A 144179-nucleotide genomic window follows, 5' to 3' on the forward strand; every position below is an offset into this window, starting at 1 on the left:
GTTACAATACCGCTGTCAGCGTGAAAGTGTACTCAAATAATTCCATAATTATTTACGCCAGTCTATGTCTGCAGTGAATTTAATGCACAGCCTAGGGCCAACACAGCCACTTTTAGAGGGAAAGTGATATACACAGTATACAGCCTGTATTCTTTTTAACAAAAAAAAAAAACCTTCGTTGGGCTGCATCTCAGCATCTGCATTTTACTGGGTGGCTGCTGGGGGTTGTACTGCTTCACTATTTCACAGCTAGGCCTGTTTGAAGCCTTCCGTATAATTTTTTTTACCGCTGTTAGCGTGAAAGTGTACGCCAGTAATTCCATAATTATTTACACCGGTCTGTGTCTGCAGTGAAATTTACACACAGCCCGCGGCCAACACAGCCACTTTTAGAGGGAAAGTGATATAGACAGTATACAGCCTGTATTCTTTTTCACAAAAAAAAAAAACGGTTCCTTTGTTGGACTGCATCTCACCATCTCCATTTAGCTGGGTGCCTGCTGGGGGTTGTACTGCTTCACTATTTCACAGCTAGGTCTGTTTGCAACCTTCCGTATAATTTCTTTCTGTCTGGAGTTTGCGTTACAATACCGCTGTCAGCGTGAAAGTGTACGCCAATAATTCCATAATTATTTATACAGTTCTCTGCCTGCAGTTAATTATACCGCGGTCTCACCGCTAAACAGTACTGTAATATTACCGGTGCCACTGCTAAGTATTTCAGCTCAGCCGCTGTGCTGAGCGTCCCACAATACCATTTCCGTTGGTGGGGTTGACATCGCCGCAGTTACCAGCACTATCCACTGGCTTTACAGTCTTCTCCTACTCCACACAGCCTCTATAATCTACAAGTCTCTGCGAGCAGTAAATTACCCCAAGGTATCAGCGCAAGACAGCGGGTTACTTTTTCCTAGTCACAGCATAGAGCCTCCGCTATCTACAAGTCTCTGTGTGCGGTGAATTAAGGCCCAGTGGCCAGTGCTGTACAGTGGGGTAAGTTATTTGGGCCCTGCTCTATTCATAATCCGCCATGATGAGGAGTAGAGATGAAGGTCGAGGACGTGGACGCGGAGGTCCAAGTGAGGGTGTGGGCACAGACTGAGTTCCTGGTCCAGGTGAATCACAGCCGTCTGCAGCGGGATTAGGAGAGAGGCAAGTTTCTGGGGTCCCCAGCTTCGTATCACAATTTATGGGTCCATGTGGTAGACCTTTATTACAAACAGAGCAGTGTGAGCAGGTCCTGTCATGGATGGCAGAAAATGCATCCAGCAATGTATCGACCACCCAGTCTTCTACGCAGTCCACTGCTGCAACTCTGACCCTCTGGCTGCTGCTCCTCCTTCCTCCCAGCCTCACTCCATGAAAATGACACATTCTGAGGAGCAGGCAGACTCCCAGGAACTGTTCTCGGGTCCCTGCCTTGAGTGGGAAAAATGGTTCCTTTCTCACCTGAGGAGTTTGTCGTGACCGATGTCCAACCTTTTGAAAGTTCCCGAGGTCCGGGTGATGAGGCTTCTGGCAACTGTCTTAAGAGCTTTCAGTGGGTGAGGAGGACGTTGATGATGAGACACAGTTGTCTATCAGTGAGGTAGTAGTAAGGGCAGTAAGTCCAAGGGAGGAGCGCACAGAGGATTCAGAGGAAGAGCAGCTGGATGATGAGGTGACTGACCCCACCTGGTTTGCTAAGCCTACTGAGGACAGGTCTTCAGAGGGGGAGGTAAATGTAACAGCAGGACAGGTTGGAAGAGGCAGTGGGGTGGCCAGGGGTAGAGGTAGGACCAGAGCAATGAATCCTCCAACTGTTTCCCAAAGCACCCCCCTTGCGCCAAGCCTCCGTGCAGAGGGCTAGGTGTTTAAAGGTGTGGAAGTTTTTCAGTTAGAGCACGAATGACTGACGAACAGTGGTGTGCAACCTGTATCGCAACAAGCTCAGCCTCACCATAACCAGCATGCGCAAGCATATGATGGCCAAGCACCCCACAAGGTGGGACGAAGGCCTTTCACTGCCTCCTGGTCACACCACTTCCTCTTTATTTGTGCCCCAACCTGCCACACAGATCCAACCCCCCTCTCAGGACACAGGCACGAGCACCTCCACACCCTCACCTCCACTGTTCTCGACCCCATCCAGCAATGTCTCTCAGCGCAGCGTTCAGCTGTCGCTAGCGCAAGCGTTGGAGCGAAAGCGCAAATACGCCGCCACGCACCCGCACGCTCAAGCTTTAAACATGCACATTGCCAAATTAATCAGCCTGAAGATGCTGCCGTACAGGCTTGTGAAAACGGAGGCTTTTAAAAACATGGTGGCGGCGGTGGTCCCACGCTACTCGGTCCCCAGTCGCAACTATTTTTCCCAGTGTGCCGTCCCAGCCCTACACCAGCATGTCTCCGACAAAATCAATCATCCCCTCACCAACGCGGTTACTGGGAAGGTCCACTTAACCACAGACACGTGGACAAGTACTGGCAGGCAGGGCCACTATATCTCCCTGACGGCACATTGGGTGAATTTGGTGGAGGCTGGGACCGAGTCAGAGCCAGGGTCCGCTGACGTCCTACCCCCACCCAGAATAGCGGGTCCTACCACGGTGCAGGTATCTGCGGTGGTTTATGCCACCTCCTCTAAAACCTCCCCCTCCTCCTCCTCCTACGCAACCTCTACCTCTCAAGAAATGTGAACAGCACGTTGCCAGCAGTCGGTGTGGCGCGGCACGGCAGCGCAGCAGTGGGCAAGCGTCAGCAGGCCGCGCTGAAACTACTCAGCCTAGGAGACAAGAGGTACACGACCCCCAAACTGTTGCAGGGTCTGACAGAGCAGACCGGCCTCTGGCTTTCGCCGCTGAGCCTCCAACCGGGCATGGTCTTGTGTGACAATGGCCGTAATCTGGTGGCGACTCTACAGCTCGGCAGCCTCACACACATGCCATGCCAGGCCCATGTCTTCAATCTGGTGGTTCAGCGGTTTCTGAAAAACTACCCGCACTTGTCTGACCTGCTCGGCAAGGTGCGCCGCATCTGCGCACATTTCTGCAAGTCCACCATGGATGCTGCCACCCTGAGGACCCTGCAACATCGATTTAATCTGCCAGAGCACTGACTGCTGTGCGACGTGCCCACGAGGTGGAATTCTACGCTGCACATGTTGGCCAGGCTGTATGAGCAACGTAGAGCAATAGTGGAATACCAACTCCAACATGGTCGGCGTAGTGGTAGTCAGCCTCCCCAATTCTTTACCGGGGAGAGGGCCTGGATGGCAGACATCTGCCAGGTCCTCAGAAACTTTGAGGAGTCTACCCAGATGGTAAGCGGCGACGCTGCTATCATTAGTGCTACCATCCCGCTGCTATGCCTGCTGAGGAGTTCGCTGCAAGGCATAAAGGCTTTGCAGTTGGAACAGGAGAGGGGGAATAAGGTATGTCGCTTGATAGCCAGACCACCCTCATGTCTATATCTCAGCGCGTTTTGGAGGAGGAGGAGGAGGAGGGGGAGAAGCAGGAGGAGGGGGAAAAGACAGCTGGGCACACTGCAGAGGGTACCCATGCTGCTTGTCTCTCATCTGTTCAGCGTGTATGGCCTGTGGAGGAGGAGGAGGATCCTGAAAGTCATCTTCCTAGTGAGTACAGCCATGTCTTGCGTACTGGCACCCTGGCACACATGGCTGACTTCATGTTAGGCTGCCTTTCTTGTGACCCTCGCATTAGACGCATTCAGGTCAACACGGATTACTTGGTGTACACCCTTCTCGAACCACATTGCAAGGACAACCTTTCCACTTTCATTCCCGAAGAGGAATGGGGCACGAGAGTGATGCAATACCACCGGGCCCTGGTGGACAAAATGATGCTAAACTTCCCATTTGACAGCGCTAGTGGCAGAAGTGGCAGTTCCGAGGGCCAAGTAGCAGGGGAAGTGCCCAGATCAGGGAGCAATGTAAAAAGATGGTGAGGGAGTACGTAGCCGATCGTACCACCATCTTCCGTGATGCCTCTGCTCCATTCAACTATTGGGTGTCAAAGCTGGACACGTGGCATGAACTTGCGCTGTATGCCCTGGAGGTGCTGGCTTACCCTGCCGCTAGCGTCTTGTCAGAGAGGGTGTTTAGTGCAGCTGGGGGAATCATCACGGATAAGCAACTGCAAGTGCCGACATGCTTACACTCATAAAGATGAACAAAGCCTGGATTTCCCCAGACTTCTCTTCTCCACCGGCAGAGAGCAGCGGAACCTAAAAATTCTTTTCGCTGCAACCGCAGATAAAAGCATTCTTCTCTATCACCGGAAAAAAAGAGGCATTTAGTTTTGTCAATCTGTCTCTAATATTAGTCCTCCTCCTCCTGCTTCTGAAACATCTTGTCATCACGCTGAACTGCCAATTTTTCTGCAGGCGAAAACGCTCATCTAACAATATTTTTCCCATTTTTCAACGTTTCAAAAGTATTGATACTTTAACATGAACCAATTTTTTCAACAGGGCTGCCTCCAGGCTGTGTTACAAATTAAGCAACAGCGAGCTGTATCTTAAAAAAAATATTTATGGGTTTTACCTGCCCTCTCGGTTGAGCAATTTTTCAGGGGTACATTTGTACTCTTGGTACACTAATTTTTCTGGCCTTCGCCTACAGTCATGGTACCCCGCTTTTCAGGCGTTCGCCTATATCTTGCTACAGAAATTTTACTGGGGTCTGACTATACTTCTGCTACATAAATGTTACAGGGGTCTGCCTATACTTCTGCTACAGAAATGTTACAGGCGTCTGCCTATACTGCTGCTACAGAAATGTTACAGGGGTCTGCCTATACTGCTGCTACAGAAATGTTACAGGGGTCTACCTATACTGCTGCTACAGAAATGTTACAGGGGTCTGCCTATACTGCTGCTACAGAAATGTTACAGGGGTCTACCTATACTGCTGCTACCGAAATGTTACAGGGGTCTACCTATACTGCTGCTACAGAAATGTTACAGGGGTCTGCCTATACTCCTGCTACAGAAATGTTACAGGGGTCTACCTATACTGCTGCTACCGAAATGTTACTGGCGTTGGCCTATACTGCTGCTACAGAAATGTTACTGGGGTCCGCCTCTACTTCTACTACAGAAATGGTACTGGAGTCTGCCTATACTTCTACTACAGAAATTGTACTGGGGTCTGCCTATACTACTGCTACCAAAATGTTACTGGCATCTGCCTATACTGCTGCTACAGAAATGTATCTGCTCTCTTGTTACCGCAGTTATCTGAGACACTGGTTTGGGTCAAAGAAGAGGAGCGTTACTGCATAAATGAGACGTTCAATGCCCGTGATTGCTGAGGGTGTTGGTTGAGGCCTATGTCCTCGGCGCAGTGAAAGTCTTCCATGTTTGGGCACTCTGATTTCTTCATGGTTCACATATTCTTTGACCAGGGCCCACCGATGCTGTCAGTGCACACATACTTCCCTCACAGGCCACAGCCGGTCCTGGTTTCTTGGCCTTGTAAGGCCACCTCCTCCTCCTGCTTGGGGTCAGGGGATCAGCACTGCGCATCATGTATTTGCTCTTCTGTTACCACAGTTATCTGAGACACTGGTTTGGGCCAAAGAAGAGGAGTGTTACTGCATAAATGAGACGTTCAATGCTGTACTAGTATCAGGGTCGGCTTCATGCCCGCGAATGCTGAGAGTGTGGGCTGAGGCCTATGTCCCGGGGGAACTGCAACTGCGCCAGGTTGGGCCTGTGAAACTTTTTCCTGGCTAATACAGTCTTTGGAGGAGTGAAAGAAAACGTAACTTTAAATGATTAAATGAGACCTTCGCAGCTGTACTTGCATCGAAGTCCGCTTCATGCCCGCGAGTGCTGAGGGTGTGGGCTACATAATTTGTGTTTTTCTTGTGTTTTCAGCGCTTCTTTACTGCCATCTTGCTTTAATAATTTAAACACTTTCTTTTTTTGCTTATTGCCCCATTACAGTCTTCTTGAGCCACATTGTTTCCTTCTACTTGGAGTTCTTTTATTTTTAATGGCTATGAACTGCTTACATGAATTAATTAGGATGTTTTTAAACGTCTCCCATTTGTCACCTATACTATTATTTTTGAGGACGCTGTCCTAAATAATTGTGCCGATAGTAGTTCTGAGCTGATCAAATTTTGTTTTAGTAAAGTTTCTTTTTTTTTGGCGCTCCCTGATAAGGCTTCTTATTGAATTCCAGTTTGAAATTAACTATATTGTGGTCACTATTTCCCAAGTTCACCTCAACCAGCATCCCAATGATTCTGTATGGTTTGTTAGTTAATAGTAAGTCCAGGATGGCCCCCCCTGTAGTTGGCTCCCATACAAGTTGGGTAAGCTAGTTATCTTTAACCCCTTAGTGACGGCGCAGGACATGTATGGAGGGAGGTAGCGCCGCTATCTCCCTGCATACAGCGCGGGCGTCAGCTGTTTATTACAGCTGACACCCGCGGGCAATAGCCGCGCTCGGCCGTTCGGCCGACCACGGCTATTAACCCTTTAAATGCCGCTGTCAGAATTTAAATCCCCCGAACGCTGTTTGGGGGTCCCGCACGGCCCCCCCGCAGTGAGATCGGGGGAGCCGTGCAGGTGTCATGGCAGCCGGGGGCCTAATGAATGGCCCCAGGGCTGCCTTAGCAGACTGCCTATCAAGCCATCCACACAGGGTGGCTTGATAGACTGCCTGTAAAAAAGCAGTATGACGTACGTCATACTGCAGGAGCGATCAAAGCATCGCATGTTAAAGTCCCCCAGGGGGACTTCAAAGTAAAGTAAGAAAAAAGATCAATAAAGTTTTTTAAATTGTAAAAAAAAAAAAAGTTATAAAAGTTTAAATCACCCCCCTTTTGCCATATCAATTATTAAAAAATCTAAATCATAAAATAAAAATTGTATTTGGTATCGCCGTGTCCGTAAAAGTCCGATCTATCAAAGTAGTGCATTATTTTTCCTGCACGGTGAACGTCGTCCAAAAAAAAAAATAAAGAACGCCAGAAATACACTTTTTTAGTTACCCTGTCTTCCAGAAAAAATTCAATAAAAAGCGATCAAAAAGTTGTATGTATTCCAAATTGACACTATTGGAAACTTCAGGACATCCCGTAAAAAATGAGTCCTTGCACAACTACGTCGACAGAAAAGTAAAAAAGTTATTGCGCGCACAACATGACTGCAGAAAATAATTGAAAAAAAATAAATATCTTAAAAAAAAATACAAGTACTACAGCAAATAAAAAACTATATAAGTTTGGTATCATAGTAATCATACTGACCCATAGAATAAAAATATCAGGTCGTTTTTGTTGCAGTTTGTGCGCCGTAGAAACAGGACGCACCGAAAGATGGTGGAATATCGTTTTTTTCCCCATTTCTCTCCGCTAAGAATTTTTTAAAAGTTTTTCAGTAAATTATATGGTACAATAAATAGTGCCATTGAAAAATACAACTTGTTCCGCAAAAAACAAGCCCTCATACAGCGACGTCGATGGATAAATAAAGGAGCTACGATTTTTTAAATGGGAATAAGAAAAAACAAAAATGGAAAAAAAGCAAAAAAGCTCCGTCACTAAGGGGTTAATTGTTCTCAAGAAGCTATCACCCTTGTGATATTCGGAGGTTTCTTCTTCCAATATTATGTCTAGATAGTTAAAGTCTCCCATAATATTAGTTCATTGTGGTTTGACACCTCTTCTATTTGTCTTATTAATACGTTTTCAGTTTTTTCTTTTCTTTTTGGTGGCCTATAGAAAACCCCTATCAGGATTTTTTATTTTTCCATCCCTGTATTTCTACCAACAGAGATTTTACATGTTCATCTCCTACACCTATATGTTCCCATAGCTTCGGCATTAAGTAGGATTTAACGTACAGTTATACCCCTCCCCTTTCTGTTTCCCACGGTCTCTTCTGAAGAGATTGTAATCCTGTAAATTCACCGCCCAATCATACTTATCATCGAGCCATGTTTTAGTTATTCCTACTATGTTGTAGTTTTCTTTAGACATTCTTGCTTTAAGCTCACCCGCTTTACTGATCAGACTTCTTGCATTCTTTGCCATACAATTTATACGGTTGTTGTTATTCTTTGCATTTATTATGCTACTAATGACCCTTCTAGCTGTTTCATCAGTTCTAACTGTACTAACCTCTCCCCGTGCTTGACCCTCATTCCCATTACTTGGTCCCAGGTCACTGTCTACACTGTCTTCCCCCCTATTATTCTTTTTGCTCACCCCCAGTCCCTAGTTTAACTAATCCCCCAACCTTCTAGCCATCTTCTCCCCAGCACAGCTACACCCCTCATTGAAATGCAGTCCATCTCTACTGTAGAGCCTGTAGCCAACAGCAAAATTAGCCCAGTTCTCCAGTTACCCAAAGCCCTCCTTCTTACACCAATTCTGAAGCCACTTGTTTACCTCCTTGAGCTTCCGCTGCCTTTCTGGTGTGGCTTGTGGTACAGATAGTATTTCCAAGAAAACTACCTTGTAGGTCCTCACCCTAAGCTTAGATCCTAGGTCCCTGAAATCATTTTGAGGGTCCTCTATTGACTACCAGCCCATCCCAGAAATCTGTCAACCCGATCCGTGATGTGTCAAACTCGAGCACCAGGAAGACAGCACACCGTTCGATGATCCCGGGTTTTGGGGCAGATTGTCTATCCCCCTTATAATTGAGTCCCCGACCTCTAGGACCGGTTTACCCTGCCCTATGCTCCCCTTCCCCTTCTTACTCGAGCAGTCATTTCCCTGGCTTTCAGAGGGCATGCCGTGCTGCAGCAGTGCTAGCTCTGTAATGGCATTCCCCTCATCTGCCAAGTTTGCAAATTTATTGGGGTGTGCCAGTTCAGTACTAGACTCTCTGGTTCTCCTTTCTTTACGCCTTCTATCTGTCACCCAGTTAGCTGATTGCTGTTCCAAACTACTGTCTTCCCCCTTATCTACCCCAGCTAGTGACAGCAAACTCCTTTCCAATTATTGTTAATGTATCTCAGTGTTGCTAGTCACTCATTTAGATACATGATTTGGGCTTCCAAATGTGCGACAGTCTGCATCCTCAATCTGCTGATCAAGGACCGTATACATTTCATAAGTAACACAGTTGATGGCATTGTCAAGCATGGAGCTTATTCTAGTGGGGATATGCTAATTTTACTTACAGAAGTAACAAAAAGATAGATCACACTCCTCATGTGCCTCTGCCCATTCACAGCCTCTCATGTGCCTCTGCTCATTCACAACCTTTTATGTGCCTCTGCCCTGCTAAACCTCTTACATGCGTCTTAACATTTTTATTTTCTCTTTTTTTATATAATTTTTTTTCCTTAAATCGCTTACACACTCCCACTGCTTGCTCACTTCTCCTCTTTTTCCCGCTGGATGGATCCTTTCAGCTGCTCTTCCTAAGAGGTTCTCCTGGTCTTCTTGCGGCTCTGGTGCCACTCTGATGCGCCCCTGCTCCTGCTCTTTGCTCCATGGACTCCTGCTGACATCACTTTCATCACGTTCTACTAACGCTTAATATCTTTAAATCCTCAAGAAAAAGGACAAATGAATATAATGAATAAAAGATGGCTACCTGACACAGAATGGCTACCCATAGGATAGAACATGGAGTCATATTAATTTTACTAACATTGCTATGAATACAGCTGTACAGCTTAAGAAGGCAAATCCTTCATCAGAAGGGGATACTAGGGGGAATCATAAATAAAAGGCTACCTAATGCAATCACTCATGATGGCAACACTCATTCCATTGACACTAAAGACCTTTAAAGTTGCTAGCATTAAGGCCTCATTCACATGAGCATGGTTTTAGCACAGTATAAGATCACATCTAACAGAATCAATGGTTTCCTATAGAACCATTCAGATGAAGGAATTTTAGACGCAGAAAAATCTTGCACCTAGCAAATATAGGACAAGCGACTGCAATGCACACATCTAAGGTCCATGGTGCGTTAAAAGATAGGACCTGACCTACCTTTGGTGCATGATGCGTGGGAGTTTCAATAGACTCCTACGGGAAATGGATAACACGCAACACGCAGCTCAAGATCATGTGAATGGGCAATTTCACTACTAATTAAGCTTGAGCGTTATTAGCTGGAAATTGCCCATTCACACTATTTTTGGTGCAGTATGGTTGTGATCTTTTCACATGCCTATACTGTGCTAAAACCACATTTGTGTGAACGAGGCCACACTGAAGCCGACATTTTAATTTGAAAAGAGACTCAGCAGGTGCAGGGTAACCCGACAAACTATTATGGCGTCATTAATACATTGCTGGTCTGCATGGTGAACTACATGTATCAGTAGGTCTGACACTTTGTATCTACTCTGTGTGGGAGTAAACACCAAGCAGCTACCCCCCCCCCCCTCAATATTAGGAGGCTGTGTGAGTGGCTGTTTCATCGGTGTCCCTCACAGGTGTAAGTAGCTCTCTCATTTAGTAGTTTGCTACCTGCATGCTGAGGGGATGCAGCTATCTGCCCTCCTTAGTCAGTAAGTATATGGCCATTTGCTGCGATTGTTTTTATGTTTTTAGATTTCCCCTTCTGTGATGTATAGATTAACTATAGACAGTGTATATATTTTCATTAAAAACCTTAAAATGTTTTTTTGCATTCATTTCTGTAACAGTGTCATGTATAACCAGCTCTAATCTGTGATTTATACACTGCCGGATTATGATGGAATTTTGATTCAGCTCCTCCTTCAGTAATTGCACAGCTTCAGGTTTTTTCTTCCACCATGACATCGGTTCTATCAGATGCAAAACCTGTTAGGTTTAATTTCAAAGGCCATAAGAATTTATAGATTTATTAGAGCATCAGTAATTGTTTCTATCATCTGGTTTAAAACAAAAAAAAAAATCCTCCAAAATAATTTGTTTGCTGTCTCTGATACGACATTTCTCATAAACAAGCAGAACAGAGGCTCTTGAGTGCGCTACAGACTCATCTATTAAAATTGAAATCTTTTTTCCACCCTAACAAAAGTTTTTGAAAGTCTCATTTTTACCCTTTGCAATCAAATTTTGGATTCCTAGGGGGCTCTCTCTTTCTGCCGTTATACAATGGCACCATCTGCTGGCTAGAGCCAGTACTGCTGTATGGGACAGGCTGCAGAGGCCACCGACAACAGAGCGGCCAGTAATATACAGTAAGAATACCTGCCGAACATCTTCTGACATCGAAGCTGTACAGCCTTCAGTCAGAATGTCTGAAGACATAAGGCAGTGGATTGGAAGGGATTAAAGGGAACCTGCTGCTACTTTTTACCACAGTAATCTGTATACACAAGTGAAGAAAAGATGAAATGTGTATTTCTAAAGTAATTTTGTTGTCCTCTGTCTGCCATGTCAACCTTCAAACTGAACAATTGTATTGTTCCCACATCATACAGTATGCAAATATGTAGCAATTAGAGATGAGCGAGCATACTCGCTAAGGGCAATTACTCGATCGAGCATTGTCCTTAGCGAGTACCTGCCCGCTCGGAAGAAAAGGTTCAACTGCTGGCAGCGAGCAGAGAGCGGCGGTACTTTCAGTGTAAGTGGGTGGAACAACACTATAGTGGCAGAAGATTTGATTGCTTCAGCTGCTGCTACTACTGCTTGTACACAGGGGGGGGGGGGAGCGCACGGGCCACTGGATCTAATCTGCAAGAGTAGTATGCTAGCGGTCTCTGTTTCCCACCGTGTTCCTGAGTTAACACAGAGGTCATATATCCTTCCCTTGAGTCAACAGTTTGCACAAAGGGCTTGCTGTAATTTGGGAGGCCCAAGACAGATGTGCCCACCAGAGTCTGTTTTAATGTAACAAAGGCTTCTTCAGAGGACCCGTCCCACTGGATTTTATCAGCTGCAGCCAGAGGTTCATCATAGATGAGTCTAGTAAGAGGCGCTGTCAGAGATGCATAATTTGGGATCCAGGCTCTGCAGAAGTTTGTCATTCCCAAAAAAGACATCATTTCAGTCTTTGCTGCATTGGGTCTATTTTTTATCTGAGTATGGCGGGTTTGGGCTTCTTTTAACCAGGCTTCAGCAGCGGATAATCCGTATTTCTGCTGATCTTTAGTTGATTTTGTCCGTATTTTATCACATAATTCTTTACAACTATTAACTTTCAATTTATTTCTAAATCCATATTTCTTTTCCCACTTGTCACAATATTTGACATGCCTTACAGTTTGTATTTCCCATTGTTAGTAATTATGTTCTTGGCGCCGATTTACAAGACAAACAACATAAAACAAGCCTCTGGCCACTAAAATATATAGTGAAAACGCAAAGGTCCCTTACCGGAATCGCTGCTTCGCTTTATACACGAAGACCCCCTTTTAGTTTCACCGAGTAGGGCCTGTGAACATCGAACACAATAAGGGGCTTGTCCGAAAACAACCTGCGCAGCAAGGTTGGTCCTTAATGTGTCCTAGAGGTCAATGCCCACGTATCGGATCCACTCATCTCAATCACTCACACATTCAATATAAGACAGCAATACAAATATTACAATATGTTAGTAGGCGGCCGCCCTCTTTGTATATTCTTAGTTATTATATAACACAATATCAAAGAAAAAAGAAGTAGTAAGAAAATAATGAGTAAAGTTCCCTCAACACAAAGCTTATCACAATGTTGTACTCTTGGCGACACCCATGTGTCGTTAGACGTCATTTAACCCCTTGTTTAACGTGCACGGAGTAATTCTTTCCTGTAGCCTTCTCACAATGGCTATGGTCTCACATAGACTACTGCTATTGCCCCTTAGCAACTAATTCGTCTATACTTCCCTCTCATTTACTATACACATTTTTAAATCGTCTAAGCAATATAGAATACAGAAAAGGCAGAAAGATGAAGAAAAAAGGTATACAACCGGTATACTTACTACACGTTATCTGGAAGGCCTCTAAATTCTCAGGCTAATTCGGAAAAACGTCACTGTTTCGGACAGGATGCCCGACTGGCCTCTAATGACGTCTAATCAAGACGGAGGTCTTTTAGTGATCGGAGAGTACTTCAGACCCACCTGTTCAGTCAGTGTCCTGTCCCTCTGCAGTGAGTGATTCCGGCTCGAAGGACCAAAAATGTGGAGAGAATTTGTGTTTTCAAGAAGAAGACTATCAGATTCCGTGTAGTAATCTGAGCCCAGGAGAAATTCAAATCAAACCAGCTTATGTGGTATCAAATGATTTCTACTTTATTCTGAGGTGGACAAAGTATATATACCCTAAATGACATCACAGCAAAAATTATATACCTCCAAAATGGATAGAATATATGATAGGCTAAAATAAAAATGATTAACATAAGTTACACCTTCTAGGGTGTATCTATTACATACAATGAGACCATTATGAATTCAGGAGAAAGGAATGCATGTAATGCTTTACAGGCCTACCCCCTGTAGTCTATAGTTTCCTGTCTATAGATATGCATACATGGGGGGTCTAGTAGACTCTCATCTTTCCTGAGAAGACATGGAGGCCTAAAGAAGGGTTACATTTAACCCCTTCACTACTCATACTAGTATCATGCTCTACAATGCAATATAGAATAATTAACTGATACATTGATCTACAATTTTCTTAACATGCCTTTCTTCCATTGCATGTCTAAAAAGTGTTTATAGCATTTAATGAATGTGGTGCAAGGCATGTAAGACAGTTTTTTAGTGTAATTTATGCCATCCACGTGTACGGTCACGTGTATCTTATATTATGCACCAAATCTCCATCAAATTCTCTTATTTGTCTTATCTTTCTTGTTTTACTAACTGGTTATTCTGGGTAGGTATCCCAATTTACCCTTAAATCAAATTTCACATAAATCTCCTCAAACTCCTGAAAGTGACTCTCAGTCCTGAACAAAGACGACCATGCTGCTTCTCTAACTACCTGATGCACACTATACATCAGTATGCATTGGTAGTCTAGGACACTACATGCTGCTCTGATGTGTCAGCACTAGAGATGAGCGAGCATACTCGTCCGAGCTTGATGCTCGTTCGAGTATTAGGGTGCTCGAGATGCTCGTTACTCGAGATGAGCACCACGCGGTACTCGTCTCGATTAAACGAGCACTGACCATTGAATTCAATGGAGCCGGCAATACAGCCGGCTCCATTGAAAGTAATGGCCTGCCGGCGAGCGCGGGATGAATTTTCGGGTAGGGCTTAAAAATATAAGCCCTTACCTGAAAATCATCCTAAAATGTGTAAAAATAATAAAAAAAATGTATACTCACCTTTCCGCTGCAGCCGGAGTTCAGCCACGTCTGACCGGCAGTTCTCCTGAACTGCTTTCTGTAGTATTCAGCAGGTGGGGATTTAAAATCCCCGGCTGCTGAATGAGCTGCCTCTGATTGGTCACAGCCTCACCAATCAGAGGCAGCTCTCACTCACCCACATTCATGAATTCATGAATGGGTGAGTGAGTGCTGCCTCTGATTGGCTCAGCGCAGGGACCAATCAGGAGCAGCTCTTCAGGAGAACTGCCGACCAGACGCGGCTGAACTCCGGCTGCAGCGGAAAGGTGAGTATACATTTTTTTTTTATTTTTACACATTTTAGGATGATTTTCAGGTAAGGGCTTATATTTTTAAGCCCTTCCCTGAAAATTCATCCCGCGCTCGCCGGCAGCCCATTGCTTTCAATGGAGCCGGCTGTATTGCCGGCTCCATTGAATTCAATGGGCTAACATCGTTCTTCTCTTCCACAGCTGTTACAGCTATGGCAGAGGAGAACGATTTTTATGCTGACTGTTCCGGGGGGGGGGGGGGGGGGTCTCACTCTTGCCACTATTGTGGCTTAATAGTGAGACCTCGGAGCCCGAAATGCAGCCCTGCATGTTGCTCCTCGCCTGCCCTATCCGTTTCTGTGTTTTTTACATGACTTTGGTGGTTTGCTAAGGTTTTCACAAATGAAAACCTTAGCGGAGCACCAGTCATATACAAAAATGCTCGAGTCGCCCATTGACTTCAATGGGGTTCGTTACCTGAAATGAACTCTCGAGCATCACTGAAAGTTCGACTCGAGTAACGAGCACTCGAGCATTTTGGTGCTCGCTCATCTCTAGTCAGCACTAATCTCATGGACAGCACTGGGTAATAAAAACAGGTGTAATGTCTTAAAGTTATGATGCATCAGGCAGTCAGAGAAGCTGGTGTGGCCAATTTTGTTTATCTACGACTGGAGGGTTGCTTTAAGCAGCTGTACAAATCTCTTTGGTTGTTTGCTACAATATAGCACTATGGAGTCCAGGCAGTTTAGATTACAGAGCAGTATCTAGACTGCATATCATTATATCTGCGTTTCAGCTGAGATCAGGACCAGTTATGTACAGGGCTATTGCATCTGAGAGGAGACAATAGTGTTCTCATTCACCTAAAGCAATGAGCGATCTTAGAAATTCTGAACATTAGAAACATAAAGTATACTAGAAATTTGTACACCTAGTCCCTGAGGAAGCCTCAATAGAAGACAATACACATGGAGTTCTTTCACTTCATCTTGCTTAAAGGAGTTATCTAGATGTAAACTACCCTCAGGAAAGGTTATCAATAGTAAATTTGGGGGGTACCGTTGCCTTGGGACCTCTGCCAATTAGAGATGAGCGAGCACCAAAATGCTCGGGTGCTCGTTACTAGGGACGAAATTATCGCGATGCTCGAGGGTTCGTTTCGAGTAATGAACCCAATTGAAGTCAATGGGCGACCTGAGCATTTTTGTATATCACCGATGCTCGCTAAAGTTTTCATTTGTGAAAATCGGGGCAATTCAAGAAAGTGATGGGAACGACACAGCAACGGATAGGGCAGGCGAGGGGCTACATGTTGGGCTGCATCTCAAGTTCCCAGGTCCCACTATTAAACCACAATACCGGCAAGAGTGGCCCCCCCCCCTCCCAACAACTTTTACTTCTGAAAAGCCCTCATTAGCAATGCATACCTTAGCTAAGCACCACACTACCTCCAACAAAGCACAATCACTGCCTGCATGACACTCCGCTGCCACTTCTCCTGGGTTACATGCTGCCCAACCCCCCCCCCCCACCTGCACGACCCAGTGTCCACAGCGCACACCAAATTGTCCCTGCGCAGCCTTCAGCTGCCCTCATGCCACGCCACACTCATGTCTATTTATAAGTGCGTCTGCCATGAGGAGGAACCGCAGGCACACACTGCAGAGGGTTGGCACGGCTAGCCAGCGACCCTCTTTAAAAGGGGCGGGGCGATAGCCCACAATGCTGTACAGAAGCAATAAGAAATATAATCATGTGCCACCGCCATCAGGAGCTGCACACGTGGGCATAGCAATGGGGAACCTATGTGCCACACACTATTCATTCTGTCAAGGTGTCTGCATGCCCCAGTCAGACCGCGTTTTTTTATAAATAGTCACAGGCAGGTACAACTGGGAATCCCCAACTCCGCAATGGGAATTCCGTGTGCACCCACAGCATGGGTGGCTCCCTGGAACCCACCGGCTGTACATTAATGTATCCCATTGCAGTGCCCATCACAGCTGAGGTAACGTCCGATTAAATGCAGGTGGGCTTCGGCCCACACTGCATGCCCCAGTCAGACTGGGGTTCTTTAGAAGTGGACACATGCAGTTACTACTCCGTGTGGACCGACAGCATGGGTGGGTGCCAGGAAGCCACCGGCGGTACATAAATATATCCCATTGCATTGCCCATCACAGCTGAGGTAACATCGTGCTTAATGCAGGTGGGCTTCGGCCCACACTGCATGCCCCAGTCAGACAGGGGTTCTTTAGAAGTGGACACATGCAGTTACAACTCCGTGTAGACCCACGGCATGGGTGGCTCCCTGGAACCCACCGGCGGTACATAAATATATCCCATTGCAGTGCCCAACACAGCTGATGTAACGTCAGCTGTAATGCAGGTGGGCTAAAAATTAATTGGATTACACTGTAGGCGAGGGCCCCCAAAAATTGGTGTACCAACAGTACTAATGTACCTCAGAAAAATTGCCCATGCCCAACCAAGAGGGCAGGTGAAACCCATTAATCGCTTTGGTTAATGTGGCTTAATTTGTAACTAGGCCTGGAGGCAGCCCAGTTAAAATAAAAATTGGTTCAGGTGACAGTTTCAACACTTTAATGAGCATTGAAACGTATAAAAATTGTTTACAAAAATTATGACTGAGCCTTGTGGGCCTAAGAAAAATTGCCCGTTCGGCGTGATTACGTGAGGTTTCAGGAGGAGGAGCAGGAGGAGGAGGAGGAATATTATACACAGACTGATGAAGCAAAAAGGTCCCCGTTTTTGATGGTGATAGAGAACGATGCTTCCATCCACGGGTGCAGCCTACGTATTGCTTAGGTATCGCTGCTGTCCGCTGGTGAAGAAGAGAAGTCTGGGGAAATCCAGGCTTTGTTCATCTTTATGAGTGTAAGCCTGTCGGCACTGTCGGTTGACAGGCGGGTACGCTTATCCGTGATGATTCCCCCAGCCGCACTAAACACCCTCTGTGACAAGACGCTAGCCGCAGGACAAGCAAGCACCTCCAGGGCATACAGCGCGAGTTCAGGCCACGTGTCCAGCTTCGACACCCAGTAGTTGTAGGGGGCAGAGGCGTCACCGAGGACGGTCGTGCGATCGGCTACGTACTCCCTCACCATCCTTTTACAGTGCTCCCGCCAACTCAGCCTTGACTGGGGACCAGTGACACAGTCTTGCTGGGGAGCCAGAAAGCTGGCAAAGGCCTTGGATAATGGTCCCCTGCCTGCGCTGTAAATGCTGCCTGATCTCTGCGCCTCCCCTGCTACCTGGCCCTCGGAACTGCGCCTTCGGCCACTAGCGCTGTCGGATGGGAAGTTTACCATCAGCTTGTCCACCAGCGCCCTGTGGTATAGCATCATTCTGGAACCCCTTTCCTCTTCGGGAATGAGAGTGGAAAGCTTCTCCTTATATCGTGGGTCGAGCAGTGTGTACACCCAGGAATCCGTAGTGGCCAGAATGCGTGTAACGCGAGGGTCACGAGAAAGGCATCCTAACATGAAGTCAGCCATGTGTGCCAGGGTACCTGTACGCAACACATGGCTGTCCTCACTAGGAAGATCACTTTCAGGATCCTCCTCCTCCTCTGGCCATACACGCTGAAAGGATGACAGGCAAGCAGCATGTGTACCCTCAGCAGTGGGCCAAGCTGTCTCTTCCCCCTCCTTCTCATGCTCGTCCCCCCTCCTCCTCCTCCTCCTCAACTCGCTGAGATATAGACATGAGGGTGCTCTGACTATCCAGCGACATACTTTCTTCCCCCGCCTCCGTTTCCGAGTGCAAAGCGTCTGCCTTTATGCTTTGCAGGGAACTTCTCAAGAGGCATAGCAGAGGAATGGTGACGCTAATGATTGCAGCATCCCCGCTCAGCATCTGGGTAGACTCCTCAAAGTTTCCAAGGACCTGGCAGATGTCTGCCAACCAGTCCCACTCTTCTGTAAAGAATTGAGGAGGCTGACTCCCACTACGCCGCCCATGTTGGAGTTAGTATTCCACAATAGCTCTACGCTGCTGGCCTGGCCAACATGTGGAGCGTAGAGTTCCACCGTGTGGGCACGTCGCACAGCAATCGGTGCACTGGCAGATTAAACCGATGTTGCAGGGTCCGCAGGGTGGCAGCGTCCGTCTTGGAGTTGCGGAAATGTGCGCTGACCCGGCGCACCTTTCCGAGCAGGTATGACAAGTGTGGGTAGCTTTTCAGAAAGCGCTGAACCACCAAATTAAAGACATGGGCCAGGCATGGCACGTGCGTGAGGCTGCCGAGCTGCAGAGCCTCCACCAGATTACGGCCGTTGTCACACATGACCATGCCCGGTTGGAGGCTCAGCGGCGCAAGCCAGCGGTCGGTCTGCTCTGTCAGACCCTGCAGCAGTTCGTGGGCCGTGTGCCTCTTCTCTCCTAAGCTGAGTAGTTTCAGCACGGCCTGCTGACGCTTGCCCACCGCTGTGCTGCCGTGCCGCGCGACACCGACTGCTGGCGACGTGCTGCTGCTGACACATCTTGATTGCGAGACAGAGGTTGCGTAGGAGGAGGAGGAGGGTGGTTTAGTGGAGGAAGCATACACCGCCGCAGATACCACCACCGAGCTGGGGCACGCAATTCGGGGGGTGGGTAGGACGTAAGCGCTCCCAGGCTCTGACTGTCCCAGCCTCCACTAAATTCACCCAATGTGCCGTCAGGGAGATATAGTGGCCCTGCCCACCTGTGCTTGTCCACATGTCTGTTGTTAAGTGGACCTTGGCAGTAACCGCGTTGGTGAGGGCGCGTACAATGTTGCGGGAGACGTGGTCGTGCAGGGCTGGGACGGCACATCGGGAAAAGTAGTGGCGACTGGGAACCGAGAAGCGAGGGGCCGCCGCCATCATGTTTTGAAAGCCTCCGTTTCCACAAGCCTATACGGCAGCATCTCCAGGCTGATCAATTTGGCTATGTGCACGTTTAACGCTTGAGCGTGCGGGTGCGTGGCGGCGTACTTGCGCTTGCGCTCAAACACTTGCGCTAGCGACGGCTGGATACTGCGCTGAGAGACATTGCTGGATGGGGCCGAGGACAGCGGAGGTGAGGGTGTGGGTGCAGGCGGGGAGACGGTCGTGCCTGTGTCCTGAGAGGGGTGTTGGATCTCAGTGGCAGGTTGGGGCACAGGGGGAGAGGCAGTGGTGCAAACCGGAGACGGTGAACGGCCTTCGTCCCACCTTGTGGTGTGCTTGGCCATCATATGTCTGCGCATGCTGGTGGTGGTGGCTCCACGGCTGATCTTGGCGCGACAAACCTTGCACACGACAGTTCGTCGGTCGTCTGCACTCTCAGTGAAAAACTGCCACACCTTTGAGCACCTCGGCCTCTGCAGGGTGGCATGGCGCGAGGGGGCGCTTTTTGCAAAACAGTTGGTGGATTATTCGGTCTGGCCCTGCCTCTACCCCTAGCCACCGCACTGCCTCTTCCAACCTGCCCTGCTGCTGCACTTGCCTCCCCCTCTGAAGACCTGTCCTCAGTAGGCTTAGCAAACCAGGTGGGGTCAGTCACCTCATCGTCCTGCTGCTCTTCCCCCGAATCCTCTGCGCGCTCCTCCCTCGGACTAACTGAAATTACTACTACCTGAATGATAGACAACTGTGTCTCATTGTCATCGTCCTCCTCACCCACTGAAAGCTCTTGAGACAGTTGCCGGAAGTCCCCAGCCTCATCCCCCGGACCCCGGGAACTTTCCAAAGGTTGGGCATCGGTCACGACAAACTCCTCAGGTGGGAGAGGAACCATTGCTGCCCATTCTGGGCAGGGGCCCGAGAACAGTTCCTGGGAGTCTGCCTGCTGCTGAGAATGTCATTTTAATGGAGTGAGGAGGCTGGGAGGAAGGAGGAGCAGCAGCTAGAGGATTCAGAGTTGCAGCAGTAGACGGCGTAGAAGTCTGGGTGGTCGATAGATTGCTGGATGCACTTTCTGCCATCCACGACAGGACCTGCTCACACTGCTCACTTTCTAATAAAGGTCTGCCGCGTGGACCCATTAATTGTGAGATGAATCTGGGGACACTAGAAACTTGCCTCTCTCCTAATTCCGCAGCAGTCGGCTGCGATACACCTGGATCAGGAGCTCGGCCTGTGCCAACACCCTGACTTGGGCCTCCGCGTCCTCCCCGCGTCCACGTCCTCTTGGCCTAGCCCTACCCCTCAGCATGGTGTATTACGAGTAGTGCAGAAACAGAATGCTGTAATTAAATGTGCCGCTTATTGGCCTGCGGTTGGAGGTTGACTTCGCTTACGGAACACACAGCAGAGCCAGGAAACAATTTTGCGCTAGCCTGTAGTGAGACATAGGTGCGTATGACTGAGCTAGTTAAATTCACTGCGCAGAAGCAGTCAAGTGCCCAATGGCCAGTGGTAGGCCTTAAATATTTTGCTTCTGTTTTTTTAAATGGTGAGCTGAAACACCAGACAGACCCTGTATGCAGCGTATATTATGTATACTGTTTCCCTCTGACGCTATGACGGCGGTGATGTAACGGGCACAGCAGGGCCAGGAAACTATTTTGCACACGCCTGTAGTGAGACGTAGGTGCGTATGATTGAGCTAGTGGAATTCACAGCGCAGAAGCAGTCAAGTGGCCAAAGGCCAGTGGTAGGCCTTAAGTATTTTGCTTCTATTTTTTTAAATGATGAGCTGATACACCAGACAGACCCTGTATGCAGCGTATATTATGTATACTGTTTCCCTCTGGCGGTATGACGGCGGTGATGTAACGGGCACAGCAGAGCCAGGAAACAATTTTGCGCACGCCTGTAGTGAGACGTAGGTGCGTATGACTGAGCTAGTGGAATTCACAGCGCAGAAGCAGTCAAGTGGCCAAAGGCCAGTGGTAGGCCTTAAGTATTTTGCTTCTATTTTTTTAAATGATGAGCTGATACACCAGACAGACCCTGTATGCAGCGTATATTATGTATACTGTTTCCCTCTGGCGGTATGACGGCGGTGATGTAACGGGCACAGCAGAGCCAGGAAACAATTTTGCGCATGCCTGTAGTGAGACGTAGGTGCGTATGACTGAGCTAGTGGAATTCACAGCGCAGAAGCAGTCAAGTGGCCAAAGGCCAGTGGTAGGCCTTAAGTATTTTGCTTCTATTTTTTTAAATGGTGAGCTGAAACACCAGACAGACCCTGTATGCAGCGTATATTATGTATACTGTTTCCGGCGCTATGGCAGCGGTGATGTAACGGGCACAGCATAGCCAGGAAACAATTTTGCACAAGCCTGCTGTAACGCTTAGCTGCGTATTAATTATGACTACTACCCCCAGCAGACATGCAGTACACTGAAGACGGTCACAGGCAGCCCAAATATAGTATTTTTCCCCAATTTTTTTGAAAAAGCCCACTGCCTATATAGACAGTATATCTCTTTCCCTGTAGACTGTCCCTGCCTCACCAGTACAGCCCCTATACTCTGTAAAATGACTGCAGACTGAGGACGCAATGGTCTGCACGCCCGATATACAAAAAAAAAAAAAAATTGTGCAACACTGCTCCGAGCGGCCTCAACAGTACTGCACACGGTCAGATGTGGCCCTAAGAAGGACCGTTGGGGTTCTTGAAGACTAAAATAACACCTAACACTCCCCCTATAGCAGCAGCAGCATTAGCAGCACTTTCCCTGATCTCTGTCAGCATGCATCTGTGGCGAGCCGCAGGCGGGGCAGATTTTAATACTCGGGTGTCACCTGATCTCCCCAGCCACTCACTGCAGGGGGGTGGTATAGGGCTGGAACGTCACAGCAGGAAGTTGTAATGCTTTCCCTGTCTTTCTATTGGCCAGAAAAAGTGCGCAAATGTCTCAGAGATGAAAGTGAAAGTAACTCGAACATCGCGTGGTGCTCGTCTCGAGTAACGAGCATCTCGAACAACCTAATACTCGAACGAGCATCAAGCTCGGACGAGTACGCTCGCTCATCTCTATTCTTGATCTTTGTGTGGTGGCGCGGATCTATACTTTTTAAAATAATAAATTAAAAATATGTATTTCGTATTGCCGCGTCCGTAAAAGTCCGAACTATCAAAGTAGCACATTATTTTTCCCACACGGTGAATGTCGTGGTACTCTCAGAAACTACAGAACATCCTGCAAAAAATGAGCCCTTGCTAAACTATGTCGACGGAAAAAAAAAAGTTATTGCGCGCACAAAATGACGGCAGAAAATAATTGAAAAAAATTAAATGTCTTTGAAAAAAAAAAAAGAGTAGTATAGCAAAAAAAAAACAAAACTATACAAGTTTGGTGTTGGAGTAATCGTACCGACCCATAGAATAAAGTTATCATGTCGCTTTTGCTGCCGTTTGTGCGCCGTAGAAAGAAGACGCACTAAAAAATGGCGAAATGTCATTTTTCATTTTACTCTGCTTAGAATTTTTTTAAAGTTTTTCAGTACATTATATGATACTTTAAATCGCACCATTGAAAAATACAACTCGTCCTGCAAAAAACAAGCCCTCATACAGCGACATCGATGGATAAATAAAGGACTTACGATTTTTTTAAAGGGGGGAGAAAAAAACCAAAATGGAAAAAAAAAAGGGCCGCGTCATTAAGGAGTTAAAACTGTGTTAATTGGGAACATCTCGTTGATTGCGTTATAGAGGCATCAAGTGGTCCACAAGCTCTACACAAGTAGCCTGTGAGAATCCTTTTCAAGACCAAGGGAACCGATTTTAGAGCCTAAGGTGGCAAAATCGTTCATCTAATCGCACCACAAATTATTTGCATATCTGCCTGAGATGTAACTTCATGACACGTTTTTCATCAAAACTCTACCCACATTTGCATTAATTGCGCCTCTAGATTATGCAAATTCATAGGCTGTCGTATTGGTTTCCCAGATTGTTCATCTGTTCTATTGCCGACAAATCTGGTAACCAGGAAGGTGCTTGAATTTTTTTTACAAAGTGTTTTACTATATTTATAGCCTGATCTTTGTACAGTAGTAGCTATTTTATATTTCACACCATTGTGTGCAGAAAGATCTGTTTAGTGGAGCCAGCCATTTATTCAGTTTTGAATAGTAAACAGGTGTACCCGTCGTAAAATTATCTTTCTATGTTATATGATCTGCTCTGCAATTGTAGACCTGTTCCCGCACTGAGGCTCTGCATTTCCAATGTAAATGTGTTAATATTTGAATAAATCATTAAAAATTCAATACAGCCTCTCTGTGTTACCAGGGTCCTCACACACAGCAGAGATGGCTGGTGCTACAGAGGGTAACACTGACATCCAGTATCTGGATCCCCTGGTCCCCGCACTGATTGCTCTCATAGCTGGACTGGTGATACATTCATTTATTATAGGAGTCAATGTCACCGACTGGTGGAAAGGAAGACCAGTGACTCCTGTTGACCACATTGTAACTTCTCTTGCAATATCCAGGATAGGTGCTCAGTGTGTTAATACATTATATTCGTATGTGGATGAACTCTTCCTGAGACACCTGGATTCACCTGTAACTCTGGTTATTATGAATGTGATTTATGATTTCTTTGCTTATACCAATACTTTGCTAACATCTCTTCTCTCCATTGTCCTCTGTCTGAAGATCTCCAACTTCCACAGCAGACTGTTCCTGTATCTGAGGGGGATGATAGTACACAGGACTGTTTATTTCATTGGAGCCGCAGTACTTCTCTCTGCTTTCACTTGTTTCAACTTCTTGTTTGTAACTATCACTAAAGCGACCAAAGATGGAACATACTATACAACAATGAATAATTCATCCTTGGATTGCACTTCTATTAATTATATACGTAATCATATTATAGGAAGCTTCTTCCCATTTCTTTTCTATTACATCTCCTCAGTCCTCCTCTTCACCTCGTTGTATCATCACACAACAAAGATGAAGATGAGCAGTAATTTATCTATTAATCTGGAGACATATTACTCAGTGATGAAATATGTATCCTTCACTTTCATATATAATACTGTATATTTCATTGTAGAAGTTGTTTGTGTCTATCATTACTTTGCTTACTGTGTATACCTTATATGGCTTTATACCGTCTTCGACTTTCTCCCAGTTCTACATTCCTCCTATCTGATCTACAGAACAGCCAAACTCAGGAGTCAGATGTCCAAGGCTCTTCAGAATATTATTGATTTCTTATTCCAAAGGAAAGATACAGAAACCAGAGAGAGCATAGAAGTAGTGGCTCTATGAGGTAAATCCATAGTATAAGGTGACAAATATGTATGATAAGTGCATTTCCAGGACCAGCATTAAAAAGCAAAGTGAAGGGGCCAGGTAACGCTCCATTGTGACTCTGCATTATTCATCCAGGCACAGCACTGTAAATAAGAGTGTGGCTGTGAGTGGTACTGCAGCTCAGCTCATTCAATTTAATGGGGTTAAAGGGGTTGTCTAGTTGCAAACTATTGATTGTCTATATACAGCATGGACCATCAATAGTAGATTAGCGAGGGTCTGCTAGCCGGGATCTTTACTGATCAGCTGTTTGTTAGGTCAGTACACTTGTGAATGGATTTCTGCAGCTTTGTTTTCGCTGCAGTGGTGAGCACTGGTATTACAGGTAAAGTTGCTATTCATTTCAATGGGAATTTTACCTGTAATACCAAGTCTGGCCACTGCAGTGGGGATGGTACGGTTTGTTTCCTGCAGATAACAGTTTAGTGTATAAGTGAAAATAGATCATCAAAGAGGTTCTAAGCAGTGAATCTCTGCTGATCTACTTTTATGGCCACTAATAGTTTGCAACCTGACAATCCCTTTAACCCCTTAAGGTGCAAGGTGTTTTGGTCCTAAAAGACCAGGCGATTTTTAGGGATCTTACCCATGTGGTGTTACTGCGCTATTGTTTTTTCTTCAGCTACTAAAATTGTTTTTTGATTTCTTTGTCACATAATTTTTTTCCCATTATTTCTAGTTTTTTAAGGTTAAAAAGTAAAGAAAAAAGTCTTACTTTAAATTTATAGTTGTTTATTTAAAAAAAAAATATGCTACAGTACTATGTATGTGTATGTGTGTGTATATATATATATATATATATATATATATATATATATATATATATATATATATATATATAATTTTATTATGTAATTGTTTAAACTTATTTATATAACTATTGTTCTTATTTTAACAAATCTGTTCCCCATAATCTTTTTTTTTACTTTCACACTTTTCTACTGTATCTGGTGAAAAAACAGGAGGCCAAGTTACTAGGGAAGATATCCCTCTATATTGACAGTAGTTACTGGCAGAGCTGTTCTAGATATGGACCCTGCAGCTATGAAATGCCAGAGGACAGCTGGTGTCTACGTGATCACTGGGTCAAACAGTAGAAGTAATACTTATGTTTTCTCCCATCACTATATATCACTCATTGAGCTCAACGTAGCCTATAAAGAAGACAGAATCCGTTAAACACTTTTGCCTTCTCCTGCAGGAGCTTTAATCCCAAACAGTATTTTTACTATCAATTAAAGCCCAAAACCAAGCGCCATAAATTTGGATAAGTTTGGATTAGCTATATGGTTTTATGTCTTGAGAAACAGTTTGAGTGATGTGCCTTCATTCTGCTGATTGGTATTAATCCTACAAGTTAGACTACTGCTCAGGGCTGTAGGGAATATAAGACTTCTCCTGGGCCACCATTACCCTGAAGCGCTAGAAAGTCTTCTTCATTATTAGAGATGAGCGAGAATACTCGTCCGAGCTTGATGCTCATTCGAGTATTTGGGTGTTCGAGATGCTCGTTACTCGAGACGAGCACCACGCGGTACTCGAGTCAATTACATTTCCTTCCCTGAAACTTTTGCACCATTTTCTGGCCAATAGACATGCAGTGAAGGCATTACAACTTCCTCCTGTGACGTTCCAGCCCTATCCCACCCCCCTGCAGTGAGTGGCTGGCGAGATCAAGTGACCGCCGAGTATTGAAAGCAGTCCCGCTCGCTGCTCGCCTCAGACACACGCTGGCAGAGATTAGGGAGGGTGCTGCTGGTGCTATAGTTAGAGTTTTGGCGTCTTCAAGAACCCCAACGGTCCTTCTTAGGGCCACATCTGACCGTGTGCATTACTGTTGTGGCTGCTGGGAGCAGTTTTGCTCATTTTTTTTTTATATCGGGTGTGCAGGCTATAGCGTTCTCAGGCTGCAGTCTGTACTACGTAGTATAGGGGCAGTATTAATCAGGCAGGGACAGTGGTAGTGTGGAATCCTGTGTACAAGAACCCCAATGGTCCTTCTTAGGGCCACATCTTACCGTGTGCATTACTGTTTTGGCTGCTAGGAGCAGTTCTGCACCATTTTTTTTTTCATCTTGGGCTCTGCAGACTATTGCATTCTCAGTCTGCAGCCAATTATACAGAGTATAGGGGAAGTATTGGTGAGGCAGGGACAGTACTACTGTAGAATCCTGTCAACAAGTACCCCAAAAAAGCTCCTGCTTAGGGCTATCTGTGACTGTGTGCATTTAACTCTGTGGCTGCTGGCAGTTCTAGTACCTCACTATTGCACAGCTAGGCCTGCTTGCTGGCTTCCATATTATTTTTTGACCTGGGTGCAGTTTGTGTAACATAAGCGCTGTTTCCCTCCAACTGCACCCCAATAATTCCAAAATTTTTTACACCGCTCTGTGTTTGCTCTATTCGTAATCCACCATGCTGAGGGGTAGGGGTAGGGCTAGAGGACGTGGACGTGTGCGAGGACGCGGAGTTCCAAGTTAGGGTGTGGACATAGGCCGAGTTCCTGGTCCAGTTGAATCGCAGCCGGCTGCTACGGGTTTAGGAGAGAGGAAAGTTTCTGGGGTCCCCAGCTTCATATCACAATTTTTGGGTCCACGTCGTAGACCTTTATTACAAAATGAGCACTGTGAGCAGGTCCTGTCGTGGATGGCAGAAAGTGCATCCAGCAATGTCTCCAGCAACCTGTCTTCTACGCCGTCCACTGCTGCAACTCTGAATCCTCTCGTTGCTGCTCCTCCTTCCTCCCAGCCTCCTCACTCTATGAATATTACACATTCTGATGAGCAGGCAGACTCCCAGGAACTGTTCTCGGGCCCCTGCCCTGATTGGGAAAAAATGGTTCCTCTCCCACCTGAGGAGTTAGTCATGACCGATGCCCAACTTTTGGAAAGTTCCCGGGGTCCGGGGGATGAGGCTGGGGACTTCCGGCAACTGTCTCAAGAGATTTCAGTGGGTGAGGAGGTCAATGATGATGATGAGACACAGTTGTCTATCAGTGAGGCAGTAGTAAGGGCAGTAAGTCCAAGGGAGGAGCGCACAGAGGATTCGGAGAAAGAGACGCTGGAGGATGAGGTGACTGACCCCACCTGGTTTGATAAGCCAACTGAGGACTAGTCTTCAGAGGGGGAGGCAACAGCAGCACCAGGACAGGTTGGAAGAGGCAGTGGGGTGGCCAGGGGTAGAGGCAGGGTCAGAGCGAATAACCCCCCAATTGTTTCCCAAAGCACCCCCTCGCACCAAGCCACCGTGCAGAGGCCAAGGTGCTCAAAGGTGTGGCAGTTTTTCAGTGAGAGCACGGACGACCGACAGACAGTCATGTGCAACCTTTGTCGTGCCAAAATCAGCCGGGGAGCCAGCAATACCAGCCTCACCACCACCAGCATGCACAGGCATATGATGGCCAAGCACCCCACAAGGTGGGACGAAGGTCATTCACCGCCTCCGGGTTGCACCACTGCCTCTCCCCCTGGGCCCCAACCTGCCACTGAGATACAACCCCCTCTCAGGACACAGGCACGAGCGTCTCCCGGCCTGCACCCACACCCTCACCTCCGCTGTCCTCGGCCACATCCAGCAATGTCTCTCAGCGCAGCGTCCAGCTGTCGCTAGCACAAGCTTTGGAGCGAAAGCACAAATACGCCGCCACGCACCTGCACGCTCAAGCTTTAAATGTGCACATTGCCAAATTGATCAGCCTGGTGATGCTGCCATACAGGCTTGTGGAAACGGAGGCTTTTAAAAACATGATGGCGGCGGCGGCCCTGCGCTACTCGGTCCCCAGTCGCCACTATTTTTCAATGTGTGCCGTCCCAGCCCTGCACGACTACGTCTCCTGCAACATTGTATGCGCCCTCACGAACGCGGTTACTGGGAAGGTCCACTTAACAACGGACACGTGGACAAGCACAGGCGGGCAGGGCCACTATATCTCCCTGACGGCACATTGGGTGAATTTAGTGGAGGCTGTGACCGAGTCAGAGCCTGGGACCGCTCACGTCCTACCCACCCCCAGAAAAGCAGGCCCCAGCTCGATGCTGGTATCTGTGGCGGTCTATGCCACCTCCACTAAACCTTCCCCCTCCTCCTCCTCCTACGCAACCTCTACCTCACATTTAAGATGTGCCAGCAGCACGTCGCCAGCAGTCGGTGTCGCGTGGCGCAGCAGCACAGCGCTGGGCAAGCGTCAGCAGGCCGTGCTGAAACTACTCAGCTTAGGAGAGAAGAGGCACACAGCTCACGAACTGCTGCATGGTCTGACAAAGCAGACCGACCGCTGGCTTTCGCCGCTGAGCCTCCATCCGGGCATGGTCGTGTGTGACAACGGCCATAACCTGGTGGCGGCTCTGCAGCTTGACAGCCTCACACACGTGCCATGCCTGGCCCACGTATTTAATTTGGTGGTTCAGCGCTTTCTGAAAAACTTCCCACGCTTGTCAGACCTCCTCGGCAAGGTGCGCCGGGTCAGCGTACATTTCCGCAAGTCCAACACGGACGCTGCCACCCTGCGGACCCTGCAACATCGGTTTAATCTGCCAGTGCACCGACTGCTTTGCGACGTGCCCACACGCTGGAACTCTACGCTGCACATGTTGGCCAGGCTGTATGAGCAGCGTAGAGCTATAGTGGAATACCAACTCCAACATGGACGGCGTAGTGGGAGTCAGCCTCCTCAATTCTTTACAGTGGAGTGGGCATGGATGGCAGATATCTGCCAGGTCCTTGGAAAGTTTGAGGAGTCTACCCAGATGGTGAGCAGCAATGCTGCAATCATAGCATCACCATTCCTCTGCTATGCCTGTTGAGAAGTGCCCTGCAAAGCATAAAGGCTGACGCTTTGCGGTCAGAAGAGGAGACGGGGGAAGACAGTATGTCACTGGATAGTCATAGCACCCTCATGTTTTTATCTCAGCGTTTTTTTGGAGGAGGAGGGGGAGGAGCCTGAGGAGAAGGAGGGGGAAGAGATAGCTGTGCCCACTGCAGAGGGTACCCATCCTGCTTGCCACTCATCTGTTCAGCGTGTATGGCCTGTGGAGGAGGAGAATCCTCTGGCTGAATCCTCTGGGTGCTGCTCCTCCTTCCTCCCAGCCTCCTCACTCCATGAAAATGACACATTCTGATGAGCAGACAGACTCCCAAGAACTGTTCTCGGGCCCCTGCCCTGATTGGGAAAAAAATGGTTCCTCTCCCACCTGAGGAGTTTGTCGTGACCGATGCCCAACCTTTGGAAAGTTTGCGGGGTCCGGGTGATGAGGCTGGGGACTTCCGGCCAAGTACTAAAATATCTGGGTGTCCAAGCAATTCTCTCCAGTTAGTTGTTGATCTAAGAACTGATTGTGTATTCAGGGATCTACAAGGACAATCAGTCTAACATGATTTTGTACTCAACATTATCCATTATAACAATAGTTCCACCTTTATCAGAGAGTTTAATGACTACTGATTTATCCTTTACAAGACTGACCTATAGCAGTCTTGCAGAGATTGAATTATACCTACTGTATGTTATAGCGACTCTCTAGTTCCCGAGTTACAACCTTAGTAATAAATAATATCACTAGGGATGAGTGAGTATACTCGCTAAGGCACTACTCGCTCGAGTAATGTGCCTTAGCCGAGTATCTCCCTGCTCGTCCCTAAAGATTCAGGGGCCGCCGCAGCTGACAGGTGAGTTGCGGCGGGGAGCAGGGGAGAGCGGGCGGAGAGAGGGAGAAAGAGATCTCCCCTCCATTCCTCCCCGTTCTCCCCTGCAGCTCCCCGCCCCGTGCCGGCCCAGGAATCTTTAGGGACGAGCAGGGAGATACTCGGCTAAGGCACATTACTCGGACGAATAGTGCCTTAGCGAGTATACTCGCTCATCCCTAATTATCACCCATCAAGGCTATTCTGATGAGCAGGCAGATTCCGCTGTCCTCGGCCCCATCAAGCAATATCTATCAGCGCAGCGTCCAGCTGTCGCTAGCGCAAGCGTTGAAGTGCAAGCGCAAATACGCCGCCACGCACCCGCACGCTCAAGCATTAAACGTGCACATTGGCAAATTGATCAGCCTGGAGATGCTTAGTATTAAAGTAAAAATAAAAAGAAACCTGCTGAAGGCTAACGTGGACAACAGGTGCAGAGTGGTTAACTCCTTCACCACCGGATTAACCCTTCTGGCACTGGGTAAGTCCACCTTTCATTTAGCTACAAAAGCATTTTTAAACTGCAAGTGAGGCGCATTTTAAAGTACATTTTCTATTTTTCTTTTACAGCCTGGAGATGCTGCCATACAGGCTTGTGGAAACGGACGCTTCCAAAAACATGATGGCGGTGGCGGTCCCACGCTACTCGGTCCCCAGACGCCACTATTTTTCCCAGTGTGCCGTCGCAGCCCTACAGCAGCACATCTCCCGCAACATCAATCGTGCCCTCACCAATGCGGTTACTGGGAAGGTCCACTTAACCACGGACACATGGACAAGTACTGGCGGGCAGGGCCACTATATCTCCCTGATGGCACATTCAGTGAATTTGGTGGAGGCTGGGACCGAGTCAGAGCCTGGGACCGCACACGTCCTACCCACCCCCAGAATTGCGGGTCCTCCCTCCGTTCTGGTGCAAGGACACTTTTGTGTGCGTTGCGGACGCAGGGTTGTGCGGGGCAGGGGGGGGGGGGTGTTGGGCAGCACATAACCCAGGAGAAGAGGCAGCGGTGTGTCCCGTAGGCAGTGCTTGTGTTTGGTTGGAGGTAGTGTGGTGCTTAGCTAAGGTGTGCCTTGCTAATGAGGGCTTGTCCGAAGTAAAAATTGTTAGGGGTGGGGTGGGGCTCACTCCTGCCGCTATTATGGCTTAATAGTGGGACCTGGGAACCTGAGATGCAGCCCTGCATGTTGCCCCTCGCCTGCCCTATCCGTATCTGTGTCGTTTCCATCACTTTCGTAGGTTTTGAAGATTTGCACAAATGAAAACCTTAGTGAGCATCGGCGATATACAAAAATGCTCGAGTCGCCCATTGACCTCAATGGGGTTCATTACTCGAAACGAACCCTCGAGCATTGCGGAACGCTCGACTCGAGCAACGAACACCCGAGCATTTTGGTGCTCGCTCATCTCTATCCATTATCTTTCCTTTATGGTCATTTGGTGAACTTATTTAGCCAAAAAAATGTAAATAGGTGGCCTCATATGAATATTACTGTGTCTTTTGAAGTTTATGGCTTGGCTATGTCTATAACTACGAGTTTCAGTTGGGGTATGTCCAATTATCCAATATTTAGCAGAAATAGGAAGTCAAGTGAGGTCCCAGTTTCAAAGAAAGATAAGGGTTCCCACATACATTAGTCTGTCACAACCAATGATACATTGATCTATTTTTGGTTTTTCACTTTATTTTTTGCAATTGAGAAAAATCACTGGTCAATTAATGTAACCCTTTAACAAAATACTGTTGACAGATCTGTTTGTTTTTATTACTAGACTAGTCTGTAATGATTTAAATGCATAATATAATCTGACTGTAAATGAACTGCTACTTTGTTTGACTAAAGTCTGTTATAATAAGGAACATTTTGAAGTGGCTTCTCCTATTTCTTGAGCTCCAAAATGAAGCAGTGCCAAAATGTCTAATATATTCTGAGAACCAGCTGGTTGGTTTTTTTTTTTTACATCAGTGCTGGAGGTTTTGTTTGGAACTGCCATCATTGGTTTCTGCTAGAAAACAGGACAAAATAACACAGTAAGCAGCGCTATTTTGTCCTGTAAATTCCAGTAGAATGTTAGGCTCCTGCACGGAAATCAAACTGACCCCTCTGTAGTCAATGGGGGCTGTGTTCAGCTCCATCAAAAGGCAGAACCACTTGGCTACAAGCTGCCATTTTGCTGTTCCCCAAAGAGAGCTGGAAAACATAATTCCCAAACGCTGATGAGAATGAGTCCTTAGATGTATGATATTTTCCAATTAACTTTACTAAATAGTACATGAAAGAATTTCTCAGAATTAAGTTTGAAAACAAATCAAAAGGAGTTTTTAAAATTCCAAAACACAGCACACAAATGCACTACTGATATACTTTCTATGAACCAGGAGTAGTAAAGCGTCTACATATCTTGTCAAACGCCCTATTCTAGCAAATTGACAGGTGCTAAAACCCTTTTATAGTTTAATGACCATGACCCCCAACCATTTGACAGTGACATAGTTGGCCCCCTTCCTGAGTCAGGATCCCAACCCACATAAGCCTATGTTAATATTCTGCACCCTTTAGTCCCTCCCAAATTAGCATATTATAGCAGAAGTTCCAGGTCTATGACGTATCATGATTCACTCTGTGTTTTTTTATTCTCCCCTTCCCACAGAGTGTATTATGATTATGAGGCTTTATTTACATCCAAAGGCCTGGAATTTTATGGCTCTGAGACCTAGTAAATGCATCCCTAGTCCCTATAAGATTGACATGAAGTTAAGTACCTTCATGTACTAGTATATCCAGTCCCCACATTTTTAATGCATAAGAGCATAGTATAGAGATCATGCAGCAGCCTGATTCAAAGTTGTTAAAATGCTTTATTGGACGCATAAACACCGTGTGCTAGAAATACGGTTTATAGAGTTATTATTAGAGATGAGCGAGTATACTCGGTAAAGGCAATTGCTCGAGCGAGCATTGCCTTTACCGAGTACCTGCCCGCTCGAGATGAAATGTTCGGGTGCCGGCACGGGGGAGTGGTGAGTAGCGGCAGTCAGCAGGAGGGAGCAGGGGGAGAGAGAGAGATCTTCCCTCCGTTCCGCTCTCCCCCGCAGCTCCCTGCCCGCCGCCGGTACCCGAACGTTTCATCTCGAGCGGGCAGGTACTCGGTAAAGGAAATGCTCGCTCGAGCAATTGCCTTTACCGAGTATACTCGCTCATCTCTAGTTATTATATAAATATTGGACATATAGTTAGAGGGTAATAAATACAATTTATAAAGTAAAACACTTAAAGGGGTTGTCTCGCGAAAGCAAGTGGGGTTAAGTACTTCTGTATGGCCATAATAATGCACTTTGTAATATACATCGTGCATTAAATATTATCCATACAGAAGTTATTCACTTACCTTCCCTGCGCTGGCGTCCCCGTCTCCATGGCTCCGTCTAATTTCAGCATCTAATCTCCTGATTAGACGCGCTTGCGCAGAAGGGTCTTCTCCCATCTCTTCGGCCCGGCACGAGCGGCATTCTGGCTCCGCCCCCTTGTACGCGTCATCACGTAGCTCCGCCCCCGTCACATGTGCCGATTCCAGCCTCCTGATTGGCTGGAATCGGCACATGTGATGGGGCTAAGGAAAACAGCGAAGAAGCGCCATAATTCCCTATACAAGGATGACCGTCTGAAAACTATATTCCCAGACCCTCCCCTTCTGTGTTACAGGCAACCTTCAAATTTCAAGAACTTTGTAATCAGGGGTGCATTGCCCTCTGACACACAAAAATGAACTAATCCGTGCAGTGTAAGGAGATGCCAGACTTGCTCACATGTACAGATCACAAACAGGATACAAATCCCCAACACATAGCAGGACTACAAGATCCCTGGGACATTCACATGTTCCACTTCCAATGTTGTGTACCTGATTCTGTACAGTAAATGTTCAGTTAGGGTCCTTTATGTTTGAGAAACAGGACAAAAACTGAAAGCCAGAATGAGATCTCATCGCCACACAATTAAAGAGAGAAAGACAGAATTACCTGTGGCTGAGTACTTTTCTAGTCATGGACACAATATAGAACACATGAAAGTTTGTATACTTAAAGGCAATTTCAAATCACAATGGCATAGAAGAATTTGGGAGTGCAAATTAAGAACAACTTTTGACGCTTTCAATAGAGGGCTAAATTCTTCAAGAGGATTCATATGTGACTGGGAAGTATGAGAAATTTATAGCACATACAGCATGATGGCCTGGTGACCCCCTAACATTAATTCAGGTACCTTAAAACCCTCACATCCTTTATTAGTGGACTATTTAAATATTTATTTCTATACTCATCATGTTCTGGTATTCTTTTAAGTGCAATTTAATCATATCCATGTCTGTGCCTTGTCCTAAGTTTGTGTGTATATGTATGTTCATGCATCTTCGGATCTATTTCTTTAAGCCTGAATAAGAACCCTGAGAAATTTGAAAGCTCACAATAGCATGATGTATTTTTGTTAGCCATTAAAAGGTATCATATCTACAAGATTACTTGGTTTCTTTTGCTGGAAACAATTATATTTTGCGCTATTGGCTAACACAATACCAAACTTTTTTCATTGTGTAATTTTGTTCTGATATGTATCTATGGCAGTGTCTTTCTAAAAAGTTAATAAATTCCTTTGGAAATATTTCACTTGTCGAGAGTAATTCTGTAGCTGTCAAAAAATAAGGCTTTCTCATCCTCACAGAAGACAATTAATACCCAGTGACAGCCATGCTGACGAGAATCATCCATATTTACAATGTAGGTGTACCATACTCTCTTTATACTTTCTCTAGAAATACTCCTCCAAATGGTCAGGTGGGATGGACACATACAGGGCTTGGAGTTCAAAAATCACTCACTCAAAACTATAGCTTTCGCAGATGACATTCTTTTCAGTTTATCTATTCCAGAACAAAGCCTTAGAAAGCTTAATAACATTCTAAAATTATATGGTGCATTGTCAAACTTTAAGGGAAACTTTTCCAAATGTACAATACTCAATATTACTCTTCCCTCAGGCATTGCAAATAAGCTTAATTATAAATCACAATGCAATGGACAGACTCTCAAATTGAATATCTTGGAATACAGTTCACAAGAAACCAAGATAATCTATATGACAAAAGTTTTGCTCCTCTGCCAAAGGAAATTGCTTCCCCATTAAATGCATACAACTTACCAGTCCTTTCTTGGTTTGGACGCAAAAACTTTCCGGAAACATACATTGTTCCAAAGATACTCCATAAAATACAAATGATTCAGAGGAAGAGACCCTGTATAGCTTATTGTCTTTTGGTTCAGAGGAGGGAGAATGGCAGAATCAATTTACCAGACATATTTCAATTTTACAAGACACCCCAACTCAATAGATGGTTATAACTAATCAAATCTTCAAAAAAACAATTTATCAGTTTCCTAGCCAAAGTGATTTATGGACCTAATTTCTTGAGAGATCGTTGGTACCCATCACCTAAAATCTACAGAAAAGACTCATAAGATTCTCTCCTGAGAGGGGCGTGTGAGACATGGGATTCCCTGTGAGAAGATGCAGCACACCCATCGCCTACAACCCCCTGAATCTAATCCCTGACATTCTAGGCACCAAACTTGATATACACAAAATTAATCTGGACATGCCTTAAGGACCTCTCGGTATCTGATATTTGGATACAGCGTCAGAAGTGGAACACACAATTAACAGAATACTGGACAAATTTATTAAAGCATATCCATCAACTCGCTCTTTTTCCCAATTGGAACAAATGATAAATTCACAGTGTCATACTAGTAGAATAATTACGCTACTTAGAAGGAAATTTATTGACACCCAAGACACCACAAAACCAGCATATATACTCTTGTGGGAAAAGGAACTAAATAGTAAACTGTCGGACAAGGACATTAAATACATTTTGGGAAATTTACATGGATTTTCTAAATGTATTAGATTGCAAGAAAACCATTATAAACTTTTGACCAGAAAGTATAAATCACCAGAATGGCTTTATGCTTACAAATTACCTTATTCTAATTTATGCTGGTGATGCAGCAGTCAAATAGGTACTTTAATACATATTCAGTGGCACTGTCAACTTATATGACCATTCTGGGAAAAGATTTAAAAAAAAAACATGTAACATGTCAAATGTTACCTTCAGACTCTCCCCAGAATATGTGACCCTCTTCAAATTATAAACCCTCAAAGTCTAATCTGGTAACGTACTTAATATTTGCTGCACAATCCTTGATCCCTACCATGTTGAAGAAGACAGAAGCACCTGAAGAACTTGAAGAACTAACAAGTTGGGCTAATAGAACCCACAAAAAATTCAGAGCTATCTGAGACCCCTGTTATAAACTAATCTAATCCTGTATAATCTTTTAGGGCTCAGTCACATGGGCACATCGGCACCCGCACACCGGCGCCGATGCGCCCGTTTGACTGACAGTTAGAAGACGGCCCTACCTGAAGACGGACGTCTCTCTGCAGCGCTGATGAAAGAACACATGACCGGCAATAAAGCTGGTCACATGTTCTTTCCTCTGGCACTGCAGAGAGACGTCCGTATTCAGGTACTGCCATCTGAAACATGCAGTAACACGGGCCCCGATGCGCCCGTGTGACTGAGCCCTCGGAAGTAATAGCAAAAAGCTTTCTTAGACTTTGTTTAACAATCTTTAAGTTTGTTTATGTGCAGTCCTGTGTAAAGTATACATATGGATTCATCAAGGTGTACCCTGTAGTAGGATTCCTTCCTAAAATATCTAATCTTTTCCATTTTCAGTCTTGAACCCTTCCTTGTCCCTCCCCCACCCTCATTTTCCACTAAGAGCAATCTAGCATTTATTAATATGCAAAAAGTTACGGTTAATGTTTTGAACATGCATTGATGTATGTTATATTACTGTAAATGTAATAAAAACACAATTTAAAACCAATGTAGGTGGCCGGTTTTTGTGTTACAGTGTAGTGCGGTAAGCAATCACAGGGAAATACACCTGCAAATAGATGTTTGGTATAAGGATCTGATTTCAAAAGAAGTGTAATCTTTAGTGTGTTTATAATCAGATGTGATTATACAGGACTACAGTTTTTTTTTTTTAAAGTGTGATTGATGGCGTATACTATCATATTTACAGTGTTAGGCGTCAGCAAATATAATTTCTGCATGCAGGTTCCCTGTTAAAATGGGAGAAAAATGGCTGATTCAGACTCAAAATTAGGCTGAAAAGATCCGTGTGGGATCAGCTGACCGTCCAGAACCAAAGCAGTGTGATTGACATTATAGTGGTGGAAACATAAAGGATTATTCTGGTAGCTGCCGCTAAAGGCTTCAGTGTCAACAAAGCCTTATATCACTGTTTTAGGAATCTGCCCGAGGAACAGATTTTCATGGTTGGTAATTCTCCCTCTTGGAGGTATGCTTCAAATTTTGCTGGTGACAATAGAAGGGCTTGGCTATTGGCTGTAATTCAACAAACATCCATTTTTCAACACTCGTTTGTGTGGGTGATATGAAAGCTATGTTGACGAACTAGATGTCATCTGCTTAGCGTCTCATGGGTTTCTGGCATTGTCCTTTTTTACGCAAAGCGCTGTTATCCATGAGCATTGGGTGAAGTGTTGTAGTGAGATGCATTTTTCTTTTACGTGTATTTTTCACTAAGTGAACAGGTCCAGAGCCTTGCTGTTCTTGCTGGGGATGACTGATACAATCCATAACAGCCGTAGAGATGGTTATGACGGTGTCTTTAGCAATGTTTTTGGCAGCTGTCTTTATTAACCTCAAAGTATCAATTCAGGCATTGATCGCTCTCGGGAGCTCACCGACTATAGAATAAAATCCAGCCTTTACATAATATTCCTTAAACATGTCACCATGTTTAGCAATCCCCACATATGAGGATACTGTAGTTCTTTGAGTGCTACTTCATACAGATAAGAGAGGTGAACAGACTTTGCCAATTTCGTAGTATATGTAGAAATTGTGTTTTCGGGATAAATTTTAGACGAGGCATTTCTAGGCATACTTATATGAAATGACCTAGACTCCATGCGATATGCAGATGTCCACTGTTTTTGTTTGATCCAACTGTTACATTTTGTAGGGTAGCCGAGCCACTTTACAAAATAAAATATTTTACCCTTGGTCCATTTTTTTTCAGCATTATTTGATCCTGTAGATGAGGCTCTCATCCGCAGGCAACTTTTGTATATCCTCTTTATAAACTGAACCCTCTATAGGCTCACGGCTCACCACTAGTTTATAGAGGGTTTTTTGGAATTTAGTATTGGTAGCGACGACAAAAATTTAATCCGTGTAAGTTTGTTCATAACTAGAGATGAGCGAACGTACTCGTCCGAGCTTGATACTCGTTCGAGTATTAGCGTGTTCGAGATGCTCGTTACTAGAGGCGAGCACCACGTGATGTTCGAGTTACTTTCACTTTCATCTCTGAGACGTTAGCGCGCTTTTCTGGCCAATAGAAAGACAGGGAAGGCATTACAACTTCCCCCTGCGACGTTCAAGCCCTATACCACCCCCCTGCAGTGAGTGGCTGGCGAGATCAGGTGTCACCCGAGTATATAAATCGGCCCCTCCTGCGGCTCGCCACAGATGCATTCTGACAGAGATCAGGGAAAGTGCTGCTGATGCCGGAGCTGCTATAGGGAGAGTGTTAGGATTGATTTTAGGCTTCAAGAACCCCAACGGTCCTTCTTAGGGCCACATCTGACCGTGTGCAGTACTGTTGAGGCTGCTTTTTGCAGTGTTGTACATTTTTTTATTTTTTTTGTATATCGGCCGTGCAGAGCATTGCGTCCAGAAAAAAATCTATTTGGGCTGCCTGTGACTGTCCTGTCTGTACTGCGTCTCTGCTGGGGGTAGTTGTCCTAATTCATACGCAGCCAGCTAAGTGTTACAGCAGGCTTGCGCAAAATTCTTTCCTGGCTCTGCGTTGCCTCTTACATCACCGCTGTCATCCTGTCCAGAGTGAAACAGTCTGCAGTAATTTTACATAGTCCACGGCCAGTAGTGGTGGTGAGGCAGGGACAGTGAAAGACATATCCAGTCTATATAGGCAGTGGGCTTTTCCAAAAAAATTTGGGAAAAAAAATCTATTTGGGCTGCCTGTGACCGTCCTGACTGTACTGCGTCTCTGCTGGGGGTAGTTGTCCTAATTCATACGCAGCCAGCAAAGTGTTACAGCAGGCTTGCGCAAAATTCTTTCCTGCCTCTGCTGTGCGTTCCGTAAGCGAAGTCAGCCTCCAACCACAGGCCAATAAGCGGCACATTTAATTACAGCGTTTTGTTTCTGCACTACTGGTAATACAGTAATACAAACTGATGGTAAAATTGCCATCCGACAGCGCTAGTGGCCAAAGGCGCAGTTCCAAGGGCCAGGTAGCAGGGGAGGCGCGGAGATCAGGCAGCATGTACAGCACAGGCAGGGGAACACTCTCTAAGGCCTTTGACAGCTTTCTGGCTCCCCAGCAAGACTGTGTCACCGCTCCCCAGTCAAGGCTGAGTCGGCAGGAGCACTGTAAAAGGATGGTGAGGGAGTACGTAGCCGATCGCACGACCGTCCTCCGTGACGCCTCTGCCCCCTACAACTACTGGGTGTCGAAGCTGGACACGTGGCCTGAACTCGTGCTGTATGCCCTGGAGGTGCTTGCTTGTCCTGCAGCTAGCGTCTTGTCAGAGAGGGTGTTTAGTGCGGCTGGGGGAATCATCACAGATAAGCGTACCCGCCTGTCAACCGACAGTGCCGACAGGCTTACACTCATCAAGATGAACAAAGCCTGGATTTCCCCAGACTTCTCTTCTCCACCAGCGGACAGCAGTGATACCTAAACAATAAGTAGGCTGCACCCGCGGATGGAAGCATTGTTCTCTATCACCATCAAAAACGTGGAGCTTTTAGCTTCATCAATCTGTGTATAATATTCATCCTCCTCCTCCTCCTGCTCCTCCTCCTGAAACCTGACGTAATCACGCCGAACGGGCAATTTTTCTTAGGCCCCCAAGGCTCAGTCATATAATTTTTGTAAACAATTTTTATACCTTTTTAATGCTCATTAAAGTGTTGAAACTTTCACCTGAACCAATTTTTATTTTAACTGGGCTCCCTCCAGGCCTAGTTACCAATTAAGCCACATTAACCAAAGCGATTAATGGGTTTCACCTGCCCTCTTGGTTGGGCATGGGCAATTTTTCTGACGTACATTAGTACTGTTGGTACACCAATTTTTGGGGGCCCTCGCCTACAGTGTAATCCAATTTATTTTTTGCCCAGCTGCATTAAAGCTGACGTTACATCAGCTGAGCTGGGCACTACAATGGGATATATTTATGTACCGCCGGTGGCTTCCTGGCACCCACCCATGCTGTCGGTCCACACGGAGTTGTAACTGCATGTGTCCACTTCTAAATAACCCCAGTCTGACTGGGGCATGCAGTGTGGGCCGAAGCCCACCTGCATTAAACATGACATTACCTCAGCTGTGCTGGGCACTGCAATGAGATATATTTATGTACCGTCGGTGGGTTCCAGGGAGCCACCCATGCTGTCGGTCCACACAGAGTTGTAACTGCATGTGTCCACTTCTAAAGAACCCCAGTCTGACTGGGGCATGCAGTGTGGGCCGAAGCCCACCTGCATTAAACATGACATTACCTCAGCTGTGATGGGCAATGCAATGGGATATATTTATGTACCGCCGGTGGCTTCCTGGCACCCACCCATGCTGTCGGTCCACAGGGACTTCACAATAGGGAGTTGTACCTGCCTGTGTCTATGAATTAAAAACCCCGGTCAGGTTGGGGCATGCAGTGTGGGCCGAAGCCCACCTGCATTTAATCTGACGTTAGCTCTGCTGTCCAGGGCACTGCAATGGGATACATTTATGTACAGCCGGTGGGTTCCAGGGAGCCACCCATGCTGTGGGTGCACACAGAATTCCCATTGCGGAGTTGTACCTGCCTGTGACTCTTTATGAAAAACCGCGGTCTGACTGGGGCATGCAGACACCTTGACAGAATGAATAGTGTGTGGCACATAGGTTCCCTATTGCTATGCCCACGTGTGCAGCTCCTGATGGCGGTGGCACAGGATTATATTTCTCATTGCTTCTGTACAGCATTGTGGGCTATCGCCCCGCCCCTTTTAAAGAGGGTCACTGCCCAGCCGTGCCAACCCTCTGCAGTGTGTGCCTGCGGTTCCTCCTCATGGCAGACGCACTTATAAATAAACATGAGGGTGGTGTGGCATGAGGGCAGCTGAAGGCTGCGCAGGGACACTTTGGTGTGCGCTGTGGACACTGTGTTCGTGCGGGGGGGGGGTTGGGCAGCATGTAACCCAGGAGAAGTGGCAGCGGAGTGTCATGCAAGCAGTGATTGTGCTTTGTTGGAGGTAGTGTGGTGCTTAGCTAAGGTATGCATTGCTAATGAGAGCTTTTCAGAAGTAAAAGTTGTTGGGGGGGGGGGGGATCTCACTCTTGCCGCTATTGTGGCTTAATAGTGGGACCTGTGAACTTGAGATGCAGCCCAACATGTAGCCCCTTGCCTGCCCTATCCGTTGCTGTGTCGTTCCCATCACTTTCTTGAATTGCCCAGATTTTCACAAATGGAAACCTTAGCGAGCAGCGGCGATACACAAAAATGCTCGGGTCGCCCATTGACTTCAATGGGGTTCGTTACTCGAAACGAACCCTCGAGCATCGCAAAAATTTCATCCCGAGTAACGAGCACCCGAGCATTTTGGTGCTCGCTCATCTCTATTCATAACCTTTAGCGAAAATCCTTTTATATTGCAAAATCCTTACATGATCTCCAATTTTTGAAGAGGGTTGTTGTTGATATTTTGCCATTATTTTATGGAGTTGTGTTTCTTTGTGACATCAACAGGTCTGCAGTGGATTGTTGTGTGATTATAACGGTATACAAGATCGGGTAAAATGTCAATATACCTAAAACTGTGAATATTTTGTGAGGTAACGCCACATTCTCTTTTTTTAAAGTGCAATAAAATTGTTCTACTAAGGCTGCCTGTTTGACGTAAAATGGTGTACATTGTATAATTTACAAAGGTGGTTCATAGAGTAATTCATAAATTCTCTTCCCGGGTTGCTTGCCCTGTAATTTTCTCGGTACATGCTGATTATTTTCAAATTAAAGTTCGAAGGCTTTTGTAATGCTAACTCCTGTTTTGTCTGGTAAACTGACACACCACGTGTATTTTGGTAATGCATCTATGACTATTACACATGTATTTTAATCTATCTTATTCTTTTGAATAATCCATCATGCTTACAAGATCAGCCTGCCACTGTGAATGAAAACCCAAAACAATTATTTTATTTCTCACAAAATATCTTTCTGATTTATTAAGTGTATACACATCTTGAGCATGAAACTAATCATTAACTTTTCATCTTTTTATGCCATTAACATATTTGTATAGTTTATCAATTCCACCATAGGACTCAGGCTTCACAGGGTCAAAATATTGTCTCTGCAATATGTCTTCAAGACATCTGGAACTCATTATGCTGCAATATGGTAATAACATCTGGAGAAAGTCAACAGGTGGCCGATACAATCATCAGCGTTCAGCCAGATTTCAGATTCCTCACTTTTTTTTTTTTTTATCGAGCAAATTATATAATAAGTCAACATATAAAAAAAACCTTCTGTACGATACATTTCTTCATTTGGAAGTGTCTTACAATTAAACAGATTTACTGTTGTAAGTTTATCTTTCAGCAACTGTTTTACACAACTGTTGTCAATTAGCAGACAAATATAGAAAGATAATCTCCAGCTAAAGTTTCTGTGAGACAATCAAAAGAAGAGAGTACCAGATGTCTGACTACTTTATATAGTGAGAATGAATAATTATAACAAACTCACATGACGAGGCGTCTTGAGGTCCATCACAGACTCCCCTTAGTAGCCACAGCAATCAGTCACGGTCCACTTGCAATGTTTAGGAATGATTTAGTATTTAATTGCAAGCAACATTAAACAGTACACTTAGTGCGCAAATGCACATATCACAACAAAGACCTAAAACAAAAAAAGAACCTAGGAGAAAGGAAAAAAATACCAACTATATGCAGCATGATTGGGCCCTTGTAGAGACTTTTTTGAGAGTAGTCATATAATGCAAATGAGGTATTTTAATAGCCAAAACCCATATTACCTGAACAGCACCAGTGCAGCCGGTCGTGTGGCGTCTAGTGCAGTTTGATGATGTAATGAGCCTGCCGCGTGTCATGTGGCATATGGCATTGTGAATGGACTGCAAAGGTGCATTGCACAGCTAAGCTTGGTGACGCATCAAACCAAGACTATCACCATTAGGGCAAAAAAATGAATGCACTATTGCTGATTTTTTTAATTTCTTTATTTTTTTTTTGTGCTGGATGAAAACCAAGCTAGCATCAGAAGTGCTGGTAAGGGACTGTCAAAGCATATCTGCATGTTATACACAATAAGCACTAGTATGCGCTACACAAGAAACACTGTAAGCCATAGAAAGATAGCCACATCTCACACAAACAACACAGTAGCAAGAAAGAACACAGGAACTGGGTATAACATAACAGTGACTGACACGCCATAGACGTTAACCAATGCAGTTACTAACACTCTAAACTGTAGAAACAGGAGCACACCTCACAAAAACAACACAGCTAAAAGACAAAAATACTCATGATAAAAAACATTGGGTGTTGGTCCAATGACATGATAAGCACATTCAATAGAGCGAGTCCCACCTGCATTTAACATGACATTACCTCAGCTGTGCTGGGCAATGCAATGGGATTTATTTATGTACCGCCTGTGGCTTCCTGGGACCCTCCCATGCTGTCGGTCCACACGGACTTCACAATAGGGAGTTGTACCTGCCTGTGTCTACTTATAAAGAACCCCAGTCTGACTGGGGCATGCAGTGTGGGCCGAAGCCCACCTGCATTAAACATGACATTACCTCAGCTGTGATGGGCAATACAATGGGATATATTTATGTACCGCCGGTGGCTTCCTGGCACCCACCCATGCTGTCGGTCCACAGGGACTTCACAATAGGGAGTTGTACCTGCCTGTGTCTATGAATTAAAAACCCCGGTCAGGTTGGGGCATGCAGTGTGGGCCGAAGCCCACCTGCATTTAATCTGACATTAGCTCTGCTGTCCAGGGCACTGCAATGGGATACATTTATGTACAGCCGGTGGGTTCCAGGGAGCCACCCATGCTGTGGGTGCACACAGAATTCCCATTGCGGAGTTGTACCTGCCTGTGACTATTTATGAAAAAACGCGGTCTGACTGGGGCATGCAGACACCTTGACAGAATGAATAGTGTGTGGCACATAGTTTCCCTATTGCTATGCCCACGTGTGCAGCTCCTGATGGCGGTGGCACAGGATTATATTTCTCATTGCTTCTGTACAGCATTGTGGGCTATCGCCCCGCCCCTTTTAAAGAGGGTCGCTGCCCAGCCGTGCCAACCCTCTGCAGTGTGTGCCTGCGGTTCCTCCTCATGGCAGACGCACTTATAAATAGACATGAGGGTGGTGTGGCATGAGGGCAGCTGAAGGCTGCGCAGGGACACTTTGGTGTGCGCTGTGGACACTGGGTCGTGTGGGGGGGGGGGGGGTTTGGGCAGCATATAACCCAGGAGAAGTGGCAGCGGAGTGTCATGCAGGCAGTGATTGTGCTTTGTTGGAGGTAGTGTGGTGCTTAGCTAAGGTATGCATTGCTAATGAGGGCTTTTCAGAAGTAAAAGTTGTTGGGGGGGGGTCTCACTCTTGCCGCTATTGTGGCTTAATAGTGGGACCTGTGAACTTGAGATGCAGCCCAACATGTAGCCCCTCGCCTGCCCTATCCGTTGCTGTGTCGTTCCCATCACTTTCTTGAATTGCCCAGATTTTCAAAAATGGAAACCTTAGCGAGCATCGGCGATATACAAAAATGCTCGGGTCGCCCATTGACTTCAATGGGGTTTGTTACTCGAAACAAACCCTCGAGCATCGCGAAAATTTCATCCCGAGTAACGAGCACCCGAGCATTTTGGTGCTCGCTCATCTCTATTCATAACCTTTAGCGAAAATCCTTTTATATTGCAAAATCCTTACATGATCTCCAATTTTTGAAGAGGGTTGGTCAGGCTTAAAGATCAAAATATTTTTGTTGATATTTTGCCATTATTTTAAGGAGTTGTGTTTCTTTGTGACATCAACAGGTCTGCAGTGGATTGTTGTGTGATTATAACGGTATACAAGATCGGGTAAAATGTCAATATACCTAAAACTGTGAATATTTTGTGAGGTAACGCCACATTCTCTTTTTTTAAAGTGCAATAAAATTGTTCTACTAAGGCTGCCTGTTTTACGTAAAATGGTGTGCATTGTATAATTTACAAAGGTGGTTCATAGAGTAATTCATAAATTCTCTTCCCGGGTTGCTTGCCCTGTAATTTTCTCGGTACATGCTGATTATTTTCAAATTAAAGTTCGAAGGCTTTTGTAATGCTAACTCCTGTTTTGTCTGGTAAGCTGACACACCACGTGTATTTTGGTAATGCATCTGTGACTATTACACATGTATTTTAATCTATCTTATTCTTTTGAATAATCCATCATGCTTACAAGATCAGCCTGCCACTGTAAAAGAAAAACCCCAAACAATTATTTTATTTCTCACAAAATATCCTTCTGATTTATTAAGTGTATACACATCTTGAGCATGTAACTAATCATTAACTTTTCATCTTTTTATGCTATTAACGTATTTGTATAGTTTATCAATTCCACCATAGGACTCAGGCTTCACAGGGTTAAAATATTGTCTCTGCAATATGTCTTCAAGACATCTGGAACTCATTATGCTGTAATATGGTAATAACATCTGGAGAAAGTCAACAGGTGGCCGATACAATCATCAGCGTTCAGCCAGATTTCAGATTCCTCACTTTTTTTGTTTTTTATCGAGCAAATTATATAATAAGTCAACATATAAAAAAAACCTTCTGTACGATACATTTCTTCATTTGCAAGTGTCTTACAATTAAACAGATTTACTGTTGTAAGTTTATCTTTCAGCAACTGTTTTACACAACTGTTGTCAATTAGCAGACAAATATACAAAGATAATCTCCAGCTAAAGTTTCTGTGAGACAATCAAAAGAAGAGAGTACCAGATGTCTGACTACTTTATATAGTGAGAATGAATAATTATAACAAACTCACATGACGAGGGGCGTCTTGAGGTCCATCACAGACTCCCCTTAGTAGCCACAGCAATCAGTCACGGTCCACTTGCAATGTTTAGCTAGCTGAGCGTCATGAGCTTGATGAAACTAAGGGAGATGAAATCAAACCTCTACAGTGCCACCAATTGGAAGGCAGCATTCCTTCAAGCCAAAGTCAGACTTTTTATAAAAGCCTTGTAACAATGACTAGGAATTAAAAGCAAAGCCAGACTCCATGTACAGACAGCTGTTTCAGTGTTTTTGCCCTTCATCAGTGTACAGTAGGAGTCTGGCTTTGCTAGTGAGAGGCCTTGGACGGGGGTCAGAAATGCTATCTTTTCACCTTAGGGAGAGCAGCTAGACAGTGAGTGAGGAGACTTAAATGGCCATGCACGCTCCTTTGGGTAATATGCAAATAAGTGAGATGGAATAAAACATCTACAGTGCCATGAATTGGAAGGCAGCATTCCTTCAAGCCAATGTCATACTTTTTATACAAGAGTCTGGCTTTGCTTTTAATTCCCGGTCATTGTTACAAGGCTTGTATAAAAAGTCTGACTTTAGCTTGACGGAATGCTGCCTTCTGCCTTTCAATAGCAGGCTATCAGATTGGTCCCTGCGCTGAGCCAATGAGAGGCAGCAGTCACTCACCCATTCATGAATTCATGAATGGGTGTGTGAGTGAGATCTGCCTCTGATTGGTCAGGCTGTGACCAATTAGAGGCAGATCATTCAGCAGGCGGGGATTTTAAATCCCCAGCTGCTGAATACTACTCACAGCTGTTCAGAGCAGTTCAGGAGGACTGCCGCCGGCCGCGCTGAACTCCATCTGCCAGGACCAGGTGAGTATATATATTTTTTTTATTTTTACACATTTCTGGATGAATTGCAGGGAAGGGCTTATATATTTAAGCCCTTCCCGACAATTCATCCCGCGATCGCCGGCAGACCATTGCTTTCAATGGAGCCAGCTGTATTGCCGGCTCCATTGAATTCAATGGTCAGTGCTCGTTTAATCGAGACGAGTACCGCGTGGTGCTCGTCTCGAGTAACGAGCATCTCGAGCACCCTAATACTCGAACGAGCATCAAGCTCGGACGAGTATGCTCGCTCATCTCTAATAATTATCTAATATCCATAAATCTTTAAGAAAGAGGACAAATAAATACTGTGAAATGAGACACAGAAGATGCTTACTTGTTCACAAAATGGTTACGCATAGAATAGAACATCGAGTCACATTAATTTCACTAACAACACCTTACATAAGTCAGGCTGCTCTTCATCACCTTGATGATGAGATTGGCACTATTTTACAATGTAGTGACCTACTGGATGATGTGTAAATTAAAAAACACACTGATGTGCTATGAAGATACTTGGTTCAGGCTAAACAGGACACAAAGGAGCTAGCCACCTTAAACTTTGTATCTCCGAGTAAAACTGGTTATCAGCAATTGTCATATACCGAACCTAGTAGAAATAGTATTCATGTAAATGAAAGTCATGTCAATCCCTAGTTCAAAATAAATGCTGGACTTTTGCTGAACAGCCTGTCGCCCAATGGCTATGTTACAGACTGGAATAATGAAGATGAGTTCATATACAAGTGTAGCACTATCCACAGCTGCAACATACCAGACTTGATCCATCATGCGACACAGACCTATACTGCTACCAAGAAAAAGGTTACCTTTGGGTTGGGACACTTATGTGATCGATAGCTGAGATTCATATAATTTCTACGGTCATTGGCAACCACGACACTAGAGAAATTCTCCAGATTCTGAAAATGGACTTAAATGATGGTTCTGTGCATGCTAGCTTGCAGAGCAAAATACATCCTCCTTCTTCCACACCTCCAGGAGTAACACAGGCCAGCTTGCTGTCTGCTAAGAGGACTCTACAGCTGCTTCCTACTGCATGGGTAAATTTGTAAATTATTGTAAAAATGTAACTATATCTGTGTTAAAGTCGCTGTGTATTCATACACACTTTCATTGTATTCACATGTTTGTTTAACAAAGCTTTTTTAAAACTTTTCATCAGGTTGTTAGGTGATCTCTACTATGTTCTCATGAATTAAAAGGGGTAGGGTCATAAACTATAAGGCCTCATGTCCACGGGCAAAACAAGAATTAAAATCCGCAGCGGATTTTAACTCTTCTCCTGCCCGCGGATCCGCATCCCATAGGGTTGCATTGACCACCCGCGGGTAGATAAATACCCGCGGATGGTCAATAAAAGTGATTTTTTAAAAAATGGAGCATGAAAAAATCTGGACCATGCTCCATTTTCGTGCGGGTCTCCCGCGGGGACGGCTCCCGCGGGCTTCTATTGAAGCCTATGGAAGCCGTCCGGATCCGCGGGAGACCAAAATCAGAATTTACTCACCTGCTCCGGATCTTCCCTTCGCCGCGGCTTCATCTTCTCTCCGTCGCGGCCGGATCTTCTTTCTTCGGGCCGGCGCATGCGTAGGGCACGCAACCGACGTGCCCTGCGCATCCGCCAGGCCGAAGAAAGAAGATCCGGCCGCTACGGAGAGAAGATGAAGCCGGGGCGAAGGGAAGATCCGGAGCGGGCGAGAGGTGAGTTATTCTTATTTTTATTCCTCATGTCCGCGGGGCAGGAGGGACCCGCTATGGATTCTCCATGGAGAATCCGTAGCGGGCCTGATTTTCCCCGTGGACATGAGGCCTAAAAGTGGCATGCCACCTATCACTTTGCTAGAAGGGGGCATTTGATGAGATATGTAGATATTACACTGCTAAGAAATCAGTGCTGGAGGTGGAGTTCTCTAATCACTGTTTCATTATCTTTTTCCTGAATATTACATAGAGCCCTTGAATTGGTTTGTGGAAGCTGAATTAATCTCTCCTGGAAGAAGCAGAAAAAGGACAAATCTTTTTTATTGCAGAATCTTTACGTGATGATATTTGCATGACACTTTTTAATTTGACTCCTCAGCCACAGGAAGACATCTTATAGATATTTTATTTCACTTCTTCTAACCCCGAGCTTCTAAAATCAGGGGTGCATTTCTCCAAAGAAATCTAGAGGCAGTGTAGCACATAGGTGTCTGAGGAAACATAGGTGGAGCTTGCATGAAAGATATCTTGTTAGTCATGTTTGTAGATGTGGTCATGAAAATAAAGGGCATGGGTATGAATATAGAGATCACAGTAAAGTAATGTTTAACTTGTACACTGCGTGTTTGGGTCAGTCTTGTCTGTTACCAGAGCAACATATCATTGAAGTTTATTCTGATTGTTGTCAAATGGCTACATAATTGAGGCCATTCCTGTCAGTCAACAGAACATAAAAAACTGAAATGATTTTTAAATGATTTTTGTTTTTGGATTAACTGTAGACAGTCTATGTGTTTTCATTTTTTTTTTTTAAGTTTTTTTAAAATTTGCATTAATTTATAGAATATTGTCATGTACTACCAGTTCTAATCTATGATTTATACATTGCCGGATTATGATGGAATTCTAATTCAGCTTCTCTTTTACTAATTGCACAGCTCCAGGCTTTTTCCCAACCATGACACTGGTTCCATCACATAGAAAACCTATAAGGTTTAATTTCTAATAAGAGGTCAAAATAATTCCTACCTTTATTAGAGCATCAGTAATTGTTTCTGTTTTTCAATTTAAAAAAAACAACTAATCCAACAAACAAATTATTTGCTGTCTCTGATGTGACATTTCTCATAAACAATAAGAACGGAGGCTCTTGAGTGTGTTAAAGACTAATCTGTCAAAATTAAAATCTGTTTTCCACCCTAACGAAAGTTTTTGAAAGTCTCATTTTAAAGGGAACCAGTCACCACTTTTTCCTACAATAATCTCTTCCACCTTTTTAACAACTATGTCTATGGAAAAACAAAAAAGGCTTGGCGTGCAGAAGATGGCGGCAGAAAATAATTTAAAAAAATAAAAGTAGTATCACAAAAAAAACCTACTTAAGTTTGGTATTGTAGTAATCGTACTGACCCGTAGAATAAAGTTATAATTTAATTATTGTTACAGTTTGTGCATCGTAGGAACAAGATGCATCAAAAAATGGTTAATGTCTTTTTTTTTTCATTTTTCTCCACTTAGAGTTTTTTTTAAAGTTTTTCAGTACATTATATGGCACATTAAGTAGTACTATTGAAACATATAACCTGTCCCGCAAAAAACAAGCCCTCATACAGCTACATCAATGGATAAATAAAGGATTTACAATTTTTTAAATGCTGCCGACCACGCTGAGGCAGGGCAATACCTCTTCTACTAGTAGCCCAGTATAGCAAAAGTTGAGGCTGTCTAGTGTAGAAGGCACACGATATGCTGGTGTGTCTGAGAGGGAAGGGGTAGGTTGCATAGATAACCTCTCCTCATTAAATAGGCCGGCAACAAAGTATTACATCAAAGAGGCTATTATAGAACTGAGATGGATTAATTCTATCCAAGCAGATTTTAAGGAACTATCCTCAAGCACTCATTGGTCCTGGAGGTTAATAGCAGAGTGGAAAACGTTCATTATTCAAGTCACATAATGAGTTAATAGATGCACACTATGAGCTGGAGGGGGTAATAGCTAAGCTGCAAAGTAAATTAACAGATCTGGAAAACAGGAACAGATGAAATAATTTTTATATATGTAGTGTTCCTGAAAAAATTTCAACAAAGGAAATCCTTGTTTATATGACACATCTCATATGAAAAATCCTTCCAAGTATATCTGAACAAGCCCTAAAAATATACAGTGTGCATAGACCTCCCCCATCCAAAATGTCTTAGTGAGAATAGTCCAATGGACATTATCATGCATATTCATTATTACCACACTAAGAAAGCTCTAATGAATGCACCAAGGAAGTTACAAACACTTCCTTAGGGTGACTACCCACTAGCTGCTTTTTTCCCCAGATGCCTATGGGACTTTCTAATGTTAAAAAGGCAAAGTTAGGAAGTCCCATAGGTATCTGGGAAAAAAACGCAGCGAATTCGCAGTGGAAAAAAACTCTAGTGGGTAGTCACCCTTACTCAGATATATGCATTTTGATTAATATTTTACGTGCAACCATGTAAGTAAGAAGAGGCTTTGCAGGAGCAATATTACCTTTAAAAAAGTGGGTATTTCATATAGATGGGGTTCCCCCATAAAAATCATTGCAACCTAAGAAAGCATAAATCATATCTTCCACAATCTAGAGGCAGCCAAGATAGCATTGAAGTCCTGGTCCAAGTAAGCTCCAGACCTAAATGACAACAAACACATTGAATCCATAGAGCAAATACCTTAAAATAAAGTGATGAACATTTTACCAAGACACCTCAAGTGTTCCACAGATGTTACAGTAAGAAGTGTCTGCTCAGCTCAGTCAAACACTTCACCCCCCAAAAAAATATGCAAGCGATAACAGCTTGTCATACTTTTACTATAATAGTATTTGCTAATTTTTCCTCCATAAGTTGGCTCCTGCTTTCAACAATCTACATTCTCTGCATTTGCTGTTGAAGGAGGACTATATTTGTTTCTATAGTTATCTTGTTTTTACAGGCATCTATGAATTTCACTACCATCGCCATCTCTGGAATTGTCCATCGTCAAAATTTATGAATGGGTGTGTGACTGCTGCCTCTCATCTGATTGGTCCCGCTGAGCCAATCAGAGGCAGCAGTCGCACACCCATTCATAAATTCATGAATGGGTGTGTGAGTGGAATCTGCCTCTGATTGGTCAGGCTGTGACCAATTAGAGGCAGCTCATTCAGCAGGTGGGGATTTTAAATCCCCGGCTGCTGAATACTACTCACAGCTGTTCAGAGCAGTTCAGGAGGACTGCCGCTGGCCGCGCTGAACTCCGTCTGCCGGGACCAGGTGAGTATATATATATATATATATATATATATATATATATATATATATATTTTTTTTTTTTTTTTTTACACATTTCTGGATGAATTGCAGGGAAGGGCTTATATATTTAACCCCCTCCCGACAATTCATCCCCTGATCGCCGGCAGCATATTGCTTTTAATGGAGCCGGCTGTATTGCCGGCTCCATTGAATTCAATGGGCTAACATCGTTCTGCCGGGACAAGGTGAGTATATATATATATATATATATATATATATATATATATATATATATATATATATACATATTTTTTTTTTTTTTTTTTTTACACATTTCTGGATGAATTGCAGGGAAGGGCTTATATATTTAAGCCCTTCCTGACAATTCATCCCGCGCTCGCCGGCAGGCCATTGCTTTCAATGGAGCTGGCTGTATTGCCGGCTCCATTGAATTCAATGGTCAGTGCTTGTTTAATAGAGACGAGTACCGCGTGGTGCTCGTCTTGAGTAACGAGCATCTCGAGCACCCTAATACTCGAACGAGCATCAAGCTCAGACGAGTATGCTCGCTCATCTCTAGTCCCTAATTTTAGGCAAATTAACTTCCTATATAAAATTATAAAAAAAAGTAAGCTGCATTGCATAGGGTTCAGTGATAATATGTGGGGACTTTAATTTGATCCTAGATACATCTATAGATACTACAAACCTGAAGATGAGGTGCAGAGCTACCTTAGGTAAATGGATGTGCAGAGTAACATTATATAATACACTAGCTGATATACCCGGCTTCACCCGAGTTAATTTGGTACTGGTATTTATCTGGTGTTCACACGGAAAATCTTATGAAGTTGTTGTTACTTTAGAGATACCGGAAAAACATATGTTCACCATTTTGCATAATTCTCTGCGTTACCCAGGAAACACCACGTGGAGGTAACCATGCGACGTTTCCTTTATATAAAACTAGCTGATATACCCGGCTTCGCCCGAGTTAATTTGGTACTGGTGTTTATCTGGTGTTCACACGGAAAATCTTATGAAGTCGTGGTTACTTTAGAGATAATGAGGAAAAACATATGTTCACCATTTTGCATAGTTCTCTGCGTTACCCAGGAAACACCACGTGGAGGTAACCATGCGACATTTCCTTCATATAAAATGACATCAGGAATGGAGAGAATTAGATTACGTACATAAAATTTGGACACTAATTCTTTTGCGCTTAGAATTGAATAATCGAGTTGGGACCTATTAACTTTTCATATTTATGACACAATCAATGCTTGTGCCAAATTTCATGTTTCTATGACATTGGGAAGTGAGAGATTTGGATTATGTACGTAAAATTTGGACGCTAATTCTTTTGCGCATAGAATTGAATAATGGAGTTGGGACCCATTAGCTTTCCCTATTTATGACATAATCAATGCTCGTGCCAAATTTCCCGTTTCTATGACACCGGAAAGTGAGAAAATTACATTCCGCACGTAAAATTTGGATGCTAATTCTTTTGCGCATAGAATTGAATAATCGAGTTGGGACCCATTAGCTTTTCCTATTTATGACATAATCAATGCTCGTGCCAAATTTCCTGTTTCTATGTCACCGGAAAGTGAGAAAATTAGATTCCGCACGAAAAATTTGGACGCTAAATCTTTTGCGCATAGAATTGAATAATGGAGTTGGGACCCATTAGCTTTTACTATTTATGACATAATCAATGCTCGTGCCAAATTTCCTGTTTCTATGACACCAGAAAGTGAAAAAATTACATTCCGCACGTAAAATTTGGTCGCTAATTCTTTTGCGCATAGAATTGAATAATGGAGTTGGGACCCATTAACTTTTCCTATTTATGATATAATCAATGCTCGTGCCAAATTTCCTGTTTCTATGACACCGGAAAGTGAAAAAATTACATTCCGCACGTAAAATTTGGACGCTAATTCTTTTGCGCATAGAATTGAATAATCGAGTTGGGACCCATAAGCTTTTCCTATTTATGACATAATCAATGCTCGTGCCAAATTTCCTGTTTCTATGACACCGGAAAGTGAAAAAATTACCTTCCGCAAGTAAAATTTCGACGCCAATTCTTTTGCACTAGAATTGAATAATCGAGTTGGGACCCATTCGCTTTTCCTATTTTTGACATAATCAATGCTAATGCCAAATTTCCCCTTTCTATGACACCGGCAAGTAAGAAAATTACATTCCGCACGTAAAATTTGGACGCTAATTCTCTTGCGCATAGAATTGAATAATCAAGTTGGGACCCATTGGCTTTTCCTATTTATGACATAATCAATGCTCGTGCCAAATTTCCCGTTTCTATGACACCGGAAACTGAGAAAATTACATTCCGCACTTAAAATTTCGACACCAATTCTTTTGCGCATAGAATTGAATAATCGAGTTGGGACCCATTAGCTTTTCCTTTTTATGACATAATCAGTGCTCGTGCCAAATTTCCCGTTTCTATGACATTGGGAAGTGAGTGATTTAGATAATGTACGTTAAATTTTGACGCCAATTCTTTTGCGCTAGAATTGAATAATCGAGTTGGGACCCAATTTATTTTCCTATTTTGGAGATAATCTATGCTTGCGCCAAATTTCATGTTTCTACGACATCGTTAAGTTGGAGAACTTTTGGCGAGTCAGTCAGTCAGTCAGTGAGTGAGTCAGTGAGTGAGTGAGTCAGTCAGTGAGTCAGTGAGGGCTTTCAGCTTTATATATATAGACTAGATGATATATCCGGCTTCGCCCGAGTTAATTTGGTACTGGTGTTTATCTGGTGTTCACACGGAAAAGCTTATGAAGTCGTGTTTACTTTAGAGATACCGAGGAAAAAAATATGTTCACCATTTTGCATAGTTCTCTGCGTTACCCAGGAAACACCACGTGGAGGCAACCTTGCGACATTTCCTTCATATAAAATGACATCAGGAAGTGAGAGAATTAGATTACATACGTAAAATTTGGACACTAATTCTTTTGTGCTTAGAATTGAATAATCGAGTTGGGACCCATTAGCTTTTCATATTTATGACACAGTCAATGCTTGTGCCAAATTTCATGTTTCTATGACATTGGGAAGTGAGAGCTTTAGATTATGTACGTAAAATTTGGACGCTAATTCTTTTGCGCATAGAATTGAATAATGAAGTTGGGACCCATTAGCTTTCCCTATTTATGACATAATCAATGCTCGTGCCAAATTTCCCGTTTCTATGACACCGGAAAGTGAAAAAATTACATTCCGCACGTAAAATTTCGACGCCAATTCTTTTGCGCATAGAATTGAATAATGGAGTTGGGACCCATTAACTTTTCCTATTTATGACATAATCAATGCTCGTGCCAAATTTCCCGTTTCTATGACACCGGAAAGTGGGAAAATTACATTCCGCACGTAAAATTTGGACGCTAAATCTTTTGCGCATAGAATTGAATAATCGAGTTGGGACCCATTAGCTTTTCCTATTTATGACATAATCAATGCTCGTGCCAAATTTCCCGTTTCTAGGACACCGGAATGTGAGAAAATTAGATTCCGTACGTAAAATTTGGACGCTAATTCTTTTGCGCATAGAATTGAATAATGGAGTTGGGACCCATTAGCTTTTCCTATTTCTGACAATCAATGCTCGTGCCAAATTTCCTGTTTCTATGACACTGGAAAGTGAAGAAATTACATTCCGCACGTAAAATTTCAACGCCAATTCTTTTGCGCTAGAATTGAATAATCAAGTTGGGACCTATTAACTTTTCCTATTTATGACATAATCAATGCTCGTGCCAAATTTCATGTTTCTATGACACCAGAAAGTGAGAAAATTAGATCTCGTACGTAAAATTTGGTCGCTAATTCTTTTGCGCATAGAATTGAATAATCGAGTTGGGACCCATTAGCTTTTCCTATTTATGACATAATCAATGCTCGTGCCAAATTTCCAGTTTCTATGACACCGGAAAGTAAGAAAATTACATTCCGCACGTAAAATTTCAACGCCAATTCTTTTGCGCTAGAATTGAATAATCGAGTTGGGACCCATTCGCTTTTCCTATTTATGACATGATCAATGCTCGTGCCAAATTTCACGTTTCTATGACACCGGAAAGTGAGAAAATTACATTCCGCACGTAAAATTTGGACGCTAATTCTTTTGCGCATAGAATTGAATAATCGAATTGGGACCCATTAACTTTTCCTATTTATGACATAATCAATGCTTGTGCCAAATTTCCCGTTTCTATGACATTGGGAAGTGAGTGATTTAAATTATGTACGTTAAATTTCGACGCCAATTCTTTTGCGCTAGAATTGAATAATCAAGTTGGTTCCCAATTTCTTTTCCTATTTTGGAGATAATCTATGCTTGCGCCAAATTTCATGTTTCTACGACATCGGGAAGTTGGAGAACTTTTGGCGAGTCAGTCAGTCAGTCAGTCAGTGAGTCCGTCAGTGAGTCAGTGAGGGCGTTCGCCTTTATATATATAGACTAGCTTACCCGTGCGCGTTGCTGCGAAGACAGACAGACATACATTCATTCGTTTTTATATATCTAGATAACAACCAATCACTGCGCAGCTTTCATGTTACCTCAGTGGTATAATATATAACAACCAATCACAGCGCAGCTTTCATGTTACCTCAGCAGTATAATATATAACAACCAATCACAGCGCAGCTTTCATGTTACCTTAGCAGTATAAAATATAACAACCAATTACAGCGCAGCTTTCATGTTACCTCAGCAGTAAGAGAAATAACAACCAATCACAGCGCATCTTGTATTCTGCCTCAGCAATATAAAAAATAGCAACCAATCACAGTGCAGCTTTAATGTTACCTCAGTGGTATAATATATAACAACGAATCACAGCACAGCTTTCATGCAACCTCAGTAGTATAAGAAGTAGCCACCAATCACAGCACAGCTTTCATTTTACCTCAGCAGTATAAGAAATAGCAACCAATCACAGCACAGCTTTTATTTTACCTCAGCATTCTCAATATCCAGCAATTGTCTTGTGATACGTTCGGCGGATGCATCATTTTGTAGTTGAACACGCATCCCGTTGCTCGTAATGCCTTTTGCTTTTGTGCTTGAGATGGAAATCAAACGATCTTTGTCTGGGGGGCATAACTGTCAACGATGCTCGCACGGGCGCCACCTATCGTAAGATAGTTGTACTATGCCTATAATCTTCCCAGGAGTGTACTCAGCAACTTTCCAAAGTCTCATGGCAATTGGATGAATGGTGTAGTAATGCATAAAGGACAGACAGACAGACATACATTCATTTATATATATCAGGAAGTGAGAGAATTAGATTCCGTACGTAAAATTTGGACGCTAATTGTTTTGCGCTTAGAATTGAATAATCGAGTTGGGACCCATTAACTTTTCCTATTTATGGCATATTCAATGCCCGTGCCAAATTTCAAGTTTCTATGTGAGAAAATGACATTCCGTACGTAAAATTTGGACGCTATATCTTTTGCGCAAAGAATTGAATAATCGAGTTGGGACCCATTAGCTTTTCCTATTTATGACATATTCAATGCCCGTGCCAAATTTCAAGTTTCTATGTGAGAAAATTACATTCCGTACATAAAATTTGGACGCTAATTCTTTTGCGCATAGAATTAAATAATCGAGTTGGGACCCATTAGCTTTTCCTATTTATGACATATTCAATGCCCGTGCGAAATTTCAAGTTTCTATGTGAGAAAATTACTTTCCGTACGTAAAATTTGGACGCAAATTCTTTTGCGCATACAATCGAATAATCGAGTTGGGACCCATTAGTTTTTCCTATTTATGACATAATCAATGCCCGTGCCAAATTTCATGTTTCTATGTGAGAAAATTAGATTCCGTACGTAAAATTTGGACGCTAATTCTTTGGCGCTTAGAATTGAATAATCGAGTTGGGACCCATTAACTTTTCCTATTTATGACATATTCAATGCCCATGCCAAATTTCAAGTTTCTATGTGAGAAAATTACATTCCGTACGTAAAATTTGGACGCTAATTCTTTTGCGCTTACAATTGAATAATCGAGTTGGGACCCATTAGCTTTTCCTATTTATGACATAATCAATGCTCATGCCAAATTTCAAGTTTCTATGACATTAGGAAGCGAGAAAATTAGATTCCGTACGTAAAATTTGGACGCTAATTCTTTGGCGCTTACAATTGAATAATCGAGTTGGGACCCATTAGCTTTTCCTATTTATGACATAATCAATGCTTGTGCCAAATTTCAAGTTTCTATGACATTGGGAAGCGAGAAAATTAGATTCCGTACGTAAAATTTGGACGCTAATTCTTTGGCGCTTAGAATTGAATAATCGAGTTGGGACCCATTAACTTTTCCTATTTATGACATATTCAATGCCCGTGCCAAATTTCAAGTTTCTACGTGAGAAAATTACATTCCGTACGTAAAATTTGGACGCTAATTCTTTTGCGCTTACAATTGAATAATCGAGTTGGGACCCATTAGCTTTTCCTATTTATGACATAAGCAATGCTCGTGCCAAATTTCAAGTTTCCATGACATTGGGAAGCGAGAAAATTAGATTCCGTACGTAAAATTTGGACGCTAATTCTTTGGCGCTTACAATTGAATAATCGAGTTGGGACCCATTAGCTTTTCCTATTTATGACATAATCAATGCTCGTGCCAAATTTCAAGCTTCTATGACATCGCGAAGTGAGAGAATTAGTGGCAGTGATGGTAATCGAACGATCTATGGGGGGGCGTAACTGTCGACGATGCTCACACGCGCGCCATTTATCGTAGGATAGTTGTACTATGCCTATAATCTTCCCAGGAGTGTACTCAACAACTTCCCAAAGTTTCATGGCGATCGGATGAATGGTGTAGTAGCGCATAAAGGACAAACACAAACACACACAGACACACATACATTCAATTTTATATATATAGATAACACCCAATCACAGCGCAGCTTATATGTTACATCAGCAGTAAGAGAAATAACAACCAATCACAGCACAACTTTTATTCTGCCTCAGCAATATAAAAAATAGCAACGAATCACAGCGCAGCATTCATTTTACCTCAGCGGTATAATATATAGCAACCAATCACAGCGCAGCTTTTATTTTACCTCAGCATTCTCAATATCCAGGAATTGTCTTGTGATACGTTCGGCGGATGCATCATTTTGTAGTTGAACACGCCTCCCGTTGCTCGTAATGCCTTTTGCTTTTGTGCTTGAGATGGAAATCAAACAATCTTTGTCTGGGGGGGGGGGGCATAACTGTCGACGACGCTCGCACGCACCCCACCTATGGTAGGATAGATGTACTATGCCAGTAATCTTCCCAGGAGTGTACTCAACAACTTCCCATTAACTTTTCCTATTTATGACGTAATCAATGCTCGTGCCAAATTTCAAGTTTCTATTACATCGGGAAGCGAGAAAATTCAATTCCGTACGTAAAATTTGGACGCAAATTGTTTTGCGCTTAAAATTGAATAATCGAGTTAGGACCCATTAACTTTTCCTATTTTTGACATAATCAATGCTCCTGCCAAATTTCAAGTTTCTATGACATTGGGAAGCGAGAAAATTAGATTCCGTACGTAAAATTTGGACGCTAATTCTTTTGCGCATAGAATTGAATAATCGAGTTGGGACCCATTAGCTTTTCCTATTTGTGACATATTCAATGCCCGTGCCAAATTTCAAGTTTCTATGTGAGAAAATTACATTCCGTACGCAAAATTTGGACGCTAACTGTTTTGCGCATAGAATTGAATAATCGAGTTGGGACCCATTAGCTTTTCCTATTTATGACATAATCAATGTTCGTGCCATATTTCCTATTTCTATGACACCGGAAAGTGAGAAAATTACATTCCGTACGTAAAATTTGGACGCAAATTTTTTTGCGCATAGAATTGAATAATCGAGTTGGGACCCATTAGCTTTTCCTATTTATGACATAATCAATGCACGTGCCAAATTTTAAGTTTCTATGACATTGGGAAGCGAGAAAATTAGATTCCGTACGTCAAATTTGGACGTTAATTCTTTGGCGCATAGAATTGAATAATGGGGTTGGGACCCATTACCTTTTCCTATTTATGACATAATCAATGCTCGTGCCAAATTTCATGTTTCTATTACATTGGGAAGCGAGAGAATTCGATTCCGTACGTAAAATTTGGATGCTAATTCTTTGGCGCATAAAATTGAATAATTGAGTTGGGACCGATTAGCGTTTCCTATTTATGACATATTCAATGCCTTTGCCAAATTTCACGTTTCTATGACATTGGGAAGCGAGAAAATTAGATTACGTACGTAAAATTTGGATGCTAATTCTTTGGCGCTTACAATTGAATAATCGAGTTGGGACCCATTAGCTTTTCCTATTTATGACATAATCAATACTTGTGACAAATTTCATGTTTCTACGACATTGGGAAGTGAGAGAATTAGTGGCAGTGATGGAAATCGAACGATCTACGTGGGGGGGGGGGCGTAACTGTCGACGACGCTCGCACGCGTGCTATTTATCGTAGGATAGTTGTACTATGCCTATAATCTTCCCAGGAGTGTACTCAACAACTTCCCAAAGTTTCATGGCGATCGGATGAATGGTGTAGTAGCGCATAAAGGACAAACACACACACACACAGACAGACAGACACACAGACAGACAGACACGCATACATTCAATTTTATATATACACTACCGTTCAAAAGTTTGGGGTCACCCAAACAATTTTGTGTTTTCCATGAAAAGTCACACTTATTCACCACCATGCGTTGTGAAATGAATAGAAAATAGAGTCAAGACATTGACAAGGTTAGAAATAATGATTTGTATTTGAAATAACATTGTTTTTACATCAAACTTTGCTTTCGTCAAAGAATCCTCCTTTTGCAGCAATTACAGCATTGCACACCTTTGACATTCTAGCTGTTAATTTGTTGAGGTAAGCTTGTGAAATTGCACCCCACGCTTCTAGAAGCATCTCCCACAAGTTGGATTGGTTGGATGGGCACTTCTGGCGTACCATACGGTCAAGCTGCTCCCACAACAGCTCAATGGGGTTCAGATCTGGTGACTGCGCTGGCCACTCCATTACCGATAGAATACCAGCTGCCTGCTTCTGCTGTAAATAGTTCTTGCACAATTTGGAGGTGTGTTTAGGGTCATTGTCCTGTTGTAGGATGAAATTGGTTCCAATCAAGCGCTGTCCACTGGGTATGGCATGGCGTTGCAAAATGGAGTGATAGCCTTCCTTATTCAGAATCCCTTTTACCCTGTACAAATCTCCCACCTTACCAGCACCAAAGCAACCCCAGACCATCACATTACCTCCACCATGCTTAACAGATGGCGTCAGGCATTCTTCCAGCATCTTTTCATTTGTTCTGCGTCTCACAAACGTTCTTCTTTGTGATCCAAACACCTCAAACTTGGATTCATCCGTCCACAACACTTTTTTCCAGTCTTCCTCTGTCCAATGTCTGTGTTCTTTTGCCCATCTTAATCTTTTTCTTTTATTGGCCAGTCTCAGATATGGCTTTTTCTTTGCCACTCTGCCCTGAAGCCCAAAATCCCGCAGCCGCCTCTTCACTGTAGATATTGACACTGGTGTTTTGCGGGTACTATTTAATGAAGATGCCAGTTGGGTACCTGTGAGGCGTCTGTTTCTCAAACTAGAGACTCTAATGTGCTTATCTTCTTGCTTAGTTGTGCAACGCGGCCTCCCACTTCTTTTTCTACTGTGGTTAGAGCCTGTTTGTGCTGTCCTCTGAAGGGAGTAGTACACACCGTTGTAGGAAATCTTCAATTTCTTAGCAATTTCTCGCATGGAATAGCCTTCATTTCTAAGAACAAGAATAGACTGTCGAGTTTCAGATGAAAGTTCTCTTTTTCTGGCCATTTTGAGCGTTTAATTGACCCCACAAATGTGATGCTCCAGAAACTCAATCTGCTCACAGGAAGGTCAGTTTTGTAGCTTCTGTAACGAGCTAGACTGTTTTCAGATGTGTGAACATGATTGCACAAGGGTTTTCTAATCATCAATTAGCCTTCTGAGCCAATGAGCAAACACATTGTACCATTAGAACACTGGAGTGATAGTTGCTGGAAATGGGCCTCTATTCACCTTTGTAGATATTGCACAAAAAAACAGGCATTTGCAGCTAGAATAGTCATTTACCACATTAGCAATGTATAGAGTGCATTTGTTTAAAGTTAGGACTAGTTTAAAGTTATCTTCATTGAAAAGTACAGTGCTTTTCCTTCAAAAATAAGGACATTTCAATGTGACCCCAAACTTTTGAACGGTAGTGTAGAGATTTCATTGCCTTAGTGCGTCTACACAAGAATACCCCACGTCATAGTACATTATCCCAAATTGACTTGTATCCTATGACTCCTTGTCTCAGTAACAAGGTCTGAGATAGGAATCTCCACGTGGTCGTACTATGCCCGATAGTGACAACTATGTTCTTTAGGGGTAACCGACAAATGAGTAGAACATGTAGAAATACTTATCTGATGTGCCTAGCAAACTATAAGAGTGAAATACAAATGGTGTTAGATGAATATTTTAAAATAAAAACCACTCCTAAAAGGTCTGTATGAAGGAAGTCCTTATAAAATTAGGAGCTAAATATAAAAAAGATAAAATCAAAAAAGCTGCAGATCCCTGCTCCAGCTCCTTGAGAATAAGCTACAACATTTCCCTTCTACAGTGGCACACAAAAATCTTTTTAAGGTGAGACAGAAATTAAATGAAATTCTAATGGGAGATTTTGATAGAGAAGTAAATGCCAAATGCGCAAATATATACTCTTCCCTAAGCAAACCTTCAAGATCGATAGCCAACCTAGTAAAATAGAAAATAGCCAGGGCTAATACACCATATATATGGAACTCTAAGGACAAAAAACTATAAATTGACACACTCAAAACAAATTGCAGACTTGTTAAGTTCCTACTACAGCAGGTTAAAGTACTAATAAAATTAGTACTATTAAAGTACTAATAGATGGTGTTCTGTCAAACCCTTTGGCCATAACCAATGGCACAAGGCAGGGATGCCCATTATCGCCATTACTGTTTGTCCTTATTGTAGAACAATTGACAGAAATTATTTGATCCACACTAGATCTGGGGGGTATCCCTTTAAATTCAAGACAATACAAAATCGGATTTTTTGCAGATGACATAATCTTCACACTGCCATGCCCTTTGGACTCTTTGAGGGTCACCCAAAAGATTCTTGAGCAATTTAGTAAAATCGGTTTTATAGACTTAATGTGGACAAGATTCTTGGTATAAATATAAATATATCTAGTAGTCTAAAAAATGCAATTCAAGCAGAATGGGGGTCTGCCATATTTGGGAGTAACTCTGATTTCCAATAATAATTACTTAGAAAATGAGAACTACCCTGAAGTATTGCATTGTATTCAAAAAGAAATAGACCACCTATCCAAATTGAACTTGGCATTGTTTGGCAGTATTATGTCATACAAAATTAACATCTTACCTAAAATACTATATTTCTGAGTCCTACCAATAAAAACTTCCAGTTTTACCCTGACCAAACCTCAAAAACAGATGACTTGTCATGTCTACTATAGCAAACAAGAATATGGGTGAACAAAGAGAGCGGACCAGGATGGGTGCATATGGAAAAAAGCTTCATAAAAGGTAGATCCTTCGAGGAATTATTGTATGCGGCATCATTGTCAGCATTGTTTGGGAACTCTGAGATGAAGATGAAGACTATGGGTATATCTCCCCTATAGAAATTTCAATCAGGGTGGGTAAAGCTCTCACACAAAAACTGGCATCCTGGGATATCTTAAAAAAACCTTCAACATCAATTGAGACCCTGAGTCTTTTTATACCATCACTAGAGAAAAAAATGGAAAAAAGGGGGCATGACTTGGGTGGAAGGTCTCATAACCATTAAAAAATTAATTATTTTGAGGCAATACAGGCTTAGTTTAATCTTCCGCATGGCGAAGAATTTAACAATTTCAGCATCCGCTCTCTCTTACAAAAATTCCCTAAACCTTCCCCTTGGGATTATCAATAGGATCATCTTAAAACCAGTTCTACAAAAATCAGACACAAGACATCTGTATGATACATTGACAGGCAATCAAGAATCAATGAAAAAAATCTCATATGCTTAAGAGAATTGGGAGAGAAGATTTCTATGGAAGAATGGGAAAAGTCGTATTCAGCAGTGAAATCTACTTGAAGCATTACAGTACTGAAATCACAAATAAAACTATAAAACATACTAGTGAGATGATTATACTAAAATTTAAAATAACAGAGCGCTGTTTCACCATCTGATTTTTTTCTGTTTCACGGTCCCGGTAATGCCGGTGTACCGGTCTGCTTTTTAAGAAACACTGCAATCCTTGCTGAATGGACACCTTAAAGAAGAAATGGCAGAGTCTTCCTGTAAGAATTCTGAAAGTCATTCGTAATCTTCATGGAAAAGATTTTGAACTGCATGCAGTGGAATCACCACAGGTTTTGCAGGACTTATGGCCACAGGCTATAAAATGCTTTGATAAAGATATTCTAATCACTTGGAACAAGGTCACTCAAGACTTGGATTGTAGACATTTAGAATCTTACTTTAGATCGGCTATTTCTTTGTATTTATAGAGACAATAACGTTGTCCCAAGAGGCTTAAGAGTGAACATTAAGTATGCATTCCTGCATGAACAAACTTTCTCAGGGGAATGGCAAACGATGTTACATACATTTTCCAGTCTCGTAATTGACAAATTAATTGAAAAAAGGAAATAATTTTTTTTTACATATACTATATACTTTAGTTAGTTATAATGAAAAATGTAATGATTTAAAAAATGTTTATAATAGTCATCTTACTAATATAATAGAAATTCCAGTAATTAGATTTTAAGAATAAAATATTTTTTCCCAATGAGTATAAAAGAATTCAGATCCCCCTACCCCCCGGAGTAATGATCCTAATAAAGTGAAGATAAAGAAGAAAAAAACAGTAAATCATATATGGTCGGGAGAGACTAGGGTATACACGGACCAAACAACACAAAAGAGGACCAAACAAAAAAAATATTGACAATAAAAAGGAAGTTCATAATAAGCGGAAGCGCTTATTGTGATGCGCACATGTGGCACATTCAATGACGTGTGTTCACGTGACAGTGTAGACACGCTGTATGAGGCCCCTATGCGTGGTATGTTGTGACATCATGACGTTCTATCACATGACTTTCTCCATGACGACGCCTGATGCCAGAAGTGCCCACAGGTATCCATGCATTGATTCTAAACCCTCCACATGAGGTACTAATTTGCAATTAACAACTGATTGGCTGTTTGACTGCATATATACCCTGTTGTACCATTGCTTTCATTGCATTTGAAAAAGACTTTGTGTCGAAACGTCATGTATCTGTGACTTGAGGAGGAATAAAGCTCTGCATCATTTATCTGCACCTGGTTTGCTGCCATACTTTTCTCTACATACTTGAAGTTCATAATAATTTATCAAAAGATATCTCCAACAGTATCCATATTAAAATTGCGCCACCGCTTTCCAAAGATTTTATAGTAATTAATAAACCCCCTAAGGCCTCGGTCAGACTGGCGTTTTTTGCCGTGATTTGCGGATCGCATGACGGATGCGCATCCGCAAATCGTGTGACCGGGGCCAAAAAAATCACCGGAAAAATCTGCTCCTAGCCGCGTTTCCTTTGAAATGAGCTGGAGCACAGGAGCGCTGTCCAGCCCATTGAATTCAATGGAGCCGGCAATACAGCCGCCTCCATTGAAAGCAATGGGCTGCCGGCGAACGCAGGATGAATTTTCAGGAAGGGCTTAAAAATATAAGCCCTTCCCTGAAAATCATCCAAAAATGTGTAAAAATAAAAAATATATATATACTCACCTTGTCCCCGCAGACGGAGTTCAGCCGCGTCCGGCCGGCAGTTCTCCTGAACTGCTCTGAGCAGTATTCAGCAGGTACTTCTCTGAATACTGCTGAAAAATCGCCCCTGTGACCGAGGCCTAATAATGATAAAAATCCTCCGCTGAGAACAAATGGAGGTGCAGTGAATTTGGAATCACAAAAGGATACATAAGAAAAAGAAAAAATAGAAATGCCGACAAGCAATTTAGTTGCAGGATGCGGTGGACTATTATCTCTCTCCACTCAATATAAAGAACACCACATCCTCTCAGATAGAATATTTATTGAACCAATCACCCAGTCATTCTCCACCGGATTTTAGTAAAATTCTTTAGAGATGGAAAAAAGAGAAGAGATATCAGAAAATTAAATAGAAGGGAGCGTGACCTAGCAAGCGGCGGAAAAGGAGGCATTTCGGAGAGCTGCTCCTTAAGGAGATCTACTGGGTGGATTACTGCATCCCTGACTGCTCCCCAGGACTGGACATCTGCACTGTGAGCACCACCAGACTAAGGGTGGCAATTTGAGACCTTCCGCAGGGTCCTAGGTGTGGGAGAAGTGGCGCGGCCTACCTGGAAACCGGAATCCCGGGGCTAGAGTTTTTAATGCGGCCGGCCGGAAGTGAAGGAGGAAGTCCGGAGCGGTCAGATTCTGCTGCCGACGGCGCTGGGTACCTGGTTGGACGCAGAATGTGCAGGGAACAACACCGCTGACAGGAGGAGTGTGGTCGGCGTAGAGGCAGCTGCTGAAGGGAAGTGAGGAGGTCCTGGGAGCATTTGCCAGCGTCAGGAGCGCAAAGGCGGTGGAACATGGCTGGACTGCCTACAGTTGCTCTTGATACTAGCAGCAGCTCAACCTCTCCCCAGTTTAAGGGGACAAGCCAGGGAGCCTAAAGATCCCCAAGAGAAATTGAATCTCTCCTGAGGGAGCCTGAGGAGTTTGTGATGTAGAGACTGAGAGACAGTGCAGTATTTTCCCCCTGCTCCTGGTAGCTAAGTGGGGCTGCAACAGAGAAAATAAGCTGGTGGATGTATTTTATTGTTGCTGCAAAAAAAATAATCTCCCATTTATCACTGCCAGAGGGCACATAACAGCGGAGCTGTTGAAAGCTTGCTAGACTGGGGGAAAGGGGCTGTAAAAAGAATTACTTTGCAAACATACGTGCCATCCTGTGAAACTCTGCTGCCCCCTGCTGGCCATTCATGGACATAATGTTTAAAATCCCAAATTCAGCCTAGCCTGCAGAGGGAGTGGACGCTCAGATACAGAGCTCCTGCAGTCAGAGTGGAGAAGCTGGTTTGCCGGTGTCCCTGTCCCTTATGCGAACCGCTCAACACTTGCATAAGCTCCTTTGCAGGACAAGGACCAAGCTGAAAGGTTCCAGGACTTGCTCGTCTTCAGGGGAGAGTCGAGGCCTAGTGACGCAGGGAAAGCCGGAGCCTTGCTTTTTGCACTGGATCGGAAGTCCACCGCAAGTCGGAGCCCAGACAGCCACGATTGCAGCACAGTAACCGGCCGCGACATCGGAGGCCACCTAATTAAGGCCTGACCAGGGTGTACCGGGGTTGGGGGATTGAAAACAAGGTGGTGATTTGCTGACCCCAATGTGCTGTAGAGCGGAGAGAGAGGAGACGGCCCATACAGGAGAGCATGAGCCCAAAAGTAGAGAGCAGGGAGGCTGCACAAGTGTAAATCAGGCAGAATAAGAAGTGCTGCCAGCTTGAATCCACAGGCAGACTTAAACAGAACTCTAAACTGCCCCTCCATTTCACGGTGCCTCCATCTTCTCTCACCCTGCTGGAACTGATCACCCTCTAACAACAACATCAATAACCCCCCCCCCCCCACCACCACCACCACCATGTTTCGCTGTTCCTGAGTTACACTACATGAGAAGTGGAGCCTACAGAAGAAAGGAGTAGAGGACCCCTTTTTTCAGCATTTACTATTGCACTAACAGCATAACTGTGCACAGATAAACCTTATCTCAAGGTGACTCTCACAGGCCCAGCCTGAATTTTTCTGTAGTCCCTATAAAGGAGCTCTAAGTAAATTTTTTCATAATTTTCTCTAACCGCCAGTAAGTTCATTCTCACCTAGTAAAAAAATCATTGAAGGCGGAACCAGTCTATGGAATCTGATGGCCCCCTAGGTAGCTTTGTCGAGACGGCACCATCACGGGACTATAACGGAAGCAAATAATTTCATATCATGGGGAAAACCAGCAGAGACAAAAGTGGTGATATTTTGTGCAGACCTCGTCCAGCCAAAGGGCAACCTGACATGCAGAGGTTTTTCAAAGAAAGTAGCTCTAGATGACCTCACCACACTAGCAAAAAGACGCTGAACCTGACTGCAACCTCAAATCATAGTGTAGAAAGGGAGAAAGATGCTTCTTCGGATGGGGAAGACAATGAACAAATCTCCAAGAGCTTTATGAGAGAACTGATCACTAGAGCACTGCACCCCGTTATGTCGGACCTATCTGAAATAAAAGAGGAGATCAGACATATGAGGAAGAGAGTTGAAGAGCTTAAGTCCTCCTCAGCTACTATCATAACACACTCGTCAAAACTAGCGCAAACAATCAAAGAACACCATTCCCAACTGAACCGTACTTTGATTATGCAGGAAGACCTTGAAAATCGCAACAGACGCAGTAACATGAGAATTAAAGGTCTCCCAGAGTCATGGGCACTGGAGGTTCTGCCCAAAGTAGCTACAGAACTGTTCACACTTTTATTGGGTTGCGACAGAGCATCTCATATCTCCACCGAGCGCATTCACAGGGCCTTGAGACCCCCCCCCCCCTTCTGGCTCAGACCCTCCGAGGGATGTAATATGTAAACTTCTGGCCTTCCCAGATGCCCTCGCAATATTAGAGGCAGCCAGAAATAAAAACAACGGAGTACCCATACAACTTTACCAAGATCTAGCCCGACAACCCTAGCTAAACGCCAGATGCTGAAATCTTTACTGGAGGCCCTAAGAGCTAGGGAAATTATATATTCTTGGCTGTTTCCCTTCGGTCTAGGGATCAACCTCAGAGGTCAGAGAATCAATATTCGCTTACAAAAGTGTTGGCAGCAGCTTGAAATGGAGCCAATCGATCTACCTTGCTGGCTCCCATTACCGGAGCTCCATACGTTCCCTCATCTGCTCCCCATAGAAAGCTGGCAGTTGGTGGCGAACTCAAGATCACCAAGAGAAAGGAAGAAGAAGAAGAAAGAGGAGACATTGCCTGATGATACTTGACTGTATGAGAGTGATATCTAGATTGAAATGTACTTTCAGTCAGACTTGCTATCTGTTTTCACTTACCTTATAGTCTCCGATTTTTTCTAATGCAATGCAATACCCTTCAATTAGAAGGGCTTTACGAATTACGTGTAGCTGCAACTATTGTCCCACCCCTGGGGCTGGGGTATATACTCTGCAACTGCACAGTTATCCTCACTGTTATTATATATTTTCCCTTGTACTCCCTCAATTTCCCACTCTCTCAGAGTCTTACTCTCCTTAATGTTTCTCAGTTTGCTCACTCCCTCCCCCCCTTTGTGTCTTTGCCTTTACTTCCTGAGTCATCCTTAATCTCTACACATAGACTTGACAACAGATTTACATTCCGAATTTGCCAGTGCTACCCACGCTCATTATCTTGCTGTTCCTCTTCTCTTGATCTACTTTCTAGGCATTGTTTTTCACTCGCATGGCCTTTGCCGCTATGGATGCTGTCTGTTTCACGTCGTTCAACGTCCGGGGCCTAAATTCACCTGGTAAGAGACACAACGTCACCCAGCTCCTGAAAAAGTATGGGACTAAAATCTTACTGCTGCAGGAGACACATTTTAAAAATCACAGACACCCCCCTCTCCCGGGCAGACTGTTCCAACAAAGCTACCACAACTCACATCCTAGCTCTACTTCCAAAGGGTTCTCTATTTTGTTTCACAAATCTATACCTTTTATACTTGAGGCACAATATTCAGATGGGGAGGGAAGATCACTCTTCCTTGAAGGTTTGATTAACAACACCAAAATGACCATCGCTAATTTATATGCTTCCAACTCGGATCAAATTTCATGGTTGATTAAACAACTAGAGGTTCTCAAACAGTTTGCAGAAGGTCATATCGTACTCGGGGGGATTTGAATGCCACATTGAATCCTTTACTGGATTCCTCTGTAGGCCGGTCTCAGGTCTCCCAGGTAAAACTAAAAAGGCTAAGCCGATCTTTACAGGAACTAGGAATGGTGGATGCTTGGCATTTCCAACATCCCTCTACTAAAGATTTTACTTATTTTTCCCATGTACACTCCTCTTTCCAAAGATTAGATTGTTTTTGTCTCCTCTGGTCTTCTGCCGCGCCTTGAGAGAGCCAAAATCGACTCTATAACTTTATAAGACCATGCACCTGTGCATTTAGTTATCTGCCTTGCTCATAAAGGACCACGCGAGTGGAGATGGTGCCTAAATGAGTCCCTGTTGTACTCCATTGAGGAAATATCCCGTCTTGAGGAATTGATTGAAGAATATTTTAAGATCAACTCAGATGCAAGCCTCGAGGTCCCCATGGTTTGGGAAGCCCATAAGGCGTTTGTGAGAGGGCTATTGATAGCTTTAGGTTCCAAGGTGAAAAAACAGAAACAAAAAGAGATTGATAAATACTTATCCGAAATAGCAAAACTAGAACTGGTTACACTAATCCCCAGACCCCAAGCAGGAGGAGGAGGGGGCATAATAAGGCCAAGAAACCATGACAGAGGTAGGACCCGCAGTACTCTGTTTGGGAAGTACGTGAGCGGGCCCTGGGTCAGGCTCGGTCCCAGCCTCCACCTTGTGTGACCCAAGGTGCCGCGAGTTACATAGCAATGGGAAATCCATGTATCCCCACACAATTCATTCTGTGTAGGTGTCAGAGAGCTGAACACCAAAATGGGAAACCTTTGTGCACCCACAGTATAGGCGGCCCACTGAAACTTTTCTGTTGCAAGAGTATAGGCGAACCCCTTAAACCTTTCAGTAGCAAGTGTATAGGCGGACCCCAGTAACAATTCTGTAGCAAGAGTATAGGCGGACCCCAGTAACAATTCTGTAGCAAGAGTTTAGGCGAACCCCTGTAATATTTCTGTACCAAGAGAAACATGTACCCCTGAAACATTGGTGTACAGAGATGTGTAATTGGCTTGTCAGGAGTACCTGTGTGTGTGGGACAGCCCCTTTCAGGTCATATGTTCCGTGTCAAACTATCTCTTTCCCCCAAAGCCCTCCCCATCCCCTCCCTCCCCAAACGGAACATGTGACACGGAACACATGACCTGAAAGGGGCTGTCCCACACACACTGGTCCTCCTGACAAGCCAATTACACATCTTAAGGTATGTTCTTTTATATATAAATATGTCTTATTGCTGTAATTCTATATATGCTTGATAAAGGCTACCTATTGAAGCCGAAACGCGTTGCATGTCTTTGTAATAAAACTCTGTATCCTGGAACCTCACGAGCACGCACTTCATCTATAACCTTATACGCTAACCTGGATTTTAGGGGTGTCACAGGCGTTGACACCCCTACGAAGTAAGTTACATTTCATCTTCCTCCCTTTTATATAACAAATAACTGGAGCACCAGGGCTTTTTCCTGTAATATTTGTGTATCTTGCCTTCTCTGGTATATATTATGCCTAGAGCCACCCCGTGATGCTCTCCCACCTTGGGATGTCTGCTTGACCAGTTCTTTGGATCCTGCCTTTCTACACCATCTACTTTTCTGGATAATCTGGACGAAACCGTTACCCACACCCAGGGTACGGTTACGTTTGGGGTAAGTTTCTTTTACTTATTCCACTTTATATCAAAAATGCCTCTGTCTCTCCACCCCACATTGGAGCGCCACTAATCTCATCCTTTGCCTGATATAAGAGAAGGCTTCTTTGTCGGGTAAATTAAACTTGATTTTTACTAGGTGGAATGGGAGAGGCCTCCCTTTATCTATGAGATCGGAAATGTATTTTACTCCTTTGTTAATCCATCCCTTGAAATTTATATCTCGTATGAAATAAGAAAGAACCTTTAGTGGGAGTTGTGCTGGAGGGCCTTTAGGACTTGCTCTATATCTTTATGCTAGTTGATTCCAGCAATGAAGAGTATGTAGCATTAGAGGGGAGATATCTTGAAGTTGTAGAAGAGACGAAGTCTCTGGGTTTAAAGCCCTGAAAATTGAGGCTTTAATCAAGGAGCTTAGAGATCTATTTTTGTTTCTGGCTTTTTCTATGTGGAACCAGGAGGGGGGTTGCTGATCTCTCAGCCAGGTACCAGACTGGCTTAATATGGTTGCATTGTAGTATGCTTGGAGGTTAGGAACCCCCAAACCGCCTAGTTTCCTATGGTGGTATAGGATTGAAGCAGCCAGTCTGGGTTTTTTTATTGTTCCAGATAAAGTTTAACAATTGTTTTTGAAATTTAGAGATTGTAGATTGGGGAATCGAATAGGCCAGCGTGCGAAAAAAGTACAACATTTTTCGGAAGTATTAGCATTTTGTAAAGAGCTATTATTCCAAACCAGGAAAGTTCTTTTTTGCTTAGTGCCTCTAGTTCGCCTTTGAGAGATAGTAATAATGGGTCTAGGTTTGTGGAGACCGTCTCTGGTAAGTTTCGGCATAGTTTGATACCCAAATATGGAATCTCTGACTTCCACTGGAAGGGAAACTCCTTTTGAAGACGCTTTTAAATTCTGGATCTATGTTGAGACCTAAGATCTGTGACTTGTCAGTGTTCAATTTATACAGGGATGCTTCACTGAACTGGGGGATGCAATCACAAACGCTTCTAAAAGGGCTCAGAGGGTCGGTCAATGAAATAAGGATGTCAGCGGCGAAAAGGCCTATTTTGTATTGCCTTAGGCCCACCGGAACGCCTCTGATTCCTGGAGATATTCTGATTAGTTCTGCTAGAGGTTCTATTAGCATGACAAATAATAATGGGGACAGAGGGCAGCCCTGTCAGGTACCGTTAGAAATATAGAACGGTGAGGATAGTACTCCGTCGACCAGAACCCTGGCAGAGGGCCTCACGTAAAGAGCCTGAACTGCACGGTGGAAGTTGTCACCCACACCAAATTTTCACAGGACAGCAAAGGCGAAACTCCAATGAACTCTACCAAACGCCTTCCCTGCATCCAGGGAAAGGAAAAGAGAAGGTGTTCGACTTGAGCTAACCAACTCCATCAGGTTTTGAGTTCTGGGTGTACAATCAGCAGCCTTTCTTCCCCTGGTAAATCCCACCTGGTCTTTGTGAATGACCGTGGGTAGGACCTCCAGAAGTCTTTATGCCAATATTTTTGAGTAAAGCTTTACATCGGAGTTTAAGAGGGAGATGGGTCTAAAATTTGCTTGTGTTGTGGGAGGCTTACCCGGTTTAGGTAATGTGATAATAGTGGCTTGGAGCATTTCCTCAGACATTGTGCCCTGGTTGATTGAATCATTAAATATTGAAGTTAAGTAGGGGGATATAGAGGAGGCGAGAAGTTTATAATATTCGCTTGATAGACTGTCCGCTCCGGGGGATTTGTGTTTTTTTAAGTTCTTAATGGCTTTAGATATCACTTCGGTGGAGATCGGTTTGTTGAGAAAGTCTCTTTGAGAGTTTAGAGTGGGAAGAGACACATTGTCCAGGAACTTATTTATAGATTCCGGTGTGGGCTGGAATATGTTTGTATTGTAGAGATTGTTATAAAAGTCTTTAAATTGTTTGGCTATTAATTGGGGGTGGATAATTTTTGTCGGTGAAGCGCTGCTTTTTGTAATGAATGCGATTCTGGCTTTGATTTGTCTTTTCTTGACAAGATTAGCCCTAAGTTTTGAGGGTTTGTCCATATAAGAATAAAAATTTGCTTTAGAATAGATAAGACCTTTATTGAAGTTGTCTAGAAGTGTTTTTTGTAGGTCTCTTCTCAGAGATGCTAGTTCTAAGGAGACTTTTTTCTGCTTAGATTCTTTGTTACGGTATCCTATCCGATGATACGCCAGCCCGGGTTGCCCTAGAACTTACCCGCAACCCCTGTCCCTGCCTACTTGCCTCCACTCCTGGCTAACCCCAGGCGGGCAACTGGGCGGCGGTCCCTACACTCGCTAGGGACCGAGGAGGGACGCTGGCGTACCAAGATGGAACCGAGTAGAATACTGACAGGAAGGGCAGATGAATAAACCAACAGAAAATAAAGCAGACCGAGGCAAATGGATAACCTGGCAGATAAAGCACACAAGCTGAACACAGGAGACTGACAGAGGCAGGAAGCTAGCACACTGAACAGAAACCAATAACTGGCAGTGAAGGGACCTCACTGCCAGCCTTATAAACAGAAGCCTCCGCCCAGGGGCGGAGAAGGGGAGGCGACACCTCCCAGCAGAATTCCATAACAGGGACTCGTGCATAGAGCTGCACTCACAGACGCCCGCGCGCATGCCGCCGCCCGGACCCACGAGCACGTGCACCACGCCGACCAACCGCCTGCGGACCCGGCAGCCGCTGCATGGTAACATTCTCGTTGCAATTTTTCTATTTTTTTAATGTTTTCTAATAATATGTCTACTTTCGCTCGTTTGTTTTTCCTCTCTCTTTGTGTAGCCATGGATGAAGTTCGGCTGCAGTTCTGGTGAGTGCGGTGGAGTCAATCCTTTTGTCTGGGATAATGTTGAAGTCACCGCAAATGATCAATTTGCCTATAAGAGCCTTTTTGATTTTCTTTATTAATTTGTTTAGAAAGGAGATCTGAGACTTATTAGGTGCGTAGATATTAACCAGTCACCGGGGAATCATTAATTGTACCCAGTAATATCAGATATCTGCCTCTCTCGTCAGATATTTGTTCTTTAACCCATTCCCGCTGCAGGGCATAAGTTTACGTCCTGGGAGCGGGGTACTTCCCGCAACAGGGCGTAAACTTACGTCCTGGAGATAGCGCGGGATCACATATAATCCAGCGCTATCCCGCAGCGGGAGCCGGCTGTCAGTCACAGCCGGCGTCTCGCTGCAACAGCGGGGGGACATCGGAGATGCGCCCGCCACTGTTAACCCCTTCCCTGCCGCGATCTAAGTAGATCGCGGCAGGGAAAGAGTTCACAGAGGGAGCGCGGCTCCCTCGTGTCTCCGGCCGGAACTCGCGATGTCATCGCGAGAGCCCGGCCTGTCACCATGGCAACAGGACGCCAGACACTGGCGTCCTGTATTGCCTATGCCTGAGATCGCTGTATGAGCGATAAGGCATGGGAGAGCAGTAGCTCTGCCATGCCTTATGACAGCGATCATCAGGGCAGTGGTTAAAGTCCCTCAGACGGACACAAACAGTGTAAAAAAAAGAAAGATTTAAAAAATGAATTAAAAAAAATGTAAAAAAAAAGAGTAAAAAAACAATTTTTTATGCTTTTTCTCAGATTAGCATAAAAAAGGTAAAAAATAAATAAAACCCCACATATTTGCTATTGTCGCATCCGTAACGATGCGTACAATAAGTTGCACATGCTTTTGACTGTGCACGGAAAAAAACGCTAAAAAAAAGCTAAAAAACTGAGGCAAAATGCTAAAAATGAGCATTTTGCCTCACTAAAAACGCAATAAAAGTGATAAAAAAGCCGTATGTACGCCAAAATGGTACCAATAAAATCTACAGCTCGTCTCGCAAAAAATAAGCCCTCATAGAGCTCTGTACATCAAAAAATAAAAAAGGTTACGGGACTTTGAATGCAGCAATTTAGAATAGAAAAAAGATTTCCAAAAAAAAGGGTTTTTATTGCAGAAAAGTGGGAAAACCTAAAAAAAATGTTAGAATTTTGGTATCGTTGTAACCGTACCGGTCTGCAGAAAAAATGGAAAGTCTCATTTATGCTGCATGATTAACGGTGTAAAAAAATAATAAAAAAATCTATGGCAGAATTGATGCGTTTTCTCTCTCTGCTATCATTAAAAAAAAAAAAAAAAAAATTTACAATATACTCTATGTACCCAAAATTGGCACTGATAAAAACTACAGTTCGCCACGCAAAAAACAAGCCCTCACACGGCCGTGTCGACGGAAAAATAAAAAAGTTATGGCTTTTGATAAACGGAGAAGAAAATCCGCCAAAAATTGTTGCGTCCTTAAGCCCAAAATAGTCCATGTCATGAAGGGGTTAAGGGAGAAACACAAATTATCTCTAAGAGCAATCAATACTCCTGCATGTTTTTTATGGGCGTTTGATTAGTAAATGTGTGGATAAATTATATTTGTAAATTTGGGGCATGTGTGGAGAGCAAAGTGAGTTTCCTGGAGGCATAGTACATCTATATTGGATGATTTGGCGTCTTTCCAGACCATCGCTCTTTTGAAGGGGGAGTTTAACCCCTTAATGTTCTGGGAGCATATTTTTTTAGACATTGTAAAAAATGTTTATGAGCTTATTAAGGGGAAACAAAGAAGCAGCATATTTAACATGAAGAACATTAACTAAGAAACAGGCAAAAACAGTAATAGGCCTGTTAACGGAAAAGGGTAGATAAATTGCACTACTTGTATTGTGATAGAGAGCAAGAAATATTTGAAAACTTTTGTTACAAGGATGCTCAAGATCATGCTCTCTAAAACAGTAGCCGAGAACCTGTAAATACAAACATGTAAACTGTAATAAGAAGACAGGTATAAAAACCTGAAGCATGTTGGGGGAAGAAAAGTTCGGCTTGCAGACATTTATCCTTATGCCTTTTGCAGGCAAGGTTTACTCCCAGCAGCCATTGTTGAGTAAGTATTCAGTAGAGTTCAGTTGCAGCGTTTAAGAAGGAGCAGCAGGAAGCGTGTGGCGGAATAGGGTCTTGAGGGCTCTTTAAGGCTTAGCTCGTTGAAGGTTTTCTGAAAGCAAAATGTTCCATTTTGACAGAATGTTGGCGCCCTCTTCTGGCGAAGATATTGTGTGCACAGCATTATCTTTGTGGGCGATTATTTTAACAGGAAAGCCCCACTTGTAAGGAATCTTGGCGGCTCTCAACGATGAGGTGATTAGCGAGAAGGCTTTTCTACCCTGAATTGTGTTTTGAGATAGATCAGTAAAGAGGCTGATATTAGCGTATGGAGGTGGTAAAATCCATGGGTTCTTGAAGCTGACATCAGTGCATCTTTGACATGAAAAAAATGAAGTCTTGCAATTAAATCCCGTGGGACAGAGTCCGATAGGAAACTTGATTTCATTAATCTGTGCGTAAGAAATTTTTTTATCTCTGGTTGAGAAACGCTCTCTGGGATGCCCCTGAATTTGATATTGTTTCTCCTGCTTCTGTCATCCAAGTCAGTTAACTTGTTTTTGATAGATTCTACTTCATCTTCTAGGGAGTAATGTGCATCAATTAATTTGTTGTGGGACGTGGTAATTTCTCCCATTTTGTTTTCTATATGGTCGGTCCGCACTTCAAGATCTTGTATAGAAGAATAGAGTGAGTTTGATAAGGTTTTAATGTCCTTTTGTAAGGATCCACGCAATGCCAATATCATGTGCTTTATGAAATCTTCAGTAGCAGGAAGGTTAGATGATGGGACATTTTTGATTAAGTCCTCTATCTTGAGCTCCCTTTGGGATGGACTAGTAGGTGGGGAGAGACGGGGACGCTGCTTCTCAGGGCTCGCAGAAGGAGTGGAGAGAGCAGGTGGGGAGTGAGGGCCTGTCGGTGCCATTTTGAGGCCTTCTGAAGTGTCAGTGACATGTCCCTCAGCTACATCACTCACCGGGCGCCGGGATGGAATCAGCTGCGGCTCTCCTCTCAGAAGCTACGGACTGTCAGCGTAGTCCGCTCCATCAGTGGAGAGGATAGGTAGGTCCTCCGCACTTCTTGGAGAGCTCGTGGATAGGGGGGAGCCATCCCCATCTGGCGGCCCTGGTCTCCTCAGGCCGCAGGTGGTAAAGAAGTCAGAGACTTTGCTGAGCGGGGTCTTTGCGCTTCTTCTTTTTGGCATTGTCTTCAGAGGGGCTTCCGAGCCGCTGCTGGAGATTTTTGTATGGCTGGGAAAGTTTTAAGTAGCTTGGCAGGCTAAATACTAGTGGAGCTCCGGACTATGCGACTGTCCCGATCTGCATCCAAGCCACGCCCCAAAGTATAAATACTTTTGAAGCTTTGAAAAATTGTAAAAAACTTTTAAACAGAGCCTTTTGGGCCACAGAAAAATTGGCAGTTCAGCGTGATGACATGATGTTTTAGGAGGAGGAGAAGGAGTAATAATATCCGACAGTGATTGACAAAGCTAATTCCCCCATTTTTTGTGGTGATAGAGGTGGAGAAGAGAAGTCTGGGGAAATCGAGCCTTTGTTCATCTTTATGAGTGTAAGCATGTCAGTGCTGGCAGTTGACAGGCGGGTACGCTTATCCGTGATGATTCCCCCAGCTGCACTATACACCCTCTCTAACAGGACGCTAGCGGCAGGGCAGGCCAGCACCTCAAGGGCATACAGCGCAAGTTTGTGCAACGTGTCCAGCTTTGACACCCAATAGTTGTATGGAGCAGAGACATCACGGAGGATGGTGGTACGACTGGCTACATACTCCCTCACCATCTTTTTACAATCTTGCTGGGGAGCCATAAAACTGGCAAAGACCTTGGAGAGTGTTCCCCTGCCTGCGCTGACACGCTGCCTGATCCCAGCACCTCCCATGCTACTTGGCCCTTGGAACTGTGCCTTCTGCCACTAGCGCTGTCAGATGGGAACTTTAGCATCACTTTTTCCACCAGGACCCTGTGGTATTGCATTGCTCTTGTACCCCTTTCCTCTTTGGGAATGAGAGTGGAAAGGTTCTCCTTATACCGTGGGTCTAGAAGAGTGTACACACAGTAGTCTATGTTGGCCAGAATGTGTCTAACGCAAGGGTCACAAGAAAGGCAGTGCTACCATGCAGGGCGGCGCGGGGTCCCGCAGTCGGCGCGCGTCGCTCCAGCGTCAGCGTCCTGGAGCTCTGGTGTCGGGGCTCTGTCGGCGGCTTGGGGTGGCCGGTGGGCGGCGGCGTGGGCGTGTCTGCCCGTAGGGTGCCGCCCGCACGCCCCCATCCTTCTTATGCAGCAGTGGGAGGAGTTGCCTCCTCCCACTCTCCGCCCCTGGGCGGAGCCTTGTAGTTAAAAGACTGGCAGTGACCTGAGCTCACTGCCAGTTATTGGTTCTGCTAGCATCTAGTCGGTCCTGTCTGCAGCTAAGTATCAGTTCAGCCTCTAGTTTGCCTGTCAGCTTCCATTTCCAGCTTTGCTTTCTCTGTATGTTCTGTTGGTCATTCCCATCTGCCTTCTCTGTCGGCACTCTGTTCCCCCCATCAGTTAGTCACATCTTGTCAGTCGCCAGGTCCCTAGCCAGTGCAGGGACCGCTGTCCAGTTGTCCGCCGGGAGTTAGCCAGGGCCAAGGCAAGTAGGCAGGGATAGTGGGGTGCGGGAAGATCAGGGCACCCCACCTGGCGCTCGGGGGGGGGGGGGCAGAGTGCCGTAACATAATAACTGGCCCTTTAAACAGTTTTTTTCATGGAGGTGATCAGCTTCCTCGCAAACCAGCTGTAAGCCCTGGTGCCAGTGATCCAGGATTTATCAGCACACATGGTGGCCCAGGAGCAGTGGGCATTGTTGCAGGGACCGGGCGCCTCAACCAGTCCTGAACCCAAGTGCCCTCTTCCCGAGGTGTTCTCTGGGGAGAGGAACAAGTTTTTTAACAGGCGTGTCGCCTGTTTTTTCGGATGCGTCCCCGTTCTTCCGGGCCGGAGGCCCAGAGGGTCGGGCTTATAATGTCCCTGTTGTGGGGCTTTTTCCATTCCCGAGGGTTCCCCCTGCCTGCAGTCGGTGGACTCCTTTTTTCAGGAACTCGGGGGTATCGTCAATGAACCGGACTGAGTGGGGTTGGCGGTTTCGCGGCTGTTGGCGCTGCATCAGGGGTTACTTTGTGTGGAGGATTATTGCTCCAATTTCAGACGCTATGCGGGTGATACTGCATGGAACGATAGCGCTCTGAAAGACTTTTTTCTGCAGGGCCTCTCGGACGCGGTTAAAGAACTGTTGATTTCCCATCCCGTTCCCGGGTCCTTAAAGGAGGCTATGGAGCTAGCGGTGAAGGCAGATAGGAGGCTCAGGGCTGGGAAGCGAGATAGACAGGCCCATAGAATCAGGGAGGTCATTTGTCCCATTCCCTCCTCTTCCGTATCAGTCTCTGTTCCCGAGCCTATGGAGGTGGACCAGCTGGACCCCAAGGAGCGACGCCAGATTTGTTTATTGCATCATCTCTGCCTCTACTGCGGGAAAGCTGGACATCGGGTGATAACCTGCCCTCTGAAGCCTCAGCGCCCACAGTCTGAACCGACGGAAGACTCCAAAGTCCTAGGCGATTGCTGGGAGGATCGCCTAGGACGGCAGGTATTTCCTAAATTTATGGTACCTTGTCAGGTTAGATTCCGGAACTTTTCCCGCCCAGGGCAGGCGTTTATTGATTCCGGAGCAGCCGCTAACCTGATAAGCAGGCGTTTCGTTAGACCCCTGATGGCTGAATTTGTGGCGCTGAAGACGGCAATTCGTTTTACTAGCATTGATGCTACCCCTCTTGCTACGGGCTTGGTATGATGGAGGACCCCAGTGTTACAGTTCACGGTGGGGAGTTCCCACTCGGAAGAACTATCATTCCTGGTGATGGAGAAGATGTCGGTTGACGTGTTACTAGGGATGCCATGGTTGGCGTTGCACAACCCCCAATTCAATTGGACCACCCGAGAACTGATTCATTGGGGACCATCCTGCCAGAGCCATCTTGCCCCCCTTCCTCTCTGCTCAGTAGATACCGCGCTCATTCCGGAATACTTGTCTGACTTCCGGGATGTGTTTTCCCAAAGCCTGTCAGAGACCCTGCCTCCTCACAGAGAGTGGGATTGTGGGATAGACCTTATTCCAAACAAGCCCATCCCTAAAGGGAATGTCAAGGGTGATGCCCTCTCGCGGAGTTTTGGGGTGCCAGAATGTGAGTCACTGCCTCCCGAAAATACCCTGGAACCTGGGGTTGTGGTTGCAGCTGTGGACTCTGGTCTCATTCCCCGCCTTCAGAAGGCTCAGCAGGACGCTCCACCAGGGGTTTCTGAGGGCAGATGGTTTGTGCCAGAATCATTAAGCCTCTCAGTTTCTGAACCCTACAAGGTGGGTCAGAAGGTGCATCTGTCCTCCAAGAACCTAAGACTGAAGGTCCCGTCCTTAAAGCTTGCGCTGCGCTTTGTAAGGCCTTTTTGTTACGGCACTCTGCCCCCCGAGCGCCAGTTGGGGTGCCCTGATCTCCCGCACCCCCACTGTCCCTGCCTACTTGCCTCGGCCCTGGCTAACCCCAGGCGGACAACTGGACGGCGGTCCCTGCCCTGGCTAGGGACCTGGCGACTGACAAGCAGGAAACTACCTAATGGGGGGAACAGAGTGCCAACAGGGGAGGCAGATGAATCAGACCAACAAAACTTACAAGGCTGGAGATGGGACTCACAGGCAAACTGGCAGGGTGCTGGATAGCAACTAGTGCTGACTGGGCCAGACTAGATTAGAGGCAAACAGAACCAACAAAAACAGACTTAGTAATAGGGGACCAGAGGGAGCTGACCCACAACTAGGGACTGGCTGAGGAGAACCGCAGACAGACTGGCTAGGTGCATACAGAACCAATAACTGGCAATGAGCTCACTTCACTGCCAGTCTTTTAACCACAAGGTTCCGCCCAGGGGCGGAGAGTGGGAGGAGGCAACTCCGCCCACTGCTGTATAAGAAGAACGGAGGAGGGCGGGCGGCACCCTACGGGCGGACACGCCCATGCCGCCGCCCACAGCTGCTGGGATAACCTCGACACAGGGCTCCAGGCCGCCGGAGCCGACGCCGGAGCGACGCGCCGCGCTGTATGGTAACACTTTTACTATTACGCGTGTAATTAACCCGCTCGCTTACGAACTTGAGTTGCCAGCCACATGGAAAGTGCATAGGGTTTTCCACAAGTCCTTGTTGAAGCCCTTTGTCCCTTCGGTGAGGCCTACCTCCGGTCCCCCTCCTCCCACCCTGGTCCGGGGCGAGGTCGAGTATGAGGTGCAGGAAATCCTGGATTCTCGTCTGCGACGGGGGACCTTGCAGTATCTGGTGGCTTGAAAGGGTTTTGGTCCTGAAGACCATTCCTGGGTGGCTGCACGGGAAGTTCACGCTCCTGTGTTGGTACGGCGTTTTCACCGACGTTTTCCGGATAAGCCTGGTGGCCCCCCGTCAGAGGGGGGGTAATGTTACCATGCAGGGCGGCGCGGGGTCCCGCAGTCGGCGCGCGTCGCTCCGGCGTCGGCGTCCTGGAGCTCTGGTGTCGGGACTCTGCCGGTGGCTTGGGGCGGCCGGTGGGCGGCAGCGTGGGCGTGTCCACCCGTAGGGTGCCGCCCGCATGCCCCCATCCTTCTTATGCAGCAGTGGGAGGAGTTGCCTCCTCCCACTCTCCACCCCTGGGCGGAGCCTTGTAGTTAAAAGACTGGCAGTGACCTGAGCTCACTGCCAGTTATTGGTTCTGCTAGCATCTAGTCGGTCCTGTCTGCAGCTATGTATCAGTTCAGCCTCTAGTTTGCCTGTCAGCTTCCATTTCCAGCTTTGCTTTCTCTGTATGTTCTGTTGGTCATTCCCATCTGCCTTCTCTGTCGGCACTCTGTTCCCCCCATCAGTTAGTCACATCTTGTCAGTCGCCAGGTCCCTAGCCAGTGCAGGGACCGCTGTCCAGTTGTCCGCCTGGGGTTAGCCAGGGCCGAGGCAAGTAGGCAGGGACAGTGGGGTGCGGGAAGATCAGAGCACCCCGCCTGGCGCTCGGGGGGGCAGAGTGCTGTAACAGGCAGCCTAACATGAAGTCAGCCATGTGTGCCAGGGTCCCAGTACACAACACATCACTGTCCTCGCTAGGAGGATAACTTTCAAATTCCTCCTCCTCTTCAGCTCATACACGCTGAACAGATGAGAGGCAAGCAGCATGAGTCCCCCCTGCAGTGTGGCCAGCAGTCTCTTCCCCTCTCCTCCTGCTCCTCCCCCTCCCCCTCCTCTTCCTCCAAAATGCGCTGAGATATAGACATAAGTGTGGTCTGGCTGTCAAGCGACATACTGTCATCCCCTGTCTCCTGTTCCAACCGCAAAGCATCGACCTTTATGCTTAGCAGCGAACTTCTCAGCAGGCAAAGCAGTGGGGTGGTAATGCAAATGATTGCCGCATCGCCAGACTCCTCAAAGTTTCCAAGGACCTGGCAGATGTCTGCCATCCATGCCCACTCCTCAGTAAAGAATTGTGGAGGCTGACTACCACTCCGCCGCCCATGTTGCAGCTGGTAGTCCACTATTGTTCTTCGCTGCTCGTACAGTTTGGAAAACATGTGCAGCATAGAATTCCAGCATGTGGGCATGTCGTACAGCAGTTGGTGCTCTGGCAGCTGAAACCAACTTTGCAGGGTCCTCAGGGTGGCAGCGTCCGTGGTGGACTTGCGGAAATGTGCGCAGACAAGTGGCAGGTCAGACAAGTGGGGGTAGTTTTTCAGAAACCGCTCAACCACCAGATTAAAGATGTGGGCCAGGCATGGCATGTGTGTGAGGCTGCTGAGCTGCAGAGCCGCCACAAGGTTACGGCCGTTGTCCCATATGACCATGCCCGGTTGGAGGCTCAGCGGCGAAAGCCAGAGGTCGGTCTGCTCTTTTCGACCCTGCAAGAACTCGGGGGCCGTGTGCCTCTTGTCACCTAAGCTGATCAGTTTCAGCACGGTTTGCTGACGCTTGCCCACCGCTGTGCTGCCGCGCCATGTGCTACCCACTGCTGGCGACGTGCTCACACTTCTTAATTGAGAGGTAGACGTGGTGGAGGAGGAGGAGGGGGAGGGTTTAGAGGAGGTGGCATAAAACGCCGCAGATACCAGCACCGAGGTAGGACCTGCTATTCTGGGTGTGGGTAGGACGTGAGCGGTCCCAGGCTCTGTCTCGGTCCCAGCCTCCACCAAGTTCACCCAATGTGTCATCAGGGAGATATAGTGGCCCTGCCTGCCAGTACTTTTCCACGTGCCTGTGGTTAAGTGGACCTTCCCAGTAACCGCGTTGGTGAGGGCACGATTTATGTTGCGGGAGACGTGCTAGTGTAGGGCTGGGACGGCACACTGAGAAAAATTGTGGCGACTGGGGACCGAGTAGCGCGGGACACCGCTGCCATCATATTTTTGAAAGCCTCATTTTTTACAAGCCTGTACGGTAGCATCGCCAGGCTGATTAATTTGGCAATGTGCACGTTTAAAGCTTGTGCATGCGGATGGGTGGCGGTGTATTTCCGCTTTCGTTCGAACGCTTGTGTTAGCGACAGCTCTGCGCAGCACTGAGAGACATTGCAGGATGGAGTGCAGGACGGTGGGGTTGAGGGTGTGGGTGTAGACCAGGAGGCACTCGTGTCTGTGTCCTGGAAGGGCGATTGAATCTGTGAGTCAGGTTGGGGCACAGGGGAAGAGGCAGTGGTCCGCGCTCTCACTGAAAAACATCCACACCTTTGAACACCTAAGCCTTTGCACTGTGGCTTGGCCATCATATGCCTGCGTATGCTGGTGGTGGTGAGGCTGGTAGTGGTGGCTCCCTGGCTGATCTTGGTGCGACACAGGTTGCACACTACTGTTCGTCAGTCATCCGCGCTCTCCCTGAAAAACATCCACACCTTTGAACACCTGGCCCTCTGCACGGAGGCTTGCCACGACGGGGTGGTTTGGGAAACAGTTGAGGGATTCTTCGCTCTGGCCCTGCCTCTACCCCTGGCCACCCCACTGCCTTTTCCAATCTGTCTTGCTGCTGCACTTGCCTCCCTCTCTGAAGACCTGTCCTCAGTTGGCTTAGCAAACCAGGTGGGGTCAGTCACCTCATCGTCCAGCGGCTCTTCCTCCGAATCCTCTGCGCCCTTCTCCCTCGGACTTACTGCCCTTACTACTACCTCACTGATAGACAACTGTGTCTCATCATCATCGTCCTCCTCACCCACTGAAAGCTCTTGAGACAGTTGCCGGAAGTACCCAGCCTCATCACCCGGACCCCGGGAACTTTCCAAAGGTTGGGCATCGGTCACGACAAACTCCTCAGGTGAGAGAGGAACCATTTTTTCCCAATCAAGGCAGGGACAGTTCTTGGGAGTCTGCCTGCTCATCAGAATGTGTCATTTTCATGGAGGCTGGGAGGAAGGAGGAGCAGCAGCCAGAGGATTCAGAGTTGCAGCAGTGGACTGCATAGAAGACTGGGTGGTCGATACATTGCTGGATGCATTTTCTGCCATCCACGACAGGACCTGCTCTGTTTGCAATAAAGGTATACCACGTTGACCGATAAATTGTGATATGAAGCTGGGGACCCCAGAAGCTTGCTTCTCTCCTAATCCCAAGGCAGCCAGCTGTGATTCACCGGGACCAGGAACTCGGCCTGTGCCAACACCCTCACTTGGATCTCCGCGTCCTCGCCCGCGTCCACGTCCTCGACGTGGACCATCCAGCATGGTGGATTACGAATAGAGCAGACATAGAGCGGTGTAAATAATTATGGAGTTATTTGCGTACACTTTCACGCTGACAGCGGTATTGTAACGCTAACTCCACTGTGGCCGTATGCTGTGCGTTAAGTTCACTACAGACACAGACCGGTGTAAATAATTATGGAATTATTGGGCATAGTTTGAGGCTGAGGGCGGTATTGTAACGCAAACTGTAGCCAGAAAAAAATTATACGGAAGGCTGCAAAAAGGAGTAGCTGTGCAATACTGATGCACTACAACTCCCACCAGACACCCTGTACATTTCAGACGGTCAGAGGTCGCCCAAGAAAGGAGCTTTTTTTTATTTTTTTGAAAAAGAATACAGGCTATAAAGTGTGTATATGAGTTTCCCTCTATCAGTGGCTTTGGCCGTACGCTGTGTGTTAAGTTCACTGCAGACACAGACCTGTGTAAAAACTTATGGAATTATTGGCATATAGTTTGAGGCTGAGAGCGGTGTTGTAACGCAAACTGCAGCCAGAAAAAAAATATATGGAAGGCTGCAAACAGGGCTAGCTGTGCAATAGTGATGCACTACAACTCCCACCAGACACCATGTAAAATGCAGACGGTCAGAGGTAGCCCTAAGAAGGACCGTTGGGGTTCTTGTAGACAGGATCCTACATTACCACTGTCCCTATCTCAGCAGCACTTTCCCTATACTCTGTATTACAGGCTGCAGACTTAGAACGCACTAGCTGTAATAGCCTGCAGAGACCGAGATAAAAAAAAATGTGCAAAACTGCTCCCAGCCAGCCACACAGTTATGCACATGGTCAGATGTGGCCATAAGAAGGACCGTTTGGGTTCTTGAGGACAGGATCCTACACTAACACTATCCCTGAATAAGCAGCAGCACTTTTTCTATGCTCTTCCAGTGTGTGTCTGAGCCAAACCGCAGGCGGGACCGCTTTAAGTACTCAGCGGTCACTTGATCTCACCAGCCACTCACTGCAGGGGGGTGGGATAGGGCTGGCACATCACAGGAGGAAGTGGTAATGCCTTCCCTGCATGTCTATTGGCTAAACATGCAGGGAAGGAAATGGAATTGACTCGAGTACCGCGTGGTGCTCGTCTCGAGTAACGAGCGTCTCAAGTACCCCAATACTCGAACGAGCATCGAGCTCGGATGAGTACGCTCGCTCATCTCTAAACCTTACAAAATTCAACTTATATTGAGAAGATAATAAACATATATATTTTTTATTTTAACTTGTATTTGGTGAAGACCATCTCGAACACCCTAATGCTCGAACGAGCAACAAGCTCGGACGAGTGTGCTCGCTCATCTCTAGAGAAGAAATATCCTAAAAATTTAATTGATAATGCATATAAAAGAATAATGGATGAAGAAGAGAATGAAATCATAGTAGTGCAAGAAAAATTCTACCAAAAAATTGGAGTATTTTTGCTAGGAATTCTTTTTTAGAAGAATCCATAGAAAAAAAAAACACTTATTTTTAAAAGAAATAAAGCCTTAGGGCGCCCACCCACTGGCGTTTGCGATTTTCGTGCGTGAAAAACACAGCGTTTTCCGCGGCGTTTTCGCGGCTTTTTCGCGCCTTTTCCGTTAATTTCCATTGACATTCATGAGTGCATTAAGAGAAAAATAAGGACACATATGCAACTGACAGTTCCTATGTTAAAAATTGCAACGGACCGAAAAAAAAAACGCCAGTGGACAGGAGCACATTCAATACTAATTGCTCTTGAGAAAAAACGCAAAACGCAAAGGAAAAAAAATCGCCAGTGGGTGGGCGCCCTTAAAAAACATTTTAGCTCCCTCTAAGGGCGCCCACCCACTGGCGTTTGCGATTTTCGTGCGTGAAAAATGGCGCGTTTTTCGCGGCGTTTTCGCGGCATTTTCGCGCCTTTTCCGTTAATTTCCATTCACATTCATGGGTGCATTAAAAGAAAAATAAGGACACATATGCAACTGACAGTTCCTATGTTAAAAATTGCAACGGACCGAAAAAAAAAACGCCAGTGGACAGGAACACATTCAAAACTAATTGCTCTTGAGAAAAAACGCAAAACGCAAAGGAAAAAAAATCGCCAGTGGGTGGGCGTCCTTATTCCAGAAAAAAGAAGACAACTGTAGCGAAAAATAATTATCTGTCGAGTAAAGAATTGGGAGGCGTTTTTAGATGTGGAAAGATGAGATGTAATTGCTGTTTACTTATTACTCATGAAAGGAAAGAGCTTTGCTTGGGTAAAGAAATAATTCAAGTAAAACAAAGATTAAACTGTGAAAGTAAAAATGTGATCTATCTATTGAAATGCCCATGCAAATATATTGGGAGAACTAAAAATATATTACGAACGCGTCTCTCACAACATTAATGTAATATTGAAAATTGTATCACCAATCAGAGTATCCGGCAACATTTTTTAGAATCCCATAATGGGGACAATAAAGGTTTAAAAATTACACCTGTAGAGCGGGTCCTCACGAAATCAACCGAAGCACTCCGTAAAAAGAAAATGTACTGGATCTATCATCTTAAAACTTTATTCCCACAGGGTCTGAATGAGCAATTAGAAAAAATGTAGATTTTAGTAATTGATGTATAATTGTGTTTTTTTGTGTATTTATATTCTAGTATAAATGTTTTTATAACATTTCATGGCTTTTAAATATATACTAAACATTGTTTATGAGGGTATAAAGCACAAATAATGTGTCCTAATGATTTTTATTCATGATTGATATTTACTAGAGATGAGCGAACCTACTCGTTTTGAGTAATTACTCGATCGAGCACCACGATTTTCGAGTACTTCCGTACTCGGGTGAAAAGATTTTGGGGCGCCGAGGGCGGGGGTAGGCGTGGCGGAGTGGGGGGTAGCAGCGGGGTACAGGGGGGAGCCCTCTCTCTCTCCCTCTCCCCCCCACTCCCCACTGCAACCCCCCCACTCACCCACGGCGCCCCCTGAATCTTTTCGTCCGAGTACGGAAGTACTCGAAAATCACGGCGCTCGGGCGAAAAAGAGGTGTGGCCGAGTACGCTCGCTCATCTCTTATATTTACTAATGGGTAAATACATCACTTATATAGGTTTAATGCATACATAGTGTGCTCTAATGATTTTCTTTACTATTGATATTTATGAATGGGAAAAAGGCCCACATTGGTTGCGTTGTAATAGTAAAAATGGAATGCAGAGAATGTGCCATATCCTGCAATATTGGAGCGCACGTTGTGGTCCAAGATAGTACGTGGTGTACATTCTGAGGTCAATTGACAAATTCCTCCTTTTATATATATATATATATATATATATATATATATATATATATATATATATATATATATATATATATATATATATATATATATATATATATATATTAATAATACTACTAGTAAAAGAGGATGTAGTGCTCACAGTGCTCATATATATATATATATATGCATTTTTTAAATATGTAATTGTTTTGCTTGAGAAAGGCGCAAGCAGAAACCCGTTGCAATAAAAGTTGGTATGTTATATACCATTTAATATTGGATTATTGGACTATCTATCCTGGATCCTTTGAGCTCTTTCTCCTCTTTTCCTCAACTAATCCCTGTTTCTAAGAAATGGAGATTATTCTTCATCAAATACAAGACAACATTAAAAATATGTTTATTTTGTCTAGAGGGAAAGTTGTCTAAGGCTTCCTTCTTCTTAAAGAGTCCAGAAACTTTTAGCCGTGCATATGATCATTGATGAGTTTAAAAACCTAACGGGGTTGTTAACGTAGCTATTGTTGAAGGAAGTAGACAGCTCATAACATTGCACAGTGGCCCAGGATAGTACTGCAGGCTGAGACCCATTCACTGCAATAGTACCAAACCTGCAGTACCATCCCAGGCCACTGCACAACGTATGGAGCTGTTTGCTTCCTGCAAAAAAACAACTAGAAGAGTGACAAACCCTAAGTGCTTAGGTCTTACCTATGCCTTTTAGTAGGGGTTTTCTTGGATATTAATGGCATGTCCTTCAGCCAGGGGCTTGGGCAGGAAAATGGCAAATGAAGTTCAATGTTGAAAAATGTAAGACTATGCACATGGGCAGGAGAAACGGATGTCACCAATATTCACTTAATGGGGTACCAGTGGGGAAAAGTAATATGGAAAAGGATCTGGGGGTATTAGTGGATAATAGACTAAACTGGAGTAACCAATGCCAGTCAGCTGCTGCAAAGGCAAATAAAGTCTTGGGGTGCATTAAAAGAGGTATAGGGCGAAGGATGAGAACATTATCCTTCCATTATATAAGGCACTTGTCAGGCCTCACATGGAATACTGCGTACAATTCTGGTCACCGATGCTCAGGAAAGATGTCACAGTGCTTGAGGGGATTCAAAGAAGGACAACTAAACTAATACATGGAATGACGGGGCTGGAATACCCAGAGAGGCTATCCAAATTGGGACTATTTACTCTAGAAAAAAGAAGGTTAGGAGGCGACCAAATAACCATGTATAAGTACATGAGGGGACAATACAAGGTTCTCTCCCAAGATCTGTTTACACTCAGGACCACGACAGTAACAAGAGGACATCTGCTACGATTAGAGGAAAGTAGGTTTCATCACCAACATAGAAGGGGATTCTTTACTATAAGAGCAGTTAGACTGTGGAACTCTCTGCCTGAGGACGTAGTGATGGCAAAATCCATAGAGGAGTTTAAAAGGGGACTTGATGTCTTTCTGGAGAAGAAGGACATTATAGGATATAAATCTTAGGTTAATTGTTAGAGATGAGCGAACGTACTCGTCCGAGCTTGATACTCGTTCGAGTATTAGCGTGTTCGAGATGCTCGTTACTCGAGACGAGTACCACGCGATGTTCGAGTTACTTTCACTTTCATCTCTGAGACGTTAGCGCGCTTTTCTGGCCAATTGAAAGACAGGGAAGGCATTACAACTTCCCCCTGCGACGTTCAAGCCCTATACCACCCCCCTGCAGTGAGTGGCTGGCGAGATCAGGTGTCACCCGAGTATAAAAATCAGCCCCTCCCGCGGCTCGCCACAGATGCGTTCTGACATAGAGGAGGGAAAGCACTGTCTTGGTGGAGCTGCTATAGGGAGAGTGTTAGGAGTATTTTAGGCTTCAAGAACCCCAACGGTCCTTCTTAGGGCCACATCTAACCGTGTGCAGTACTGTGGAGGCTGCTTTTTGCAGTGTTGCACTTTTTTTTTTTTGGTATATCGGCCGTGCAGAGCATTGCGCCCTGCAGTAATACTCCAGGGCCAGAAGCGCTTAGGCAGGGACAGAAGACATATTGATTGAATATAGGCAGTGGGCCTTTGCAAAAACATTTGGGGAAAAAAATCTATTTGGGCTGCCTGTCACTGTCCTCAGTGTTCTGGGTCTCTGCTGGGAGTAGTAGTCCTCCAAATTCATACGCAGCAAGCTAAGTGTTACAGCAGGCTTGCGCAAAATTATTTCCTGGCTCTGTCTGGGCTGTTAAATCACCGCTGTATTGCAGTCCACAGTGCAACACTCTGCAGTTCTTTGACATACTCCAGGGCCAGTAGCGGTGAGGCAGGGACAGAAGACATATTGATTGAATATAGGCAGTGGGCCTTTGCAAAAACATTTGGGGAAAAAAATCTATTTGGGCTGCCTGTCACTGTCCTCAGTGTTCTGGGTCTCTGCTGGGTGTAGTAGTCCTCCAAATTATTTCCTGGCGTTCCGTAAGCGAAGTCAGCCTCCAACCACAGGCCATTAAGTGGCACATTTAATTACAGCGTTCTGTTTCTGCACTACTAGTAATACAGCATGCTGAGGGGTAGGGGTAGGCCTAGAGGACGTGGACGCGGGCGAGGACGCGGAGGCCCAAGTCAGGGTGTGAGCACAGGCCGAGCCAGTGCGGTGGCCAGGGGTAGAGGCAGGGCCAGACCGAATAATCCACCAACTGTTTCCCAAAGCGCCCCCTCGCGCAATGCCACCCTGCAGAGGTCAAGGTGCTCAACGGTGTGGCAGTTTTTCACAGAGACGCCTGACGACCGACGAACAGTGGTGTGCAACCTTTGTCGGTTGCCAAGATCAGCTGGGGAGCCACCACCACCAGCATGCACAGGCATATGATGGCCAAGCACCCCACAAGGTGGGACGAAGACCGTTCACCGCCTCCGGTTTGCACCACTGCCTCTCCCCCTGTGCCCCAACCTGCCACTGAGATACACCCCCCCTCTGAGGACACAGGCACGAGTGCCTACCGGCCTGCACCCACACCCTCACCTCCGCTGTCCTCGGCCCCATCCAGCAATGTCTCTCAGCGCAGCGTCCAGACGTCGCTAGCGCCACTGTTTGAGCGCGAGCGCAAGTACACCGCCACGCACCCGCACGCTCAAGCGTTAAACGTGCACATTGCCAAATTGATCAGCCTGGAGATGCTGCCATATAGGCTTGTGGAAACGGAGGCTTTCAAAAGCATGATGGCGGCGGCGGACCCGCGCTACTGGGTTCCCAGTCGCCACTACTTTTCCCGATGTGCCGTCCCAGCCCTGCACAACCACGTCTCCCGCAACATTGTACGCGCCCTCACCAACGCGGTTACTGCCAAGGTCCACTTAACAACAGACACGTGGACAAGCACAGGCGGGCAGGGCCGCTATATCTCCCTGACGGCACATTGGGTGAATTTAGTGGAGGCTGGGACAGAGTCAGAGCCTGGGACCGCTCACGTCCTACCCACCCCCAGAATTGCGGGCCCCAGCTCGGTGGTGGTATCTGTGGCGGTGTATGCTTCCTCCACTAAACCACCCTCCTCCTCCTCCTACGCAACCTCTGTCTCTCAATCAAGATGTGTCAGCAGCAGCACGTCGCCAGCAGTCGGTGTTGCGCGGCATGGCAGCACAGCGGTGGGCAAGCGTCAGCAGGCCGTGCTGAAACTACTCTGCTTAGGAGAGAAGAAGCAGACGGCCCACTAACTGCTGCAGGGTCTGACAGAGCAGACCGACCGCTGGCTTGCGCCGTTGAGGCTCCAACCGGGCATGGTCGTGTGTGACAACGGCCGTAACCTGGTGGCGGCTCTGCAGCTCGGCAGCCTCACGCACGTGCCATGCCTGGCCCATGTCTTTAATTTGGTGGTTCAGCGCTTTCTGAAAAGCTACCCACACTTGTCATACCTGCTCGGAAAGGTGCGCAGGGTCAGTGCACATTTCCGCAACTCCAAGACGGACGCTGCCACCCTGCGGACCCTGCAACATCAGTTTCATCTGCCAGTGCACCGATTGCTGTGCGACGTGCCCACACAGTGGAACTCTACGCTCCACATGTTGGCCAGACTCTATGAGCAGCGTAGAGCTATTGCGGAATACCAACTCCAACATGGGCGGCGTAGTGGGAGTCAGCCTCCTCAGTTATTTACAGAAGAGTGGGCCTGGTTGGCAGCCATCTGCCAGGTCCTTGGAAACTTTGAGGAGTCTACCCAGATGCTGAGCGGGGATGCTGCAATCATTAGCATCACCATTCCTCTGCTATGCCTCTTGAGAAGTTCCCTGCAAAGCATAAAGGCAGATGCTTTGCACTCGGAAACGGAGGCGGGGGAAGACAGTATGTCGCTGGATAGTCAGAGCACCCTCATGTCTATATCTCAGCGCGTTGAGGAGGAGGAGGAGGGGGAGGAGCATGAGGAGGAGGGGGAAGAGACAGCTTGGCCCACTGCTGAGGGTACACATGCTGCTTGCCTGTCATCCTTTCAGCGTTTATGGCCTGAGGAGGAGGAGGAGGATCCTGAAAGTGATCTTCCTAGTGAGGACAGCCATGTGTTGTGTACAGGTACCCTGGCACACATGGCTGACTTCATGTTAGGATGTTTTTCTCGTGACCCTCGTGTTACACACATTCTGGCCACTATGGATTACTGGGTGTACACACTGCTCGACCCACGGTATAAGGAGAGCCTTTCCACTCTCATTCCCGAAGAGGAAAGGGGTTCCAGAATGATGCTATACCACAGGGCGCTGGTGGACAAACTGATGGTAAGCTTCCCATCCGACAGCCCTAGTGGCCGAAGGCGCAGTTCCGAGGGCCAGGTAGCAGGGGAGGCGCAGAGATCAGGCAGCATGTACAGCGCAGGCAGGGGACCATTCTCCAAGGCCTTTGCCAGCTTTCTGGCTCCCCAGCAAGACTGTGTCACCGCTCCCCAGTCAAGGCTGAGTTGGCGGGAGCACTGTAAAAGGATGGTGAGGGAGTACGTAGCCGATCGCACGACCGTCCTCGGTGACGCCTCTGCCACCTACAACTACTGGGTGTCGAAGCTGGACACGTGGCCTGAACTCGCGCTGTATGCCCTGGAGGTGCTTGCTTGTCCTGCGGCTAGCGTCTTGTCAGAGAGTGTGTTTAGTGTGGCTGGGGGAATCATCACGGATAAGCGTACCCACCTGTCAACCGACAGTGCCGACAGGCTTACACTCATCAAGATGAACAAAGCTTGGATTTCCCCAGACTTCTCTTCTTCACCAGCGGACAGCAGCGATACCTAAGCAATACGTAGGCTGCACCCGCGGATGGAAGCATCGTTCTCTATCACCATCAAAAACGGGGACCTTTTTGCTTCATCAATTTGTGTATAATATTCCTCCTCCTCCTCCTGCTCCTCCTCTTGAAACCTCACATAATCACGCCGAATGGGCAATTTTTCTTAGGCCCACAAGGCTCAGTCATATAATTTTTGTAAACAATTTTTATACATTTCAATGCTCATTAAAGCGTTGAAACTTTCACCTCAACCAATTTTTATTTTAACTGGGCTGCTTCCAGGCCTAGTTACCAATTAAGCCACATTAACCAAAGCGATTAATGGATTTCACCTGCCCTCTTGGTTGGGCATGGGCAATTTTTCTCAGGTACATTAGTACTGCTGGTACACCAATTTTTGGGGGCCCTCGCCTACAGTGTAATCAAATGAATTTTTAGCCCACCTGCATTACAGCTGACGTTACATCAGCTGTGTTGGGCACTGCAATGGGATATATTTATGTACCGCCGGTGGATTCCAGGGAGCCACCCATGCTGTGGGTGCACACGGAATTCCCATTGCGAAGTTGTACCTGCCTGTGACTATTTATAAAAAAACGCGGTCTGACTGGGGCATGCAGACACCTTGACAGAATGAATAGTGTGTGGCACATAGGTTCCCCATTGCTATGTCCACGTGTGCAGCTCCAGATGGAGGTGGCACAGGATTGGATTTCTCATTGCTTCTGTACAGCATTGTGGACTATCGCCCCGCCCCTTTTAAAGAGGGTCGCTGCCTAGCCGTGCCAACCCTCTGCAGTGTGTGCCTGCTTTTCCTCTGGCAGACGCACTTATAAATAGACATGAGCGTGGCGTGGCATGAGGGCAGCTGAAGGATGGGCAGGGACAGTTTGGTGTGCACTGTGGACACTGGGTCATGGGGGGGGGGGGGGGTTGGGCAGCATGTAACCCAGGAGAAGTGGCAGCGGAGTGTCATGCAGGCAGTGATTGTGCTTTGTTGGAGGTAGTGTGGTGCTTAGCTAAGGTATGCATTGCTAATGAGGGCTTTTCAGAAGTAAAAGTTGTTGGGAGGGGGGGCACTCTTGCCGCTATTGTGGCTTAATAGTGGTACCTGGGAACTTGAGATGCAGCCCAACATGTAGCCCCTCGCCTGCCCTATCCGTTTCTGTGTCGTTCCCATCACTTTCTTGAATTGCCCAGATTTTCACACATGAAAACCTTACCGAGCATCGGCGATATACAAAAATGCTCGGGTCACCCATTGACTTCAATGGGGTTCGTTACTCGAAACGAACCCTCGAGCATCGCGAAAATTTCGTCCCGAGTAACGAGCACCCGAGCATTTTGGTGCTCGCTCATCTCTATTAATTGTCAATCCGGGTACACTTTCAGGTAGGAACTATTAGGGGTTGATCCAGGGAACAGTCTGATTGCCATTAGGGAGTCGGGAAGGCTTTTTTTCCCCAAAAGGGCTAATTGGCTTCTGGCCTTGGGGTTTTTTGCCTTTCTCTGGATCAACACAGGAGGATAGACAGGCTGGACTAGATGGACATTGTCTTCATTCAGCCTTACATACTATGTTACTATATTCTTCTCACAATAATACAGTAGTAATGTTTTGATTTTCTGTTGTAATTATTCATGTACTTAAATTTCCTGTTTGTGGATCTGATGTTAACTCCACATCAAGCTTTCATTATGTGCAGCTATAGAGTTACAACTGTTATTTTGATTGGCCAGTTCATATATATTTGCCCAACTTCTGACATCTTTTGCACTCATTCAAATTTTGATAATATTGGGATTGATTTACTAAAACTTTCTTATAGTTAAACAATACAAATTTTGCTACATTTCTGCTAAACCAGGGCCCATTCTACAAAGCCTCCAGCTTGGATACAAGATGTGATACGGGTGGGCATGGAGGCTCAAGTACCCTGTTGAGCCGTCTCTAGTTTGAATACAAGTTGTGATACGGCAGGTATGGGGGCTCTAGTACCCTGTTGGGCCAACTCTTATTTGGATACAAGACGTGGTATAGATGGTAATGGAGGCATACAGGTTCCATATGATATTCTGTGGCATATCGCTCCACATTTGCTGAAACTGAACCTTTATATTGTGCACACTTATAGCTCGTCAAAGTTGGCGGTTGGTCCCATATAAGTTAGATGCTTACAAGATGAGAATGGTGAATTGGAAACTACAGGTGGATATAGTATATCTTGACTTTAGTAAAGCACTTGACAAAGTATGTCATACCATACTTATTGAAAAAAATGACCAAATATGGGTTTGACAAGTCAAGTGTTAGGTGTATTCACAACTGGCTGAGAGATTGTATTCAAAGAGTGGTCATAAATGGCTGCAAATCCAAAAGGAAGAATGTATTAAATGGGGAACCCCCAAGGCTTTGTCCTAGGCTAAGTGTTTTTCAACATTTTTATAAATGATCTGGAGGAGGGAATTGATAGGAAACTGATCGAATTTGCCAATGACACAAAGCTAGGGGGGATAGCTAATTGAAATGAGCGAGCATGCTCGCTAAAGGCAATTACCCTTAGCGAGTACCTGCCTGCTCGGAAGAATTCGGCTGCCAGCGCGGGGGAGCAGTGAGTTGCGGGAGTGAGCAGGAGGGAGCGGGGAGAGAGAGGGAGAGAAAGATTTCCCCTCCGTCCCCTCCCCCCGCTCTTTCCCGCCGCTCCCCGCCCCGCCGGCAGCCGAATATTTTCTTCTGAGCGGGCAGGTACTCGCTAAGGGCAATGCTCGCTCGAGTAATTGCCCTTAGCGAGTATGCTCGCTCATCTCTAACAGCTAACACTAGGGAAGAGAGAGTATTTAAAAAGATCTAGAAAAACTTGAATAGTGGGCGGGGACTAACAGAATGGTATTTAAGAAGGAGAAATGCAAAGTCCTATGTCTGGGCAAGAAAAATGAAAAAGGCACATACAGAATGGGAGGAATTGGGAAAGCAGCAGCTCGTGTGAAAAAGACTTGGGTATACTAATAGATCATAGACTGAACATGAGTCACCAATGTGATGCAGCAGCCAAAAAGGCAAACACAATTCTGGGATGTATTAAGAAAAGCATAGAGTCTAGATCACGTGAGGTAATTATTCTCCTCTACTCTTTCTTAGTCAGAGCTCATCTAGAGTACTGTGTTTAGTTCTGAGCATCCCACTTAAAAAAAGACATAGGCAAACTGGAGCAAGTTCAAAGAAGAGTTACCAAGATGGTGAGCGGTCCGCAAATCATGTCCAATGAGGAACGGGTAAAGGATTTGAGAATGTTTAGCTTGCAAAAAAGAAGGCTGAGAGGAGACTGTCTACAAATATCTGAAGGGCTGTCACAGTGGAAAGACTAGAAACAATGGGATGAAATTGAAAAGGAGGAGACACAGATTACATATTAGAAAAAACTTTCTGACAGTAAGGGTGATCAATGAGGGGAACAGGTTACCACGGGAGGTGAGTTCTCGTTCAATGGAAGTCTTCAAACAAAGGCTGGAGAAATATCTGTCTGGGATGATTTAGTGAATCCTGCATTGAGCAGGGGGTTGCACAAGATGACCCTGGAGGTCCCTTCCAAATCTACCATTCTATGATTCTATGATCTATGATTCTATGTTCTATTAGTGATAAATCTGGTGACTGGGCAGCCATGGAAATGTGACAATGTTGTGGAGGCATTCTTGTGACACCCTTGTATGTGCAGCTGAGCATTATCCTGTTGGAAAATGCCTCTTGAAAGCTCTGCTGTGAGAGGCAACACATGTGGCTGCAGGATGTCCTGAACATATCGCTGAGCTGTCATTGTCCCTCATACTACTATTAGGGGTAAGAGATTATAAAATCAGAGCAACAGGATTAGTTATTGTGAAAACTGAACATTTGCTGGACATGAAGACTTACAAGTTCCATGTGGCATCCTGTGGCATATTGCTCTACATTTGCTGAAACTGAGCCTTTAGATCATGCAAACTAGTAGCCTGTCAAAGTTAGTATCCTAAATGGTCTCATACATGTTCTATTGGTGATAACTCTGGTGACCTAAGAAGCCTGCATGAGAGGCAATACATGTAGATGCAGGATGTGCTGAACATATATTGCTAAGCTGTCATTGTTCCTCGTACCACTACTAGAGGTGACCAACTGTTGTATACAATGCCCCCCAGACCATCACACTAGCAATGAGGGCAATGAACAGCTCCATAGCAAAGGCAGGATTGAGGCACTCACTTTTGGTCTACAGACATGAATACGATCATCGTCAGTGTCCAAACTAAACCTGGATTTACGACTAAAAACAACCCGGTTCCACTTTGCAGCAGTCCAGCTTTTTTGTTCACAACACTCATGCAATACGAGGTGACAGTGGGAGGGTATCAAAGACAGTACATGTAATAGGCATTGTGAGACCAAATATCCTTCAGCCAAGTGCCAGTAAATGATTCCGACAGACACAGGGGCCTGTGATGATAGTGGTACGTTTCTCTGGATTGCATACAATGGAACAGTTGAGCTGCTTGCTCTTGCTGGATGATCATCTCTACTGGTCTATCAAGTGTGTCTTGAGCCTGGTCGCCTAGAGTGTATGCCCTCACTCACCCACTGGTCACAGCACCAACTAACAGTCTGCTTAGAATGGTCCACGTGGAGGGCATTTTCATTGATACGACCATCCAGCTTCTCGCATTCCAATAATGCACCTCCTTTCAAACTGTGTTAACTGGGCAAAATCTCTTTTATAGCATTGTAGAGGTGTCTAGTGGTCAACAAGCTCTAAACAAGTAACCTCTGAGAAGCTTTTTTTTAGGCTAAGGGTGGAACAATTTTTATCGCCTAAGGTGGCAGAACCGTTCATCTAATCATGTCACAAATAACTTGCGCATCTGCCTGAGATGTAACTCCATGCTAAGTTTTGCAGCAAAACTTGGTCCACATTTGCATTAACTGAGCCTCTAGATCATGCAAACTCTTAGGCTGTCGCATTTGGTATCCCACATTGTCCCATTCTGTTGCCGAGAAATCTGGTGACCAGGAAGGTGCTTGATTTTTTTTTTTACAAAGATTGTATTGGACTATATTAATAGTTTGATGTTTTCAGAGTAGTGGCTATTTTAAATTTCTTACCATCGTTTTCTCTGTTCTGCTGGGTAAGTAATGTGGAAATAGTGTGCTGGGAGATCTGCAGACATCATTTTTATGGAGCCAGCCATTTGTTCAGTTCTGAATAGTAAACAGGTGAACATATTTTGATTTCTGCTTTTCCCTTGATTTTCTTTTCTTTGTACCAGCTGTAAGATCATCTGCTATGTTATATGACCTGATCTGCAATTGTAGACCTGTTTCAGCTGGCAGTCTCTGTATTTCCAATGCAAATTTGTTAGTATTTAAATAAATCATTAAACTTTTCATTAAGCCTTTGTGTTATCAGTATCCTCTCACACAGGAGAGATGGCTGATTCTACAGAGGATGACACTGACATCCAGAATCTGGGTCTCCTGGGACCAACACTGATTGCTCTCCTAGCTGGACTGATGATACATTCATTTATTATTGGAGTCAATGTCACCGACTGGTGGAAAGGAAGACCAGTGACTCCTGTTGACCACATTGTAACTTCTCTTGCAATATCCAGGATGGGTGCTCAGTGTGCTAGTACATTATATTTGTATGTGGATGAACTCTTTCTGAAACTCCTGGATTCACCTGTAACTCTGGTTATTATACATGGAATTTACAATATATTTTCTTATACCAATGTTTGGTTAACATCTCTGCTCTCCGTTGTCTTCTGTCTGAAGATCTCCAACTTCCACAGCAGACTGTTCCTGTATCTGAGGGGGATGATAGCACACAGGACTGTTTATTTCATTGTAGCCACAGTGCTTCTCTCCACTTTCAGTTGTATCCTCCTCTCGTTGGAAACTATCAATGAAGTAATCAGAGATAGAACATACAATCCAATAATGGATAATACAACAATGCATTGCACTTATATTAATTCTATGCACAATTATATTCTAAGAACCTTCTTCCCACATCTTTTCTATTACATCTCCTCAGCCCTCCTCTTCACCTCGTTGTATCAGCACACGGCAAAGATGAAGATGAGCAGTAATTTATCCATCAATCTGGAGACATATTACTCAGTGATGAAATATGTATCCTTCACTTCCATATATAACACTGCATACTTCATTGTAGAAGTTGTTTGTGTATTTTATTTCTATTTTTTCTGTGCATTCCTTCTGTGGCTTTATGTTGTCTTGGGATTTCTCCCTGTTCTACATTCATCCTACCTCATTTACAAAACAGCCAAACTCAGGAGTCAGATGTCCAAGGTTCTTCAGAATGTAACTGATTTCTTATTCCAAAAGAAAGATACAGAAACCAGAAAGGACATAGAAGTAGTGGCTTGATGATGTAAATCCATAGTATAGGCCAAAAATGTATGATCAGTAGGTTTCCTGGACCAGCATTGATCAGCAGAATGAAGGGACTAGCTAGGGTCTCAATAGAGCATTGTAACCCGTCATTATTTATCCAAGCACAGGACAGTAAATAAGAGCGTCGCTATGAGTAGCATTACAGCACAGCCCATTCAATTTAATGAGATTAAAGGGGTTGTCCAGTTGGCAACTATTGGTGGTTTACATACAGGATGGGCCGTCAATAGATCACTGAGGGCCCACTATCCAGAAAATCTCTGCTGATCAATTGTTCACTGGGTTAGTAAGCTCATGAAGTCAACTGATTTCTGCAGGAGGCAGACAGCTAAGTTCTCACTGCAGTGGCCAGAACTGGTATTACAGGTAAAGCTGCCATTCATTTTAATGGGAATTTTACCTGTGTTACCCAGTTTGGCGACTACAGCGGGAATGGTGCTGTCTGCTTCCTGCAGAAAACAGCTCAGTGTATGAGTGCCAACAGCTCATCAAAAGGGGTCCTGTGCTGCAGAACCCTGCCGATCTACTTTTTATGGTCACTAATAGTTTGAACACAACAAATCCCCTTAACCCGTTAAGATTCAGGGAGTTTTAGTCCTAATGGAGCAGACATTTTTTAGGGATTTTAGCCTTGTGGTGTTACTGCTCTATTGTTTTCTTCTTTAGCTACCAAGACTATTTTTTAAGTTCTTTTTTCGCTGAGTATCTATCTGTATTATATCGTTTTATTCAGGTTACAAGTAAAATAAAATGCTCAACTTTACATTTATAATTGTTTATTTTAAAAAAAATATTATAATTATGCTATTGGTTCCTCATTTTGTTTTGAACATTTTTGTATATAATTTGTATAGTCTCAGATAACAGGGCTCGTATAGCGTCAGTTTTGCATTGCGTTGGTGGGGGGGTCATTAATTTTGCTAAACATATATTACTTTTCTTTTTAATTTTATTTTGTAATTGTTTAAACTTATTCCTGTAACTATTTTTTTTTTCTAATTAATTTCCCCATGACCTCTGGGGTACATTTACATTGTCATTTTTGTTTGCATAAGCAGTATGTTGTTGTGTCTTGGTAAACATTTTGAGCTGCTGTCCCATCAATGTGATGATTGGTTTTAGTCCTGAAAGTTAGACAACCACTCAGAGTCAAAGGGAACACGGGACACATCTCCTGGGGCCACCACTAAACTAGTCATCTAGGAAGTCTTCTCCATCGTCTTTCCTTCATGGTCATTTGGTGAGCTTATTCAGCCAAAAATATGTAAATAGGTGGCCACGCAAGTATGTGATTCTATCTTTTGAAGTTTAAGGGTTTGGATATGTCTATAACTCCCAGTTTCAGTTGCGGTGTGTCCACGTCTCTAATATTTGAGCTGAAATAGGACATCAAGTGAAGCTCCAATTTCAAAGAAAGATAGGGGTTCCAACCAATTATACAATGATTACCTATCTTAACTTTTTCACTTTATTTTTTGCTGTGTAGAAAAATCTCTGGTTATTTAATGTAACCCATCAACAAAATGCTGTGGACAGATCTGTTGTATTTATTACTAGTCTGTAATGATTTGATTGTATATTAGAGTCCGACTGTGAATAGACTGTTACTTTGATTGACTCAAGTCTGTTATAATAAAGAACATTTTGAAGTTGTTTTTCATATTTATTGAGCTACAAAATGAAGCAGCAACAAAGCATCTGATATATTCTCAGAACCAACTGCTTAGAATGTGTTCACATGAGTGTTGGTGGTTGCATTTGGAACTGCCGTCATTGATTTTTGCTAGAAAACAGGATGAAATAGCGCAGCAAGCAGCACTATTTTGTTTTGTAAATTTCAATAAAATGCCAGACTCGTTGCCAGAATTCTAATGGACCCCTTTGTAGTCAATGTGGGCTACATTCTGTGCCATTCGGTTCTGTCATAACACAGAACCGCTTGACTATGAGCTGCCATTTTCCTGCTTCCTTCACAGATCATTTTTGTGAGGGGAGAATAAATTACTTACCTAAGGACCCCAGATTTATCCCCCAGTGGGATCTTTATCCATTGACCTCTCCCTGGGAAAATAGCGGATGCATACTGAGAAGCTGAAGGAGAGCCTGGAAATTTCAGGGGTATGGTAGGGGGGGTGGGGGGCGTTATGTGGTTTATGGTCATATGATCGGCATTATACAATGGATAATGGCATTCATGTAAAGTTAAAAATAATTTAAAGTTTAACCTACCCTCATGGATCTGATCCATTAGGGGATGTTAAATTACTTTCCTAACTCCTCTAGTGATGTCCCCCGATGAGATCTCTATCACGGATCTTTCCCCAACTTCTGTGCATGCGCCCGTTGGCAAAATGGCAGACAAAAATGCATAAGCCACAGAGGCCCTGGGAAATTTAATATTTCCTTGCTCCTGGCTAGCAAAGGTAGGTGAGAACCTGAAGCAGTGACTGGAGGCCTCGTTGAGTGATCCCTGATCATGTGTTCACCATTATCAAATGGTATAAAAAGGTAGCAATCTACCTCAGGCTGGTCTCACACAAGTGGTTAGGAATTGTGGATTCTGCCTGCTTTGATTCACAGTAATCAGCAGGTAAAAAATCAAGTGACATTAATGAAAAAAGAAACCTTTTTATTTATTTTTCACATGTTTAATAATAAATTTGCAAAAAAAACTCTGATGTTAGAATGCTCAGTACAATTTTTAGATAAATTTGCTAAGAAATTTCAAAATGGGGTCCCTTGTGGGGGGCGTTCTATCGTTTAGCTCTGCAAGTGTGCAATGGGACCTGGAATTTATTCAGTTGTGCCCTGAAAGCTAAAGAGTGCTCCCTCCATTACAAGCCTAGCCGTGTGTCCAGTAAGCAGATTGAGGCTACAATGGATATGTTTCTGAACACAGGAGAAACAGTTGTATCCATTTTGGGGTGCAAGTCATCATATATAAGTGTGCTGTACAAAAAAAAAACAGTTTTTAAAATGACACAATTGCCAAAAAAATGAAAATCATATTTTTCTCCTTCTGCTTTGCTTAGATTCATTCAAAAACTGTAGGCTCATGCACAGTATACCTCTAGATGAATTAGTTAAGGGGTATAGTTTTCAAATAGTGTCATTTGTGGGGGTTCACTATCATTTTGGCAGCTTAAAAAGTGGGCAATTGGGCCTAAAACATCTTCAAGCAAAATTTCTGTTCTGAGAGCCACCGGCTACTCCTTTCGGTTTGGGCCCCGTTGTGCTTACAGACATAATATTTTGGGGTGCAAATCCTCATTTTCATGTGCACAATAGAAAAAAACCCCTCTTTTTATAATGACATATTTGCAAAAATATGAAATTTTATTTTTACTCATATAAATTGTATTAACTCCGGAAAAAACGCTGTGGGGTCAAAATACTGATGACACTCCTTGCTGAATATATTAAGAGGTGTATTTTTTTTTGTAACAATAATTTTTATTGAAATACCAAGTTTTACATTATATTGGAGCATGCAGTAATATACAGATAGTCCCCGACTTGTGAACATTCGACTTACGAATTTCGCTAGATACGAACTATCTGTACAGCACAGTATGATGTAATGCTATGGCACAGTATGATGTCATGCTATGGCATTACATCATACTGTGCAGGGACCGGACAGGCTTCTATCAAGCCTGATAGAAGCCTGTCCGGTCACATCGCGGTTGCTGGGCAGCCGGGGACCTCCTGAAAGGCCCTAGGGCTGTCTATGCAGAGCGCCTATCAAGCCGTGCGCTTGATGGGCACTCTGCATAGGCAGCCCTGGGGCCTTTCAGGAGTTCCCCGGCTGCCTAGCAACCACACAGCGTCCCGCGATCTCATCGTGGGACGCTGTACGGGCCCCCTGAACGTCGGGTGCCGGCTGTTCTTACAGCGGGCACCCGGCGGCAGCAGTTCCGACGAGCGGCGCCGCTCGTCAGAACTGTTAACACTTTAAATACCGCTGTCAGAGCGGTATTTAAAGTGTTAACAGTTCCGACAAGCGCCACGGCTCGTCGGAACTGCTGCCGCCGGGTGCCCGCTGTAAGAACAGCCGGCACCCGACGTTGTATGGAGTGGGATCCACCCGCGATCCCCTCCATACAACCATTTGTTCGACTTGCGAAAAAAACGGACTTGCGAACGGGCTCCCGGAACGGAACCTGTTCGCAAGTCGGGGACTATCTGTACGATAGGGTGAGATGCCTGTACACATTTCTTTTTCTTAAACACTTGTAACAAAAACCTGGGAAGGAGATTTGGGCTAGTAGGGAGTCAAGTTCTTTAGCCCTCAATTGTGGATTCAAGTTGTTAATGTATCTGCTAAAGTTATCACACATGCCAAATTTCCTTACTGCCCTGTGGCTTATCTCTTGCATCTACATATCATTTTGATTTCTATTAAATTTTTCTTGATGTAAATTGATTTTGTCATAATTTAACTGTTAAATTGCAATTCTCCTCAGTTGCTCCATCTGATGGCAGTGATATTGCAATGGAATCTCAAGTCTTTTACCTCTAATAATTTGTGATTTCTAGAATTACATACTGTATCCAATGTGCAACATCTTCAATGTGAACCTGGTTCAAGAAATGTTACTGGTCATGCCTGATCCTTTCGTATTGCTAATCCAGGTTCTTACCTAATCCAGTCCCGTCCACCTGTGCTGGATTCTTTCCAGGAATTTGTTAAAAAAGATCTAAAATAGCTTTATAAAAGCACTCATGATCAGGGTTTTAGTGATAATCTGTCTTGTGGCGAGAGAAAGGCACTTAGTGAACTTAAATGAATGCATTACATAGTCATACGCCAAGCAGATAAAGGGGGCACTGTGCTAGTACTTAACAACACTATATACAGATGTCAGAATCTCCATGTTATCTAATGTGCTTACTTATCATGAGCTCCACGGGACTCACTGATGAATATCAGAAAGTGTTATTTCCACTAATAGGTAAAGTGGTTGGTTTGGGTGTACTTGCGCAAAAGAAAGCCGATGGTCTCAAGGTCCAACACCCTGTCATACCCATTTTTCATTCATTCATTCCCCAAGTAACATAAGGATGGTTTTCCTTCCCTTCAGACTGATTGTGGCCGGTATAGGGTCATTGTTGAACCCATTTGTTCATGGGTTGATAGTCTGCTCCAACCATTGATTCCCTCATTACCGGGATACATACAGGATATCAAGCATGTACTTAGGGCATTTGCCTTCAAAGATATAGGCTAAAATTTCATTTAAGCTTTATTGAGAACCTTTTAAAAACATATAATGGGCCAACAGACAAACAAACAGTTAGGACGGAGGACCTGTATTGTGATATAGAGGTCTTTATCTACATCTTGTGTCACTCTTGGCCAAAATTTTAGGACACAGAGTCTAGTAATTATACACTGCTGTGTGAGCCAGGACAACGAATAATAAATATGCGTAATGTCCAGGCCCGAGGATGGGCCGGACAGGGGAACTGCTCAAGGATTACAAATATACGTTAATGCAGAGTAGGCAGACTTACGTGAAGCCTGTAAGTAAATCAATTATGCTCATGCGCTATTGCAGAGTAAACAGGGTCGCGTAAAGCCTGTAAGTCAATCAATTATGCTTGATGCGTTTCCCCGCTGAGTTAAACAGCAGTTCATCAGGAGCAAAAGGTTCAATAAATGACCCGCTGCAAGTCCACTTGTGCCCTTCCCGGGTGCCTAGAGGACTTCTTCACTGTGCAAGGCTGATTGCAGAGTGCAGCCCTTGAGGCCTCAGCATCTCCAGCCTCACTGCCAGGAGACAAGGAGGAAAACCCCACTTCCAGTTCCTCGTCACCGAAAGCGTTGGGATTTCTGCAGGTGAAAAACAATGAGGTGAGCTTGTTAAAGTAGTCCTCCGGTTGCTCCCTACCTTAAGCAGTAAAGCCCAAGTTATCTTCCAGAGGAAAGGTGTCCCACAGGGAAACGCAGCAAGCTCCTGAAATAGCATTGGCTCCTCTAGCACAGAGGCAACCACATGTCTCTCCCACTGCTAGTCCACTTAAACAGCGTCCTAAACTGGAAGAGCAGCCAGAGGGTCTTCACACTCCTCCTGTGTGGGACTTCATCACCGCCATACTTACATCAGAAAAACCTGCAACTGAAGCGCTTATGAAGTAGATTGTGGTCACTTTAAAAAAATCCCCTGCCAGCTAATTTTGACTTTCTGACATCTGTTTTAAAGTTAAACATGGAACAATTTGATGAGAGATTTAATCACACTGAGAGCAAAATGTGAGAAATAACACAGTCTCACAATGACCTTATTGATGCCCATCATGCTTTGTCAGAAGAGCTTGATCTACTTAAAATTAAACTAGCAGACATTGAGAATAGAAATCGACATCATGATGTCAAATTTAGAGGTAACCCAGAGTCTATTCCTGCAACGGGAATCATTAAATATCTTCAACAACTAATAAAAGCTGTATTGGCAGATGCTTCTCCCATGGACTTAATAATTGACAGAGCTCACAGGCTGCCTAAGCCTAAATTTATTTCAGAAGCAGCTCCTAGAGATGTAATAGCATGAATACATTACTTCCACATCAAAGAGGCTACTATGCAGGCAGCCTGCAAATTAAACCAATTACCAGCACCCTTTACTTAAGTCTGGCTCTACATGAATTTATCCCAGACTACCTTTCAGGCGAGGAAAACATTTTTTTTAAATCAAGCGCCCTCCGCAAAGCAAAAATTCCATACAAAGGGGGTTTTCCCTTGAAACTTTTGATTCAAAAAGACAGCGTCAACCACACTTTCTCCAAACCCCAAGATGCAGTTCCCCTGCTAAAATCATGGGGCATCGATCCTACCAACGAAACACCAGTACTCCCAACCAGAAGACCTAGAGCCCAAGAGAAAGGCTTTCCAACCGACGGTGCTGAAGTTCCAAAAATATATCCAGAGGAACTTTTAGAGAGCCTGTCTATAGCTCTCACTCAGCTGAACTTGTCCACCCCCATTGCACTAGCCCACACCCTCTGCGGACTTGTCGTCCCATTTTTTCTTTCACAACTCAGTTAACAAAGTTAATGCTTGAGTTACAATGTTGGTTGTTAACCCCTTTGTTCTGAAAAGACATCCAATAACTTAAAAGACATACAATAACGCTATTCGATCGCATTATGCATATCACATATGGCTGTTAATATTCTTTCCATAAATGCTAATGGGCTAAATTCACCATTTAAACACTCATCATTGAAGGAAGAAGCTTTTCTCTCCGACATGATGACAGCATACGCTGGAAGTTGCTGACCTGCTGACCTGAAGGGACAGCAAGAGGCAGAGCATAAAAGAAACATCTCCTCCACCAAACACTAGTGTTTTTCCTGTCCCTCCAAGACAGCAGCGGCAGAGCTCCAGCGTATGCTGTCTCGTTCCACAGGTTCCAGACTTACCGACGATGGCGACGGCAGCAGCTCTTCTGGCAGCCCCGGTTACCCTAGTGGGAAGGACCTCACCTGGGTGCCAACTGGGGACTGCGTGCAGCCTGGGTCTAAGTACTGGCTTTTCGGCTTCACTGCAGTCGTCATCCGACTGCAGCCACTGCCTCAGGGTCTCCCGACTTCATGGTGATGTCAGACGCTCTGCAAGGGGGCAGGGCGTCGGATGGAGAGCACAGAGGGGGCATGGCCTAGCGTGGTTGGCACCAGAATTTAAAGTTTAAAGCTTCCTGCACCAGGAGAAGACAGCTAGTGCCTACTACATGCTGGGAATCGATCCTTAGGACAGGAATTGATCTCACAAGTGCAGGATGTCGGCCAGGGAGGTCCCAGAGAATCTCCAAACTGTAAGTGGTCCTGTGGGCCCACTAACAGACACCTGCACCACACTTCCCTTACTAACAGAGCTCTCCCTTGTCATTTCAGGACAGGGATGCTCAAAAACCTAGGGAGGCCAGGAGGAGAAGTAAAAAGTGTCCAGTATGCTTAGCAAAACTTGACGACTCCTACATTAAAACATTATGCGCTTCCTGTTCAGCTAAAATTCTCCAGGAAGAAAAGTTTTCCTTCATGTCCGAAATCCGGTCGGTCGTCTGGGAAGAAGTATAGTCCTCCCTCTCGGACCTCCAACCAGGGCCCTCTGGGACTGCAAGAAGGTCTGCTCCGGCAGTGTCAGTGTCCGATTCTGACATGGTGGAAGAATTTGATTTTGAAGATCTTGGGGAAGTGTCGCAGGGGGAGAAAAAATATCTTTTTTCTGCCACTAACATGGATCAACTACTAAAAGCAGTTCGCAGAACCATGCAAGTGGAGGAAGAAGTTGAGCAACCTCGCACAGCACAAGATGACATGTTTGCGAGTCTGCTTCCACAGCGGAAATCTACATTCCCCATAAACGCCACACTTAAACAATTGATCCTTAATGAGTGGGATTGTGTGGATCAAGCTCCGTTAATTTCTAAAGAATTTAAGGAGCGTCTTTTATTTGCGGATGACGAGGTGGCTATTTTTGATGAGACGCCAAAGGTTGACAGAGCTATCTCTGTGGTGTCTAAGAGAACTGGGCTACCCTTTGAGGATACGTCCCACTTAAAGGACTCTATGGACAACAAAGTGGACATGACCATGCGTAAGGCTTGGTCCACATCCAGTCTGATCATGAAGTCAAACATCGTGGCCACTTCGGTGCCTCGCTCCATAGCGGTCTGGCTGGATCAGCTTGCATCTTTAATTAATCAGAAAGCCTTCAGAGAAGAGATTGCGGGCGGCATCCCTCAGCTCCAGATGGCAGCAGGATTTCTGACAGATGCTTCTATGGAGACGGTCCGCTTCGGAGCCTGTATGGCAGCCCTATCCAACACGGCCAGAAAGGCAGTTTGGGTTAAGGAGTGGTCGGGAGACATAACCTCCAAAAATAAGTTGTGTACCCTACCTTTTCGGGGTTCACCCATCTTCGGACCAGACCTGGATCGCCTGCTGGAAAAGGCAGCAGACAAGAACCAGGAACTTCTAGGCATCAGACCGCCCAAAAGACCCCTCACTCCACGTCCCTAGTCTACATCTTATGTTGGGAAAGGAAAGACCGTAAGGTGGTCTTATCTGAAAGGAGGAAGGGGTAAGGCTCTTACCGTTGTCTCTCAGCCCGCATCTTCGTGCCCGGTGGGCGGAAGATTAGTTCATTTCTGTACTAGTTGGCGGAACATAACTACTAATGAATGGTTCTTACACCTGGTGGTGGAGGGGTACAAGTTGAGCTAGAATCTCGCCCTCCAGATAGATTTATTTTAACCTCGGTACAGTCTCTAGCCCTAGAGCAGGCTCTTTTGAAGGGCGTACAGAACCTGCTGGATCTTGGTGCGGTTATCTCTGTCTCCAAAAGAGAATGGGGAAAGTGTTTTACTCCCCTCTTTTTCTGGTTCTCACTGCACCATAATAAATCTCAAAGAATTAAACAAATTTATTGAGTATAGGAAATTTAAGATGGAGACTATCAGAACCACAACTTCCCCCTGATTGCTAGGGATAATGTAATGGCTACGATTGACTTAAAGGATGCTTATTTTCACATCCCCATTTACGTCAACTCGCAAAGGTTCCTGAGATTTCCATCACTTCCAATTTTTCTGCCTCCCCTTTGGAATCTCCTCCGTTCTACGGATCTTTTCCAAAGCGGTAATTGAAATGGTAGAATTTTTGCATAATCGCGGGATTAGTATCGTCCCTTATCTGGATGATTTCCTGCTGGTGGCGGATTCCCGGACTATTCTGAGATCACACTTGGGTTCCTTCCATGCTTCAGCTTTTTAAGGACCTGGGCTGGATCATTAATGATCTGAAATTAAACATGGAACTGGAAACCCAGAAAAAAATCTTGGGAGTCATTTTGGATTCTCGTCTCCAATATTCTTCCCTTCCTCCCCTAAGGAAACAACTCATTTTGGTGGCATGTTCTGCTCTTTATAAAAAATCTAGAGTATCAATAAGAGAGGCGATGTGGATCCTGGGGCTAATGATTTCATGCATTGGTGTGGTTCCCTGGGCCCAGTTCCACAGCCGTGATCTTTAGGCACTTATACTCCAGAATTGGGATAAGTCATAGTCCTCACTTGACCAGACAATCCCTATTTCCGCTAGGGCTAGATCTTCACTCCGCTGGTGATTGTCCTCAGACAACCTTTCACAGGTATCTGAATGGAATTTGGACCCCACAATATTAATAATAACAATGGATGCCAGTGCCAAAGGGTGGGGGGGGGGGGGCACTTTAAAGGTGGCCATATACAGGGTACATGGGACCCTCATGAGAGATCCAGTTCATCTAACTTTAGAGAACTTAATGCGGCGTGGAAATCTCTACGTAGCTTGCAAATAGTTTTAGGGACGAAGCATGTGAGGATCTTTTCTGATAACATGACAGCAGTGTCACTCATTCACCACCAGGGTACCACCAGGAATCCTCTACTTCAGCAGCTGGCGGGAAGGATTCTTCATTGGGCGGAACTCACAACCAGGTCACTGTCGGCCTTCCACATAAAAGGAGCCAAGAATTCAGCCAAGGACTTTCTAAGCAGAAAGAAAGTGGACCCAGGAGAGTGGGAGCTCCATCCCAAGGTGTTCAGCCTGCTCGTGACAAAATGGGGGGGGGGGGGGTACCCGAAAGAGACCTGTTTGTGTCAAGCGCAAATACAAGTGCCGTCTTTTCTTTTCCCCAGGCTCGGAGAAACAAGCCTTAGGCACAGACGCTCTCTCTCACCCCTGGGTTTGGGACTTAGCTTACGCTTCTCCCCCTTTACCTTTGAAATTACTGCGGTCAAGCTTGTCAGTAATTATAGTAGCGTCTTATTGGCCCAAAAGACCTTGGTTTCCTCTCCTGAGATCTCTGTCACTGGGAGAGGCTTTCCACCTTCAGCCAAGACCGGACATATTGCTGCAGGGTCCTCTCCTTTACCCGGAGGTTCACAAGTACAGGCTTACGGCCTGGATCTTGAACGGGTAAAATTCTTAGAAAAGGGTCTATCTTCTGATGTAATTTCCACTATTTGCAAGAGCCTTAAGCCCTCAAACAAAAAGATTTATTCCAAAGTCTGGAAAAAATTCTCAGAATGGATGGATCAGGACATTCAGCAGTTAGACCAGTCAGACATCTGTAAAATTCTAGATTTCCTCTTGGAGGGCCTGAATAAAAAGTTGAGACCAAATACCCTTGAAGTCCAAGTGGCAGCTTAGGGGGCATTCTTTGATCTCGCGCTTGCTGAGAACAGATGGATTAGGAGATTTCTTAGAGGGGCGAGTAGACTGCATCCATTTACAAGGCTTACAGCGCCCCCCTGGGATCTGACCATAGTCCTTCAGGCCTTCTGCGATCCCCCATTCAAACCTATTAGAGACCTATCCATCGCCTTGCTGACGTATAAGGTAGCCCTCCTTGTGGGAGTCATGTCGGCCAGGCGCGTGGGTGAAATCCAGGCCCTTTCACAGAGGCCCCTATATATGACTATTCACCCCGACAAGATCATATTCTGCTTAGATCCTTCCTTCCAACCCAAAGTCTTGTCAGACTTCCACAGTGGCTAGCCAATAGACATTCCAGCTTTTTGTCAAAACTTTAAAAACGAAAAGGAGCAGAAGCTCCATAATCTAGATGTTCAAAGTGCTGTACTAGCATACCTTGAGGTGACGGAAAGTTTCAGAAAGACTGACAAACGTTTCGTTCAATTTCAGGGGCAGGCCAAAGGAAGGGCCGCTTCTAGAGATTCGATCACCCGGTGGCTCAGGTGAGCCCTCCAGGAAGCTTACAAGGCTAAGGGCATCCCTCCCCAGAAGGATTGAAAGCCCACGCTACTCAAGCGGTGGCATCTTCCTGGGCAGAAAGAGCACACGCCCCAATCGAACAGATTTGCAACGCGGCCACATGGACTTCTAGTCATACCTTTATTAAACATTCCAGGGTGGACATTAAATCTAGTCAGGATGCAACCTTTGGGAGGCAGGTGCTACAAGCAGTAATCTCTTCCTAAAAAAGCCCATGCCAGTTATTTGTTATTCCTCCAGCTTATGCTGTCATGATGTCGGAGGTAAAACGGGAATTTTTCTTACCGATAATTCCCTTTCTTGAAGACATCATGACAGCATATACCCCCCCGACATGGTTATCTTTATTTTGTCTAACACATGAGGTAATGTGTATGCACATAATTCCATTGTCTGAGGTGTGTGATGCCAATAAAAACATACCTTCTGGTTAAGTATTCTGTCACTGTGATTATTTGGGACACACTGGTGTTTGGTGGAGGGGAGGTTTCTTTTATGCTCTGCCTCTTCCTGTCCCTTCAGGTCAGCAAACTCTAGTGTATGCTGTCATGATGTTTTCAAGAAAGGGAATTATCGGTAAGAAAAATTCCCGTTTTTCTAATGCTGTGGATATTATATGTGCCCAAAAGACCCACTTTGATGCCTCCGCTTGTCTAAAAATTTCACATAAAACATTTCCTAATATATTCCTAGCCTACGCACCTTATAAAAAAGCAAGTGTTTTGATTGCATTTAGGGATACTATAACTTTAGAAGTATCTTTTTTAGAGCAGGACCCCAAAGGGAGATTTATAATTCTCTCGGGAAACTTAAACTCTATACCTTTGACTATATTAAATGTTTATGCACCTAATTCTACACAAACTCGATTTCTAAATAAAACTATTAAGAGGCAGTGGAGACTTAAAAGGGGTAAATTAATTGTTTGTGGAGAATTCAACCTTACAACCCTGGCTTCAGAAAGAGGCATTCTATGACACATTTCGATGTTTAAATGCTTGAGCCAGAGGGTACACCTTCCACTCCCTGCACCGCAGGACTTTCTCATGAATAGACCTGGTGCTGGTGGATAGATGGACTTTGCCCTTGGTGACCAACGCTAAAATTAATATCGTTACTTGGTCTGATCATGCATCGATTTCTGCTACCATCTTGTGGGGACACCAAGGGGGGAGGGGTCAGACCATGGAGAAACAATTTCTTCTTGATGGGGATTCGCTACGATTCCAAAATTATCTCTTAAGCCTTAGTTGAATATTTTGATATAAACTCCACTCTGGAGGTTCCCCTCTCATGGTTTGGAAGGCACACAAGGCTTTTATTAGACAGATTATCATCAAGATTAGCACTAAACATAAGAGAGAGCAATACAGATTACTGAAGTACTCTCACAAATCACCAAAACTGACTCAATACTCCATACTTCTTCTTCAGATGAAGAGCATAAGAGAAAAACTGCGTACCCTCCTAATGGAAAACCTTGTCAAGACAATGAGAGCCTCTTAAATAAATAACTATGCCTCTGTTAACAAACCATCCCAAATGATGTCAAGTCTAATTAACAAAAGAGCAGTAAGGGCGAAAATTCCCTTTATTACTAGCCCAGACAACTGAGAAGGGGAAATCTCCCATCCACAGCAGATAGCTGAATGCTTCAGTAAATTCTATGAAAAATTATATAACCTTAAAGAAGATTTCTCCATCCCCCAGCTGACCCAGCAGGAGATCTCCTCCTTCCCCCAGGGCCTGAATCTTCCATCAATTTCAGAGATGCAAAGTAAATATTTGATTAAACCCATGTCTAATACAGAAACACTAGATACAACCAAAATACTAAAATCCCAAAAATCTCCAGGGCCAGATGGATATTCTAATGAATTTTACAAGTATTTTGCAAATATTTTTGCACCATGCATTTAATCAGGGTATATCACAAGCTAAACTCCTGAGGGAAATGCTTGAAGCCACTGTGGTCACTATTCCTAAACCTGGCAAAGACTTCTCATCACCAGCAAAGTTCAGACCAATATCTTTATTAAATTGTGATACAAAAATGGATTAAAATATTATAGCTCAAAGACTCAATATCCTTCCCAGTATTGTTCATTCAGATCAGGTAGGCTTTACCAAATGAAGACAAGCACCAGATGGTACGAGAAGAGCTCTGAATCTTTTGACATAGATGGACTCCTCTTGTTCTCCTGTCATTTTATTAGCCCTAGAGGCAGAAAAAGCTTTCGATAGGCTATACTGGAGTTATGCCTTCTCAGTCCTTAAGAAATTTGGTTTGCTGAAAACATTATTAATAGAGATGAGCGAGCGTACTCGTCCGAGCTTGATACTCGTTCGAGTATTAGGGTGTTCGAGATGCTCGTTACTCGAGACGAACACCACACGATGTTCGAGTTACTTTTACTTTCATCTCTGAGACATTTGCGCGCTTTTCTGGCCAATAGAAAGACATGGAAGGCATTACAACTTCCCCCTGCGACGTTCAAGCCCTATACCACCCCCCTGCAGTGAGTGGCTGGGGAGATCAGGTGTCACCCGAGTATTAAAATCTGCCCCGCCCGCAGCTCACCACAGATGCATTCTGACATAGATCAGGGAAAGTGCTGCTGATGCTGCTGCTGCTATAGGGAGAGCGTTAGGAGTTATTTTAGGCTTGAAGAACCCCAACGGTCCTTCTTAGGGCCACATCTGACTGTGTGCAGTGCTGTTGAGGCTGCTTTTAGCAGTGTTGCACCATTTTTTTTTTTTTGTATATCGGGCGTGCAGACCATTGCGTCCTCAGTCTGCAGTCATTTTACTCAGTATAGGGGCAGTACTGGTGAGGAAGGGACAGTGGGAAAGGTGAAAGAGATATACTGTCTATATAGGCAGTGGGCTTTTTAAAAAAAATTGGGGAAAAAATACTATATTTGGGCTGCCTGTGACCGCGTTCAGTTTACTGCGTGTCTGCTGGGGGTAGTAGTCCTAATTAATATGCAGCTAAGCGTTACAGCAGGCTTGTTTCCTGGCTCTGCTGTGCCCGTTACATCACCACCGTGATAGCACCAGAGGGAAACAGTATACATAATATACGCTGCATACAGTATCTGACTGGTGTTTCAGCTCACCATTTAAAAAAAAGGGAAGCCAAATGCTTAAGGCGTACCACTGCCCTTTGGCTGTCTCCGTTACATCACCGCCGTCATCCCGCCAGAGGGAAACAGTATACATAATATACGCTGCCTACAGTATCTGTCTGCTGTATCAGCTCAGCATTTAAAAAAATAGAAACAAAATACTTAAGGCCTACTAGAGGCCTTTGGCCACTTGACTGCTTCTGCGCTGTGAATTCCACTAGCTCAGTCATACGCACCTACGTCTCACTACAGGTGTGCGCAAAATTGTTTCCTGGCTCTGCTGTGCCCGTTACATCACCACCGTCATAGTGTCAGAGGGAAACAGTATACATTATATACGCTGCATACAGTATCTGTCTGGTGTTTCAGCTCACCATTTAAAAAAATGGAAGCAAAATACATAAGGCCTACCCCTGGCCTTTGGCCACTTGACTGCTTCTGCGTTGTGAATTCCACTAGACCAGTCATACGCACCTACGTCTCACTACAGGCGTGCGCAAAATTGTTTCCTGGCTCTGCTGTCTCCATTACATCACCGACGTGATAGCGCCAGAGGGAAACAGTATACATAATATACGCTGCCTACAGTATCTGTCTGCTGTATCAGCTCAGCATTTAAAAAAAGGGAAGCAAAATACTTAAGGCCTACTACTGGCCTTTGGCCACTTGACTGCTTCTGCACTGTGAATTCCACTAGCTCAGTCATACGGAGCTACGTCTCACTACAGGCGTGCGCAAAATTGTTTCCTGGCTCTGCTGTCTCCGTTACATCACCGCCGTCATCCCGCCAGAGGGAAACAGTATACATAATATACGCTGCCTAGAGTATCTGTCTGCTGTATCAGCTCAGCATTTAAAAAAAAAAGGAAGCAAAATACTTAAGGCCTACTACTGGCCTTTGGCCACTTGACTGCTTCTGCGCTGTGAATTCCACTAGACCAGTCATACGCACCTACGTCTCACTACAGGCGTGCGCAAAATTGTTTCCTGGCTCTGCTGTCTCCGTTACATCACCGCCGTAGAGGGAAACAGTATACATAATATACACTGCGTACAGTATCTGTCTGGTGTTTCAGCTCACCATTTAAAAAAAGGGAAGCAAAATACTTAAGGCCTATCACTGCCCTTTGGCGACTTGACTGCTTCTGCGCTGTGAATTCCACTAGCTCAGTGATACGCACCTACGTCTCACTACAGGCGTGCGCAAAATTGTTTCCTGGCTCTGCTGTGCCCGTTACATCACCGCCGTAGAGGGAAACAGTATACATAATGTACGCTACATACAGTATCTGTCTGCTGTTTCAGCTCACCATTTAAAAAAAGGGAAGCCAAATACTTAATGCGTACCACTGCCCTTTGGCAACTTGACTGCATCTGCGCTGTGAATTCCACTAGCTAAGTCCTACGCACCTACGTCTCATTACAGGCATGTGCAAAATTGTTTCCTGGCTCTGCTGTGCGTTCCGTAAGCGAAGTCAGCCTCCAACCACAGGCCAATAAGCGGAACATTTAATTACAGCGTTCTGTTTCTGCTCTACTCGTAATACACCATGCTGAGGGGTAGGGGTAGGCCTAGAGGATGTGGACGTGGTCGAGGACGCGGAGGCCCAAGTCAGGGTGGGTGTGGGCACAGGCCGAGCTCCTGATCCAGGTGTATCGCAGCCAACTGCTGCGGGATTAGGAGAGAGGCAAGTTTCAGGGGTCCCCAGATTCATCTCACAATTAATGGGTCCACACGGTAGACCTTTATTAGAAAATGAGCAGTGTGAGCAGGTCCTGTCGTGGATGGCAGAAAGTGCATCCAGCAATCTATCGATCACCCAGACTTCTACGCCATCCACTGCTGCAACTCTGAATCCTCTGGCTGCTGCTCCTCCTTCCTCCCAGCCTCCTCACTCCATTACAATGACACATTCTGAGGAGCAGGCAGACTCCCAGGAACTGTTCTCGGGCCCCTGCCCAGAATGGGCAGCAATGGTACCTCTCCCACCGGAGTTTGTCGTGACCGATGCCCAACCTTTGGAAAGTTCCCGGGGTCCGGGGATGAGGCTGGGGACTTCCGGCAACTGTCTCAAGACCTTTCAGTGGGTGAGGAGGACGATGACGATGAGACACAGTTGTCTATCACTCAGGTAGTAGTAATTGCAGTAAGTCTGAGGGAGGAGCGCACAGAGGATTCGGAGGAAGAGCAGCTGGACGATGAGGTGACTGACCCCACCTGGTTTGCTAAGCCTACTGAGGACAGGTCTTCAGAGGGGGAGGCAAGTGCAGCAGCAGGGCAGGTTGGAAGAGGCAGTGTGGTGTCCAGGAGTAGAGGCAGGGCCAGACCAAATAATCCACCAACTGTTTCCCAAAGCGCCCCCTCGCGCCATGCCACCCTGCAGAGGCCAAGGTGCTCAAAGGTCTGGCAGTTTTTCACTGAGAGTGTAGACGACCGACGAACTGTGGTGTGCAAGGTTTGTCGCTCCAAGATCAGCCGAGGAGCCACCACCACCAGCCTCACCACCACCAGCATGCGCAGTCATATGATGGCCAAGCACCCCACAAGGTGGGACGAAGGCCGTTCACCGCCTCCGGTTTGCACCGCTGCCTCTCCCCCTGTGTCCCAACCTGCCACTGAGATCCAACCCCCCTCTCAGGACACAGGCACTACCGTCTCCCGGCCTGCACCCACACCCTCACCTCCGCTGTCCTCGGCCCCATCCACCAATGTCTCTCAGCGCAGCGTCCAGCCGTCGCTAGCGCAACTGTTTGAGCGCAAGCGCAAGTACGCCACCACGCACCCGCACGCTCAAGCGTTAAACGTGCACATAGCCAAATTGATCAGCCTGGAGATGCTGCCGTATAGGCTTGTGGAAACGGAGGCTTTCACAAACATGATGGCGACGGCGGCCCCGCGCTACCAGGTTCCCAGTCGCCACTACTTTTCCCGATGTGCCATCCCAGCCCTGCACGACCACGTCTCCCGCAACATTGTACGCGCCTTCACCAACGCGGTTACTGCCAAGGTCCACTTAACAACGGACAGGATGACAAGCACAGGCAGCCAGGGCCACTATATCTCCCTGATGGCACATTGGGTGAATTTAGTGGAGGCTGGGACCGAATCAGAGCCTGGGACCGCTCACGTCCTACCCACCCCCAGAATTGCGGGCCCCAGCTCGGTGCTGGTATCAGCGGCGGTGTATGCTTCCTCCACTAAAGCACCCTCCTCCTCCTCCTCCTACGCAACGTCTGTCTCGCAATCAAGATGTGTCAGCAGCAGCACCTCGCCAGCAGTCGGTGTCGCGCAGCGTGGCAGCACAGCGGTGGGCAAGCGTCAGCAGGCCGTGCTGAAACTACTCAGCTTAGGAGAGAAGAGGCACACGGCCCACAAACTGCTGCAGGGTCTGACAGAGCAGACCGACCGCTGGCTTTCGCCGCTGAGCCACCAACCGGACATGGTCGTGTGTGACAACGGCCGTAACCTGGTGGCGGCTCTGCAGCTCGGCAGCCTCACGCACGTGCCATGCCTGGCCCACATCTTTAATTTGGTGGTTCAGCGCTTTCTGAAAAGCTACCCACGCTTGTCATACCTGCTCGGAAAGGTGCGCCGGCTCAGCGCACATTTCCGCAAGTCCAAGACGGACGCTGCCACCCTGCAACATCGCTTTAATCTGCCAGTGCACCAACTGCTGTGCGACGTGCCCACAAGGTGGAACTCTACGCTCCACATGTTGGCCAGGCTCTATGAGCAGCGTAGAGCTATAGTGGAATACCAACTCCAACATGGGTGGCGTAGTGGGAGTCAGCCTCCTCAATTCTTTACAGAAGAGTGGGCCTGGTTGGCAGACATCTGCCAGGTCCTTGGAAACTTTGAGGAGTCTACCTAGATGGTGAGCGGCGATGCTGCAATCATTAGCATCACCATTCCTCTGCTATGCCTCTTGAGAAGTTCCCTGCAAAGCATAAAGGCAGACGCTTTGCGCTCGGAAACGGAGGCGGGGGAAGACATTATGTCACTGGATAGTCAGAGCACCCTCATGTCTATATCTCAGCGCGTTGAGGAGGAGGAGGAGGAGAGGGAGGACCATGAGGAGGAGGGGGAAGAGACAGCTTGGGCCACTGCTGAGGGTACCCATGCAGCTTGCCTGTCATCCTTTCAGCGTGTATGGCCTGAGGAGGAGGAGGAAGAGGAGGAGGATCCTGAAAGTGATCTTCCTAGTGAGGACAGCCATGTGTTGTGTACAGGTACCCTGGCACACATGGCGGACTTCATGTTAGGATGCCTTTCTCGTGACCATCGCGTTACACGCATTCTGGCCACTACGGATTACTGGGTGTACACACTGCTCGACCCACGGTATAAGGAAAACCTTTCCACTCTCATAACCGAAGAGGAAAGGGGTTCGAGAGTGATGCTATACCACAGGACCCTGGCGGACAAACTGATGGTAAAATTCCCATCCGACAGCGCAAGTGGCCGAAGGCGCAGTTCCGAGGGCCAGGTAGCAGGGGAGGTGCGGAGATCAGGCAGCATGTATAGCGCAGGCAGGGGAACACTCTCCAAGGCTTTTGCCAGCTTTATGGCTCCCCAGCAAGACTGTGTCATGGCTCCCCAGTCAAGGCTGAGTCGGCGGGAGCACTGTAAAAGGATGGTGAGGGAGTAGGTAGCAGATCGCACGACCGTCCTCCGTGACGCCTCTGCCCCCTACAACTACTGGGTGTCGAAGCTGGACACGTGGCCTGAACTCGCGCTTAATGCCCTGGAGGTGCTTGCTTGTCCTGCGGCTAGCGTCTTGTCAGAGAGGGTGTTTAGTGCGGCTGGGGGAATCATCACTGATAAGCGTACCCGCCTGTCAACCGACAATGCCGACAGGCTTACACTCATAAAGATGAACAAAGCCTGGATTTCCCCAGACTTCTCTTCTCCACCAGCGGACTGCAGCTGTACCTAAACAATACGTAGGCTGCACCCGCGGATGGAAGCATCGTTCTCTATCACCATCAAAAACGGGGACCTTTTAGCTTCATCAATCTGTGTATTATATTCATCCTCCTCCTCCTGCTACTCCTCCTGAAACCTCACATAATCAGGCCGGACGGGCAATTTTTCTTAGGCCCACCAGGCTCAGTCATATTACTTTAGTAAACAATTTTTATACGTTTCAATTTTAATTAAAGCGTTGAAACTTTCACCTGAATCAATTTTTATTTTAACTGGGCTGCCTCCAGGCCTAGTTACAAATTAAGCTACATTAACCAAAGCGATTAATGGGTTTCACCTGCCCTCTTGGTTGGGCATGGGCAATTTTTCTGACGTACATAAGTACTGTTGGTACACCAATTTTTTGGGGCCATCGCCTACAGTGTAATCCTAGTAATTTTTATGGGCTTCGCCTGCACTCATGGTACAGCAAGGTGTGTGGGGTTGGCCTACACGTTTGCTACATAAACATATTACCACTCTGACTGGGGCATGCACTATGGGCCGAAGCACACCTGTATTGTATGTGACGTTAGCTCTGCTGAGCAGGGCACTGCAATGGGATATATTTATGTACCGCCGGTGAGTTCCAGGGAGCCACCCATGCTGTGGGTCCACAGGGACTTCACATTAGGGATTTGTACCTGCCAGTGTCTATGTATTAAAAACCTCGGTTAGACTGGGGCATGCAGTGTGGGCCGAAGACCACCTGGATTCAATCAGACGTTACCTCAGCTGTGCTGGGCACTGCAATGGGATTTATTTATGTATCGCCGGTGGGTTCCAGGGAGCCACCCATGCTGTGGGTCCACAGGGACTTCACAATAGAGAGTAGTACCTGCCTATGTCTACTTATAAAAAACCCCAGTGTGACTGGGGCATGCAGTGTGGGCCGAAGCCCACCTGCATTTAATCTGACGTTAGCTCTGCTGTCCAGGGCACTACAATGGGATACATTTATGTATAGCCGGTGGGTTCCAGGGAGCCACCCATGCTGTGGGTGCATACGGAATTCCCATTGCGGAGTTGTACCTGCCTGTGACTATTTATAAAAAACCCCGGTCTGACTGGGGCATGCAGACACCTTGACAGAATGAATAGTGTGTGGCACATGGGTTCCCCATTGCTATGCCCACGTGTGCAGCTCCTGATGGAGGTGGCACAGGATTGGATTTCTCATTTCTTCTGTACAGCATTGTGGGCTATCGCCCTGCCCCTTTTAAAGAGGGTCGCTGCCTGGCCGTGCCAACCCTCTGCAGTGTGTGCCTGCGGTTCCTCCTCATGGCAGACGCACTTATAAATAGACATAAGGGTGGTGTGGCTATGAGGCCAGCATGTGGCATGAGTGCGCTGTGGACACTGGGTCGTGCGGGGGGGGGGGGGGGGTTGGGCAGCATGTAACCCAGGAGAAGTGACGGCGGAGTGTCATGCAGGCAGTGATTGTGCTTTGTTGGAGGTGGTGTGGTGCTTAGCTAAGTTATGCCTTGCTAATGAGGGTTTTTCAGAAGTAAAAATTGTTGGGGGGGGGGGGCACTCTTGTCGCTATTGTGGCTTAAGAGTGGGACCTGGGAACTTGAGATGCAGCCCAACATGTAGCCCCTCGCCTGCCCTATCCGTTTCTGTGTCGTTTCCATCACTTTCTTGAATTGCCCAGATTTTCACAAATGAAAACCTTAGCGAGCATCGGCGATATACAAAATTGCTCGGGTCGCCCATTGACTTCAATGGGGTTCGTTACTCGAAACGAACCCTCGAGCATCGCGAAAAGCTCGTCTCGAGTGACGAGCACCCAAGCATTTTGGTGCTCACTCATCTCTAATTATTACACCAATCAGGGCATTATACTCCTCCACAGTCAAAATTTTAATTGAAGGTACACTATCCGAATCTTTTCTGATCACAAATGGAACCCGCCAAGGGTGTCGATTGTCCCCGCTTATATTTACACTAGTGATAGAACCTCTGGCGGAACACCTCAGATTGCACCCCTGTCTTCATGGGATACATGCAGGCGGTGGGCAGCATAAAATCAGTTTATTTGCAGATGACATTTTGCTCAGTTTAACCAACCCCATGACTTCTCTTATGCAACTCTTACTCAGTTTTCTGAGGTCTCTTTCTACAAACTATAAATTTCAAAATAAATCACAAATCTTATGTATAAATATAAACAAGGAACTAAAAAGAAAGATAAAAAAGGAATTCCACTTTTCAATGGCAAACAAAAATCGCATATCTATATATATATAAAATTGAATGTATGTCTGTCTGCGTGTCTGTCTGTCTGTCTGTTTGTCCTTTATGCGCTACTACACCATTCATCCGATCGCCATGAAACTTTGGGAAGTTGTTGAGTGCACTCCTGGGAAGATTATAGGCATAGTACATCTATGTTATGATAAATGGCGCGCGTGCCAGCGTCGTCGACAGTTACGCCCCATCACCATTAATTTCATCCTACTGGAACAAGGTATTTTCCATGCTAAACAAATTTTCAAGAATTGATGTTTTAAAATGTCCCAGCACAGCCTTCTGCTCCTAGATCTAAAAAGAGTTGAACCAGCGCACAGACATCTGATTAGCCATATCTTCATGGGAGCAAAACTGCTTATTGCTAGAAGGTGGAGAACATCAGAAGTGCCTTTATTGGGGGAATTGATACAAATGGTGTCTGAGCATAGCATTTATGAAAAAGTCCTGACAGTCAGAAATAATGCCATACAAAAATACAACTATGTGTGGAACCCTTGGAATATTATGTTTCCGGTGTGATGTCTTTAGTTTGTTGATAACCCAGTTTATTTATACCTGTCCTTTTTTCCTCCCCTCCTAATAAGAGAACTCCTGTCTACTGGAGATCTTAACTTTCCAAAGTTATCTCTTTGAAAAAACATGCATCACAAATGTGTAGTAAATTGCATGTTAACTATCTATATGTTATTCTCTACTTTTGGATTAATGATTATATAACTCTATATTGAATGTTACCTTCTATACAATAATTATGTGTAATAGAAATTTGATTGAATAAAAAAGGAATAACTGGCAACTGATTTGCAAAAGTGTAGACAAAAAAAAAAAAACAGTGTAACACTGCCTATACAGTATACATGACCACCAAAATACTTGGCCTCGCTTCATAGCTGTCCATCAAAAAATCATGCATCTGTAAAAGTATATAGGTGAAGTCCAGAGCTGCAACACGTAATGCCCACCCTATAACTACAGCTAATTTGCTTTTTTTACCTTTGAGTAGTAAGGTTTGTTAATTTCCACAGTGAGACCATTCAGTCGCTCACTTTCTTATAATTTGTATAGACATGGTGTAAGTTTCATAGCTTAAAAATTTGAATTACAAATGTAATGACTCCATGGAAAGAGTAAAAACAGAATAGAGATTCAAGCTTTAGTTGAGAATTGATAAATTATCATTTTGGAAGGTGACAGGAATATCCATTGTCTAGGTCATGTTGAGGGGACAGTCATCACTTTCACAGCTGGTCTGTTTATAGATTAGTATATCATAGCTTGCAGAAAGGTAGTATTAATGTGTGGCATGTACATTACACACAGCTCTGCTGCAGACATCTTACACACCGGTTTTACTAATGACAATAACTCCATGTTACTTTGTGAGGCCACAGAACAGGTATTATTGCTTTGTGGGACCACAGAGGGGGAGAGAAGAAAGACAAAAACAAATGACTCTAACCACAGAACTCATCACCTATGATCACAGGTTTCTTGATCCAAACTCCGTGCATTTTAGCAGTTCAGGTCAGGATACTTGTGTCAGTCTGGGACACGCTTGCATATTACAGACACAAACATTAATCTGAAATATGCAAATTTGTTTGTGGCTTATTTGCAATATACAATAATGGTGTATAAGTGTTTATGATGTGAAGATAATGTAAAACAACCAGGGTCAGATTGGCCCTAAAGAATTTCTGGCCCAAATTGGTCTGATAGAAGACAACAGCTAATTACCTGCCACTGAGGTCTATGTGTTGATTCAGACAGAACAAATAAAATGATAATACAATTAACTCCTTAACTCCTTAGTGACCAAGCCTGTTTGCGCCTTAATGACCAGACCAAATTTTGGAAATCTGACATGTGTCACTTTGACATAGCGTAACTCCGTAAGGCCTTAGTCAGACGGGCGTTTTTAGCCGCGATTTGCACATGCGCATGCGTCCGGCGATTTTATAAAACCATTGCCTTGCAATGGTATCGGACACATGAGCGCTTTTTATGCGCTCGTCCGATAAATTATAGAACAAAAAATCGCAGATCGCACCTATCTGCGATTCCTGTTCTCTTCTCTATATGCGCTCAATGGGGCCGGAGGCAGCAGCGCCGACCCCATTGAGAACATATAGAAGACAAATCATTCTTCTCTGCCACAGCTGTGGCAGAGAAGAACGATGTTTGCCCATTGAATTCAATGGAGCGGCAATACAGCCGCTCCATTGAAAGCAATGGGCTGCAGGCGTGCGCGGGGTTAATTGTCGGGAAGGGGTTAAATATATAAGCCCTTTCCTGCAATTCATCCTAAAATGTGTTAAAATAAAAAAAAATTGTATACTCACCTTTCCGCTGCAGCCGGAGTCCAGCCGCGGCCGCTGTCAGTTCTCCTGAACTGCTTCTCGGCACTATTCAGCCGGCAGGGCTTTAAAATCCCCGCCTGCTGAATGATCTGCCTCTGATTGGTCACAGCCCTGACCAATCAGAGGCCGGTTTCACTCACACACCCATTCATGAATTCATGAATGGGTGAGTGACTGCTGCCTCTCAGCGCTGAGCCAATCAGGGGCAGGTATGACTCACATCCATTCATGAATTCATGAATGGGTGTGAGTGAGGCATGCCTCTGATTGGCTCAGCGCTGAGCCAATCAGGGGGCAGGTCTGACTCACACCCCCTTCACACCCACTGCAGGACGGCCGTGCTGAGCTCCGGCTGCCGGGAGAAGGTGAGTATACAATTTTTTTTTATTTTAACACATTTTAGGATGAATTGCAGGGAAGGGCTTATATATTTAAGCCCTTACTGACAATTCATCCCGGGCTTGCCCACAGCGCATTGCTTTATATGGAGGCGGCTCTATTGCCGTCTCCATTGAATGCAATGCGCTGGACAGCTCTGGCCTGTTTCTAATGAAACGCGGCTAGGAGCAGATTTTCGGGTGATTTGCGGGCGACTTGCGCGCACCGGTCACGCGATTTGCGGATGCGCATCCGTCATGCGATCCGCAAATCGCGTGAAAAAACGCCTGTCTGACTAAGGCCTAAAGGTTTTCCTTACCCAAGTGATTCTGACACTGTTTTTTCACCACATGGTGTACTTCATTTAGGTGGTGAAAATAGTCCGATAGAATTTCTGTATATTTATTAAAAGTGCCAAAATTGGGAAAATTTTGAAAAAATTTTCATTTTTTCACATTTTCAACTGCGATATCACATTATGTGCAAACATACTGTACAAATTCTTGATAAGATATATATTTCCATCTGTTTACTTTATTCTGGGTGCACATTAGAAAAAGTTCAGTTTTATTTTAACCATTTAGGAGACGTGCAAATTTAACATTGATTTTCAGCATTTTGAGGAACACTTTATTTTCCAGCACCAAGCCAAGATTACAAAGGCTCATAGGTGTCAGCATGATAGATACCCCCACAAATGACCCCATTTTGAAAACTAGACCACTTAACGCATACACCTAGGGGTGTACTGTATATTTTAACCCCACAGTTTTTGAATGAATCTGAGCAAAGCAGATGGAAAAAATTACGATTTTATTTTTTTTGGCAATTTTGTCATTTTTAAAGCATTATTTTTTGTATAGCGTATGTAAGAATGAAAAAGTTCACCCCAAAATGGATACCCCTGTTTGTCCCATTTTCCGAGACATACCCATTGTGGCCTTAATATTATGTCTGTATGCACAATGGGACTCAAAAGGAAAGGTGCATTAAACTTCAACTGTGTCTTAAATTTTATGTAATCGCCATTATCTATTGGATAAAGGCGATCACGTGACCGGAAACCACTCACATGCGGCCCTCGGTCACTGCTCCAGACTCTTGGCTACATTTAGTAGCCAGGAGCAAGGAGACTTTGAATTTCCAGGGCCCTCAACAGCTTTTGCGCTTGTGTCCGCAATTTTGCTAATGGGCACATGCGCCAAAGTTTGAGAAAGGTCCGTGGATAAAGATCCCATCGGGGGACATTGCCGGAGGCCTTAGGTTAGTAATTTCACCTCCCTTCACGAATCTGATCTATGATTAGAGGTGAAATTTTCACTTCTTTTACTTTTACCTGATCGCCGTTTTCAATTGGAAAATGGCAATCACGTGACCAGGAACCGCGTTTTGCGGGCATCAGTGAAATCTCCAGGCTCTCGGCTATGTTTGGTAGCCAGGAGCAGGGAGATTTTAAATTACCCTGGCAATCTGCGCCTTTTGCACATGCGTCCGCCATCTTGGCGGCGGGCGCGTGCACAGAAGCCGTGGTGAAGTCCACGGATAAATGCGGTGCCTTAGGTATGTTATTTCATCTCCCCTCACGGATCATATCCATGAGGGGAGATAAAACGTAAACTTTTTTTTCTTTTTTTTAAACTTGTAAAAAACTTTTTTTTACTTTACATGATCGCTGCTATCCATTGGATAGCAGCGATCATGTGACCGGGAGACGCTGAATAGTGACATCACTCTGCTCTCGGCTACACATGGGAGCCGGGAGCAGAAGAATTTTTAAATTTCCGGGGCCGCGTGCGCCTTCTAAGTGCGCACCCGACGGATGACGTCTGGCGCGCATGCGCAGAAGGCGCCGACGGGACCTGGAGGCTGGGTCATCGCAGCGAAGGCGGGTGAGTACTTTCAGCTTCCCCGATGGATCCGATCCATCGGGGCAGCTGAATCTTTCACTTTTTTTAAACTTTTTATTAACTTTTATATGATCGCCGGCATTCAGTAAATGCCGGCGATCATGTGACCAGGGGAGGGGACCCGCGGCCCGGAATGGCAGCTCCAGGTTGCCAGCTACCTCCCGGAGCCGGCAGCATGGAGCTGCCACGTCCTCAGCTTGCAGGGCCTTAATTCCTGCAGGAAACATATTTCTAAGTCCTCAGGGAATAAGGCCCAGCAAGTGAGGACGTAAAAAGTCTATGGGCTGGTCGTTAAGAGGTTAAGTAACTGCCAATGTTCAGGTTTTCCTTTTTCATGCCCACCTTCTTATATGGAAGCACTTTTGAACCAATAATCACTTGATAGAGTGAATGTAAAGGCATAGCCATTCATTTTTGAATCTCTCTCTTTCTTTCATTCTTCTTTGCTGTAAAAACTTTCCGCCAACTATCGTTCACACTATACAATAATTTTTCTGGATGACTAATTACCCAGCTTAAAGATACCCAAAGGCCAATTTTAGTTGAGCATAATGCAGCTTTGTCTGTAGTTTGTGTTTTGTGAACAGTAACACAAAGCTAATGTAAAACTACATACTGTTATCCTACATTCTCCTTCAAAAAAGGAAGTCTCTTACAATATCATATATCCACTAAAACTCGGGTACGGCCATAAAGAATGATCTCCGTCTCTTCAGGCCTTCTGATGACTGGAGAAAGTGCTGTAAGGAGAAAGGCAGATGGAGGGGAAAAAAAGAGGTGGGGTGGGGGAGGAGGTAGGACAGAGGGAGTCATAGCACTTAAAAAAAAATATCTAGCAATGCTGATCTCATGGTCATCCAGGTCATCATGGGTGACAACGTCAAGGACAGGATCAACGTCTGGGGTCGCAATGTACTAGCTGCTGCAGAAGAGACAACACCTGTCCCCCGGGGAGAACTTCACAACAACATGTCTAATAAGTCAAACAATTATCAACTTTAAATTTTCCTGTCACTAAGGCCTTTGTCTCAATTTTCACCAAGGGTTCTAGATCTAATCAAAGGTATCATGAGTACCCTTAGACCAGCTCGACAATTCCTCCAAATTACAAATTGTGGCCTCGGTCACACGGGCGTTTTTTCCCGCAATTTGCGCATGCGATCCGCGTAGATATAGACCCAATGCTTCGCAATGGGATCGGTCACATGTCCGCTTTTTATGCGGATGTGCGATAAATTATAGGACACAACGATTCGCAGAACACGCCTATTTGTGTTCTGAAATTCGTTGTGTTCTATATATGCGCTCAATGGGGCCGGCGGCAGCAGCGCCGGCCCCATTGAGAACGTATACTAAAGATCCTTCTCCTCTGTCACAGCTGTAACAGCTGTGGCAGAGAAGAACAATGTTCGCCTATTGAATTCAATGGAGCCGGCAATAAAGCCGGCTAGATTGAAACCAACTGGCTGCCGGCAAGCGCTGGATAAATTTTCGGGGAAGGGCTTAAAATATAAGCCCTTCCCTGAAAACCATGCTGAAAATGTGTAAAAGTAAAAAAAAAAAAAGTATACTCACCTTTTTCTTGCAGCCGGAGTTCAGCCACGTCTGTCCGGCAGTTCACCTGAACTGCTCTGTGTAGTATTCAGCAGCCGGGGATTTAAAATCCCCGTCTGCTGAATGGGCTGCCTGTGATTGGTCACAGCCCTCACCAATCAGAGGCAGCTCTCACTCACCCATTCATGAACTCATGAATGGGTGAGTGAGTGCTGCCTCTGATTGGCTGAGCGCAGGGACCAATTAGAGGCAGCTCTCAGCTATTGAATGCGCTCTGCCAATCAGAGGCAGCACTCACTCACCCATTCATGAATTCATGAATGGGTGAGTGAGAGCTGCCTCTGATTGGTAAGGGCTGGGACCAATCAGAGGCAGCCCATTCAGCAGGCGGGGATTTTAAATGCCGGCTTTATTGAATTCAATGGGCGAACATCGTTCTCCTCTGCCACAGCTGTGGCAGAGGATAGCGGGCTGGGCTGTTTCGCTGAAAACGCTGCTAGCTACAGATTTTTCGGTGAATCGTCGGCCCCGGTCACGCGATTTGCAGATGCGCATCCATCATGCGATCCACAAATCGCGCGAAAAAACGCCCATGTGACCGAGGCCTCAGTCAGCTTTTTGGGCTAAGGAAGGGGTTGTTTTTTGATCCAATAAAGGGGGATCAAAGCCTTTGCTGCATCTAATAGAAAAATGCTTTCAATTTGTTTTTCAAGGGGTGGAAGCCCGGGGATGGTCTCCAAAGGAAAACCATATCTGCTGAGATTGAGAAACCCAGAGAGAGCACCCTCAGGACTCCCTCCACCTCCCTGCAGAAAGGAGGAATAATCAAGCAGTCCCACCAAATGTGAAGATAGGAGCCCAACGCTGCATCACATCTCCAACATCTATTATGAGATGCCAGCTTGTAATCACAGAGCCATTGCGGCATCTTGTACCATCTAAGCAACAATTTATAATGGCTGTCTTGCATAAGAATACATGGAGATAGGCCATAGGTCATTTTCAGAATTAATTTAGCATCAGCAATAGACAGGGATATGTTCCATTCTTTTCCCCAGGGGATGAGAAAAGAAGGCTTAGAGAACAACGGAGGGGCAATAAAGCATCTCCATATATTTGAGATTTTTCTCGAGCTGAGATTGCTTTCACCAAAGGTCCTCTCAAAATGGGTCTTAGGTCTAGTAGACTTATATTTTACAAAGAACTCAGTGAAAGCATTAGTGACATGTATTTTCTGCAGGAAAGAAAAGGTTTTGTGGGGCAGCAAAATCTGCAAAATCTCCCCTGGAGCCCTATGTGCCTGTACTTGTAGGTACTCAACCACATCCCCCTGGAACTGCCTCCAAATACTAGCCACCCCTGGGTCGGAGGGAAGTAAGTGGATTGGAAGCATGCGCAGCTTATACAAAATAATGGGGTGTTATGGTACTAATGGGGTGCTTAGGTACGCACGGTGCAGGGCTCCCTGATCTACACCCACGCTACTGTCCCTTCCAGGAAATAGCCCTGATGGTGGACACATCCAGGCTGCCAACTCCGACCCTACGCTTACTATGGGGGACAGGCAGGGACCGCAGTACCTATGCAAGAGACAACTACCCACTAGCACTGACAGGAAAGGCAGATGACAAGAACCAACACAAAACAATACAAACAGAACAGAGGCAGATGGTGAGGCCTGGCTTGAAACAGCGAGGTTTAGCAGACCAACTGACAGAAGCAAGATACAAACAGAGATGGACTGGAAAACCCTGGCTGATAACAGCAAGGTCTAGCGGACAAGCTGATAAAAGAAGGACACCAAACGAGGCAGACTGGCTCAAAGACTGAGGGAATGGCACAAAGTACCAGGGCCAGATAACCAGCAGGTCAGAGTAGCTGGACAACTCAGCAGACACTGAAACTGAAAACTAAAAATAAAAGCAAGGGCTAGCGGACAGGCCTGGCAGATAACAGAAAGTAAAGCAGACATTAGCAAGGTCCATCCGACAAGAGAATCAGAACAATAATCGGTAACTCCCAAGCAGCATGAGCTGGAAGGAGCCGATAGGTGGATAGACCGGTCAATCACCAGCACACATCTCAGACACATAGCAGGGTAATTAACCTGACTGAAAGGCACAGGAGATGTGAACCCTGGCTCGTCTGGACAGAACAAGGTGTGCTGGCAAAGTTAACTATGAGCAGACATGCGTAACATGGGGAGTACGTGGGACTTTAAGATATTTTTTCTACCAAACCAGGATAAGAAGGGCAGGTCATATGAGTGAAGCAAAGACTTAACCTGGGTAATCAGGGGCTGAAAATTATGGGTGTAGAGGTCTTCTACTTTTTTAGTTAGCTTAATGCCCAGATAATCCAGTGATGAGTCAGACCATGAGAAGGGTGAGCTGGATCTATTGAGGATCGTGGATTTGGAGAAATTTACTTTAAAGTTTGATAGGGGAACCAAAGTCCTCTAGGAGTGATGCAAGTCTGGGAACACCCTTCTCCGTATCTGAGATTAGAAAACATTTTGTCATCTGCAAGGCAGCCGTAGATAGGGTGTGAGAATTGATACTTAATCCCTTAATATCCAGGTCTTGCCTCACTTGCTATAGGAAGGGTTTGATTGCAAGAATGAAAAGAGTAGGGGATAGCGGGCAACCCTGTCGAGTACCATTGTGGATATTGAATGGCGGGGATAGTATTTCGTTACCTTTTAGCCTAGCGTGTGGTTTGGTATAGAGAGAAAATATAGCAAAGATAAAGGAGGGGAGTGGGGGGTAGGGGGGATATATCCGTAAAGAACTTTTTCCATGTAGATCCGGTCCACCCTGTCAAAGGCCTTTTCCGCATCTGTTCCCACAAAGGCCATAGGGATGTTGCGAGTTTGAGCATATTTATCCGCATGTAACAGCCAAAGCCTTCCCTACCCTTGACAAATTCCAATTGTTCAATGTTTATCAGAGAAGGGATATAGTCTTCCAGACTCTTAGCCAGTAGTTTGGCCCATAACTTCCATCTAGGTTGATCAGTGAGATAGGTCTATAACTGCCGCACAGTTCAGGATCTTTATTATCTTTCTGTATAAGCGTAATGTGTGCCTCCTGTGCCTGTTTCAGAAGTTCTCCGCCTTGTAATAGTGACTTGAGAAAGTCAGTCAGGCATGGGATAAGTGTGGTTCTAAAAGCTTTGTAGTACGCTATTGATAGGCCATCCGGTCCAGGGCTTTTACCCTGAGGACAGGAAGCGAATATATCCTCTACTTCTTTGGCCGAAATCGGGCCCAACAAAGTGGAAGATGCACTGTCTCCCAATTTAGTTAGATTCAGTGTACTTAGGAAAGAGTCTATCCGTTCCCTAGCTTTCTGCAGGTCAGAGGATGTTTCCCCATCCTTGAGATTATACAAATGGTAGTAAAATTGCTGGAATTCTTTGGCTAATTCTGCAGTTGAGGTAATTGAAACACCTGTGCTTACGTTTTAATTGAATGGATAGAATTCCTAGAACGGGCCTTCTTGAGCACGGAGGTCATATACTTACTACCCCAGTTACCATGTGCATAAATACTGTGCTTTAGGAGCAAATGTTTTTTATTAAATTTAGAATTAAGGCAGCGTTGAAGTTCGTGTCTCAGGGAAGCTAGTTCTTCAAGCTTGTTTTTTGCCTTGGAAAGTTTAGCAGTTTGTTCTAACTTAGCTATTTGGGAAAGGTGATTATTAGAGATGAGCGAGCATACTCGTCCAAGCTTGATGCTCGTTCGAGTATTAGGGTGCTCGAGATGCTCGTTACTCGAGACGAGCACCACGCGATACTCGTCTCGATTAAACGAGCACTGACCATTGAAAGCAATGGGCTGCCGGCGATTGCGGGATGAATTGTCGAGAAAGGCTTAAATATATAAGTACTTCCCTGCAATTCATCCAGAAAAGTGTAAAAATAAAAAAATATATACTCACCTGGTCCCGGCAGAACGATGTTAGCCCATTGAATTCAATGGAGCCGGCAATACAGCCGGCTCCACTGAAAGCAATGGGCTGCGGGCGATCGCGGGATGAATTGCCGGGAAGGGCTTAAATATATAAGCCCTTCCCTGCAATTCATCCAGAAATGTGTAAAAATAAAAAAAATATATATACTCACCTGGTCCCGGGAGACGGAGTTCAGCGCGGCAGGCTGCAGTTTCCCTGAACTGCTCTGAACAGCTGTGAGTAGTATTCAGCTGCCGGGGATTTAAAATCCCCGCCTGCTGAATAAGCTGCCTCTGATTGGTCAAAGCCTGACCAATCAGAGGCAGCCCTCACTCACACCCATTCATGAATTCAGAGCAGTTCAGGGAAACTGCAGCCTGCCGCGCTGAACTCCGTCTGCCGGGACCAGGTGAGTATATATTTTTTTTTAGTTTTACACATTTCTGGATGAATTGCAGGGAAGGGCTTATATATTTAAGCCCTTCCCGACAATTCATCCCGCGATCACCCGCAGCCCATTGCTTTCAATGGAGCCGGCTGTATTGCCGGCTCCATTGAATTCAATGGGCTAACATCGTTCTGCCGGGACAAGGTGAGTATATATTTTTTTTATTTTTACACATTTCTGGATGAATTGCAGGGAAGGGCTTATATATTTAAGCCCTTCCCGGCAATTCATCCCGCGATCGCCGGCAGCCCATTGCTTTCAATGGAGCCGGCTGTATGGCTGGCTCCATTGAATTCAATGGGCTAACATCGTTCTTCTCTGCCGCAGCTGTTACAGCTGTGGCAGAGGAGAACAATCTTTATGCTGACAGTGCGGGGGTGGGGGGGGGTCTCACTCTTGCCACTGTTGTGGCTTAATAGTGGGACCTGGGAACTTGAGATGCAGCCCAACATGTAGCCCCTCGCCTGCCCTATCCATTTCTGTGTTGTTCCCATCACTTTCTTGAATTTCCCAGGTTTTCACAAATGAAAACCTTAGCAAGCATCGGCGATATACAAAAATGCTCGAGTCACCCATTGACTTCAATGGGGTTCGTTACTCGAAACGAACTCTCGAGCATCACTGAAAGTTTGACTCGAGTAACGAGCACCCGAGCATTTTGGTGCTCGCTCATCTCTAGTGATTATCAATCTCTTTTTGCTGTGTTTTTTTTCACCCTGGAACCTAGAGCTATCAACAGCCCTCTCACATAAGCCTTACGAGCTTCCCAGACCATGGGAACATTGTGATCTCCAGCTGAATTGATCCTGAAGTCTTAGTCAATTCCATTAAATGAGATCTTTCTTCTGAGGAGTCCAGTAAAGCCTAATTTAGGCGCCACCTCCATTTGCGTGGGCTTTATGAAAGGCACAGATATCCACATGCAATGAAGCATGATCTGATATAGTTATGGAATCGATTCTAGCTTTTTCAAGATGCGTCAGGAAACCAGAGGAGACAAATACATAGTCCAGCCTTTGAAAGGAGGAAAGCACATGGGAAATAGGTAAAATCTTTAGTGGAGGGGTGTAGAAAATGCCAAGCGTCTACTATTCCAAATACCTGTAGGGATTATCATAGCCTTTTGATTTTCAGCTGAGAGACCTGAGAGCGGCTCACCGAGGAATCTAGTAAGGGGTTCAAGGTAATATTAAAATCCCCTCCAAATATAATGTACCCCACTGCAAACTGTTTGAGAACCTCTAATTGTTTGATCAACCATGACATTTGATTGGAATTGGGTGCATACAGATTAGCGATAGTAATTTTGGTGTTATTAATTGAGCCTTCAAGGAAGAGGACTCTTCCCTCCCCATCAGCGTATTGTGCCTCGAGGGTAAAAGGGGTAGATTTGTGAAATAGAATGGAAACCCCTTTTGAAGCAGAACTGGGGTGTTAGTTATGGTAGCTTTGGTGGAAGAGTCTCCCGATAGGTACATATGTCTGTTTTTAAATTGTCTCCTGCAGCAGTAGAATTTTTGTGCCATACTTTTTTTTGAAGTTGGGGAACATTATGTCTCTTACCAGGGGAGTTCAGACCCTGGATGTTTAATGATGTGAAACGGATGGTGTCCATAACAGCACTGATCATGCAGATACAAAACGATATCTAGAGAACAAAGCGATAAAATAAATAGCGAAAATATAGGCATTAATACAAGTAAATTATATATAATTCCGTCACCTAATCCACGTGTGTATGTTGAGATTGACTCAACAAGGGAGAGAAGTAGGGGGGGGGGGTAAGAGTGAAGGGGTTGGGAAGGAAAGTGGGGTAGTCGAGATAGGAGAGAGTACAAGGGAAAGACGTATCTGTGCAGGTACAGTATATATGTACTAATCTTAAGAGAGATATATGTTGTTACCGTGCAGATCACTAGGAGCCCTTCTAGACGAAGGGACTAAAGTTACAAATAAAACAAAATAACTTGGAAAACGGACTAAGCCTGGTCAAGCAGGCACAATCATGGACCAACACTAAAAGGGAAAACCAAATGTATTCTTTCCGTAAAGAGAAAGCAGGTACAATACAAAGCATTAGAAAAACTCTAACTGTAAGATAGGTGGAAGAAAAATGGAAGATAAGCGCAGAAAGCTCCTAAACACACTCCATCTGCCAAAATGTCCTGGACCACATAAACAACAACAGAACTGATCAAGACATGAGGGTTAGGCTCTCAGACAAGTTGCCACTTCCAAGAAATCAGGTGTCGTTGGGTAGGACCTCCTCTTTATTTTTTTCTTCCTTCCTCTAGGAGATTTAGAGTTCCCAGGCATTTGCCAACTTTCTGGAGAAGTCAGGCGGGGAAACTTAGGAAGCTCCAACAGTGGAAGCCAGCACGGCAGATCAATCGGCTCAATATAAAGCTGGTGTCAGCACTTTTGTAGATCCTCGGGGGGGGGGGGGGGAATGTTGATTTTGCAGCCTCTGTAAGTGATCCGCAGGCAAAAGTGGACCAACAGGTGCATTTACTGTCCTTAGCCCTTAAGGCCTTCAGTAGCGGCCGCAGCATACAGCGTTTAGCCAGGGTTGTCGGGCCATGTCTTGATAGAACTGTATGAGCACCCCGGCATAATACAGATCTTTTTTATTCCTGACTGCTTCTTGTATTGCAAGGGCATCAGGGAATGCCAGGGGGAATATCTAAAGAAGAATATAATGGGGTTTGCAGAAACTGTAGGGCAAGTGTCAGAAAAGCTAAAGCTAATAATGAATTGAGGCTTGCAAAGGAGGCCAAAAGCAATTAAAAAAGGATTTGGGGGTGTTATCGGACCACACCGGTACCAATCTGATGACCTCGTTGCCAAGTGCCAAATTGGTAGATATGGAAGCCCATGAAGAGGAGATTTTGCTAGCATTATCTATCAATAGCATGAAATCACTCCATGTTATGTCAAGACACCTCCAATGAATTTTCCTTTATTGTCAACATTGCCAAATCTTATACAGAAAGAATGGGCGTATCCAAATGTTGCTTGGTACAAAGATTAGTGCTACGTAGCTTACTGTTACAAAGGTGAAAATATTTATTGATCACAAGACTTATTGACATCTACCAAATATTCTCAAAGCTCTTAAGGGTCGTCTCAGACACAGAATTACCTAAGTCAGGATATTGCTGTTGCATTAGACAATAGTTTTGCTATCGCTGTGTGTCTTCTCTGTTAACATAGCTTAGCCTTATTTAATTTATCTATTGACTTCTTATCTTAAAATCCTAGTTCCTGACACTACTAAGCATAGGTTTTAGTCTTCTATTTAAGGGTCAATAGTCCAATACAAGGTAAGAAACATTCACTTACTGCATTCTGAAACTTAACACTTTATATTCCATGACATTTCCCCCTTTTGTTTCTTATTTTGTCCCAGAACAACAGTAAACATTTGAAGTACTTCAGCCCATCCTAGCGATGTCTGCCAGCCTTTATCAATAACATTTCACTATTGTTCTGACCAATACAAGAATAATCATAGCCGGATGAACATAAGAGCTGGGCATAGATACCTTTCTGTGCTATCATAGTGGGTATCACCTTTTTAGCAGATTTTGCTAATATGCGGCGTATACAAGATACTACACAACAGCTTACTACTACAAAAGCAATTACTATAATAGTCAAAGTGGTAAGAAGAGACATGATACAAGCACTCCATTGTCCTAAAATGTCCTCCAACCATGATGTAAATGGATCAGAAACACCAGAATTTTTTTTTTCCCGAAAGTTCAATAGATAGACTTAGTAGTCCATGCAAAGCTTTAGGCACTGATTTGTCCAGAGCCATGTTGTTGGGATGTAAGTGCAGCATGAATCCCCATTCATCTTGTAGACTCCTCCTTTCCCTGCTAGGAACATGTCCAAAGCAAGACAGTTCTGGAAGGCCATAGAGGATGTTGGTCCTAGTTGCTCCACTAATCCTTGTATGGCATCTCTGGTGTCATTTACAAATCTCTGTTGATTATAATTTATATAATTAATCCAATCAATATTTTTATTAATTGTGCACCAAGGACAAAAGAATGATTTGATTTCTCCAGCAATCTGGTTTCTGGCTTTAAACTCATTTTGCACTCCCCTGGGTACCCCTATTTCATCAATATAAATACTTGCATCAAAAGAACCGACAGGGAAATTACATGGCAGTCCACGCAGAGATTATTTATGCCCTGATGGGGGTGTGATTGTGTGTCCTGTCCACCCAGCTGCGAACAGCTGAAAGGGGAGGAGTACCTTTGTAGGTGCACACTTACCTTTCCAAAATTTGGGCAGGGTTGCACGCATCCTACTATCACCACAAATCCACCAGACATCCTGCAATGGAGGTAACATATGTTCAAATTGAACCTGTAATAGCTGAGGAAAGTATAGGCCTAGACAAGGGGCCAGACCAAACAGAATCTCATAAGGACTGAGACCTGTCTGTTTGGTGGGCGTGTGTCTTATTGACAAGAGAGACAAGGAAAGACACTCAGGCCAAGGTTTATTCAATTTGGTCACTGCTTTTAAAATTTTATCTTTTTTTTTTTTTTTTCTGCTCCCATTCAGCCTTTCTACTCCCCCACTGCTTTGAGGATGGTAAGGTGTGTGGAATGCCTGTTCTATGCCTAACATCCCTGCCATCTCACTAAAGGGAGCACCACGATCACTCTCAATGGTTTCTGGGACACCAAACCTACAGACCAATTCAAAAAGAAGCTTTTTGGCTGTATTTTTGGCATTAGCCGCAGAAACGGGGTAAGTCTCCAATCAGAGAAGAGAGCAATACATACAAGGACGTATTGAAACGGTCCAGATTTAAGGAAGTTGTATGTAGTCAATCTGCAACCTCTGGAAGGGGTACAGGGGCCTAGGAGTGTGTTTAGAAGGGGTTTTCACAATCCTACCTGAATTGGACAATGCACAAGTCATACATCCCTGAGTAGAGACAGCAACTACCAAAAAATTGGATGCATACCAATACCTGGAAACAAGATCACACATTGCAATTTTGAGGCATGCATGAGGTCATGTGTTATGGAGGTTAGCACTGGAAACAAGGCTCTTGGAAGACAAGGCTTTCTGTGAAATGTCCACATGCCACTTGAATCTGAAGTGGCTCCTTTTGCTTACCAACCAGACACTTCATGGGAAGATGCTTGTTTCTGAAAAGAAAAAAGAAGATGTTGTGAGACATTTAGCAATGATGACATGTCATCTTCTTCTTGGCAGGTGGCCAGAACTGCTGGTGTGAAGGGTAGCAGGGCTGCTTCTTTGGTTGCTTGGTCTGCCAAGACATATCTAGAGTCCGTGTAAATATTAGCTGACTTGTGCCAGCATACAGGCGTGTGTAAGGGCCTGCAGTTCAGCTTGTTGGGCTTAAACGTGTGCAAGTAGTGACTGTTGATGAAAGACAGGGGTCTGTGTGGTGACCGCATATTCAGTGTGAAATCAAACCCACAAGTTTCCATCTACATGTGCAGAGTGCAGTCGTGTGGTTCTTCTTGAGTCACTTGGTCATTGTCATCCCATTCCGGTAAAAGAGTAGCAAGATTAAAAGTCTGACAGCGAGTGATGATAACGTTGGCAGGCATCAGGAGGGCACATTGGAGTCTCAGGCAACGGGCTGCAGACAAGTAATTGGGCTGAACCTGTGTTAGAATGGCAGATATATCATGCAGTGCTAACAGTTGTACCTCATGATCCAGAACTAGGTCTGCTGACTTGTCCAACATCCTGGAGACTGTCGCTACTACTCGTAGACAGGAAGGTGATCGTCGGACAATGGGGTCTAACCTGCTGGAATAGTAGGCTACAGGTCGTTGGTGCCCTCCATGCTGCTGTGTGTCCATTGTTCTCATTGCAGTAGAGCCTGAAGGGTTTGTTGTAGTTGGGTAAGCCTAGGGCTGGGGCTACCAAGATGGCTACTTCTGTAAATTGGAAGGGTTCTTTCTTGAGACAATCATACAGCGGCTACATCAGCTGCGAAGCATTCACAGTCCATGGTCTACAATAAGAAACAAGTCCTAGAAAGGTACGTAGTTTAGAGACAGAAGCGGGTACCTTAATGTCCATAACAGCAGATTTACGATGCTGGGTGAGATGACGAGCTGCTGACATGAGACAATGTCCAAGAAAAGTCACAGATGAACAACAAAAGTGGAGCTGCTTCTTTGACGCCTTACATCCGTTCTTTATAAGGAATTGAAGAGAAATTAAAGCTTCTATGCATGTAGCTTTGTCTGGAGCACAGAGCAAAAGGTCATCAACGTATTGCAACAAAACAACAGCCTGTGATTCAGGATGCCAGCCTTCCAACACTTGACCCATGAGCTGTGAGAACAAGGAGGGTGATATCTGAGCTCCTTCAGCGTCACAACCCAAATATATTGCTTGCCTATGTGTGAAAGCAAACAAATGCCTAATGTATTTTATACAGAGGGATAGAGAAATACATGGCAATGGGACTCCTGATTTCTACCTAACCTGAACTGGTGGTACTGCTAGTCTGCCTATATCTATTGTTCCCTCAATCCAAAGGTGGGGCTGCAACTTGTTGTAAGCATTGTTCCAGCTCCTCCTCTGACAACAAAGGTGTGCATACGGCTATAGGGATTTCTGAAGACTGACAAAATGCAGCTAGTATACAGATTTCTTTCTCTGCTAACTGACCCGTGATTTTAACCGACCCATCCTCCCTGAACTCTAAGAGGTGTGGATTTTCTGCAGCAAATCCGCTCCTAATAGATTGAAAGGAGGGGTTTCACTAACTAACAATCCAGGAGTCAGAGAATAATTGGTTGTGAACTTCACTTCTATTGGCTTAGACAAAGGAATATCTTTTGGTGTTCCATCTACTCCTACACATAAAAGACTTTGTTTACTGACGTCACTCTCTTTGACACGTCTGCTGTGTATTACACTAGTGGCTGCTCCAGTGTCTACAAGAAAGGGGAGAGGACCTTCTAAACCTACAGTCAGAGACAATAGGTACTGGGCCCCTTCTGAATTTACTAACTTGCAAAGGGCAGACGTCATCAATGAGTACAGACACTGGATTACCTGTTTCCTAATGGTCAGAGGAGGACAGTCTGGATTTGGACAGTCCATTCTGAGCCTTAGGAAGTGCCCTACATTGTTTACGCATGTGGCTCTGTTTTCCACAGTTGTAGCAAGTGATAGGTTTACAAGTACCGTGGTACAGGAGCCTAGCTCCAAACTGCTGACAACTTAAAGAAAAGCCTGAGCCTCTAGTGTACACCATTCAGGAAAGGCGGCTTCTAGTTTGTCCTTCAGGGTCTTTATGAGACCTCCCACAAAGGCTTGCGTAAGAAGTTGGGCATGTACAGGGACATTAGGACTGTATCCCAAGTCCCTCCACGCTACCAGAATCCTAGACAAACATTTTTCTGCTGATTCTGTCTTCTCCTGCCTAACATCATGTAGGGTAATTCCTAAATCTGTCATACACTTTGAAGCCCAGTCTTTCAGATAATGTAGGAAAGTAGCCCCTGAACCTGACACCTTAGGGTCAGGTGGTGGATTAAATTCCTCCATTATCAAGGGGAAGAAAAAGGGATCAGCCTTATGTCTGGCCACTTCTTCTAGGTGTTTATAACAACAGTCATAAACTACTGCTAACTGTAGACAAGTTTTATAAGTTTCTCTGGATCTGGCATTTTTAGTAATATTATCTTTCTCATTCTGTACTTACTGACACCATCATTTTCAATTCTTTCTTCTATCTTCCCTTTAGCAACCAGGTGGGCACATCTGTCCCAACCTTCAGCTGCCTCCAGGAGTTTAGCATCTTTAAAACTGCTTTTATATTCTATCATTGCATTTGATCACAGACGGTGACTAAGGATCCCATGTCTGGTGTCTTGTCTCATGATAGACATCAAAGCCTTACATTCTTTAGCTATCTCTTTACCTTCCATATTTCTTACTATGTTTTTGGCCATTATCCATTCTGACTCATCCGAGGTGGCATTCTTAGACCATCCGTTACCCATGTTTCACTGGTAATCTATATGGGTTTTTAATAACCTTTTTCTTCCTTATCTGAGGAGAGGGTAACCCCGTCTGAGGATATCATGTTGACTATGACAAGAAATTCTTGTCACAAATCAGACACTTTTCTACAGACAACATACAGTACTAGTGTTCCCCCTGTGTGACCCTAAAAACTCAGGCTTCACAGTGCAGGACCCACTTAAACCATATACACAGGTGTTCCCACTCTGTGACCCTAAAAACTCAGGCTTCACAGTGCAGGACCCACCTAAACAATCGGTCCCTTGTTAGGGATACAGAACACGTTACCAGTAGATTAGGGAAATTAGATGGAAATGTCAAGACACTTCTCCATGAGAACTCAATGAATTCTACTTTATTATCAACATTATCAACTCTTATACAGAAAGAAGAGGGCATATTCGAAAGTTACTTGGTATAAAGATTAGTGTTGCATAGGTGACAAAGCTTATTGATCATAAGGCTTATTGACATCTACCAAATAGTCTCAAAGCTCTTAAGGCTCATCTTAGAAATGGAAATTAGTGCAGTCAGGATATTGCTGTTGCATTAGATACTATTTCTGCTATAGCTGTGTATCTTCTCTGTTAACATAGCTTAGCTGTTACAATCGTGCAGGCAAACTAAGCATGGGGCCCACATGCTCATGCCCAAGGAGGACTGGCTGCACATGGATGCACACGGTATTAACACGGATTTCAGGCAACTGGCCCTTGGCTACCAAGAGAAGGATGGCATGGCCCTACCTGAGTGGGGACATCGCCCCATTAGAGGGCAACCCAGCAGTCTTCAGATCTGGGACCTAGCTGATCCTAGGAGCCATGCACCAGAACAGGATGCATTAACATACCACATCACAGGACACACAGAGCCAGAATACACAGCATACAACAGCCAAAATGCAAACACTAGTAACAGATGATAAGCTGAATATAAAAGCGAGGTGTTAGTTTGTACATTGGCCAGTGAACTTAAGCTGCAAGCCTCGGCAAGGCCCCTCGTGTCTTGCAGTCCCTACACTAGCAAGACACAACTAATAGAGGACCCTAAAGGCCACCCTAGCACAGACACAGCAAACAAACTCAGCAGACCAAACGGACACAAAACTGACAGAAAATAAACATACAAACGGACATGAACCAGCAAGACACAGATCACACCGCAAGCTGCCACAGACAAGGATTCATGACTGCTTACCCTGAAGACTAAACACACAGCAAGCTGAAACAGCCATGGATACATGACTGCTCACTCTGGACACCAGGCAGAGACTGACAGAAGCAGGGTTTATAAGTGAGCACAGACCCAGGGAATTGGCTAGGAGGAAGTCACCACACCCAGCTAGTACCATCATTTACCTTGTGAATGTTGTGCTGCCGGAAGCACAGTAGTACAACATGCCTCACGTAACATTTACATGTCACACGTAACATTTACCTTATTTAATTTGTCTGTTGACTTCCTATTTTAAAATCCTTGTTACCGGCACTACAAAGCATAGATTTTAGTCTTCTATTTAAGGGTGACTAGTCCAATACAAGGTAAGAAACATACACTTATTGCATTCTGAAGCTTAACACTTTATATTCCATGACTCTCTCATTGTCAAAAAAAATCAAGCACCTAGAGGGATTTGTCGGAATCGAATGAAACTTTCTGTTGGTGAAAATAACATTGATGCAAGTAAGTGATTGCAATATCAGAGCAAAATGATAATCATTGTGGAAAACTGATTGCTTAAAGGGAGGCTCAAGTTCCCTGTTGTATAAACTTGGACACAAGATGTGATACGGGTGGGCATGGAGGCTCTAGTACCCCGTTGTACCGCCTCTAGCTTGGATACAAGATGTGATATAGGCAGGCATGGAGTCTCAAGTATCCTATTGGGCCACCTATACCTTGGATGCAAGATGTGGTACGGCGGGCATGGAGGCTCTAGTACCCAGTTGGGTTGACTCTTATTTCGATACAAGATGTAGTACTGGTGGACAAGGAGGCATACAGGTTCTGTATGATATCATGCAGCACATCACTCCACATTTGCAGTAACTAAGCCTTAAGATTGTACACACTCATAGCCTGTCAAAGTTAGCATCTCAGATGGTCCCAAACATGTTCTATTGGTGATAAATCTGGCGACTGGGCAACCACAAAAGTGTGACAATGTTGTGGAGTCATTCTTCTGACACCCTTGTATATGCAGCTGAGCATTACCCTGTTGGAAAATGCCTATTGGAAGCCGCCATAAGAGGAACACATGTGGATGCAGGATGTCCTGAACATATTGCTGAGTTGTCATTGTCTCTCATACTACTAGGAGTAAGAGATTAAAA

This window comes from Eleutherodactylus coqui, chromosome 1 (genome assembly GCF_035609145.1).
Source record: "Eleutherodactylus coqui strain aEleCoq1 chromosome 1, aEleCoq1.hap1, whole genome shotgun sequence".
Classification (NCBI taxonomy): domain Eukaryota; kingdom Metazoa; phylum Chordata; class Amphibia; order Anura; family Eleutherodactylidae; genus Eleutherodactylus; species Eleutherodactylus coqui.